At 46.8% G+C, this 142,344-nt stretch overlaps 2 protein-coding genes, 2 long non-coding RNA genes, 1 other non-coding gene and 1 pseudogene across 15 annotated transcripts in view; 3 read left to right on the top strand and 3 right to left on the bottom strand.

The window, feature by feature from the left end:
• The window catches only part of LOC105484777 (lymphocyte transmembrane adaptor 1), a 13,817-nt gene extending 7,077 nt beyond the window's left edge, over positions 1-6,740 (bottom strand). Inside the window, exons 1-3 of one of the 3 annotated variants that reach the window (XM_011746718.3) lie at positions 6,518-6,740; positions 6,247-6,384; positions 1-38 (exon numbers count right to left, since the gene is read on the bottom strand). The exon at positions 1-38 is cut by the window's left edge and continues 72 nt beyond it. In XM_011746718.3, the coding sequence (XP_011745020.1) occupies positions 1-38; positions 6,247-6,335 (127 nt within the window). In that variant the 5' untranslated portion in view covers positions 6,336-6,384; positions 6,518-6,740. Of the gene's footprint in view, positions 39-6,246 lie in introns of all 3 variants that reach the window. The other 2 variants (XM_011746717.2, XM_011746719.3) reach the window with 2 other exon arrangements.
• A 19,734-nt stretch (positions 6,741-26,474) lies between these two features.
• On the bottom strand, positions 26,475-141,976 carry LOC105484775 (ATPase plasma membrane Ca2+ transporting 4). 9 transcript variants are annotated; one of them, XM_011746715.3, is made up of 22 exons: positions 141,380-141,976; positions 83,020-83,680; positions 68,022-68,219; positions 66,656-66,913; positions 66,043-66,168; positions 65,446-65,571; positions 64,295-64,330; positions 62,567-62,728; positions 59,159-59,373; positions 58,283-58,525; positions 56,494-56,735; positions 54,936-55,167; positions 53,907-54,086; positions 52,816-52,903; positions 51,792-51,898; positions 48,802-48,993; positions 48,128-48,341; positions 46,840-47,051; positions 45,537-45,644; positions 42,279-42,455; positions 36,841-36,948; positions 26,475-30,941 (listed from the first exon to the last, which is right to left on the bottom strand). In XM_011746715.3, exons 2-22 carry the CDS (start codon positions 83,210-83,212, stop codon positions 30,633-30,635), a joined length of 3,726 nt encoding a protein of 1,241 aa, XP_011745017.1. In that variant the 5' UTR covers positions 83,213-83,680; positions 141,380-141,976; the 3' UTR covers positions 26,475-30,632. The 9 variants fall into 9 exon arrangements, with proteins under 9 accessions (XP_011745017.1, XP_070934571.1, XP_011745011.1 ...); XM_071078470.1 differs by lacking the exons at positions 36,841-36,948; positions 141,380-141,976 and adding exons at positions 85,496-85,578; positions 85,893-85,940; XM_011746714.3 differs by having other exon boundaries at positions 30,784-30,941; positions 36,771-36,948; positions 141,380-141,975.
• Positions 39,753-47,209, top strand: LOC139358234 (uncharacterized). Its single transcript, XR_011612901.1, has 2 exons — positions 39,753-40,164; positions 46,761-47,209. It is a non-coding gene; the product is annotated as an uncharacterized lncRNA (long non-coding RNA).
• Positions 40,129-40,253, bottom strand: LOC112427287 (small nucleolar RNA SNORA77). Its single transcript, XR_003018793.1, has one exon. It is a non-coding gene; the product is annotated as a small nucleolar RNA SNORA77 (small nucleolar RNA).
• Positions 52,701-62,358, top strand: LOC112427224 (uncharacterized). Its single transcript, XR_003018721.2, has 3 exons — positions 52,701-52,999; positions 61,342-61,512; positions 62,163-62,358. It is a non-coding gene; the product is annotated as an uncharacterized lncRNA (long non-coding RNA).
• Positions 109,852-110,614, top strand: LOC105484776 (ribosome biogenesis protein NSA2 homolog pseudogene; annotated as a pseudogene).
• Positions 141,977-142,344: the final 368 nt, after the last annotated feature.

Here is a 142,344-nt window from a genome sequence, read left to right as displayed (position 1 = left end):
CGAACCCAGAAAAGATGTTGCTGATCTGGTCTTTATTTCTAGAAAAACAATCAAATGCCATGTGCTAGCTGTAGGAGGGTGGGGAGGCTGGAGGAGACATTTCCTTCAGGAGTTAGAGCCTGAAGATTTGGAATTGGAGCCGAGTGAAAGAAAGCCCAGGTGGGGTGTGGTGGAAGAGAGGGTTATCTCTGAATATTGACTTTATGAGGAGAGGGAACTTGGACAGGGGAGAAGGGAACTGTTCTTTTCAAATGCCTACCGGGTGCCAGGGGTTCGCATGTGAAATTTAACCTCCTTTCTTCCTTTCTTCCTTCCTTCCTTCCTTTCTTCCTTTCTTCTTTTCTTTCTTTCTTCCTTCCTTCCTTCCTTCCATCCATCCTTTCTTTCTTCCTTTCTTCCTTTCTTTCTTTCTTTTATTTTTTATTTTAGGTGGAGTCTTTCTCTGTCGCTCAGGCTGGAGTGCAGTGGCACGATCTCAGCTCACTGCAACCTCCGCCTCCTGGGTTCAAGTGATTTTCCTGCCTCAGCCTCCAGAGTAGCTGGGATTACAGGCACGTGCCACGACGCCCAGCTAATTTTTGTCTTTTTAGTAGAGATGGGGTTTCACCACATTGGCCAGGATGGTCCCTGTCGCTTGACCTTGTGATCCGCCTGCCTTGGCCTCCCAAAGTGCTGGGATTACAGGCATGAGCCACCACGCCCGGCCCGTGAAACTTATTTAATCTTTACAACAATCCTATCTCACTTTGTGTCCAAGTAACCTGAGCTTTAGATTCAGAAAGGTAAAGTAACAAGTCAGAGATCACCTAGGTAGGAAGGAGCAGAGAAGAAATGTGAATCTAGGTCTGTTTGTGTCCAAAGACTGTGCTCTTTCCACTCTGCCACACTGTCCTCCAAACCTGCAAAGTCAGTCATTTGGCCTTGCCCTTTCTCATTCCCTACTCGTGGCCTTCCTGGCTTGCTTGGAGGAGAGGATTAGCCAATTTACAATTAGGGAGTGGCTCTGTGAGAGAGTCCATCTTGCATGAACTTGAATAACCCCCGGCACCAATTTGTGGAGCTGGTCTCCAAGCAACACGCTGTTGTGTGGAGTTTAACCAATTCACGTTCTGTGCTACCTTGCAATTCCCTGGCAGGGCTGGCGTCACTGCTCAGTTTTGCTTGGGTGTTGAAATGCGTCCAGATGATTACAACTCCAGATGGCTATGCCTAATGCAATAGAAAGCTGCCAACTGAAGTTACAGCAGGACTCAGGAACTGACGTGCTACCCCCAATTATTAGAAACCAGGGCATTTAACAGGGAAGGTTTTTGTCCCCTTGAGTTTTAGGGTTATTTATACAACTTTCTTTCTTTCTTTCTTTCTTTCTTTCTTTCTTTCTTTCTTTCTTTCTTTCTTTCTTTCTTTCTTTCTTTCTTTCTTTCTTTCTCTTTCTTTCTTTCTTTCTTTCTTTCTTTCTTTCTTTCTTTCTTTCTTTCTTTCTTTCTTTCTTTCTTTCAGACAGAGTCTCGCTCTGTTGCTCAGGCTGGAGTGCAGTGGCATGATCTCGGCTCACTGCAACCTCTGCCTCCCAGGTTCAAGCGATTCTCCTGCCTCCGTCTCCTGAGTAGCCAGGACTATAGACACCCGCCACCACGCCAGGCTAATTTTTTTTTTTTTTTTTTGTATTTTTAGTAGAGATAGGATTTCACCATGTTAGCCAGGCTGGTCTTGAACTCCTGACATCAAATGATCTGCCCGCCTCAGGCTCCCAAAGTGCTGGGTACAGGCGTGAGCCACCGCACCCAGCCTATCCAAGTTTCTAGTGGGCATTTCTAACTAGCTGCCTAACAGACATCTCAAACCAAAACATCTCCCCACATAAACCTGCTACTCCCCACGTGTTTCCCATCATCTAGTGACTTAGTCAAAAACCTTGGAGCCATTCTTGACTTGGAGCTCTTTTTCTTTCATGCCCCACTTCCAGTCAACCAATAGATTCTGTCTGCATTACCCTGGGCATTTACCCCAAACCCAACCACCTCTTGCTCCTCTGTTGCCACCACTTGGGTCTAAGCCACTGTGTTTCACAGGAATCTTTGTAATAACGTTCCTTATTGGTTTCCTTGCTTTAACTCTTGGCCCCAACATACTATCTTCACGCAAAAACCAGTGTGATAATTCTAAACAGTAAGTCAGATCACATCCCTCCACTGCTCGTCACTCTCCGTGGCTTCGAGTAACTTAGAATAAAGTCTATAGTCCTTCCTCAGTGACGACTTTATGGCACAATATGATCTGGCCTCTGCCTACCTCTGACCTTATTTCCTACCACGTTCCCTCTGACTTTGACTACCAGGATCCCTTGCCCACGCAAAGCACAGTTCTGTGTCAGACCTGCCACTCCCTCTCCCAGGAACCCTCCTCTCCCAGCTGTCTGCATGACTGAGTCCCTCTCATTCAGGTCTCTTCTGAAATGTCAAATGTCATCTCCTCAGACAGGTCTTCCATGGCCACACCCTATTACTTGCAGTCCCCTTGCTGTGCTCCATTTTTTCTTCATATCACTGATGACTGATTGATGTATCTTTTTTTTGAGACGGAATTTCGCTTTTGTTTCCCAGACTGGAGTGCAGTGGCACAATCTCGGCTCACCGCAACCTTCCCCTCCCGGGTTCAAGCAATTCTTCTGCCTCAGCCTCCCGAGCAGCTGGGACTACAGGTGTGCACCACCACGCCTGGCTACTTTTTGTATTTTTAGTAGAGATGGGGTTTCATCATATTGGTAAGGCTGGTCTCGAACTCCTGACCTCAGGTGATCTGCCTGCCTCGGCCTCCCAAAGTGCTGGGATTACAGGCATGAGCCACCACGCCCAGCCTGATTGATTGATACTATACATTCATATGCTTACCTGTTTATCATTTTTTTATTAAAAAAACCCAAAAAAACCAAACAACAACAACAACAACATTGAGACAGGGTCTCCACGTGTTGCCCAGGCTGGGTTTTGAACTCCTGGGCTCAACTGATCCTCCTGCCTTGGCCTACCAAAGTGCTTGGATTATAGGCATGAGCCACCACATTCAGCTCTGTTCTTTGTTTGACTCTCCCCTTTGACTATAAGCTTCCAGTAGTTATGGACTTGTTTATCCTATTCACCTAGTGCCTTAAATAGTGCTTGGTACTTTGTAGGGCCCTGATGAATATTTGTTAAATGAATGAATGACTGAATAAATAAATAAATGAACTAACATAGAAATAGTTTTAAGTGTAGTACAGCCGTTATGGAAAACACTATGGAGGTTCTTCAAAAATTAAAAATAGAACTACCAAGGCAGGGCGTGGTGGCTCACGTCTGTAATCCCAGCACTTTGGGAGGCCGAGGCAGGCAGATCACCTGAGGTCAGGAGTTTGAGACCAGCCTGGCCGACATGGTAAAACCCTGTCTCTACTGAAAATACAGAAAAAAATTAGCTGGGCGTGGTAGCACACGCATGTTTTCCCAGCTACTCAGGACGCTGAGACAGGAGAATCTCTTGAACCCGGGAGGCGGAGGTGCAGTGAGCCGAGATTGTGCCATTGCACTCCAGCCTGGGCGACAGAGTGAGACTTTCTCTCAAAAAAAGAAAAGAACTACCATACGAGCCATATAATCCAATAATCTCACCACTGGGTATATATCTGAAGGAAATGAAATCATATTTGAAAGACATGTCTACACTCCCATGTTCATTGCAGCATTATTCACAATAGTCAAAATATGGAATTAACCTAAGTGTCCATCAATGGATGAATGGATGAAAAAATGTGGTATATATACTCAATGGAATACTAGTCAGCCTTTAAGAAAGAAGGGAATCCTAGGCCAGGCGCGGTGGCTCAAGCCTGTAATCCCAGCACTTTGGGAGGCCGAGACGGGTGGATCACGAGGTCAGGAGATCGAGACCATCCTGGCTAACACGGTGAAACCCCGTCTCTACTAAAAAATACAAAAAAAACTAGCCGGGCGAGGTGGCGGGCGCCTGTAGTCCCAGCTACTCGGGAGGCTGAGGCAGGAGAATGGCGTGAACCCGGGAGGCGGAGCTTGCAGTGAGCTGATATCCGGCCACTGCACTCCAGCCTGGGCGACAGAGCAAGACTCCGTCTCAAAAAAAAAAAAAAAAAAAAAAGAAAGAGGGGAATCCTGTCATTTTTGACCACATGAGTGAACCTAGAGGTCATTATGTTAAATGAAATAAACCAGGGAACAAAAAGACAAAACCAGGTGATCTCACTCATGTGGAGTGGAAAGCTAAACTCATAGAAGTGGAGAGTAGAGGCCGGGCACAGTGGCTCACACCTGTAATCCCAGCACTTTGGGAGGCCAAGGCAGGCAGATCACCTGAGGTCGGAGTTCGAGACCAGCCTGACCAACATGGAGAAACCCCGACTCTACTGAAAATACAAAATTAGCCAGGTGTGGTGACTCATGCCTGTAAGCCCAGCTACTGGGGAGGCTGAGGCAGGAGAATCGCTTGAACCTGGGAGGTGGAGGTTGCAGTGAGCCAAGACTGTGCCATTGCACTCTAGCCTGGGCAACAAGAGTGAAACTTTGTCTCAAAAAAAAAGGTGGAGAGTAGAATGGTGGTTATCAGGGAGGGGTTGCAGAGAGGTTGGTCAAAGGATACAAAATATCAGTTAGAGAGAAAGAATAAATTAAAGGGATCTGTTGTATAACATGATGCCTATAGTCAATAAAAATGTATTGATGGACCAGACGCGGTGGCTCATGCCTGTAATCCCAGCACTTTGGGAGGCCAAGATGGGTGGATTACCTGAGGTAGGGAGTTCGAGACCAGCCTGACCAACATGGAGAAACCCTGTCTCTACCAAAAATACAAAAAAGTTAGCCGGGGGTGGTGGTGCATGCCTGTAATCCCAGCTACTGGGGAGTCTGAGGCAGGAGAATAGCTTGAACCTGGGAGGCAGAGGTTGCAGTGAGCAGAGATCACACCACTGCACTCCAGGCTGGGCGACAGAGCGAGACTCCGTCTAAAAAAAAAAAAAAAAAATCAAAAAACAAAACAAAACAAAAAAAGTGTTGATGACTATAGTTAATAAAAATGTGTCATATTCTTGAAAATTGCTGAGAAATTTTAAGTATTCTCACCACAAAAGAAAATTGTGAAGTAATGTGTATCTTAATTAGTTTAATGTAGCTATTGTACAATGTATACATATTTCAAAACAACAGGCTATCATGATAAATATATACAATTTTGATTTGCCAATTAGAAATAAATAAAAATAAATGAAGAAATAGTTTTGGAGGGATGCTTCAGGCTTCTGATTTTTGTGAATTCATTGCTCATCGATACTCATGTCTACCTGCAAGTGACATGTGTTTGCCATGGTAATAACATTTATTTTCCCAGACAACTGCAATTTTATTTTATTTTTTGAGACAGAGTTTCGCTTTTGTTGCCCAGGCTGGAGTGCAATGGCATGATGTCGGCTCACTGCTACCTCTTTCCCGGGTTCAAGCAATTCTCCTGCATCAGCCTCCCGAGTAGCTGGGACTATAGGAGCGCGCTAGCACCCCTGGCTAATTTTTGTATTTTTAGTAGGGACGAGGTTTCACCATGTTGGCCAGGCTGGTCTTGAACTCCTGACCTCAGGTGATCCGCCCCAGCTGCCCCCGGCCTCCCAAAGCGCTGGGGTTACAGGAGTGAGCCACTGCACCTGGTCAGCTACCAATGTTTTTAAAGTTTCAACTGTGGGTGGATTTTTAATTTTGTTTGTATGAGATTGAAAGTAGTAGCAGTAATTTATACCCACGATTAGTCCTCTAAGATTTTACATCCTAAAGACATATCTTTATTATATTTATCACTACATTTTATTCATGACAAGTTTTTGGATCTCAACACACATCCTTGGAAAACTCAGCCTTTCATTTCTGTCATGGTGACACCTGGGAAAGACTGACAATAGGGTTCAGGGCCTCTGAGAGGTGAGAAATCCAACCAGTCTAAGCAACTAGCTTTAAGGACCAGTGTTACCACAGTTTTTCCTCTACCAAATATCTTCTTTCTTTCCTCAATACCTTCCTTTCCCCCTAGCACCCCTGAGCAAATGCCTCCAAGCCTAGAGTTTGGTGGTCTCAGTAGACCCGAGCCTGGGTATTGAGAGGAGACAGCACTGCTGTGTAAGAAGCTCCTAAGTGTGGACTAGGACCTTCTGCCTAAATCAGGGCAGGGTGGAGCTCACCACCCTGAGTCACTCACCTGTCCAGGCTGCGGGGAGTCACATGCAGAGTGCTGGACTCCAAGGTCCTCCCTCTGATTGTCGAAAGGGTTGGAGTGACACCATCCATTGTATCAGGAACCTTTGAGATGCTCTCTGGTTTCAGCTTCTAAGTTTCTCTTAATCATAATCAGTTAGCCAGCATGTCTGCCACTTCTCCCCACCCCCACAACAAACTGCCTATCTTGTGTCTACCTCTGAAATGTCAGGCCAAGTTGACCCAACATACAAAAGCAACAGGTTTGGTTCTACCTGGACGTGGCTAATGCCCGCTGCAGGAGGTGCAATCTCATCCGGACGTGGTGCTTCCAAGTGAGGTGGCTCAGGGAGAATCTATGGCCTCTGCCTTCTGGTGGAAATGTGAGGGGCACAGAGGGGGAAACTGCCAAGAGGCTCAGGAGAGGCTCCGTGAGAAGCTCATCTTCCTTCAACACCCAAAGCAGAGTGAAAAGAGCAAACCACTTTGCCAGAATGGAAACAGAGAGTCAGTCACCGGAAACGACACCACCAATGTGCTAATGAAGCACAGGGCACAGGAAACGCTGCTCAGCTCTTAATCTGCTAGAAGAAAACATATCTTTAACCCACCGTTCCCTGGGTTTGCCAGGTGCTCTGTGGTCTGTGATGAGTGTGATTAAAAATGGGGCAGGGTAGTAGAGAACTTGTGATTCTTCACCCTGGGTTTCTGAGACACTTAGAGTTTTACAAGTCTTCAGTTTTACAGTGTTTTCTAAGCAAGTTAAGGAGCACTGGAGGTTGCCTTTTAGAGTCAAATGCAGATCTCTGGGACCCTCTTCTGATTCAGTGCGTGGAGGGTGCAGAGGGGGCAGGCTTTGGATGTCAATGCTTTGCAGGTGAATTTGATGGAGCTTTCAGGTGATTTTGATGGAGCTGGTCTGTTTCATGTTTTGGGAACCTCTTCTCTGGGCACTACCTTAAGAATAGAGGTTATGCTGGGTTAGCAGGACCCCTGCTCCCCAAAGGTGACCTTTCACAGCTCCTGGCTGCTGGTGATCTCCTGTTCTCAGGGCTCTTCTGAAGATCAGTTGCAGTCTTACTTGTCACACATCTGTCTCAGAAGCTGAACAAGTTCATCCCTAAGAGCTACCCAAAGTGTTCCAAACTTTGAAGATCATTAAAAATTTGTTGCTAACTCCCCTCCCTTCTTGAGCCTACTAATCTCCAGAAACACTCTTTGCATCTTGGGAGAGTCCAAAGAGAAGGGGCCACTAAGACTGTTGTGAGGATGTGAAGAAGAACTTCTCTGATTGCACTTTCCACGGTGAAATGAATTCCCAGATGAATGGAAGGGCAGACCAGCAGTACCCTCCTAGAACCATGCCTCCCTCCCATCTCTTCCCAGTGGACATTGAGGTCCTCAGCTTTCCTGAGGTGACAGCCCCTGGCTTGTCTGCATCCAGACTCTCACAGAGTCCCCAGGGGCTGCAGACTGGCCGTGGCTGGCTTTCCACAGAGCTTCATCATCCAGGTCCTGGACCCCTTCCCTCCTAGGAGCTTCACCTGGTAGGAAGCAGAAATAGCTCAGAGGCAGCTGGTGCTGGAGCTGGAACCTGGGTCTCTGCCCACTTCTCCTTTGGATCAGGGCTGAGTAGGAACTAGGACTACTCACAAGATCCATCATGCTGGTGGCAGGGACTGGGGTCCTGGGCCATTGGAACCAATAGGGACTGTGTGTGAATCAGGACCTTGGAAGGCAGTACAAGGAAAGGACACATGGAACCAAACCTCAGAACCATGAATGCTACTCAAAAAAAAAAAAAAAAAAAAAAAAATTCTTTCTTTTTGAAAGAACTTTTCCATTGCATGTGATCATTTCAAGGCCTCACTTATCTTATCTACCCAATCTGCTGCAGTTAGACCAATCTTCCCTCTGGTTGTCCGATTCTCTCCTGCCCCCACATCTGAGGGGAATCACCACCTCAGAGGCAGCTGCACACATTACCTGCCCCAGGCTGCAGGTGAGTGCCAGGTTTCCAGGCCCCGGCTGTGCCCCTCATCCTGCTCTCCTTTCCTTCCCCATGGGGCAAAATCCAATCAAACTGACAAACTAAAACAAAAAGTCGGTAGCTGAAATGATTCATCATAATAGCAGGGAAAAAACAAAACACTGGGAAATGGGGTGGTTTTTTTTGTTTTGTTTTGTTTTGTTTTTTTTTTTGAGGTGGAGTTTTGCTCTTGTTGCCCAGGCTGGAGTGCAATGGCGTGATCTTGACTCACTGCAACCTCTGCCTCCCTGGTTCAAGCGATTCTCCTGTCTCAGCCTCTAGAGTAGCTGGGATTACACGCATGCACCACCACACCCAGCTAATTTTGTATTTTTAGTAGAGACGGGGTTTCTCCATGCTGGTCAGGCTGGTCTCGAACTCCTGACCTTGGGTGATCTGCCCAACTCGGCCTCCCAAAGTGCTGGGATTACAGGCAGGAACCACCGCTCCCGGCTAAGCAGTGTATGTTTTAAATCCGATTGCTCTAGTGGTGTTGATGGTGGTGTTTTTTTCTGAGACAGGGTTTCACTCCTGTTGCCCAGGCTGGAGTGCAGGGGCATGTTCTTGCTCACTACAACCTCCACCTCCCAGGCTCAAGCCATTCTCCTGCCTCAGCCTCCCAAGTAGCTGGGACTACAGGCACACGCCACCATACATGGTTAATTTTTGTATTTTTAGTAGAAATGAGGTTTCAACATGTTAGCCAGGCTGGTCCAAACTACCGGGCTCGAGTGATCTGCCCACCTCGGCCTCCCAAAATTCTGGGATTACAGGTGTGAGCCACTGCACCCAGCCTGCTCTAGTGTTTTAACCACTTTTCATGATTTTCTGGGGTCGGATGTTACATATGATTGTTACCAGACCCCAACGCTTACCCAAAGTTAGCCGTTGGGTTACGGGTTTCTGCGTTATAGTCCCTTCAGTGGTTGCCAGAAAGGTGTTACAGGAAAGGGGTCCTGATGCAGACCCCAAGAGAGGGTTCTTGGATCTTGCCCAAGGAAGTATTCAGGGTGAGTCCACAGAGTAAAGTGAAAGTAACTTTATTAGGAAAGTAAAGGAATAAAAGAATGTCTACTCTATAGACAGAGCAGCCTCAAGGGCTACTGGTTGCTCATTTTTATGGTTATTTCTTGATGATATGCTAAACGAGGGCTGGATTATTCGTGCCTCCCCTTTTTAGACCATATAGGGTAACTTCCTGTTGTAGCCATGGCGTTTGTAAACTGTCATGGTGCTAGTGGGAGTGTGGCAGTGAGGATGACCAGAGGTCACTCTCATGGCCATGTTGGTTTTGGTGGGTTTCAGCTGCCTTCTTTACTGCAACCTGTTTTATCAGCAAAGCCTTTATGTCCTATATCTTGTGCCAACCTCCTATCTCATTCTGTGACTTAGAATGCCTTAGCTGTATGGGAATGCAGCCCAATAGGTCTCAGCCTCATTTTACCCAGCCCCTATTCAAGATGGAGTTGCTCTGGTTCACATGCCTCTGACAGAATTCTAAAGTGTTAAGACTGGTTTTTGGCCAGGCACTGTGGCTCACACCTGTAATCCCTGCAAGTTGGGAGGCTGAGGCAGGTGAATCACCTGAGGTCAGGAGTTTGAGACCAGCCTGACCAACATGGAGAAACCCCATCTCTACTAAAAATACAAAAAATTAGTTGGCCGTGGTGGCACATGACTGTAATCCCAGCTACTCAGGAGGCTGAAGTAGAAGAATTGCTTGAACCAGGGAGGCAGAGGTTGTAGTGAGCTGAGGTCATGCCATTGCACTCCAGCCTGGGCAACAAGAACAAAACTCTGCTCAAAAAAAAAAAAAAAAAATATATATATATATATATATGTGTATATATATAATATATATTATATATATTTTTGAGGGGAGTTTTTTATATATTATATATATATATATTTTATATATATATATTTTTTCTTCTTTTTGAGAAGGTGTCTTGCTGTCTCGCCCAAGCTAGAGTGCAGTGGCGTGATCTTGGCTCACTGTAACTTCTGCCTCCCAGGTTCAAGTGATTCTTCTGCCTCAGCCTCCCGAGTAGCTGGGACTACGGGCGTGCACCACCACATTCGGCTAATTTTTGTGTTTTTTTTTTAGTAGAGACGGGGTTTTACCATATTGACCAGGCTGGTCTCCAACTCCTGACCTTGTCATACACCTGCCTCGGCCTCCCAAAGTGTTGGGATTACAGGTGTGAGCTACGTGCCCGGCCTATTTATTTACTTTTTAAGACAGAGTCTTGCTCTTGTCGCCCAGGCCAGAGTGCAATGGCACAATCTTGGCTCACTGCAACCTCCATCTCCTGGGTTCAAGTGATTCTCCTGCCTCAACCTCCTGAGTAGCTGGGATTACAAGTACTCACCACCACGCCTGGCTAAATTTTTTATTTTTAGTAGAGACGGGGTTTTGCCATGTTGGCCAGGCTAGTCTCAAACTCCTGACCTCGTGATCCACCTGCCTTGGCCTCCCAGCTTGCTGGAATTACAGGCGTGAGCCACCGTGCGTGGCCTAGACTGTTATTTTTGTATGTGTTTTTTTTTGTTTTGTTTTTTGTTTTTTTTGCGATGGAGTCTTGCTCTGTCAATCAGGCTGGAGTGCAATGGCGCGATCTCGGTTCACCGCAACCTCCGTCTCCCAGATTCAAGTGATTCTCCTGCCTCAGCCTCCTAAGTAGCTGGGATTACAGTCAAGTGCCACCACACTCAGTTAATTTTGTATTTTTAGTAGAGATGGAGTTTCACCATGTTTGCCAGGCTGGTCTCAAACTCCCAACCTCAGGTGATCCGCCTGCTTCAGCCTCCCAAAGTGCTGGGATTACAGGTGTGAGCCACCGTGCCCGGCCCTAAACTGGTTTTATTTATTTATTTGTTTGAGACAGAGTCTCGTTGTGTCGCCCAGGCTAGAATGCAGTGGCATGATCTAGAATCCCTGCAAACTCCACTTTCCGGATTCCAGCGATTCTTCTTCTTCAGTCTCCTAAGTAGCTGGGATTACAGGCCATGCCACCATGCCCGGCTAATTTTTTTTTTTTTTTTTTTTTTTTGAGATGGAGTCTCTCTTTGTCGCCCAGGCTGGAGTGCAGTGGCCTGATCTCAGCTCACTGCAAGCTCCGCCTCCCGGGTTCACGCCATTCTCCTGCCTCAGCCTCTGGAGTAGCTGGGACTACAGGCGCCCGCCACCTCGCCCGGCTAGTTTTTTGTATTTTTAGTAGAGACGGGGTTTCACCATGTTAGCCAGGATGGTCGATCTCCTGACCTTGTGATCCGCCCGTCTCGGCCTCCCAAAGTGCTGGGATTACAGGCTTGAGCCACCGTGCCCGGCCAAATTTTTGTATTTTTTGTAGAGACAGGGTTTCGCCTTGTTGGCTAGGCTAGTCTTCAACTCCTGAGCTCAAGTGATCCAGCTGCCTAGGCCTCCCAAAGTGCTGGGATTACAGGCATGAGCCACAGTACTTGGCTTAAGATTGGTTTTAAATAGAAATAATTTATGTATCTAAGTCCACAAAGTCCCTTGGTGGGGATGGGGGAACTACATGTTATTTTCATGATGTTGCTAACACCAGAAACTTTGCAGAAGTTCTCTTTGTGAAGGCAGAAAGCACATGTTAAAAGCATCAACCTGAGTTCAAGTTCTAAATTACTTCCTGGCTGACCTTAGCAGTTCATTTAATCTTTTTGGGTGTTTCCTTGGTTGTAAAATGACAATAATACTACTACTTATGTAATGCTGTTGTGAGAATTAATTGGACCAACAACGAAAAATGCTTGGTGTAGGACTAGGCGTATTTAAGAGCTCATTCAATGGGGCTACTATTATGACACTAGCTCATTTCTTTATTCTTAATGGATCCCTTTGGCCTTTCTCTTTTTTTTTCTTGATGTTTACTTGCCTGCCTTTCAGGTGTTACTTTATGCTTTAAATACATATTGATGGGACATCTCCCACGGCATTGCACTAGGCATTGGATTTGTACATAAAACAGACAGTCCTTACGGCAAAGTGGCCAGTCTGGCATACTGCCGTCTTGCAGCTGCACACTGCATTCCAAGCAGACCCAGTTCATTGTCACTTTTGTATTCTGGGCCTTTACATGAGTTCCTTCTGTTTTCTTTTCTTTTTTTTTTTTTTTTTTTTTGAGACGGAGTCTCGCTCTGTCGCCCAGGCTGGAGTGCAGTGGCCGGATCTCAGCTCACTGCAAGCTCCGCCTCCCGGGTTCCCGCCATTCTCCTGCCTCAGCCTCCGGAGTAGCTGGGACTACAGGCGCCCGCCATCTCGCCCGGCTAGTTTTTTGTATTTTTTTTTAGTAGAGACGGGGTTTCACCGTGTTAGCCAGGATGGTCTCGATCTCCTGACCTCGTGATCCGCCCGTCTCGGCCTCCCAAAGTGCTGGGATTACAGGCTTGAGCCACCGCGCCCGGCCGAGTTCCTTCTGTTTTCTTCCTTTCTTTCCTTTTCTTCCCTTCCCTTCCCTTCCCTTCCCTTCCCTTCCCTTCCCTCCCCCTCCCCCTCCCCCTCCCCCTCCCCCTCCCCCCTCCCCTCCCCTCCCCTCCCCTTCCTTTCTCTTTCTCTTCTCTTTCTCTTTCTCTCTCCCTTTCTTCCTTCCTTCCTTCCTCCTTCCTTCCTTCCTTCCTTCCTTCCTTCCTTCCTTCCTTCCTTCCTTCCTTCCTTCCTTACTTTCTTTCTTTCTTTCTCTCTCTCTTTCTTTCTCTCTCTCTCTCTCTCTCTCTTCTTTCTTTCCTCTCTCTCTCTCTTTTTTTCAGAGTCTCACTGTGTCACCCAGGCTGGAGTGCAGTGGAGCAGTCACCACAGCCTCCTAAATAGCTAGGACTACAGGCATGCACCATCATGCCTGGCTAATTTTTGTATTTTTTTGTAGAGACAAGGTTTCGTCATGTTGCCCAGGTTGGTCTCGAACTCCTGGGCTCAAGCAATCTACCCACTTTGTTATTGGAAAGGAGTCCTGATCCAGACCCCAAGAGAGGGTTCTTGGATCTCACACAACAAAGTATTCAGGACAGGCCTGGCGCAGTGGCTCATGCCTATAATCCCAGCCCTTTGGGAGGCTGAGGCAGGCGGATCATTTGAGGTCAGGAGTTCCAGACCACCGTGGCCAACATGGTGAAACCCCATCTCTACCAAAAATACAAAGCTGGGTATAATGGCGTGTGCCTGTAATTCCCGCTACTTGGGAGGCTGAGGCAGGAGAATCACTTGAACCCAGGAGATGGAGACTGCAGTGAGCCTAGATTGCACCACTGCACTCCAGCCTGGGTAACAAGAGCAAAACTCTGTCTCAAGAAAAAAAAAAGGAAAGAAAAAAAGTATTCAGGGAGAGTCCATAGAGTAAAGTGAAAGTAAAGGAATAAAGAACGGCTACTCAATAGACAGAGCATCCCTGAGGGCTACTGGTTGCCCATTTTTATAATCATTTCTTGATTATATGCTAAACAAGGGGTGGATTATTCATGCCTCCCCTTTTAGACCATACAGCGTGACTTCCTGACATTGCCATGACATTGGTAAACTGTTGTGGCACTGGTGGGAGTATAGCAGTGAAGACGACCAGAGGTCACTCTTGTCACCATCTTGTTTTGGTGGGTTTTGGCCGGCTTCTTTACTGCAGCCTCTTTTATCAGGAAGATCTTTATGACGTGTGTCTGTTGCTGACCTCCTATCTCATCCTGTGACTTAGTGTCTTAACTGACTTGGAATGCAGCCCAATAGGTCTCAGCCTCATTTTACCCAGCTCCTATTCAAGATGGAGTTGCCCTGGTTCAAATGCTTCAGCCTCCCAAAGTGCTGGGGTTACAGGCATGAGCCACCACACCCCACTGAGTTCCTTAATTTAATTTAGTTAATTTTTTTTTTTTTTTGAGATGGAGTTTCACTCTTGTTGCCCAGGCTGGAGTGCAATGGCATTGTCTCAGCTCACCACAATCTCTGCCTACCAGGTTCAAGTGATTCTCCTGCCTCAGCCTCCCAAGTAACTGGGATTACAGGCATGTGCCACCATGCCTGACTAATTTTTGTATTTTTAGTAGAGACGGGGTTTCTCCATGTTATTCAGGCTGGTCTCAAACTCCTGGCCACAGGTGTTCCACCCGCCTCGGTCTTCCAAAGTGCTGGGATTATAGGCGTGAGCCACCCCACCTGGCCCGTTAATTTTTTTTTTTTGAGACAGAGTCTCACTCTGTCACACAGGCTAGAATGCAGTGGCATGATCTCGGTTCAGTGCAACCTCTGCCTCTAGGGTTAAAGCAATTCTCATGCCTGAGTCTACCAAGTAGCTGGGATTGCAGGTGTGTGCCACCATACCCGGCTATATTTTTTGTATATTTTAGTAGAGACGGGGTTTCGCTATCTTGGCCAGGCTGGTCTCGAACTCCTGAATTAAAGTGATCTGCTCGCCTTGGCCTTCCAAAGTGTTGAGATTACAGGCATGAGCCACTGTGCTGGGCCTGAGTTCCTTCATTTTAACAGCAGCTTCTTTTTCTCGTGTAAAATTCCAGTAAAGTCACACTTTAAAACTTTACACTGGCTGTTTCTCAGTTATGTGGCTGAGGTGTTTTGTTACTTTCTTCTTTGGACTCTCACTGCTTGAATTTTTACAAAGTTGTTTTTTTTTTTTTTTTTTGAGACGGAGTTTCCCTCTTGCTGCCCAAGCTGGAATGCAATGGCATAATCTCGGCTCACCACAACCTCCGCCTCCTGGGTTAAAGTGATTCTCTTTCCTCAGTCTTCCGTGTAGCCGAGATTACAGGGATGTGCCACCATGCCCAGCTAATTTTGTCTTTTTAGTAGAGACAGGGTTTCTCCATGTTGGCCAGCCTGGTCTTGAACTCCTGACCTCAGGTGATTCGCCCACCTCTGCCTCCCAAAGTGCTGGGATTACAGGTGTGAGCCACTGCACCCAGCCGAGTGTCATTTTTATAGACAAAAACTATTGCACCTAGACAACATGGTAAGACCCTTGCCCTAAAAAAATTTTTTTTTTCTTTTTTTTTTTGAGATGGAGTCTTGCTCTGTCCCCCAGGCTGGAGTGCAGTGGCACAACCTCGGCTCACTGCAACTTCCGCCTCCTGGGTTCAAGCGATTCTCCTGCCTCAGCCCCCTGAGTAGCTGGGATTACAGGTGCACACCACCATGCCCAGCTAACTTTATTTATTTATTTTTTTTGTATTTTTAGTAGAGATGGGGTTTCACCATGTTGACCAGGCTGGTCTTGAACTCCTGACCTTGTGATCCGCCCGCCTCGGCCTCCCAAAGTGCTGGGATTACAGGTGTGAGTCACCATGCTTGGCCTAAAAATTTTTTTTTTTTTAAATTTAGCCAGGCATGGTGGCAAATATCTATAGTCTCAGCCACTGGGGAGGCTAAGGCAAGAGGTTTGTTCAAATCCAGGAGTTTGAGGCTGTGGTGAGCTATGATTTCACCACTGCACTCCAGCCTGGGTGACAGAGCAAGACTCTGTCTCTGAAACAACAACAAAAATAAACCAAAATTATTATTTAAAAAAAATGTGCCCCAAGTGCCACCAGCTCTGCGAGCCTTTCCCTTCTGAGACCTGGGTTTCCTCTTCTGTGCCCCCATTCCACTATGCATGAATCTTTGTGAAAGCATCTCTCAAGCCGCTGGGGTTATTTGTTGAAATGTTTGTCTCCCCAAGTAGCCTTTGAGAACCTGAGGGCAGCGGCTATGTTTTATTTATTGCATCTCTGGCATTTAGCACAGTGCCTGACCACAGGAGTTGATTGGGCCATCTGAAAAGGTCTCTTAGGTGCTTCTTGCTGCTGTGAATTTGGGACATAAGTGTGTGATGGTGTCAGAGGTGTTAGAACCACAGCCACTCCATCTTGAATAGGGGAGGGGTAAAATAAGGCTGAGACCTACTGGGCTACATTTTTAGGAGGTTAAGCCATTCTTAGTCACAGGATGAGATAGGAGGTCGGCACAAGATACAGGTCACAAAGACCTTGCTGATAAAACGGCATGTAGCTGGGCGCGGCGGTTCACACCTGTAATCCCAGTACTTTGGGAGGCTGAGATGGGTAGATCATGAGGTCAGGAGATCGAGATCATCCTGGCTAACACGGTGAAACCCCGTCTATACTAAAAACACAAAAAAATTAGCTGGGTGTGGTGGTGCGTGCCTGTAGTCCCAGCTACTCAAGAGGCTGAGGCAAGAGAATCGCTTGAACCTGGGAGGCGGAGGTCACAGTGAGCTGAGATCATGCCACTGCACTCCAGGCTGGCAACAGAGCGAGACTCCGTCTCAAAAAAGAAAACAAACAAATAAACAAAAAAAAAACAACAACCAACAACAACAAAAAACACAAACAGCATGTGATAAAGAAGCCAGCCAAATCCCACCAAAACCAAGGTGGCAACATCTGGTCATCCTCACTGTTTATTATACACTAATTATAATTCATAAGCATGCTAAAAGACTCTCCTACAAGTGCCATGACAGTTTACAAATGCCATGGCAACATCAGACCCTATTTGGTTTAAAAAGGAGAGGAACCCTCAGTTCTGGGGATTGGCTACCCCTTTCCCAGAAAACTCATGAATAACCCACACCTTGTTTAGCACATAATCAAGAAATAATCATTTATTTATTTATTTATTTATTTATTTTTGCCCTACCAAAGTGTTAGCAGTAAGTAGCTTTTGAGGCCGGGCATGGTGGTCCATGCCTGTAATCCCAGCAATTTGGGAGGTCGAGGTGGGAGGATCACTTTGAGCCTGAGTTCAAGACCAGCCTGGGCAACATAGCAAGACCCTGCCTCTAAAAACAAAAAAACCTAGTAGCTTTTGTATTTCTGTGCTTCCTTTTTTTTTTTTTTTGAGACCAAGTTTCGCTCTTGTTGCCCAAGCTGGAGTGCAATGGCATGATCTCAGCTCACTGCAGCCTTCTGCTTACTGGGTTCAAGTGATTCTCCTGCCTCAGCCTCCTGAGTAGCTGGGATTACCAGCATGAGCCACCATGCCTGGCTAATTTTTGCATTTTTAGTAGAGACGGGGTTTCACCATGTTATCCAGGATGGTCTCCATCTCCTGACCTTGTGATCCGCCTGCCTGGGCCTCCCAAAGTGCTGGGATTACAGGCATGAGCCACCACGCCTGGCATTTCTGTGCTTCCAAATGCCAAAATTGGGCCGGGCGTGGTAGCTCACGCCTGTAATCCCAGCACTGTGGGAAGCCGAGGCAGGTGGATCACAAGGTCAAGAGTTGGCGACTAGCCTGGCCAACATGGTGAAACCCTGTCTCTACCAAAAATACAAAAATTAGCTGGGCGTGGTGGTGCGTGCCTGTAGTCCCAGCTACTTGGGAGGCTGAGGCAGGAGAACTGCTTGAACCTGGGAGGCAGAAGTTGCAGTGAGCTGAGATCACGCCATTGCACTCCAGCCTGGGCAACAGAGCAAGACTCTGTCTTGAAAAAGAAAAAAAAAAAAAAAAGAACAAATGCCAAAATTGTCCTGTATGAAAGACAATCCCAATTAGGCTTTGTTTTTGGTTTGAGGGCTGGGACAACCATGGTACGAAGACACAGGAAGCCTTAATGGTGGCAACCCCCGCCCACCCTTCCTCATGTATTTGCATATATCCTGGAGGCCTCTCCAGTCCAGACAAGTCTGAAACAGAAAACAAAGGCAGCAAATGCCTCCTTTTGAAGTTAAAGTTGTGAGAGACTGGGGTTAGGAAAGAAAGATTTAGAAAAGTACAGAAACATGTCTCTGCTCCCTGTCTCCACTCTACCCGAGACCCTTGAGAAGAATGAGGAGTATGTATTTGCAAGCAGAGTGTGTGAGCAGACTCGGGGAAGTTTCTGTTCCCTTGCTTAGGCCAAACTCTAATGGAAGAGGTGGGTTGGTACTGCTAATGGGTAAGAGAACCCTTTTCCTTTTCTTTTTCATTTTTTTTTTTTGAGATGGAGTCTCACTTTTTTGCCCAGGCTAGAGTGCAGCGATGCAATCTCAGCTCACTGCAACCTCCACCTCCCAGATTCCAGCGATTCTCCTGCCTCAGCCTCCCAAGGAGATGGGACAGGCATGTACCACCATGTCCGGCAAATTTTTGTACTTTAGGTAGAGACAGGGTTTCACCATGTTGGCCAGGCTGGTCTCGAAGTCCTGACCTCAGGTGATCCACCTGTTTCAGCCTCCCAAAGTGCTGAGATTACAGACATGAGCCACCGCGCCCGGCCTGAGAACCCTTTTTTTTTTTTGAGATGGAGTTTCGCTGTTGTTGCCCAGGGTGGAGTGCAATGGCGCGATCTCGGCTCACCACAACCTTTGCCTCCTGGGTTCAGGTGATTCTCCTGCCTCAGCCTCCCATGTAGCTGGGATTACAAGTGCCTGCCACCAAGCCCGGCTAACTTTTGTATTTTTAGTAGAGATGGGGTTTCACCATCTTGGCCAGGCTGGCCTCGAACTCCCAATCTCAGGTGATCTGCCCTCCTCGGCCTCCCAAAGTGCTGGGATTACAGGTGTGAGCCGCTGCACTCAGCCTAGAACTCTTTTCTTAAGTCTGGTGCCCTGAGAGCAAAGCAGGCCTCTGCCTCCTTGTTCCTTCTGGGGTTCTCTATTTGGCAGCCTCCCCAGTGTCCCTTGAGACCTACCAGCTGCACAGCCACAAAGCAGAGGTAGCTGTGAGGCGGGTAGGGATGAGCAAATACCTGCAAACAGCCCCACACCGTCCCTTAGCCCAGAGGAAGTGAGTGCAAACAGCCCATTGTGAGTGAGCCGGCCTCTCTCTTTCAAGCGCATACACAGAAAGATTCTGACCCAGAGCTGTGCAGAAAGGGGGCACTCCTCAGCAGAGGGGACAGGGTAACTAGTCACATCAGGAATTAGATGAGGGCACAGCGTGTCTCCGTGGAGGTGAGGAGGGTGGAGGGCCTGCCTGGGGACCAGGCAGTGAATGTGACAACAGGAGTGGGGAACCAGAACAGGGAAGGCACAGGTGAAGGCGTTCTTTTTGGTGCCCGTCTTGAGTGAGTAGAACCCGTCTTGAGTGAGTAGAACATTTCGCTTACTAACCAGGGTGTTATTTATTTATTTATTTTTTTTTTTGAGATGGAGTCTCTCTCTGTTGCCCAGACTTGAGTGCAGTTGCGTGATCTCGGCTCACTGCAACTCCACCTCCTGGGTTTAAGTGATTCTCCCGCCTCAGCCTCCCGAGTAGCTGGGATTACAGGCACCTGCCACCATGTCCGGCTAATTTTTGTATTTTTAGTAGAGACGGGGTTTCACCATGTTGGCCAGGTGGGTCTCGAACTCCTGATCTCAGGTGATCCACCCACCTTGGCCTCCCAAAGTGCTGGGATTACAGGCATGAGCCACCGTGCCTGGCCCGCTCCCTGGTTCTTATCACCACTTGACATGCTATATATTTACTTGTTTCTTTAAATTTTAAAATTTAGTTTATTTTAATTTTTTAGCAATAGGGTCTCATTCTGTCACTCAGGCTGGAGTGCAGTGATGTGATCATAGCTCACTGCAGCCTCAAACTCCTGGGCTCAAGTGATCTTCCTGCCTCAGCCTCCTGAGTAGCTGGGACAGCAGGTACGCACCACCATGCCTGGCTTACTTGTTTGTTTCTCCTCCACAAGACTACATTCTAAGAGGTAAGGGACTTTATTTTGTTTATCTGCAGTGCCTGGCACCATCAATACTTGTTAAATGAGTGAGTGAGTAAATCAATATCCAAGGGAGAGGAGACAAGATGACAAACAATGACTAAAGAGAGACCCCTCACTGATCTTGGTGACTGCAGGATAGTTCAGTGCTAGATTTGATTTAGAAAAAAATAAGGAGGCTCGGTGTGGTGGCTCACACCTGTAATCCCAGCACTTTGGGAGGCTGAGGTGGGTAGATCAGCTGAGGTCAGGAGTTCAAGACCAGCCTGACCAACATGGTGAAACTCGTCTCTACTAAAAATACAAAAAAAAAAAAAAAAAAAAAAAAAAAAAAAAAAAAAAAGAAAAGAAAAGAAAAAAGAAAAAAATTAGCTGGGCTTAGTAGCCCACACCTGTAATCCCAGCTACTCGGGAGGCTGAGATAGGAGAATTGCTTGAACCTGGGAGGTGGAGGTTGCAGTGAGCCAAGATGGCGCCATTGCACTCCAGCCTGGGCAACAAGTGTGAAACACCATCTCAAAAAAAAAAAAAAGGGGGCCGGGCACTGTGGCTCATGTTTGTAATTCCAACACATTGGGAGGCCAAGGTGGGTGGACCACCTGAGGTCAGAAGTTCAAGACCAGCCTGACCAACATGGAGAAATTCCATCTCTGCTAAAAGTACAAAAATTAGCTGGGTGTGGAGGTGCATGCCTGTAATGCCAGTTACTCAGGAGGCTGAGGCAGGAGAATCATGTGAACCCGGGAGGCAGAGGTTGCAGTGAACCGAGACTGAGCCATTGCACTCCAGCCTGAGCAACAAGAGCAAACCTCCCCTCCCTAGGGAAAAAAAAAAAAGAAACATAGAAAAAGAAACATATTCGCACTTTAGGGGTGTGGATAAGTTTGTCTTTATTGCAGTTACAAGCGACTGAGCCTGATGTGAAGCCTGCCTGCACATGCCCGGTATGCAGTACGCGTTCAATACACACACAACAATGCTACATTCCAGGGAGATAAAGCAATGAAAGAGAAATTCCATGTAGACATTCTCCAGCGGTTATTAATGGCAATTAGATGTGAGAGCAAGAATGGAAAGAGTGTCAGAGTTGGAAAGACCCTTAGGTTCCCGAGCAAACGAGGTTCAGGGTCAGCATTACAACACAGGCCTTCTAGTTCCCAGACCAAGTTCTTTCCACCACGCCTTGAATGAGACATCTCACTTCTCCTCTCTAATTTTATGCCATTCCACTGTGTTAGATCTCTGCATTCCCAAAAAACTGCTCTTTCCATCATAAATTTCAAAGCAGAAGGTTATCATTCCACTGCAGAATCAGCTAGGTAATAGTCTCAGTAGGCTAGACTACAGTCATTAAGATTTGCTGAATTTTACTTGTGCATGCATTGATAATTGTAATGGGAGATAATTTGAGACAGGATCCAAGTTAGGCTTGCTTGTTTGTTTAAACACAATTTGTTACATTACCACCCAACTTTGGACTATTTGTTTTGTTAATTAATATCATAGCATTTCAGAATTGGCAGGGACCTTAAGGATGAACTAGGTCAGTATTTTTTGTTTTAGTTTTTTTGAAATGGGATCTTGTTCTGTTACCCTGGCTGGAGTGGCATCATCACAGCTCACTGCTGCCTCAACCTTCTGGGTTCAAGTGATCCTCCCACCTCAGCCTACTGAGTAGCTGGAACTATAGGTGTGCACCACCATGCTTGGCTAATTTTTTTAAATTAATTAATTTTTTTTGAGATGGAGTCTCACTTTGTAACCCAGGCTGGAGTTCAGTGGCATGATCTCAGCTCACTACAGGTTTTGCTTTCAGGTTCAAGCAATTCTCCTGCTCAACCTCCTGAGTAGCTGGGATTATAGGCATCCACCACCATGCCCGGCTAATTTTTGTATTTTTAGCAGAGACGGGGTTTCACCATATTGGCCAGGGTGGTCTTGAACTCCTGACCTCAGGTGATCTGCCCACCTTGGCCTCCCAAAGTGCTGGGATTATAGGCGTGAGCCACAATGCCTGGCCAAAATTTTTAATAGAGATGAGATTTCACTATGTGATGAGATTTCACTATGTTGCCTAGGCTGGTCTCAAACTTCTGGCCTAAAGCCATGTTCCTGCTTTGACCTCTCAAAGTGCTGGGATGATAGGCCTGAGCCATTGCGCCCAGCTGGTCAGTGTTTTAAAGTCATCTTTTAAAAGCTACAGCTGACCTGGAAGCCAATAACATTTTTTTTCTTTTCTTTCTTTTTTTTTTTTTTTTTGAGATGGAGTCTCATTCTGTCTCCCAGGCTGGGGTGCAGTGATGCAATCTCAGCTCACTGCAACCTCTGCCTCCTGGGTTCAAGCAATCATCCAGCCTCAGCCTCCCAAGTAGCTGGGACTGCAGGCATGTGCCACCACGCCTGGCTAATTTTTTGTATTTTTAGTAGAGACAGGGTTCTGCCATGTTGGCCAGGCTGGTCTCGAACTCCTGACCTCAAGTGATCCACCCGCCTCGGCCTCCCAAAGAGCTGGGATTATAGGTGTGAGCCACCGCGCTTGGCCCAAAAACATTTTAAAAACGTGCTATTTTTGTTGAACACCTGTCGACCCTAAATTATCTCTCAGGAGTTCCTTTCTGATCTTCAAAATGTAATTTGGAAATCACTAATGCACTTTAATGATCTCCTTGTACAGATGGGAAACCAAGCTGGTCAAGAAGCAGAGTTGAGGTCAGGGCATGTGTCTCCTGCCTTCCAATCAGCGGCACATCAGAATCTTACTCTTGATTTTGCCATTTTAGCTCCTCCATCAAAGAGTAAGCAGAAAAACATTCAAACCCCATTCCCTTTCCTACTTGGTCAGCAGCAGCAGCTCAATTCAAAAGGTTTGATAGAAAGACATAGGAATTTTTTTTGTTTTTTTTTTGAGACAGAGTCTTGCTGTGTCGCCCAGGCTGGAGTGCAGTGGCACGATCTCAGCTCACTGCAACCTCCACCTCCCGCATCCAACTGATTCTGCTGCCTCAGCCTCCTGAGTAGCTGGGATTACACCCAGCTGCGCCCGTCACCAAGACTGGCTAATTTTTTGTATTTTTAGTAGATATGGGGTTTCTCCATGTTGCCCAGGCTGGTTTGGACCTTCTGAGCTCAGGCAATCTGCCTGCCTCTGCCTCCAAAATTGCTATGATTACAGGCGTGAGCCACTGCGCCCAGCAGGAATTCTCTTTTTTTTTTTTTTTTTTTTTGAGACAGGATCTATCTCTGTAACCTAGGCTGGAGTGCAGTTGTGCAATCTCAGCTTGCTGCAACCTCCGCCTCCTGGATTCAAGTGATCCTGTCACCTCAGCCTTCAGAGAAGTTGGGATTACAGGCATGAGCCATCATGCCCAGCTGATTTTTGTATTTTTAGTAGAGATGAGGTTTCACCATGTTGGCCAGACTGGTTTGATGCAGGAATTCTTTACTCAAACGGTTTTGGATGGTCATGGATATATTTGTTCTTCCTCTTAAGCATGGTTGAAGGCAATCTCTAGGTACCAGTTCGGCTCTTCCCAGCCGTACTCCCTCTTTCAAATGAGTTATCATATATACTTGCTTTAAATAGGCCAAGACATGAAGATCTGGAGTTATAAAACACAAATCAGTCTTTCAATGGAGTGTTCCTGGGTCTAGCATAGCAAGAAAGCTTAAATCAATTGTGCTGTGTTTGGAAAAAGAATGTGCTAAAAGGAGATGGTCTATATGTCCTCTGTGATAGGAGACACCAGAGGAACCAAGTGATGCTTAACACAGGGCCCAGTTCTATTCTAGAGTAGAGACAGGCCAGGCATGGTGGCTCATGCCTGTAATTCCAACATTTGGGAGGCTGAGGTGGGAGGATAGTTTGGGCCAGATGTTTGACACCAGCTTGGGCAACATAGTGAGACACCATGTCTTAAAAAAATTACAGGCATGGTGGTGCATGCCTGTAGTCTCAGTTACTTGCGAGGCTGAGATGGAAGGATAACTTGAGCCAAGTCTAAGGCTGCAGTGAGCCTTGGTCATGCCACTGCTCTCCAGCCTGGGTGACAGAGCAAGACCCTGTCTCAAAAACAAAAAAAAAAGAGTAGGGACAGATATATCCCCTGTGAGTGTAACAGCACTAGCCACTCAGACAGTTCTATTATTTTCCCTTGCTTAGAGTTCATGAGCAGAGGTTAAATTTCTGACTGTAATCTGGCTTTCCAAATGTGTAGATCATTTCAATTCTTCTTCTTCTTTCTTTTTTTTTTTTTTTTTTTGAGATGGAGTCTTGCTCTGTCACCTATGCTGGAAGACTGGAGTGCAGGATCTTGGCTCAACCTCTGCCTCCCAGGTTCAAGCGCTTCTCCTGCCTCAGCCTCCCGAGTAGCTGGGACTACAGGTGCATGGCACCACGCTCAGCTAATTTTTGTATTCTTAGTAGAGACAGGGTTTCACCACGTTGGCCAGGATGGTCTCAATCTCTTGAGTTTGTGATCCACCCACCTCAGCCTCCCAAAATGCTGGATTACAGATGTGAGTCACCACACCCAGCCTGTTTTCATTTTTGTTTGTTATTATTTATTCTCCATCCCCTATTTTAAAGAAACTAAGTGGGCAATGTGTTCATGCCTGTGGAGAGCAACGTAGGACAGAAAAGAAAAGTGGGGATAAGATCTCAGATCATGTAAGTAGTTTCCTTTTCTTGAGATGGAGTTTCGCTCTTGTTGCCCAGGCTGGAGTGCAATGACGCTACTTTGGTTCACCGCAACCTCCTCCTCCCAGGTTCAAGTGATTCTCCTGCTTCAGCCTCCTGAGTAGTTGGAATTACAGGCATTCCCCACCACGCCCGGCTAATTTTTGTATTTTTTTGTTTGTTTGCTTGTTTTGTTTTTTGAGACGGAGTCTCGCTCTGCCACCCAGGCTGGAGTGCAGTGGCCGGATCTCAGCTCACTGCAAGCTCCACCTCCTGGGTTCATGCCATTCTCCTGCCTCAGCCTCCCAAGTAGCTGGGACTACAGGCGCCTGCCAGCATGCCCGGCTAATTTTTTGTATTTTTTAGTGGAGATGGGGTTTCACCGTGTTAGCCAAGATGGTCTCGATCTCCTGACCTCGTGATCTGCCCACCTTGGCCTCCCAAAGTGCTGGGATTACAGGTGTGAGCCACCGTGCTTGGCCCAAAAACATTTTAAAAACATGCTATAATTTTTTAGTAGAGACAGGGTTTCTTCATGTTGGTCAGGGTGGTCTCAAACTCCTGACCTCAGGTGATCCGCCTGCCTCAGCCTCCCGAAGTGCTGGGATTACAGGCGTGAGCCACCGCGCCCGGACTTTTTTTTTTTTTTGAAATGGAGTTTCGCTTTTGTTGCCCAGGCTGAAGCGCAATGGTGCGATCTTAGCTCACCGCAACCTCTGCCTACCAGGTTCGAGTGATTCTCCTGCCTCAGCCTCCGAGTAGCTGGGATTACAGGCATGCACAACCACGCCTGGCTAATTTTTGTATTTTTAGTAGAGATGGGGTTTACCCATGTTGGTCAGGCTGGTCTTGAACTCCCGACCTCAGGTGATCTGCCCGCCTTGGCCTCCCAAACTATTGGGATCATAGGCATGAGCCACTGCACCCGGCCGTAAGTCTTTTTCAACCAGGGCTAGCTCCTCCTTCAGAAGCAGACTATTAGAATAGCCAGGAGAGTTTGGGATGTTCTTCAATGTGTGTGACACTTTTCCTAAAGGAATTTGGGGAGTGGACAAGGTTCTTTCTTCCCTACGATGTGTATTTTGTGTGTGTGTGTGTGTGTGTGTGTGTGTGTGTGTGTGTGTGTGTGTGTGTGTGTTTGGAGATGGTGTCTTGCTATGTTGCCCAGGCTGGACTTGAACTCCTGGGCTCAAGCGATCTTCCCGCCTCAGCCCCTTCACCTCCCCAGTATGTGGGACAACAGGTGTGCACCACTGTGCCTGGTTCCACCCTGTGATATTTTAAAAGAGGGTTGGGGAACTTCGTTGTGCACCTGGATGAGAGCTGCAGGAAGGAGTTGACTCAGATATGAAAGCTCAGAATGTAAATGACCTGCCAGGAAGCTGTTTTGACCTGAAACTGGGCTTAATATGAGTCTCTAGCAAGACTGAATTAATGGAAGACATTTTTTAAACTATAGGGAAGGGAGGGGGAGGGTGGAAAACCCGAGGGAAAGGCAGCTAATATAAGGGAAACTACTTCTCCTAAAAGACATTTCATATAAAACAAATCAAAAACAAAACCAAAAAAAAAAAAAAAAAAAAAAAAGGACAGAAAAAAAGCAAGGACTGCCAAGACTGCCTCTTATTCTTCCAAAAGCTCCAGCTCCTGAAATGTGGATTCTAACCAAGGTGGGTGGAGCAAAGCTTGTACTACAAGGGAATGAAGCCAATGCAAGGGCCCAGAGGTAAGGGAAGCGTTGTCAGAGTCTGGTGGTAAGCTGAATTCTGTGCCTGTTTAAATGGGGTTGTCCTTGTGGTTGTGGCATTTCCCTTCTCAACTTCAACAGACAATCAGCAGCATTACTCAAAAGTGGAGACGCATGGAGGACAGCACAGTTACAAGTGGGCATGAGTTTTTATTCTCAGTGCACAGCAGTATTGGTTTCTGTTCATCAGCAAAAAGCTTTATTGGTTCCAAAAAATTATCCCTTTTAAAACTCCCCTTCTTCTTCTGGTCTCAGTGGAACAACACATTTGAATTTTAGATTTGACAGTTTATAGCATTTTTTTTTCCTAAGAACCATATAAATACATGCAAAACTTTGTACATAGAGCTTAAATCATATCAAAATGCAAATATAGATTGGGTGCGCTGTTAAGCTGAATTGCAAATTATGGCAACACACACTGGGGTATACATTGCTTTGATATCACCATTTGTTTGTTTATGTCATGCAGACCACAATAGTCAATCTTGTTTTGTTTTTCTTTTTTGTACAAAAATACCAGTGCTTGTTATACTAGTTACTAAAAGAAGAAGAAACTCAAAATTCCTATCTGCGTGCTAATTTGAAAAGAACAACATAGATAGATTTGTTGGCACATATATATGGCATATTCACATATGGCATATATACATATGGGGAGAAAACATGAACCAAAGGCCAATTCAGTAATGGGAGCTCATCTCCTTCCATCTCTCCTAATCAAGAGCAAAGGGAACAGCAGGCCTAACAGCAGGGTTGGGAAGGCAAAAGGACTGGCACTGAACTAAGTGAAAGGGCATCTGGTCTATTCAGAGGAAGAGGTTGGAATGGCTTAACAATAGCAGGCATTTATAAGTGCCCACCCTCACCAATGCAGTGGGGGTGGTCCCTAGATAAGAAAGGTGAGGAAGTGTCTGCATATTGTGATGGTACCACAGGGTGCTTCAATTGTAAGGCAATGAAGCAGGAAAGAAAGGAAGGGATGCATTTAGAGGCTTTTCCGCACAAGCGAGTGTGCCATGTCCCTCTGGGTTTTCAGCAGTGAGGTAACCGTTCAGATTTAACCGTGCCAATTCTCCTCTCTGAAGCTCAAGGGGAAGAAGAAACTCAAACCGTGAAGAACCCACAAGTGTCCAGTGGGATTTCTAGGTGATCTCTCTCTTAACCCCTTTAGGGATAGGAGAGTCATTCCAGAGGACAGATGATACTATGGGAGGGACCTAGCTTTAAGACTGTCACTCAGAGCTAGAACCAGCCATTGTTTTATCATTTAGAATTCTGTCCCCATTTAATATATTGCACAAAATCTTTCTAGGGGAGAAAAGCCATCATAAATAAGATCCTTGCACAAAAACTCACTAATGGAAAACCCCAGGGGGAACCGGAAATGAAAACTATGAAAAATGCAAACCCCAAATCAGAGTATCCTTACAGACCAGGAGAGATTCGTGTCTTTGGTACCACTCTGCCAGCTATTCTTCAAGAAACACAAATCCAACGGAGGCCCCTAATCCTCATGACAAGTCAGGAAAGAGTCTGTCTATCCGTCTGCGTGGGGAGGGGGGCGCGGTGGGGAGGATTCCTTTCCTAACAGCTGTGTCCCTTGCTGGATGTTTTCCTGACTATCCACGGTTTACTACCCGTTTTTCTAGGTTTATTAAGAGAGGAAGCTAGGATGATACGTTCTCCTTCTCCCCATCAGACCCTTTTCAAATCCGAAGCACCATTTTGGGGAAAAGGGTTATTAACTTATGCCGTATTTACCCACTGCAAGTTGGATCAGTGAAACTGAATAGAAAAAACTTATATAAAAAACATATGCACATAGACACTTAAACTTACTTAATTCCATTATCAACAAAATTTATATTAAAAAAGTCTAGAACCCAACAATTTTTTTCCCTAAGTATAAAGATGGCTGTTTGCAGAAAGAAAGTATGGTGTATTGGTTTTAAAACCAATTACAAATATACTAAGTCACCTGTCATGCCAAACAGCTGGTTATGTGCTCCCTTCCACAGAGCTACATGACGGCACTTTATTTTAAATCCTTTAAACAAAATACATATGGCTGACTCAAAAATATCAGTTTCTGATCTAAAGAAAACTATATATTTTTGCATATATTTCTATATTTTCTCTCCTATTATGGAAACTAGAACACAAGAAAAAAACCATTGACTTTTAAAAAGTAGACACAAGCTCTCAAGAGTAACCTGTCAGGTACCATGAGAGTCTTTTGCAAACAGGAATGGTAAAATAGCCTTCAAACCTTGTTATTGGCTTGCTATTTAAAATGATCTGAGGTAATACAAGACTTGATAGAATTAAATCTTCTAAAGTAGTTGATGAATATATATGTGAACACCTAACACCTTGGGTGAGCTGTTTTTTTCCCTATGAGTATTTAAGACACAAAGAAGAATTATTGAAGCATGTACATTTTACAAAACCAGAATCAAATTTGCTTTCCTATTTCCTACGATGATGGATTATGTAGTCATGGGGATATGCAGGGGGTATTGTTTCTCTATGTTTCCTACTGTGGACAGCTCAGGTGAAAGGGGTGAGGGAGGACAGATCCGGAAGAAAAGGCTAGGTGGATCAGGTCATCTTCCTCTCGCATGGGAATTTGGCTGTTCATATGTCCCCTCTTCTTGACTCTCATCACTCTAGAAAGAGGCGGGTGGGCTTAATTTATCTAACGAGAGGTGAGAGTCAGGAACATGAACTGGCCCCTGCACAGAAGTCAACACCAGCAGGGATACAAATGGAGCTCCTGTAAATGTGGCTCCACCTTGTCCCAGTAAGGAACACTTAAAAAATCTCCTAGCAAAGTCCCCAACTCCTGAGAGGCAGAGGGGAAGGGGATGCTTTGGGCAATATTCAGGGAAAAAAAGGCACAGGGCTTTACTGGGCAGCAGCTGCAGCATGTGGCTGAAGAGGGGCTGGAGGAAGGGGGAGTGTGCTGGGGGGGTCTTTTGCTCCTTTAAGTCGGCAAAATGTCACAGGGGCCTCCCACTTTGGATATATATTTTCAAAATCAGAATATTTGAGAAAAGCTGGGACCTTCTCAGATACTGGGAAAGTTGTGACACGTGCAAAAATTAGAATTAGAAACTGGAGAGAATGTCGAAGCTGGTCCCCAGGCACCACAGCTCAAGGTTTCCGGCCCCTGCAGGAAGGTTTTCTCAGATCATACTAGAATGGCTCTTTGGCCTCTCCCAAGGCTTCTGAACACTCGTTCCCCACCTGTCAGGTCCTGCCCTGGAGAGCCTTGGCAGATGGCTTTGAAAGCAGTGGTCACCCCAAAGAGGAGCCCACAAAAGTCTGCTTTGATGGTCTGTCTTGTCCTCGATTTGGCAGTGGCTGGCCCTCAATATTCAAGCCCAGTAAGGAGGCGGGGTTGAATATATACCACACATATGCAACCTCCATGGGCAAGGCTGATCTCCCTGGCACTTAAGAACCACATATACCTGACAAGATGGCAGTTTAAAAGCAGAAGGTAACCTGGCAACAACTGAGAAATATTCTTACCAGCACTTAATTGCTTCAAAGGGACCCTTTTAACAAAGAAACTGGTTGGATTCTAGAACTAAATCAAGGGTTCTTTTGGGCCAAAAGGGAGAAGGATCAAAGTTTATGCAATTCACCCATATCCTTTCCATTTTCTTAATCATCATTTAAAAAAAAAAAAAAAAGGAAAGGAAGGGAAGACAAAGACAAAAAAGAACCTTGGAGAGGTTTGACTGGAAGGGCAGAAAGAGTTAGATGCCTACAGGCCTTTAGGTGTAAGTTTTCAAAGTGGGAGAATTGAAAAACAATCATACTACTGGCGGATTTTAGACATTCCATCTCTACCTCAACATATTTCACTTGGGGATATTTGTCTCCCTCTGAACCGTCAACTTAGCTTATAAATGGCACAGACTTATAGGACAAAATCCAGAATTCAGGAGATGAACATCAGGGGAGAATGTGGGGTGGGGTGATGCCAAGAGGATTGTCATCATTTCTTTAAAAATGACAAGTGACTATCAAGGAGTAAATTCTACCATGACCTGCCTGGGGTTTGACTGGGCCCCGCTGCAAACCCCAAGTCAAAGTTAAGTTGAAATCCTTGTAAGTCTGTGCTCTTGCCTCTTCGTGGTCAGGTGGGGGTTCACACACACTGCTGTTTACACAGCAGTTGACATGACGATGAAAAGTCCCATCATCACCTCATAGATGCGACAGGCGAAAATGGAAATAGGGAAAATAGGGATGACAGTCAGAGAAAGAAAATTCAAACCGATGTCTCTAGGCTCTGTAGAGAGCTGTCCGACTGTGGGAGCTGCGCTTGGTTGCAGTCCACTGCATTGTTGTTTGTATTGGCGTATGGAGTGACCTCACCATCCAACAGGAGCACCCCAGTCCCAAACTTAGAAGCCTTGTCAGGATTTTCCTCCTCTTTCTCATCCAGGAGTGGTGTTCGCGGCAACTCCTCATCTATGGCGAATTCAGGGTGGGTCATGAAGTTGTGGATGGAGTTTTGGTTGTAGGGTTTCTGAATGGTTTCGTGGAGGGAACTATGGAACGCTTTGACCACTTTGATCTATACCAGGGGAAGGAAAAGGAGGATGAGAAAATAGGGAGGTGAGAATTGGCTGGCAGAACAAGGAGATGGTGGTTTTAGGAGAGAAACAAAACCCAAACTATAGAACATGACTGCTCAGCAACCAAAACCAAACACACATCAGAGGAGATCATGGGGCACTAGAAACATCACACGGCTCAACTTTCAAGCAGTGGGGTGGGCTGGGGTGAGTGATGGCAAACAACTAGGACGTTTTGAAAGCTGCATTTAAAGAAGTAGAAAACCCAAAGCAACGTTAGCATTCCCAAACAATCTACTTTTAAAATGAAACAGAAAACAAGAAGTTTCATTAGTTCTTTTAGATGGAGGGCAAGGGCATGGGAACTAGATGCAAATTGATAGCCAAACTTAAAAAGATGATTCAGACATGTGGATTTCTGTGCTGAGGCCAAACATTTTGTGAATGGGGAATGAAAAAATTATGCATTGAGGTTTAGTTATCTGTTTAAGGACCTCAAAGAGCCAGCATACACCAATCTGCACATAATACACGTTGGGTGACGAGTGACCACGAATACTGTGCAGCCAGGCAGACAAACCAGTCTTCATTTGTGTCAGCAGCATGCAGGAACTTAAAACTCTCCAGTAATAATTTGCCCTTTCAGCCAGGAAACATGCATATTTTTACATCCCACGACCACCACTGTGTCCCCTCCCAGCAAATAACAGAACTTCACTCCTTCAGCCCCTTCCCTAGAAGAAGTGGATAAAATACAGGTGTCAAAAGATGCTTTCCTCCTGCCTATTGAGAAAAGACCTGGCTCTCATGATTCAAATGCACGTTCATGTCTCTGATACACAGCAATGGTGCCCAATCATGCTGCTTTCTCCAGCTGTTTCCAAATTGTGAAGAGGAGCATAGTCTTATGTGGAGAAGGGAATGAAAGGGACCAGTGAGAGAAACCTAACTCAGGAGGCGGTGCTACAAACAAGTGGCCTTTCTGATGGGGTGGATGAAGAGGATGATGGAAAGGAAACCATGTGCAGTTTGTGCGGTTTTACTGGGCAAAAGGAGATGCATTGCCCAGTGTCATAGTCTCTGTCCTACTGTGCAAAAAGGAAGGGATTCGGTCAGTTCAGAGTCATGAAGAAAAAACTGACAATAATTGACTCCTGTGAACAGCTTTTGCTTGTCCACAGGCACCAGCAATTTTGGCAGCTCTGCTTTTCTGAACTGTAGGTCTCTCTGAGGCGTGGCTTAGAATCAGGGTTGGTAGAATTGGGGTAGAGGGAGAGGGTTGGAGCTCCAAGAAGTTAGAGAGAGGGGCCAGGGGAAAGGTAAATGGTTATAGGACAGTTTTAGTTGTTGGAAGGTGGCTGATCCTAGTCTTGTCCCCAAAATCTTCACTCAGAAAAGAAATGGGAGTAATGTGGGGGAAATTGTTGAGGTTGGGGGGGTAGGAGTGATGAAGGTGAGAGTAAGGTACCTCTTTCATTCCTCTGCTGTTTAAGCAAAAAGTATATCCCAGGAGAATAGGCAAGAATTTGGAGACAGCAGAGGATACAAAGAGTCAGCCAAATTAACTGTTTGGATTACCTGTTTCAGTGCTTCCTACCACCATACAGAACTTTCATAAACACCACTCAAAGGCGGCTCACTATCAATACTGCTGGTCTATTTTCTCTGGAGGAGAATGTGTCTCTGCTGGCTAAGGCTTTCTTTATCTTGCCCCACTCTACTACAGCCCACCCAGGACTGAGGGTGCTCAAAGCTCAGAAGGCAAAGGACTCCTTGCCACTCAATAGCATCAGCTCAGTACCTCAGCTAAGAGGAATCAGGGAGCATAGGCACACACTCACCATGCTGAACAGAAAGTGAGGACCACATTTTTATTATCTGATTCCTATTTGACCATCTGATGGGGGAATTTTACCTCTCATGTTGCCTTTGCTCCAGATCTAGGTGAGATCAGATGGAATGGGGGCTCCATCTGGTCTTCAGGAAGTCTCAAGTTTTCATTGATCTACATAAAATCTCAGAGCAAGGCAATTTGGATTAAGTGAGTCCAAACCCAATGCCTTCTCCTTTGGCCCTGGCACAGATACACTGGCCAAGAGATGGGTCCAAAGCCATCCCACCCCGTCAAAGCCGTCACTGTCAGGAGTGATGACATAGCTCACATTTTCCATATGCTTTCAAGATCTCAAAATTTCTACCAGCTATCGCAGGAGGGCAGGTGCCTTTATCCACCAGTACATTATCTTCAATATCAGTGAGTTTCAACTTCCTGCTTCCATTCAATTGAATACTTTAGGAAAAAATTACATGTGAAGTCCACTATAGAAAATAAATTTGCAACAATTGGGGTTGGAGTGAGGGTCTGGAGCCCTGTTTGTTGGCTTTTCCTCTCACCTGTTGCGGTGACCAATAATACTGTTACAGGTAAACAATGAGGGAGATAAAAGTGAATTGGGGATGGGTAGATGGAAAAAATACGGGAAACATCTTTTGGGGAGCAAGAAACAGTCATCCAGCTAGACTGCAGGACTTCTGGAATCTAAAGGGAAGCCAGCCACCTGTAAGGAAGCTCATGTGAAGAGGGGTCAGAGAGCTAGGGGTGACCAGCTGGCTTGCTGGGTGGAGAGAAGGGGGAGGGAGGAGAGGGCATGGGGCTGTGCCAGGATGCCCCAACTCCAGCACTGGCCTCAGAGAACACATGCTGATGAACAACCACACACCATATCACCACCAATCCACCCAGGGCTGGCATCTCCCTTTCCTGGAGCATGATGCCTGGTGCATGAGCAGTGTATGGGGACAAGACAGGGCTAGTGAAGTAGGTGCACAGAAAGCTTTGAGCACTCTCCACACAGCCAGTCAACCCTTCCCTCCCTGGTCATTATTTCTCAAAACCTTGGGGAAATGTCTCTTCTAGGGCCCTGGCCTACAGGTGGAAGTGGCTGGTTGAAGGGCAACTCTTTTCACGACTCAGGAGACTGGGTATGAGTGCTGAGGGCTACTCTCTGCAGCTCAACGAGTGGGCGGGTGAAGACTCCATTTCCTCAGCCAGAATATTGTGTAGTTTTCTGCTCCTGTTTTTTTTGAGATGGAGTTTTGCTCTTGTTGCCCAAGCCGGAGTGCAATGGCGTGATCTCAGCTCACTGCAACCTCTGCCTCCCGAGTTCAAGCGATTCTCCTGCCTCAGCCTCCAGAGTAGCTGGGATTACAGGCGCCTGCCACCATGCCCAGCTATATTTTTTGTATTTTTAGTAGAAACGGGGTTTCACCATGTCATGTTGGCCAGGCTGGTCTCGAACTCCTGACCTCAAGTGATCCACCCGCCTCGGCCTCCCAAAGTGCTGGAATTACAGGCGTGAGCCACCACACCGGGCAGTTTTCTGCTCTTATCAGAAACCAGGAGAAAAGGATTAGGGCCTCCCCATGCAGGGAAATCTTAGAGATCTATCTAAAGAAGGTTGGACAAACAGTTGGTTTCATTTGGAGATCTGGAATGGGAAAGAGGGTTTTAAAATGTATGGCTATAACTTTTAGGAGCTCCAACTAAAAAAGGACAGCTGGAGAAAGAGCAGGTGTGGCCCGTCTCTCCTCTGATCTTCTGGTGTTTGAGGGTTTGGAGCACACCCTCTACCAGCTCCTCTACAAGATCCCAGTAGGCTCAGTCTTCTGCTTAGTCTCCTTCCACCATCAAACCATCAGGATATCTGACACTAACTCTTCCTACCAGAAAGGGATGATTAAAACAGAACAGAAGCTAGTTAGAAGGGGATGGCAGAACTAGAAGGAAAAAAGGAATTAAGAGAGGAATATGAAAGAACGGGTGTGAGAGGTTCCTGGATATTTGCAGGGCAAGACTTTGTTAGTTCTTTCTTGCCTGTTTTTTTGACCTAAAGAAATTGTATGTATCTCTATCAAGTCCCACCCCCATCAGAACACTTTGGCTAAAGAGACAAAACAAATCTAAGTCTGGTCAACCCGCACAGTCTGTGATCATGTGAGCCACAGACAAGGCGACTGTTCTTTCTTCAGCCCCTTCCCAGAGGTGGGAGTGGGTGAGGTTGGGAATGGGGGAGGAAGGAACAGACTGACCACTCAGATGTTTGAAACCCACATTATATTTAATACAGATAAACTCCTTCCCACATTATCAGCAAAGAGCTGGCTACCTTCTCTCTCCTCTCTGAGTCCCATTTGGGGAAGGGAAAATGACCAAGAATAAGAGGGCATAAGCATTAGCAAGAATCCAAGAATCTACCAATGGGAACACCAGCTCTTAGGTTGTGAGTTGATAACATTCCAATGGAAAGTCGGGCTGAGAAAGGGGTTCCTGAAACTTTATTCGCAAAAAAAGTGCCGGCTATTGGAGAAACAATCAAACTAGAGAAAAGGAGAAGCAAAATAAAAGGGACTCCTCTTCAGAAACTCCTAAAAGTTTAGTAAATGAAGAAAAAACGTTATTTTGACTCTTTTATATATTTCTCCCACCTTGATGTGAAATAATTGATTTTTTTTTTCTTGAGACAGAGTCTTGCTCTGTCACCCAGGCTGGAGTGCAATGGTATGATCTCAGCTCACTGCAACCTCCGCCTCCCGGGTTCAAGTGATTCTCCCGCCTCAGCCTCCCAAGTAGCTGGGATTACAGGCACACACCACATTGCCCGGCTAATTTTTGCATTTTTGTAGAGACAGGGTTTCGCCATGTTGGCCAGGTTGGTCTGGAACTCCTGACCTCAGGTGATCTGCCCACCTTGGCCTCCCAAAGTGCTGGGATTACAGGCAGGAGCCACCGCACCCAGCCAAGATTAACTGATTTTTAAACCGGAGTCCCTGAAAAGTAAAAAAATGGGGATATTCAACCATATACATTTTGAACTGACCTACCTTCTTTTCTTCACCTATAGCTACAATTTTTTTTTTTTTTTTTTTTTTTTTTTTAGACAGAGTCTTGCTCTGTTGCCCAGGTTGGAGTGCAGTGGCACAATCTCGGCTCACTGCAACCTCTGCATCCTGAGTTCAAGTTGATTCTCCTGTCTCAGCCTCCTGAGTAGTTGGGACTACAGGCACCTGCCACCATGCCTGGCTAATTTTTTGTATTTGTAGTAGAGATGGGGTTTCACCGTGTTAACCAGGATGGTCTTGATTTCCTGACCTCATGATCCGCTTTGGCCTCCCAAAGTGCTGGGATTACAGGCGTGAGCTACCGTGCCCGGCCAGCTACAACTTTTATGCTAAAATTGCCAGTTGGCAATACAGTGGTAGCCAAATGGACTATTATTATTGACCAAGTTTAATATTGGCTCAATTATGACAAGTCCACTAGTCAAAACACACCCACAGGCACATTAGCTCCCTTTCTTCCTTTCCTCAAAAGATCCCAAACCTTGACCCCATGTAAAGAAAGTTCCTGGGTTTTCATTTGGCCTAATCTCACATCTAAGCTTAGGAGGTAGAGTTCAGACTCAAAGGAGCAGGAGAAGAGGAGAGAAACAACAACATATCCCAGCAAAGCGACAAACAAACAAACAAAAAAGGCAAAACAAAACAAAACTCAAGAAAAGGAAGAAACGAGCAATGCAGGGGAACAATCAGAAAACAGAATTATTGTCTTTAAAACAGTTAAGGTTTAATAGCTTTTCTACATTACAAAAATAAAATACAAGGGCACACAGGCTGGTTTTAGAGTGGGATTTTTGTCTTTTCTTCCCTTAAATCAAAATATCAAAGGGAAAAACCGAAAGAAAAGATAACCATGGTTGGTTAAAGTGGATGCCACGTGCTGTCTTGTGGTCATTTTAGCAAATCATGCATCATAATAGACTATCACTCACTGCCCATAGGAGGAGATGAAACAGCAGGAACAGAAGTGGTGGGGGAAGATTTGACTGGTGCAACTGCTACATAGGATGAACTAGGAACAAGTTTTACATCAAGGTGTTGACCCATGTTCTGTCGCCTTAGGACTCCCTTAAAAGAGGCTCCCGTCTGGAATGTGTTAATTACGTCGATCTGCAAAGAATCAGAGAGTGAGACAGCTTTGCTCCACAGTCGGAGAGGTGAAGAAATAGGAAGGGAGGGTCATGGAAGGTTTGGGAAGTGGGGATGGAAGTAGATGGGAAAAGGGGACAGGAGACAGCTAGAGAGAGCTTCCCTCCCACACAAAGCAATGGTGAGGAGAAGGGGAAAAACGTTAATTGCATATCATACTTCATTTAGGGAACAATTTGCCAGGGAGTCCCAAACGCCCAGCCAGAATCTAGTTTTCTCTTCCCTTTGAATCCATGGTGGGCATTTGAGGTGTAGAGGGGGCCAAGAGTATTTAAAATTTGAAGGGACTTTTCCCCACTCCATCACTCCTAACAGCTAGACAGATTGTTCATTGTTTTTACCTGTACTCTTTTTTTTTTTTTTTTTTTTTTTGAGATGGAGTCTCACTCTGTCACCCAGGCTGGAGTGCAGTGGTGTGCTCTCAGCTCACTGCAACCTCCACCTACAGGCCCATTTTTACCTGTACTCTTAAAAATAAGGTAAACAATTTAAGATTCTGAAGGCAAATTATGTATTACTGAATTTCAAGGCTCAGGAACCTCTTAATCAATTCAATCGACTACCTATTTTTGCAGATTTTCCAGGAAAATAACTCATGTGTTTAAAGAAAAAACGGGGCCGTGTAGTAGCCAATATACAAGTGGCCATGATGGAAAGGCCCCTGGGCCATGAGTTGCTGGGGGCTCATCCTCCTCTGGGTATCTTGTCTGAGTTATCCCTTCCCTGTGCTGAAGTAGGCAGGGTGGAGCTCAAGAGCCCAGTGGCCAAGCCCACTAGAGAGAATGCTACTAAGTGCATTAATGCATTAGAGATTCTGAAATGTCTGGCAGAAATGCTGACAGTAACTCGGCAATTAGACTGAGGGAGGGGGAGGAATAGGTTTTGGTTAGCGGTTGTTGAAATAGCTACAGTTCGAGACTTACACAAGTAGTCTCTGGTTTTCAGTGCGCTGTTCCTCAGAGATAGAGGCAATTATTTTCTTGCTTTCTTTTTTTTTTTCAGACAAAGTCTTGCTCTGTCACCCAGGCTGGAGTGCAATGGCACTATCTTGGCTCACTGCAACCTCTGCCTGCTGGGTTCAAGCCATTCTCCCACCTCAGCCTCCCGAGTAGCTGGGACTACAGGTGCGCACCACCACGCCCAGCTAATTTTTTTATTTTTAGTAGAGATGGAGTTTCACCATGCCGGCCAGGCTGGTCTCGAACTCCTGACCTTGTGATTCACCCTCCTCGGCCTCCCAAAGTGCTGGAATTACAGGTGTGAGCCACCGCGCCCGGCCATGCCATTCATTTTCTGACAATGGTCCTGATCTAGGGCCTCAATCAACTCTACCATCCTTATCCCTGACCCCTAAGTAACAGGGATGAAATCAAAAGGAATTTCCTTTAGCCTTCATGAAACTGGTAGAATAATCTTAGAAATATCTATCTGCTTAATGCCACGGGTTAATCTACCAGGAATGTAGGAAAGGTGCTGATTCCATTAACTGGACTTCATTTTCCCAGGAGGGAAGATGAGAAAGCAGGCAGAATATGAGTGAGATAGTTCTTTTATAAAGCTTCCTGAGAAGCCATGAGCTGTTTAGGGCTAGTTTCTGGATCCAGATTACAGTCTGAGCTGAAACACCACTGCTTCCTCACATTATTCAGTTTTAGTTCCCTGGGACTGAGGAGCTTGAACCTGCAGGAGGAGAGGGTTTACACTTGGGGTTGGGGGGTGGGTGGTGATTCCAGCTCCATAGAAGAAGGGACTGTAGAGATACCTTCTTCGGTGCTTGTTGGAGTTACAAGGTCCCAACCCTCACAATTCTAGTCTCTAAGTTTCCTAACACCTCCCATACCAAAGCACTGTGATGAGAATGACAACAAAGATCAACGTGGAGATGACAGGGGGTTTTGTTAGAACCCAGCTGAGGTTGAAGGGTTGATGTTGGGAGTGGACCTCAGGGATCCAGGTACACGTTAGCATCATTAGCCTCATCAGCTTCCAGAGTCAGGTGCATCCTGGGATGGTGTGAATTTGGTCATGGTGGCATCTTGAACATGCCTCACTTTAGGCTTTAATGCTATTGTGGCCTAACTGCCTCACATTCCACCAATGGGGAAAGGTAGTATACCTAAAGCTATGTGGGCAGTGAAACCAAAAGACCTTATAGAGAGGTGCATAGTCAAGGAAATAGAAATTGGTAGTGGAGGGGAAGGAAGACCCATAAATCTCAGCCTCCCAGGACAGAAGACTGGAAAGGAGCAAGGAGGCACTGGACTGAGGGAATCGTGGCTAGGAGAAAAGAAATCATGTAGTAGAAGAAGTGCTTGATCCTGGAGAAAAGAAAAGCAAAGACAGGTTATTTCGGAAAGAGCAGACCCACAGGAAAGCACTGGGGGCTTTAGAGATGGGAGCCAAAGGCGCCAGGTTCTGTGGGTACTTGGACTCAGCAGCCTGGACGGTGGGGTGGGGTAGGGAGTGGGCATGGGGACTCTGGATGCCACGAGGCACTTTGTGCAGGTCCCGCTGGAATTTTTCTTTCTGGGAGGAGGAACTCGAGAGAGGGAAAAGGAACCCTAGTGTTTCCCTACCTAGCCCTTTTCCACTTTTCTTTTTCTTTTCTTTTTTTAAAATTTAGCTCTTTATATAATGTCCCTTGTAAAAATGAAAGAATAAAAACAAACTAAAAAAGAGAGGCAGGGTAATTTTTTTTTTTTTAAAGAAAGGAAAGAGAGGAAAAGGAAATAAAATAAGACAATTTATTGCTTCTCCTCAGCATCCTCCTTGGTCTCCTCCTTCACTGAGAGAGCTTCTAGCTTTTCCGCCACTTTTCCGGCATGATTGTTTTTGCCTGATCCTGGCCAATTCGCCTCCTGGAGTCTGTCTTCTTGAAACTCAATGACCAAAGGAAGCCAAGTGGATGCATTCAAGCACCGCCTAGACCATGGTCAGGCTGCTCAGTGACATCTGGTCACTTGCCACCACAGCTGCAGTCCAGCCTCACGGCAGAGGTGACCAAGCCCTCTGAGAGACAAACCGAGGACCACTGTGTAAAGCACCTTCTGGTGAGCTCCAGGCAGTGCCCGGACTCCAATGCCTGCCCAGTTGGATGTGAGGCCAGCAACACGGAGAAGTGCTCAGGCCTCCCCAGGAAGCACCTGTGTCCCCAGGGAGCTGCATCGCCCTGGATAGGTGAGACAGCCACAGCACCCTGGAATGTTTATCTGGCAGACAGAAAAAGCACCCGCCTGGAAGTATAGTCAGGTGCAGAGTGAGTCTGCAATCCATTTTTCTTTTTCTTTTCTTTTCTTTTTTTTTTTTTTTTTTTGAGACAGAGTCTTGCCTTGTTGCCCAGGCTGGTGTGTAATGGCACAATCTTGGCTCACCGCAACCTCAGCCTCCTGGGTTCAAGTGATTCTCCTGCCTCAGCCTCCCGAATAGCTGGGATTACAGGTGCCCACCACCACGCCCAGCTGATTTTTGTATTTTTAGTAGAGCCGAGGTTTCACTATGTTGGCCAGGCTGGTCTCGAACTCCTGACCTCATGATCTGCCTGCCTCGGCCTCCCAAAGTGCTGGGATTACAGGCGTGAGCCACCACACCCGGCCTCTTTTCCACTTTTCTATCTGTTGTCTTGCCTATATGAGATAAGTTCCTACTAGGTATGCAGTTTAGAATATTCACTTCATCTATCTCTCTTATATACTAAGGAGGTGGAGTTGACTGGGGAACTTTCTTTCTTTTTTTTTTTTTGAGATGAGTCTCACTCTGACACCCAGGCTAGAGTGCAATGGCGTGGTCTTAGGTCACTACAACCTCTGCCTCCCGGGTTCAAGCGATTTTCCTGCCTCAGTCTCCCAAGTAGCTGGTACTACAGGCATGTGCCACCATGCCTGGCTTGTATTTTTAGTAGAGACAGGGTTTCACCATGTTGGCCAAACTGGTCTCGAACTCCCGACCTCAGGTGATCCACCTGCCTCGGCCTCCCAAAGTGCTGGATTGCAGGTATGAGCCACTGCCCCCGGCCTTTTGTTTTTTTGAGACAGAGTTTAGCTCTTGTTGGCCAGGCTGGAGTACAATGGCACGATCTTGGCTCACTACAACCTCTGCCTCCCGGGTTCAAGCAATTCTCTTGCCTCAGCCTCCTGAGTAGCTGGGATTACAGGTATGTGCCACTACGCCCAGCTAATTTTGTATTTTTAGTAGAAACGCGGTTTCTCCATGTTGGTCAGGCTGGTCTCGAACTCCTGACCTCAGGTGATCCACTCACCTCGGCCTCCCAAAGTGCTGGGATTATAGGCGTGAGCTACCATGTCTGGCTCACTGGGGAACTTTCTAAAACATTTGCAAGGCCAGTTTTAGACAGTGAAACTTAATAACTTATTTAGAAGATCTCCAGCCAATCAGCAGAGAGAAATACACCTGTTCTCTGGAGACCACCCTTGAGATCTTGGAATTTACAGTGTTTTTCAGATGGAAAATCTCAGGATTAAAACAATAAAGCTATGTGGGGTGAGAGCAGGGGAAGACAGAATTATCAATGCCTAGATCAGCCCATTCACCCAGGAGAAAGTAGTTACAATTGATGCATGGAAAGTGGAAAAAAAAAAAAACAGTTATTGTGGGGCTATAGGCAGGGGATATAAGAGCAGCAGGGGTGGCTTCTATCCCATTTCAGAAATTGCAAGAAGGGAAGACGCTTGAAGAAATTATTGCTTCCTCCTTGTCAGGAAGCCAAGTTTGAATCCTGCAAAAGATGCTCAGACATCAACAGACTATTGTCATTTTTACACATGAAACCATCAGGTTCCCCACCATGGCCTTACACTTTGAACGGGAGAGATATAACAGGGTGAGTTTCTTTTACAAAGACCCTTCCAGATAGCATCTATTCCTATAATGGCCGTGTGTGGAAGCTAGATTAAGTGAATGCTGGGTATGTTGGCGTATTGGTATTGTCTAACTCCTTCCTTCTGAAGGGAGGGAAAAACTGAACATCAGAGACCTTATGCTGAAGCTTGCCCATTTGACAGAGGATAGAAGGGTGGGCTTTAGGGTCAACCCAGAGCTAAAGGACTATGCTAATGGCCTCCCATGGTCTAGGTCATTTGACTCCTCTCCTCTCAGAGGACCCCACACAGATCCCTTTGCCTATCTGTCCTGAAGCTGAGGATCTAGGGCTGCCCATCAGTAGTGAGCCTTTGGAAGGGAAGAGATGCTGGCCAACAAGAACTGCTGCCCTCCCAACACCTTCCAAGATGGGAAGCTTCTTCTCCCAAGGGAAGGATAGACCACTATCAGAGTACCTGAGTCTGGATACGGTTCAGGCCCCGGAACCAGAGGATCTGGCCTCGGCGCAGCTCCATCTCAGCATGGTCAATCTCATCCAGCCCCTCAGCATCCTTGGTGATCTCCTCTTTGGTGGTGCCATGCCCAGCCTCCTTCAGGAACTTCAGGGATCGGGTAGGTATTGCGGAGATGAACTGAAAACAAGTGCAGTGAAGAGGCAGACATCAGAATCAGCGTGAGAAGAGCTGTCGGTCAACTTACATGAGCCAGGACCTTGGGCAGGTTACTCTTTGTCCTACCACGCTTCCCACTGGAAGAGCAGTGGACAGAAGTACCAATCCATCCAGGCAAGCATTCTCCAAGTGCCCACCAGTGGTCAGGCTCTTAGGAAGGCTTTCTGTATTTATGAACACACACAAAAGAGAGCTTATATTCTAGTAGTCAACCAGCCATCTGCCTGGTCATATACTTCATTTTTCTCTTTCTGTCTCATTTCTTCTGTTCCATTTTGCAATCTGTTTTTAAGGTTAACGTAACTATACTGCATGGTATGCAGTAGGAAGGGACAGAGACCAGGACCTGGGGGAAAACAGTCTGGGGAGAAGATGGTGATATCGTATATGTATGGGAAGGGGTTGAGAAGGGTATTGGAAATGAATGACCCCTTTCTTAGTTGCCATATGCAAAGTAGTTTCTGTGTTACAAACTCTCGTGAAAGGATATCGAAAGTTTTCTTGGGCTTGAGAGGAGGAAGTGGATGGGATAGTCCATGGAAGAAGGGACACATGAGTATTATCAGAAGACAAGGAGCAGTACGTTGGGCTTGAAATTCAAAATAAAATTTCCCGGTGAGCTCAGCACCTGTCAGTCATTTCTTTCCAGACAAGATGAGGAGTAGCCAGGGCTCACGTGGGGAAGAGGGACTGTATGGGCAATCTGATATGGAGTCAGGTGTTTTGAAATGGGAAGAATGCTAGAGCTCTGCTTCTGAATGTGGAAAGAGCTGCTGCGATACAGAAGGAAGGCTGCTGTCTGGCATAAGGCCCCATGGCCACATGTGAGGCAAGAGCCAGAACAGAGTTTCAAACAACAGGTGAAACCACCAAGCTTTACCAAAGCATAAAACTGCTTTAGGAACTCACTGATTTAAAAAAATATATATATTCACCAAAAAGAACAGGGTGGAGGGAATTGGGTCAGACATTAATTAGGGAGGGCTGGGTGCAGCGGTTCATGCCTGTAATCCCAGCATTTTGGGAGGCTGAGGCAGGAGGATTCCTTGAGCCCAGGAGTTCGAGATCACCCTGGGCAACACAGTGAGACCCCCATCTCTTTATTTTTTGTTTTTTGAGATAGAGTCTCACTCTTGTCACCCAGGCTGGAGTGGAGTGTCATGATTTCGGCTCATTGCACTCTGCCTCCTGAGTTCAAGCAATTCTGCCTCAGCCTTCCAAGTAGCTGGGATTACGGGCACGTGCCACCGTACTTGGCTAATTTTTTTTGTATTTTTAGTAGAGACGGGGTTTCACCATATTGGCCAGGCTGGTCTCAAACTCCTGACCTCAGGTGATCTGCTCGCCTTGACCTCCGAAAGTGTTGGGATTACAGGCGTGAGTCATTGTGCATGGCCTGAGACCCCCATCTCTTAAAAAAAAAAAAAAGAAAAGAAAAGAAAAGAAAAAGAAATTAATCAGGGAGGCATCTAGGTGTAAAATAAATAACTAGCAGGTCTAGGGGGGAAGGCCTGAAGCTCCAGAAAGAGCTCTTCGAGGCCAGTTAGGGCAAAGTGTCTATTACCTGGGTGGCTGGGCACTAAGGGATTGTTTGCAGAGACCTGGGGTCTGTAAAGAGAGGCATAGCCCAGGCCAGAGCGGAGGATGAGGGAGGTTTGTAAAGCGGTATTAAGGAAGAAGTGCAACTATTAGACTTGATGATACTATTATAATCTTAATAGCTTAAAATTTGAATGAGTATTTATAAGGTATTAGACATTAATCTAAGTCTTTTCTATATAGTAACTGATTCACTAATTAACAATGACCTTGTTTTCCTAAGTTGAAGACACTGAGACACAGATTGGTTATGTAACTTGCCCAAGATGATTCAGCTTATAAAAAGGAGAGCTGAGGCCGAGCACAATGGCTCAGGCCTGTAATCTCAGCACTTTGGGAGGCCACGGCAGGTGGATCGCCTGAGGTCAAGAGTCTGAGACCTGCCTGGCCAACGTAGTGAAACCCTGTCTCTAATAAAATACAAAAAATTAGCTGGGCGTAGTGGCAGGCACCGTAATCCCAGCTACTTGGGAGGTTGAGGCAGGAGAATGGCGTGGACCTGGGAGGGGGAGGTTGCAGTGAGCCGGTATCGCGCCATTGCACTTCAGCATGGGCAATAAGAACGAAACTGCGTCTCAAAAAAAAAAAAGGAGAACTGGGCTGGGCGCGGTGGTTCACGCCTGTAATCCCAGCACTTTGGGAGGCCAAGGCAGGCAGATCATGAGGTCAGGAGTTTGAGACTAGCCTGGCCAACAAGGTGAAACTCTGTATCTACTGAAAATATAAAAATTAGCCAGGTGCAGTGGTGGGTGCCTGTAATCCCAGCTACTTGGGAGGCTGAGGCAAAAGAATTGCTTGAACCCAGGAGGCAGTTTGCAACGAGCCAAGATCACACCACTGCACTCCAGCCTGGGTGACAGAGCAAGACTCTGTCTCAGGAAAAAAAAAAAAGAGTTGGATTCAAACCCAGACAGTCATTCCCAGAGTCCAACCACACGCCACACTGCTACTCTAGAGATCTTGTAAATCTGAATTTATCTCAGTTAAGAGTTAAGCATTCCACCCAGATAAAGCCATGGCAAGAAACAGAAGAGGCTGGGAGCCCTGAATTATGTCAGCCTGGCAGCCCACAGCCAGGTTGCTGTCTCATGAGAATAAAGACACATGTCTTGTAAACTCTTCTATTTCTAAGACCGTTATTATATTTATTTTTTTGTAGCAAAATTCCATTGAAAAGTTTAGTTTCTGTCCCAGAGAAGCCAAGGGATTTTTCTACCTCCAGGCATGGTTAGAGAAGAATTCTGAAACTTCTGAAGTGATCACTCCACCTTGAGATCCTATGAGATGGCAAGAACTTGAAAACTTGAGTGGGGGTGGGGAGGAAGGAAGAGAAGATGAAGAGGAGGAGCTGGGGGGTCTCCACAGTTGCTTGATCCATCTCCTGTAGAGGAGGAGAGGTCTGCAGGCTGTGAGAATGCACCAAGAGGGTGTGCCGGTACTCACCTGGCCCCAAAGAAGTTCTCCAATCCCAATGAAGAGACACCACAACCACTGGGACAGGCTGAGGCTTGTACAACTGAAGGGTTTACCCCCAAATTCCACGATGAAAATCTAGAACAGAGAAAGGGGCAGCCCACCATCAAGGAAATGACTAACAGGCAGCTGGCCCTCCAGCCAAGGCCCCCAAAGCCACATCATCCCACTGCCTCAGGATCCTTGGGTGCAAGTCCTGATTTGCTTGCAGGGGAAGGGAAAAGAAGAAATCTCAAAGGTGAGATGGACAAAAACAGCCTTTACAGAGCACTGTGACGGGGAGACAGACATAGTTACTGTGACTATGATTCACAGACGATCTGGAGGAGTTAGGGGAGCTGGAGGCTTCCTGTGACTAAAAGCCAGTTAGTGACAAGGAGAAGGTACAGTGGTGGAGTGAGGAACTGAGGATGAGGTGGGAGGATTGCCTGAACTTGGGAGATTGAGGCTGCACTCCAGCCTGGGTGACAGAGAGACAGAGAGATCCTGTCTCAAACAAACAAAAAAAAAAGAAAAAAAGAAAAAAAGAAAAAAAGGCCAGGCACAGTAACACTTTGGGAGGCAGGAGGATTGCTTGAGGCCAGGAGTTTGAGACCAGCCTGGGCAACAGAGTGAGATCCCATCTCCATTTTTAAAATTAAATTTAAAAAAAGGAATTGAGGATGGGGACAAATAAAGGGAGGTACCCCGCTGAGGGATGGGACAGGAGCTCTTCTGTTACATAGTCAGCTCATAGTCTCGTACCGGAGGAGTGCAAGCTGGGCTGACTATGTAATATATGTGTACAATCCCATTACTTCTCTTTCTCTGAGTTGCACAACACTTTTTATCATAAGCCCTTCAGAACAAAGAGGCAGGGACAGGGAGAGTCTATACTAGATGTGCATGCACATTTCATATAGGCTGACAGGAGCCACAGAAAGGGACTAGAAGAGAACGACACTTCTTCTGGTCACTCTGTGAAATTTCTGTGTATTTAGAAAGATCATGAAATGATTTTAGAAGTATTATTTTATTTCCAGTCAACATGCTACCCTGCACTGGAGCTCTTGACACACTGGGCTCCAATTCTAGAGCAATGGGCAAAAGAAAGCAAATTGGGAATCCCAAAGTCCCCCAGTTCCCTCATTCCTTTTCTTAGGTATGTAGGGAGCCCTGTCCCAGTCCCCATAATTCCCTCATTCCTTTTCCTAGGTATGTAGGCAACCCTGGCTCCCAGCTTCTGCCCTTTGTCATCCCAGATCTCCTGCCCCAACTGCAGACAGAATCTCACCTGGCAGATGAATGTGCCCAAGACTACAGAGCAGAAGATGATGTTGCGGTAGATGCCTGAAAAGACGTTCTTCTCTCCGTGGATCTTTCGGGAGTTGATTTCATTGAAGAGCTGCATCAGCACGAAGGTGTTAAAAACAATGGTATAGTGCTGGGTGGGTGGTGAATGTAGAGGTGCCTTCCTCCCACTATCAATATCAAAGAATTTCTCACCTAGTGGGGAGAGGAGAAGCACTGGAGGTTAAGTGTGGTCTGAACTAAGAGTCAGAATGTGTTGGTACAGCTATACTGCTTGCTTATGGCTGGTGTCCATTCTAATTGATCAATATCTGAGCTGTACTAGTTATTTCTTTTTTTGACATAGGGTCTCACTCTGTCGCCCAGGCTGGAGTGCAGTGGTATGATCACGGTTCACTGCAGCCTGGACCTTCCTGCTCAAGTGATTCTTCCACCTGAGCCTCCCAAATAGCTGGGACTACAGGCGTGCACCACCATGCCTGGCTAATTTCTTGTTGTACTTGTTATTACAAATTTCAAATGTTAGTTCTGGTCTTATTTTACCTTCCCTCTCAGTTTGCTGCATTGATACCTGCTCTCATGTAGTGCAGCATGGTAGTAAGACTATGTGCGCTGGAGTCAGGCAATCACAGGTTTGAATTTTAGTGCAACTATGTACTCATTATGGGACCTGAACTTAATTTTTTGCATCTATAAGAAAGAAACAGGCCGGGTGTGGTGGCGCATGCCTGTAATCCCAGCACTTTGGGAGGCCGAGGTGGGCAGATCACAAGGTCAGGAGATCAAGACCATCCTGGCCAACATGGTGAAACCCTGTCTTTACTAAAAATACAAAAATTAGCCGGGTGTGGTGGCGCATGACTGTAATCCCAGCTACTCGGGAGGCTGAGGCAGGAAAATTGCTTGAACCTGGGAGACGGAGGTTGCAGTGACCCGAGTTAGCGCCACTGCACTCCAGCCTGGGTAACAGAGCGAGACTCCATCTCCAAAAAAAAAAAAAAAAAAAGAAAGAAAGAAAGAATAAAGCCTCCCTTGTGAAATTATTATTGAGTACATACAGTACACACGGTACACACAGTACTGTCTGTACTCAAGAGTACTGTATGAGTACGTACAGTAGCATAATGCACCATGTAGCAGAGCACAGGAAGCACTGGGAGGTGAAGCTGCACTTATTCCTGGTCTGTGTGCTTGCTCTCACGCTACCTTCTTTCTCTGCCTCCACCTCTAACCAGCACCCCAGCTGCTAGCCCACCCCCAAAGTGGCTCACCCGCAAAGACAAGGATAAAGATGACAAGGAGCTGATAGAACGCATGGCCCAAGATGTTCTTCATCATAGTGCGTGAGATCAGAGGCTTATTTCGGCCATAGGGGCGCCGCTTCAACAGAGATTCCGTAGGGGGCTCTGTGGCCAGGGCCAATGAAGCAAAAGTGTCCATGATTAGATTAACCCATAACATCTGCACAGCTTTCAGTGGGGAATCCTGGTGGGAAGAAGAACCAGTCCTTTTAGCTTTTCTCAGAAACCAGCCCACCTTTGCCCTGTCGATGGCCTAGCTCCCACGACCCACCTAGACTTGGAATCTGGCCACTTCCTAGCTGAGTGACTGTGAGAAACTTACTTAACTTCCTTGAGCCTCAAGTTCCTCACCCGTAAAATGGGGATAATAATACCTACCTCACAAGGTCATTTTTGAAGAATACAGATAGTGCATATAAATGCTTATTATAGTGGCTGACACGTAAGTGCTAAGCGAAGGCCTGTAAGTTACCATCATTCCACATAAGCAGATGAAGACAGCGGACTTAGAAGAGCTAACTCCTGTCCCAACGTCACAGGGAAACCCTGTCTTTACTCTTCAGTAAACACACCGTACCCTCCACCCCATATTCCTTAGCCCCTGACTCATCCCTCCCGTCTCAGCCCACCCACACCCCCTTCACCTGAGTGATACAGGCTCCAGTAAAGGCTACAATCACGGCCACCACGTTGACAGTGAGTTGGAACTGCAGGAACTTGGAGATGCTGTCATAGACGTTTCGTCCCCACATCACTGCCTTCACAATGCTAGTGAAGTTGTCATCTGTTAGGATGATGTCTGAAGCCTCCTTTGCTACATCTGTGCCTGCGATGCCCTGAGGTAAGACGGGAGGGAAAATAGTGAGGGAGTGGATAAAGCCCAGGCTCCGTTTCCTGACCTCCAGGAAGCTTCAGACTTTGGTGTAAATACTACAGGGCACACTAGCCACACAAAAGAAAACAAAGAGCAAATGTGTCACTGTCACTCTATAGAAAGGATGGCTGGGGCCTGATGTCACCAACCTTACTGTTGAGCCCAGACTGGGAATTACAGTCATCTGTGATATCCCTTGCACCCTCCCCTCCTACTCCCTCAACCTTAGAAACTAATTAAAAGGTAGAGAGCAAATCCTGTCTATTCTACCTCCAAATTCTTACATTTCTGTTGCCACTGCCAGTATCTCATTTAAGCTCATGTCATTCCGACACTGTTGAGAAACTCTGCATTTGTTCTAGGAGCAGTAGTATGGCAGCACAGTTCCAAAGTTTCATCTTTGTTCAAAATTTTCTTTTTAAATTAAATTAAAAAAAAATTCGAGACAGGGTCTTGCTTTGTTGTCCAGGCTGGAGTGCAGTGGCACTCAGCTCAATGCAAGCTCTGCATCTGGGGCTCCAGTGACCCTCCCACCTTGGTCTCCTGAGTAACGGGACTACAGGCATTTGCTCATCCTGCTTGGTTAATTTTTAAATTTTTTGTAGACATGGGGGTCTCTCTATATCGCCCAGCTTTATAATCACTATTATGAAATAATCTCCAAGTTATGTTGTTAAGTGGAGAAAGAAAGGTAGAAAAAAGAGTTTATGGTATGGTATCACTTATCTAAGGGGGCAGGCCATAAATATATTACATTTATTTATTTATTTATATTTTTTGAGACAGAGTCTTGCTCTGTTGCCCAGGCTGGAGTGCAGTGGTGTGATCTCGGCTCACTGCTACCTCAGACTCCTGGGTTCAAGTGAGTCTCCTCTCCTGCCTCAGTCTCCTGAGTGGCTGGGATTATAGGCATGCACCACCATGCTGGGCTAATTTTGTATTTTTAGTAGAGACAGGGGTTTCATCATGTTGGCCAGGCTGGTCTTGAACTCCTGACCTGAGGTGATCCACCCGCCTTGGCCTCCCAAAGTGCTGGGATTACAGGCATGTGCCACCATGCCGGGCCCGCATTTGATTATATTTTAAAGGAGCAAACCGAAGAATAAACCAAAAATGATAGAAAAAAATTACCTATTGAATTAAGAGGTAAGCAACAAGGCAAAGGCAACGAGGGTAGAAGCCGGATTTCTATGAATATACCTTGTTTTGCACATTTGACTTTAGAATCATGTATTTTATTTCTCTCGCTTCTTTTTTTTTTTTTTTTTTTTTTGAGACAGGGTCTTGCTCTGTTGTCCAGGCTGGAGTGCAGAGGTGTGATCTTGGCTCACTGCAGCCTTGAACTCCTGGGCTCAAGCAATCCTCCCACCTCAGCCTCCCGAGTAGCTGGGACTACAGGTATGTGCCAGCACACTTGGCTAATTTTTATTTTTTTTTAGAGATGGGAGTCTCACTATATTGCCTGCCTCAAAATCCTGGCTTCTAGTGCTCCTTGCCCCTTGGCCCCCCAAAGTGTTGGGATTGATTACAGGTATGAGCCACCACACTGGCCTAAAAAGCAATCTCTAAAATGGAAAGTAACATGATATAAATGATCTGGTCGCCACTTGGTGGCACAAGTGCACACAAAAAAATGTTACAAATGCCTTAAAAACAATAATTTGATGGCACATTCCTGGTAGCATATACCTATGGATAAAAGGAACTATAAGAAAAATATCGAATTATTTTTGGCAGAGTAATTGTATTATTAATACTATTGATATTTTGTAACCACTTGAAATATTTTAGAATAAAACAAAAAATAATCATGTTAATGCCATTAGGAATCAAAATTTTCAGCTTAAGGGATACAAACATAAAATCAGGGAAGTTAAATACAATTAGAAGCTGGGTGTGGTGGCTCATGCCTGTAATCCCAGCATTTTGGGAGGCCAAGGTGGGCAGATCACTTGAGGGCAGGAGTTCGAGACACCCCCTGGCCAAAATGGCGAAACCCCATCTCTACTAAAAAATACAAAAATTAGCAGGGTGTGGTGGTGCATGCTTGTAACCCCAGCTACTCAGGACGCTGAAGCAGGAGAATTGCTTGAACCCGGGAGGCAGAGGTTGCAGTGACCCAAGATCATGCCACTGCACTCCAGCCTGGGCGACAGAGTGAGACTCTGTCTCAAAATAAATAAATAAATATATAAATAAATAAAATAAAATTCGAAAGTTATAAATTAGGAAGTTAGACATCTATAATTCTTTTAAAAATTATTATTTATTATTATTTCTTCTAAAAGTGGAATAAAAAGAAATATATAATTCTAAAGTTAAATGAAAAACAGAAATACGGAGCCTTGGAACATGTGATTTTAAATGAACTTTCCAAGTGATTCTGATGCTCTTGGCCTCAGAAGTGAAAAGCAGAGTACCCAGTGGTGCCAGCCACACAGTGCGCTTCCCATAGGAAACATGAATCTTCTAGAGTTTGCCCAGTTGACAACATCACATGTTTATGGGCAAGTTTATGTTGGTCTGGCTTTCCTGCATATGATCCTTCATGACTTCCCTCCCTCTGATCTACTCTTCATACTTGATGGGTCCCCAATTACATATATAACGATTGACCAGGTAGATAGGAGAGATGGAGTTGGACAAAAAAGCACCCCGTGGGCTATGCCGGTGTAGCAAGCAGCAGGCAACCAGAAGCTGGACCTGGCTTTCTGATGGAGAAGGCAGCTTGCAATCAGAGAGACGCTGTGCTGAGCTTACCATGGCAAAACCAACATCCGCTTTCTTCAGAGCAGGTCCGTCATTTGTGCCATCACCAGTGACAGCCACAACCTGCCGCTGTTCCCCAACAGTGCTGTCAATGATGCCTGGGAGAAACAGACACACCACAGTAAGGTTTTCTGGTCTCCCTCACCCCTCAGTTCTACCACCCGCCACTCCTTCTACTTTCCTCTTTCCTTCCCTTTTCCCTTTCCTAGAGGTTCTACAGGAACCACCCAAGGGCAGTAAGTTGTTTCATGGGTAGCACTGAACTACGTTTGTCCTCATCTGGTACCCTAAGGCAGCTATGAATAACACATTGGATGGATTTCAAGGCAGAGACCTAGGGGTCAAACTGCACCATTTCCACCTACCAGCTGGGCAATTTGGGTAAGTTACTTGTCTTCTCAGCCTCAAACTTCCTCATTTGTAAAATGGGAATACCTGCCCTGCCTAGTTCACAGTACTATTGGTAAATAAGACATGATCATGTTTTTAAGAACCCAACAACTTGCCAGGTGCAGTGGCTCACGCCTGTAATCCCAGCACTTTGGAAGGCTGAGGTGGGCAGATCACCTGAGGTCAGGAGTTCAAGACCAGCCTGGCCAACATGGTGAAACCCTGTCTCTACTAAGAATACAAAAATTAGCCAGGCATGGTGGTGGGCGCCTGTAGTCTCAGCTACTCAGGAGGCTGAGGCAGGAGAATCACTTGAACTCAGGAGGCGGAGATTGCGGTGAGCCGAGATTGCGCCACTGCACTCCAGCCTGGGTGACAGAGCAAGACTCTGTCTCCAAAAATAAAAACAAAAAATAAAAAAATTAAAACCCAACAACTTTATTGTGTGTCATACTCACCAAGGGCTCGGATGTTTGCTAACTGTATGTTCTCCCCAAATAGCCTGGGAGATCTCCTAGGACCTCCCTATTTGGACAGGAGAGTGACTTTGGCTGGTGGTTCTTATCTGTCTTCGCCCTGGCCTGCCTTCAGCTGTTGCAGGCACCTATTTGGAAGCCAACCTCACCTTTCACCAGAGTGTGCTTGTCAGTGGGAGAAGATCGCGCCAGGACCCGAAGCTTAGGCCAGATCTTGTCCAGCTTTTCTTGCTCTACCTGCCAACACCAGACCACACCTGGATCAGTCAAACTCAGAAAAGCTATCCAGGAAAGTCTTGCTTCTCCATATACTTGGAGCCACTGGGAGATTGGGTACGCCACAGTCCCACATGACAGTGTTATTCTGGCTTCAGCAGAGATTAAACAGCCAACCAGTCTCCAAGGGTAGATTCAGGGATGATGACCATTCAGGCCCTGCTTTTTTTCTTTTTCCTCCCAAGTCCCTACCTGGGAGCCAATCCCCCATTTCCCAGACCTTTAACGGGAGGTGGGCCAGGGTTGGCTGTTGGCTCGGGTGGGTAAAGTGGTGCTTCGGAGGTCTTAGGTATGATTTCTATGTAGCTCAGGAAGCTTGGATCTGTGCCACTGCCAGACCACATTCTCCTTTAGCCACTGTTAGCCAAAGGGCAGGGACACAGGAGGGGTGGGCTAGCGGGAAGTCAGTAAAAAAAACTGAAAAAGCAGAAAGACATGAAAAATTAGTGACACTGTCTCAAAAGATAGCTAGTGAGCTCACCAGCTTCATTCACAAGCAACTCCCATTTTTTTGTTTTTGAGACGGAGTTTTGCTCTGTTGCCCAGGCTGGAGTACAGTGGTGCGATCTCGGCTCACTGCACCCTCCGCCTCCCAGGTTCAAGCTTGTCTCAGCCTCCCCAGTAGCTAGGACTATAGGTGCATGCCACCATGCCGAGCTAATTGTTGTATTTTTAGTAGAGACAGAGTTTCACCATGTTGGCCAGGATGGTCTTGATCTCTTGACCTTGTGATCCACCCGCCTCGGCCTCCCAAAGTGCTGGGATTACAGGCATAAGCCACCGTGCCCGGCCAGCAACTCCCAATGTTACCATATGAGCGGCTTTGGTACAAGGAGATGTTTCACTATAAGTAGCTTTCACTTTAGAAAACACCCACTTTCCCGCACATGACCCAGATGTCTTATGCTGGAACCCGCCTTTTCCTCGTCAGGGGAGGTCCTGGATCCCCCTACCCAGGACCCACCTCGCCTTTCTCGTTGCGGATGAGCCGGTTGAATTCTTTGCCTTCTAAGCACAGGAAGTCATCCCCAGGTGTCAGAATGCCACATTTGGTGGCAATGGCCCGGGCTGTGTTGATGTTGTCACCTGTCACCATTCTGACAGTAATGCCAGCTTGTTTGCATTTGGCAATAGCATCTGGCACCTTCAGAGAGTGAAGAAAGGGGAAAGGTGCAGATGAGGGTGGTGACCCTGGTAAGCTGTCCCTGTACGTCTGTCCCTTTGTGGCAGACAGGAGAGAGGCACCCTAGAAGTGGTGCCATGTGGCATGGGCTAGGTCTGGTCATGTTGATATTGTTAGGTGCCACCTCACTTCTGTCCTACCTACAGCAGTCACATTTGAATTTGCCCTATTGCACCACGAGTTGAAGGGGAAATTTGCTTTGGGAGCCAGGTGTAAAAACTTGCTCTCCACTCACAATCGAGACTCCTTGGCAGGGCATGGATGGCATTTTGCGATTTGGCCACTGCTTTCTTTTCTAGCAGAAGCTTCTGCCACTCTCCACCCACCTGGCCCATGCTCCAACCATATCAGCTCTTTGTAATTTCCCACATGCATGACACCCTCTCATGCCTCTGGGCCTTGACAATTAATAGTCCATCTGTCTATGCTTCTTAGAAGCAGAGATTTTCAATCCCCTAGTGTCTAGAATAGTTATCAGCACACAGCAGTTACTCAAAAAGAATGTGTTGATTGAAAGGAGGGAGCTAAAGACAAAGTTGGTGTCCTGATTAAATCAATCTCCTGACAATACTTAAGTGTCAAATAATGAGCCCAATAAGCCCTTTGCTTCTGAACACTCAGACAGCATTAACCCTAGGAATGCCACATTCTATCAAACTGGTACTCCACAGCAGTCCTCTGAAGCAGGAAGCACAGAAACATCTATCCCTGTAAGTGAGAAGCAGTTAGGTTACCTGCCTGGGGTCACAACTAGAAAGGGAACTAGTACTCCACTTCCTGAGACTCCTGGGTGGCTTCCCACCCTCTCACCTCTGGGCGCACAGGGTCCTCAATGCCCACCACTGCGATACAGGTCAGTTCAGTGAGGATCTCATTCTCATTGTCCCAAGAGGGCTCTGCGTCATTGAAATCCCGGTAAGCTATGCAGATAGTCCGGAGTCCATCACAGGCCATGGGCTCGATGACAGTGCGTATCATATCATCTCTGTCTTTATTCCTGAATGGCACTGCTTCCCCTTTCCGGTCCAGGATTCGATTACACCTGGGGAGGCGCACAGTAAGAACACGGTGTCTCCCTTCCCACTCAATACGTTTCTACAATCCTTGACAGACATTTTGGCCACTCTGTATTATTCCTAAAGACATTGCTCTAAGCGTGGCCAAACATTTCCTTCGTCCATCACCCAGCGGAGTCCCTCTTTCCAAGGTGGGTGGGCTGTGGATGGAGTAAGGTCTAGGTAGGTAGAGAGTAGGATTCTCCCATGTCATCTATTCTTACCCATATGTGAATGCAATTCGAGTCATTTGTGAATCCCCTGCTCTTTTGAACTTCTTGAAGGCAGAGAGACTTTTTCAATCCGAGTATTCAGAATAGTGCTCACTGTGTGGTGGTGGTTTAGGGGGAGGTTTCCTATACAAGAATGTGCTGATTAAAAGAAGGTGGCTAAAGCCAAGTTGGGGTACTGGTTAATTCAGCCCTACTGGCCCTATACCTAAGTAGGGTCAACTTTTGATGATCTATGGGTAATCTATTAATAGTCACTTTTTTTTGGTGAGACAGAGTCTCACTCTGTCACCCAGGCTGGAGTGCAGTGGTGCGATCTTGGCTCACTGCACCCTCTGCCTTCTGGGTTCAAGCGATTCTCCTGCCTCAGCCTCCTGAGTAGCTGGGATTACAGTGCGCACCACTATGCCCGGCTAATTTTTGTATTTTTTTTTTTTTAGTAGAGACAGGGTTTCACCATGTTGGTCGGGCTGGTTTCGAACTCCTGACCTCATGATCCGCCTGCCTCGGCCTCCCAAAGTGCTGGGATTACAGGCGTGAGCCACTGCGCCTGGCCGAATAGTCACTTTTAAAGTTACATAAATTCCCTGTAATCAGAAATGGGAATGGGAAGGAAAGAGAAGGAAAAGAGAACACAGAACAAACATTTCTAGTACTTGTTATGTACAAGGCATTTTACATACATTGAATCATTTAGTTACAGTGAGGAGCTGAGTACCGCTCTCTCTGTTTTCAGATTAGGAAATGGAAACTGAGGATCGTCCAGGTCTGAATCCTGGCTGTGCCACTGTCAGCTGTATCACCTTGAGTGAGATACTTAACTTCCTTATATCTCTGTTTTCTCATCTGTAAAACTGGGATCATCACAGTACCCACCTTCCTGAGTTGTGAGGATTAAATACAACAAGCCACCGTAAGCACTTAAATAACATGCGTGGCTTGAATAGACGCTTGGATATTAGTTATTATGGCACCACCTGGCTGGAGGGCTCCCTCATCCGCATGGGTTCAGTGTGGGGTGTGCACCCATGCCTTCCTGAGGAGAGGCTCTTGAAGGGAAGCAGAGCTGTCAGGGGTGCTCACTTGCGCAAGATGATCTCAGAGGCGCCCTTGCTGTACATACGGAAGCCACCGCTGGGATTCCTGATGACGGTGCTCATTGACTTGCGCACTGAGTTGAAGGTGTACACTTTGTAGAGCTTCTCCTCGGGCACTTCATTACGCACAGCCTGGTAATCCTGCTTCAGATCTGTGACAAAGCCTAGCAGGGCACACTCGGTCTTGTTTCCCACCTGCCGAGGCAGGCCTCCCTCCTTCTCTGGAGGCTGGGAGAAGAAATATACACAGCACTAGTGAGTAAGATGCCTTGACAAGGCAGAGAACTTAGGGAGGAACGAACTCATTTACAAAGCCTTCACATTATATACCTGGAGCTCATGGAGGAAATAACATTTGTTTTTTGTTTTTTTTTCTTTTCTTTTCTTTTTTTTTTTTTTTGAGACGGAGTCTCGCTCTGTCGCCCAGGCTGGAGTGCAGTGGCCTGATCTCAGCTCACTGCAAGCTCCGCCTCCCGGGTTCACGCCATTCTCCTGCCTCAGCCTCCCGAGTAGCTGGGACTACAGGCGCCCGCCACCTCGCCCGGCTAGTTTTTTGTAGTTTTAGTAGAGACGGGGTTTCACTGTGTTCACCAGGATGGTCTCGATCTCCTGACCTCGTGATCCACCCGTCTCGGCCTCCCAAAGTGCTGGGATTACAGGCTTGAGCCACCGCGCCCGGCCTCTTTTCTTTTTTAGAGATGGAGTCTCGCTCTGTTGCCCAGCCTGGAGTGCAGTGGTACAATCTTGGCTCACTGCAACCTCCACCTCCCGGGTTCAAGTGATTCTCCTGCCTCAGCCTCCCGAGTAGCTGGGTCTACAAGTACCTGCCACCATGCCCAACTAATTTTTGTATTTTTAGTAGAGATGGGGTTTCACCATGTTGGTCAGGCTGGTCTCAAACTCCTGACCTCAGGGGATCTGCCCACTTTGACTTCCCAAAGTGTTGGGATTACAGGCGTGAGCCACCGCACCTGGCATCTTTTTTGTTTTTCTTTTTGACATAGCATCTTGCTCTGCTGCCCAGGCTTGACTGCAGTGGTGTGATCTCAGCTCACTGCAGCCTTGACCTCTTAGGCTCAAGTGATCCTCCCACCTCAGCTTCCTGAGTAGCTGGGACTACAGGTGCGCAATCATGCCTGGCTAATTTTGTTTATTTTTGTAGAGATGAGGTCTCACAATATTGCTCAGGCTGGTCTCAAACTCCTGGGCTCAAGCGATCCTCCCACTTTGGCTTCCCAAAGTGCTGGGATTACAGACGTGAGCCACTATGCCCAGCCTGTTTTTTTTCAAGGATAGGCAGAGAGTGGTCAGTAGTAACTGTGATCCTTGTGCCATCCGGGGCTTAGGGATTTTGTAGTTTGCTCTAGTGGTAGTGCTGGTGTCTCGCCTTGTGTGGGTCTTATTCTAATACTCTGTGCTTGTTTCTAGAAAGTGAGTAATTTACTTCTGATAAGCCCAGTTCTACTTTGGGATACATTCTACTTGCCCTCCTTAGAGACATTGCCTTTACATGCTAGTTGGGAGGGTATTTCCTGGCCATAGATTCTTACAGGCCCTTGCCCTGAACCCTCCATTGACTCCCAGGTACTTTTCCATAGTCTCACCCAAACATGTTCACTCCAGAGTGAGAAATGGAGCTCACTCTCACCTGGGATGAGAATTTAGGGATGGCAATTTAGGCAGTGTAAACAATAAGCGGGTTCATTTCAGAGAAAATGGATGTTCCCTTCCAACCAACCACCCATTCTGAGTGTCTAGGCAAAGGAGATGCTTACCAGAATCTTGGAGGTATAAGCACTGTTGATAGAAATGCCATTGACAATGAGGTCCAGGACTTTGGGCAGGAAGACATCAGGGCTTGGGATTTGACGGTAATGGATGCCCCCAATATAAGCTTGTACCACAGTCATTCGGTTCATGGTCAACGTGCCCGTCTTATCAGAGCAGATGGCAGTGGCATTGCCCATGGTCTCACAAGCATCCAAGTGCCGCACCAGGTTATTGTCTTTCATCATTTTCTACAAAGGAGAAAAGACTTGAGGGGGGACTAACTGGACTCTCCTAAATATAGGTCAAAGCCATTTCCTAGCCAATATCTCTCCATATTTCATCTTCCAGTCCCACACAAAAATCCAAGATACTGGCTGGGTGCGGTGATTCATGCCTGTAATCTCAACACTTCGGGAGGCTGAGGTGGGCAGATCACCTGAGGTCAGGAGTTCAAGACCAGACTGGCCAACATGGTGAAACCCTATCTCTACAAAAGATACAAAAAGTAGCTGGGCATGGTGGTGCACACCTGTAATCCCAGCTACTTGGGAGGCTGAGGCACGAGAATCAGTTGAACCTGGGAGGCCGAGGTTGCACCATTGCACTCCAGCCTGGGTGACAGAGTGAGACTCTGTCTTAAAAAAAAAAAAAAAATCCAAGATACCATTTTTGTCATTCTCTGAAGGTTCTACAGGGTCATTTCAACATTGATGCATCTGACAGAGATGGTCCTTCCATTAACACCAGGGACTTCTGCTCTTGTGAGGCACCAGCCAAAGTTTACAGATGATAGAATGGCTTATCTTTTCACTAAGGGTTACATGGTACCCTTTCCTCCCATCTCTATCCTAAAGGAAGAGATACGATTGTTCCAGTCTCACCTTCACAGAGTAGGCCAGTGAGATGGTGACAGCCAGAGGCAGCCCCTCTGGCACAGCCACCACCAGTACAGTGACGCCGATGATGAAGAACTTGACAAAGTACTGGATGTAGATGGGAGTACACTCAGGGAGCCATGGTCTGCGATTTATCACAAAGTTGTCAATCACGAAGTATAGAATCAGGATGAAAACTGTGAGAGCAGACATGAGCAGACCTGTCCAGAGAAACAAGTCACATGAACCCAGGCCTGAGGGCATTCCTAGGGCCCTAGCCAGAGATAGAATGGCATCAGTTGTAGCCTTTGTTGCCAATTGTTAAAACCACCATCTCCAGGAAGACTTACTAAAATCCCCGCCCAGTCTCTGTTGCTTATACATTATAGCATAAGGAACAAACACTGGTTTCGTATTTCAAAGACACAGGTTCTATTCTCAGCACTGCACTAACTTGACTTGTGGCTTTGGACAAGTCATTGACCCTCTCTGGGCCTGTTTCCTAGATCAAATTCCTCATTCATAAATCAGGGGGTTGATCTGTTTCCTGAAACAGCATTCTATGATCCTATTCCACACCCACCCTCTCCCTACGATTCATAATGTCATGACTGTATTTGTCAATTTCCTAGTAGTTTATCAATTTTGACTTCTCCCCTACTAACCTCCGAATGCTGGACAATTCACACCTTGTTTACAGCAATGCCTCTGTGGTGCTAGTGTATCACCTGCATGGCTAACTCTTAGAACAGTGCTTCCCAACTTTCTCTTGTCATGGCACACATAGAAGATGCCAATAACAGTAAATATTTATGTGGGCACCTACTGTGGGCCAGGCAAGCACTTCACAACAACCCTGTGAAATAGGTTACTATTATCACTCCCTTTTTAAAGATGACGAAATGAAAGTACTGAGAGGTCTTTGGTATGGCCCATTGGTAGAGTGACCAAACCATCCCGAGACTACTGAACAGTTTCCAGGGATGTGGGGTTTTGCTAAAATTGAGAAAATCCCAAGCAAACTTGGACGGTTGGTGACCCTACACATTACAGTACATGAAAGAATCTGCTGAAGGTCAAAACCGACTGGCCTAGGGATTCTGATTGCCATGGGTGCTGCCTGAATGCTTTGAGGGCTGATGGAATCAGTATCTGGGGACAACTGTCCCTAACTGTGGCACAATATTTGGGAAAAGCTCTGCTTTAAATCATTGTCTGGTTTTGGTTTTTGCTTTTCCCAAGGGCCAGATGATTCAGGGGCCTCCAAGCAAGGCTAGAGATGATGATATCAATGAAAGCAAATTCTTCTGTACTTTACTTGATTAGGGCCAGGACTCAGGTGGAGAAGCAAGCCACTGAGGGTGCAAAATTAAGAAGGAACTCACTCTTCAGGTGGTGGAAGGCATCTGACTTGCCTCACCCTATTCCTGGACTGGCCTAACATATAAAATAAAGCAACAAAGGAGACTAGTGGCCAGCCATCAGGTAGCTTGTACTCTCTAAGAAGAACAAGGCAGGGGCCAGGTGCAGTGGCTCACACCTGTAATCCCAGCACTTTGGGAGGCTGAGGCTGGCAGATCACTTGAGGCCATGGGATTACTTGAGGCCAGGGGCAGATCACTCGAGGACAGGAGTTCAAGACTAGCCTGCCCAACATGGCGAAACCCTGTCTTTACTAAAAATTAGCCAGGCATGGTGGTGCATGCCTATAATCCCAGCTACTCGGGAGACTCACTTGAACCCCTGAGGTGGAGGTTACAGTGAGCCAAGATTGCATCACTGCATTCTAGCTTGGATGACAGAGTGAGGCTTTCTCACAAACAAACAAATAAGCAAAAACAACAATAAAAAAACAAGGTAAGGATTAGGAGAATAGTACAAGGGTTAGGTGGGGTATATTTAATGTTTCAGACCTGTGTGTTTGATTCTGCCCCTGTAATTCATCTCATCCATGTATAGTTTATATGCAAGAGATTTCACAGCAGTTAAAATTAGCTGGGCACTAGAATGGACACAAAGAGGTTAGGCCAACTCAGTCCAGTAGATCTTTCTGTGAAACGTAAGAAGTTCTCTATCTGTGCTGTCCAATATGACAGCCACTGCTAGCACATGTGGCTCGTGACCAACTAAAATGTGCCCCAGCAACTGGATTTTTAACTTTATTTACTTGTAATTAATTTAAATTGCAGCAGTCACATGTGGTGAGCGGCTGCTATGGTGGGCAGCATGGATCCCACCATCCAGTGTGTGCAAACTGAATCAGCGGTGTTGGCATCCTGTGGGGGTTTGTTAGGAATGCAGAATCTCAGGCTCCACACCAGACCCTCTGAACTGAATCTACACCTTAACAAGACCCCCAGGTAAGTTGCACACAGCTGTATAAAGTGCAGAAATGTGCTGATTATGATTGTGGTAAACAGAAAGGTGGAATCACAGAATAAACAGTGGCAAAAGACTATTATCTGGCAGGGCACGGTGGCTTATGCCTGTAATCCCAGCACTTTGGGAGGCCGAGGTGGGTGGATCACTTGAGGCCAGGAGTTCGAGACCAGCCTGGTCAACATGGTGAAACCCCATCTCTACTAAAAATAAAAGAATTAGATGGGCGTGGTGGTGTGTACCTGTAGTCCCTACTACTTGGGTGGCTGAGGCAGGAGAATCGCTTGAACCCAGGAGGTGGAATCTGCAGTGAGTTGAGATGGTGCCACTGCACTTCCAGCCTGGGCAACAGAGAAAGACTCCATCTCAAAAAAAAACCCCAAAAAACAAAAAACAAAAAAACTATTCCTTGAGGGATATGTCCACTGAAGTAGCAACCTTCTATTTCTTCTTCCCACTCCCCATTCTCCCCCTCCATTGAAAGAAAGTGGTAAGACAGGAAAATGCAGAGGCAAGTGATGGAGAAGCCACTTTCTCATATGCAGAGTGCATTTAGAGAGGGCCTGTCTAACCACAGCCTTCCTTCTTCCTCCAGTCCTTACTTGGTATTTATTGCTTTTTGCTTGGCCAGATCCTACTACTATGCTAGGGAATTGCCTCTAGCAAGCTGCAGCCTTCTCTATCTTTAAGGAATTTACAACCCAAAACAAGAGACAGGTAAGTAGTTATTAAAATCTTCCTTCTTGCTAATGTAAATCTCCCCTACTGTAATATATGCTCTTTACTTCTCATTCATTTGGATTAAGAGATCTCACGGCCATTAACCCTTACACACAGGAAAACATTTCTCTCTGAAAAAGCCTAGGGAGAAACCAAACAGTGGCGGAGATAGGGACACAGCTGCCTAGCCCCAAGTAGCCATTCTGAAGTTTCACCTTCTTTCTGCCAGTCTCAGTTGGTGCAGAAAGAAGGGGATAAAAGTGATGAGGATGCAGGATAACACTGATAACCACAATGAGGCTGTACCCTACTCACCAGCTTTCCCAATCTGAACAGCCAGGCGAGTCAGCTTGCCCTGCAGCACTGACTTCTCCTTTTTAGGCACCTTGACTGCCTTCTTGTCTTTTTCCTCATTGTCGATTCCCTCCTGGCTATTGAGTGGCTGGATTTCCAGGGCCACTCCGTCTTGGGTCTTTGCTAGAGTGTACACACAAATAGGACAGGTGAGCAGGCAAGGTGGTAGCACTGAGTGGCAGGCAGGTGGAAACCAAAAAACCTTCCTGTCTCTTTCCCAGAATATACCTTGGACCTGACATCAGTCCCGACCACTCGCAACCCATGCTAGACATGGAACTTGCCTTCAACACTCTATTAGGGCCTTTGGAATAATATTCTAATGACTTTAGATGAAACTGGGGTGCTTTTAGGATATGGATTTCTTCTTCAGTGGCAGCTTCCTGGCACTACCTGAGTCCCAAGCCAGATTTATTCCAGCAAGGGGATTAATCATGTCACTAAGCGCTATTAAAACAACCATCCTTCCTGGAACTCAGTGCTTAAAATAGTGAATCTTTACTGCAGAAAGGGGCTGAAGGAGAGGGTTGGTAGATGTTTCTAGAGCACAAGATTGCTCTGTTAAATGGTTTATCTCTCTCTCTCTCTCTCTCCCTCTCTCTCGATTGTCAGGGAAGAAACACATACCCCCAGACCCAGGGTATTTTCCAGCTCCTTCTAGCAGTTGAAGGATAGGAAAAGAAAATTCCCTTTCTTCCCTGCCTAACAAAGGTAGAGAGATACAGAGTGGGACCTAGGGTTAAGTCTTTTGGGGAAGAGGGAAGAAGCTGGTGTGAGGGACCTCCTGTAATAAGAGAAAGCAGGGATAAAGAGAGACATATAAATCCATTTTGCTTTTAAAAGAAGAGTTAAAGAACTAAAATTAAAGAATTATTTCTGTTTAGCTCTGGTTTTCTAATGTGATGACTTTATTTCTAAAGACTGCTGTGATGCGGGTTACAAAGTAAAAACAAATCTCTAGGAGTGTCACAAGAGAGCAGTTCTTGCTGGCTCCCAGCACCACTCCATTTTCACCCCTGCAGGGCTCAGCCCCTTGCTTAGGATACCCTTCCTGAGTAGTCCCTGCTGTCAGACTCACAAACAAGAAGACAGAGATGGAATGTGAACACAGCCACCAAAAGAGAAACACACATCAGATCAGGAGGAAGAAAACAGACTGTGGCAAGAACAAAGAAGAGAGGTGGGGAGAGAGGTACAGAGAAAGGGCTCTCTCCAAGCACCCCTGAGAAGACCAGCAGAGAAGGGATCCAGACCAGAAGAGGACACCGATGAGGAAGCTATCAAGAGGAGGGTGCAGGGACTGCCCACCCCACCTCCCTCCGCCATGAGGACCCTGAAGTCTTCCAACCCAGGAACTGATGACTGTTGGTGTTTAAATCAGGCTGAGGGCAATGAAGCAGAGCTCAGCTCCCTGGGAAGAGCAGATCAATCCTACACACTCCCCAAGAGAAACCTTGACATGACATTCTGTGAGCCAACAGCAGAGGGTGCTGTTGTCCCATCTTAGATTGGGATCAGGCCCTTGAGACCACCCCAAAAATCTCTGCACCTTCCTCAGGATGAGGCATCTGAGCCACAGCAGGAGATAACAGATTTATGGAGAGGAAAAGGGAGAAGGCAGATGGCCTGGAAAGGTCTGGTTTGAGCGTGGGCAGGTAGAGATGGTAAATGAGTGGTTGGAGAGGTTACCTTTGTTGCGATTTTCAGGGACTCCTTGCTTTTTACCTGTTTGAACAAGAAAGAAAAAAGTGGGGTCGAAACCCAAAGTGACTATTAAGAGATCCAATTTGTTGGTCCTGCTCAGAGCCCAGAAGGGCGACAGTTAAGTGGTCGGGTTGCAGGGAAGGGACATAAATGTAAAGGAAGCTCACATCTCTGCTTTCATTCATTCTTGCTAGAGGCTCTCATGAATCCTTGGGATAGCCACCAAAACGCTCACGTAGGTGAGTGCATACTCACACCTGAGGTGCTTTCTCTTGCTCCTGGCCTGAGTCACATTGCTTGGAAAAATAGGGTGGGGATTAGGAAGTGAGAGGTTTGAACTGTTACTGCCTGATGGCAAAGACTCTGAAAGGTGTCTCCGTGTTACTTCAACAGCACCAGGCAAGCTTCCTCCTTATTCATCTGCAGGCAGCTGCAGAAATGAATTGTTTAGTTCCTGAGGGAATGTGTTTTGTTTCCTTTTCATAAACTGTCCTCCACTAAACAGCTCAAGATGATTCTCCAGCCATGTGGTAGAAACCTTCTCTCCCCTAAGGGAAGAAGGAATGCTTAGGGAAACGGGTAGACTTGGTTTTAGTATCTTTTCCTCTTTCTCCCTCTTATTCTTTCCTTCAGGAATAACTGAGGGGCAAAGACTGAACTAACTGTTCCTACTCTTCTAGCTGTGTGTCTCTTCCACTGAGAGCCCACAGTTTCGGCAGAAATCTATTTTATTCTTCTGGCCAATTTTCTCTTAGTCTTGATGGTTCGTTTAACCCCCCATCTTTGAGGAAGAAAGTTGGGGGAGGAGGAGTACATGGAAGGCATTTGGGGCTACAGCACCTAGCCAGTTTATTTAGGGCAGGCTTTATAACTTACCCCTTTACAAGCCACCAATAGACACAAAAATCAAGCTCAAATTCAACCTGATTTGGGAGCCTAGAGCCAGGATCTGGTTTTCATCAGAGCCCCCTGGAGCCAAGGATTTACATCTTTATCTCAGCAAGGAGTTTGGATATCTGCTTTCTTCATCGCAGCAGATTCTTCTAACCATGCTTTCTATCCAGATCTGCTCCCTCACTTCCTTGTTTGTCCATGGGGATGAGAGGAAAGAGAATCTCAGTCCAGATGCCCCTTACCTTTCTTCTTCTTCTCCCCTTCGTCATCCTCATTGACCCCCAAGAGAGTAAGGATGATTCCAGTCTGAGAGTTGACACCAACAGCCGTCACCACCATCCGGCCAGAACCTTCCATGACATGGGTCCCTACATGGGAAAGGAGAAGATGGGAAGGAATGTTTTTTTTAAATACCTAGACATGATTTGATATGAAACACAAATTTAGAAGAAAAAAATAGTCCTCCCTACCCCATGGATAATGATGTGTTTAGCACAGTAGGAAAAGGTCAAGAGCTGGGCACATTTAAAACAGACCAGACAAACTGGGAGTAAGGAGGAAAATGTGTCTGACTGCTTTAGGGTAAGCCCTCCCTCCTGCCCCCACTCCCACCCCTGCAACCAGCAGAGCCTCTTCAAGGGCCTTATTACACTTGTTTCACGGAAAACTTCATTTAGGCTGCCTGATATCCTTGTATTCCACCCACCAAAATGCTGCTGCCCCAGTTGAATCCCAGGGAAGGAGATGGGACACAGTCAGAAGAGAGAACAGGGTCTGGATCCTGTGGCCTGGGTGTTTGCAGGGAGGTAAATGGGAACTTGGGTAGCCAGGGCCTATACCTGAGAGCAACATGGGGTCTTTGTCCAGGGACTTCTTGACATGATCGGATTCCCCTGTCAGAGAGCTCTCATCAATCTTCAGATCATTCCCTTGGATCAGGATCCCATCTGCAGGCAGCAGATCACCTAGAGCACAAAGGGGAAGAAGGGACAGTGAAGGAGATAGTAAGAGACTGGCTGAGGGTAGGGACCTCCAACTCCTTCAACCCCATCTCACGGCTGCTCCCGTGGGCCCTATCTGGAGGGCAATGGTCGTGAGTACATGGAGGGTCTTTACAAGACTTCAGCTCTGTACAACCTGGGAGAAGGTTGCTTTCCAGGCATTATAAATTCAAACTCTTATTCATCCCCACACCTTTCCATGGCCTGAATATTACACACTTTTAACCCTAAGACACACAGAGTACAAGTCTGACAATCTCGTGGCAGAGCTTCAGCTACTCCTTTCTGAAATTCCTTCCCACAACCTCTTTAAACTCTAACCTAGAAGTGAATACAGTTTTGGATCTTATCTTTTTGGGTTTTCAGCAATTCCCAGCCCCCTCATACCAAAGGACCTATCCCTTAAATGGGGGTGGTAGTGGGGTAAGCAAAAGAGACACGGAGCTCTCACCGTATTTGACTTGGGCAATATCACCGACCACAATCTCAGCCACAGGGAGCTGGATGAGTTGACCATTTCGGATGATGGAGAACTTTTGCTCCTGTTCAATGCGGTTCTGCAGCCCCCGGAATTGCTTCTCTTTGCTCCAATCATTAAAGGCAGTCACTAACACCACGATGATCACTGAGAAAAGGATGGCTGCCCCCTCAATCCAGCCAGCTTGTGCCTCACTTTCATCTTCTGGGGTACTTGCAACTTGACCACACACTATCCCAGGAAGGGAGAGAAATAGTCACTGAAGGGCTTTTGTTGACAATAAGAAATGGGAGTGGTGCTTCCACAATCCCAAGATAGAAAGTCAGGAAAAGTGAATAATAGCAAACACAACTGTTGGCTGGAAGAGGATATCAGAGGATAGTAGGATTGAGTATTATCTTATCACGAGTGTAACTATTTATGTTAATCCAAAAGAGGTAAATGACTAAATAGTACAAACTATCAAATTTAGGCAAGTCACATGTAAGGTCACACTTATGGTTCCCAACATGGTCAGGCTTTTGCTACTGTTTCCCATAATGTGAGACAATTGGTGGCGGGGGGCACTTTGAGATGCAGGGTTTTGTTGGTTGGATAAGGGTAGAGAATTCCTGGCTGGGGATGTTGGTTCACACCTGTAATCTCAGCACTCTGGGAGGCCAAGGCAGGCAGATCGCTTGACCCCAGAGGTTTGAGACCAACCTGGGCAACATGGTGAGACCTTGTCTCTATGTTATAAAAATTATTAAATAGGCCGGGCAAGTGGGTCACACCTGTAGTCCCAGCACTTGAGGAGGCCGAGGCAGGTGGATCACCTGAGGTCAGGAGTTTGATACCAGTCTGGCCAACATGGTAAGGCCCTGTCTCTACTAAAAATACAAAAATTAGCCAGGCGTGATGGCACACACCTGTAATCCCAGCTACTCAGGAGGCTGAGGCATGAGAATCGCTTGAACCCAGGAGTTTGCAGTGAGCCCAGATCAAGCTGCTGCACCCAGTCTGGGTGACAGAGCAAGAATCCATTAAAAAAATAATAAATAAATAAATAAATAAATAAATAAATAAATAAAATGTCTTAAAAGGGTAGAGGATTCCTGACATTCTGAAAAAAGATTTAATGGAAGAAAGAGGGTGGGGGTGTGGTGGGGAGGAACCCTTGGAATAAGGATGAGTTGGAAGAATAGCTTAGTACTACTGCTGGTTTCCTTTGGAAAGCCCACTCTGGATAATGGGGGGAATGTTTTAAGCTATAATCTGTCAGCTACCAATACTAAGTGCTTTTTGGTGGTGGTGGAAAGCACCCAGATAAGAGTCACGCTGAGTTGTTTAGGACACTCACGTTCATTTTCTTCACCAGCAGGGCGATAAAAGGACAGGACCAGGGAGATGATGGCTGCAATCTCCAGGATGATGAGTGTGACATCTTGAAGGGCTTCCCACACTAATTCTAAGAAGGTTTTGGGCTTTTTGGGGGGGATCACGTTGTGTCCGAACACCTGCCTACGTTTCTCCAGATCTGCAGGGTTCCCAGATAGACCTGAAAAGGAGATAGGAGTGGATGAATGAATGCAAAAAAAAAAAAAAAAAAGAAAATGATAAAAGGCAGTTTTGAAGTGGTGATGAGTCATGATCACGCCATTACACTTTAGCCTGGGCAACAGAGAGAGACACTGTCTCAAAAATAAATAAAATAAAGAGCCAGGCATGGTGGCTCACACCTGTAATGCCAGCACTTTGGGAGGCCAAGATGGGTGGATTGTTTACATTTAGGAGTTCAAGACCAGCCTGGGCAACTTTGTGAAACCCTGTCTCCACAATAAAGACAAATATTAGCCAGGCATGGTGTGGTGCACCTGTAGTCACAGCTGCTCAGGAGGCCGAGGTGGGAGGACTGTTCTGACCTCAGGAGTTTGAGGCTGCGTGAGCAGCAGTGATCATGTCACTGCACTCCAGCCTGGGCAACAAAGTGAGAGCTTGTCTCTAAAATAAAATAAATAAAAAAGATCCCCTGCTTCCTGATTTGCTCAAGTATGAGATCCAGTTAGAGACAACCATCCTAATCTACCCAGGACTCAGAGAGGGTGGAACTTTCAGGCTAAAAATGGGCAAAATGAAACTGGTCAGCCACGGGACCACTCACTTATCTTAGTGACAAGTATAATCTGGATAAATTCCTAACCAGACATAACATCTTATCTGCTACTGGGTCCAGCTCTGAGAATATAAATATTAAAGTGGTTCTTGGGATTCACATAGAACTTTTATGTCATATGAACAGGTACATGCTGTGGTGATTTAAATGCAGAGTGAGCTGCCATCCATTGGCTCACACACAAAGGCCAGGAAGAAGAAGCTCCTTGCTCAAGGTCATGCAGGATGGAGGCAGAGCCCACACACGTGTCCTGATTCTAAGATCCAGGAGCTTTAGGGGAGCATCAGAGCAGAGTCTTTGAGACTATAACTTGCGGGCATTCCCTTTAAGCACATGTGCCCCTCCTTTTCTGTCACACACATATACACACCTGTGTGCCTATGTGTGTGCATGCACACACACTCACAGAGGCACAAACACACACCACTGAGAGGAACTACCATTCTACTAAAGACTAAGTAGGTACTAAGGGAAGTACTACTACTCAGATTGAATAAAAAGCGAACAAGAAAGGTGAGGCCGGCCGGGCGCGGTGGCTCACGCCTGTAATCCCAGCACTTTGGGAGGCCGAGGCGGGCGGATCACAAGGTCAGGAGATCGAGACCATCCTGGCTAACACGGTGAAACCCCGTCTCTACTAAAAATACAAAAAATTAGCCGGGCGCGGTTGTGGGCGTCTGTAGTCCCAGCTACTCGGGAGGCTGAGGCAGGAGAATGGCGTGAACCTGGGAGGCGGAGCTTGCAGTGAGCCGAGATCGCGCCACTGCACTCCAGCCTGGGCGACAGAGCGAGACTCCGTCTCAAAAAAAAAAAAAAAAAAAAAAAAAGAAAGAAAGGTGAGGCCACAAAGTTTTCAGATACTACACAGTACTTGATCACCAGCATCCTCCCCACCAACATATGTTTGCTTACATACCTCTGTGTACACACACCACATACCACACATACCATACAGACACATATACACCACAAACCACATACACCACTCACATCACACACCATATGCACAATAACAGACACATACACACCAAACACAAACCACATACACAGTACATACCACACAGATATACGACACACACACACACACAGACCACGTACCACATACATACCATACCTACTCTCTAGACACCTTCTCAGAAGGACAAGAGATAGGCAGAATTATTCTCAGTGCTTTCCTTATAGTTGGGTCCTTTCACAGGTCCCCAGGTAGGGCTACTCTTGAAGGGAAGAGGGGAAATCCTACTGTGGCGATTAATGCCAGTTGGTATTCATCAAGTTGTTTACATGCTGAAGCAAAGTATTACTGGTTTTGACACTGGAAGTTGTTGGCTGCTGGTTTGAAGGGTTTCCCACAGGCAGGGTGGGGTGGCTTTTGTCTTGAAAAAAGGTTAGCAGCTGAGGAGGGTCAGAATCAGAGGAAGGGAACTTCAACTGAGCTTCACAGGGAGAACAAGACGAAGTGGATGACGGGGGCTGCAGGGACAAAACAGGCAAAGGACTTGGATGCCAGAGGCCTTCCTCACACTTTAGTCAATGGGAAGGGCTATTCTGTTGCTGAGGAAGGAATGCAGATGTGATATAAGGGCAAATGTCTACTCTTCACTGAAAATCTTCACTGAATAGAACCCAAGAGTGGGCCAGGCATGGTGGCTCATGTCTGTAATCCTCAGCACTCTGGGAGGCCGAGATGGGCGTATCACTTGAGATCAGGAGTTTGAAACCAGCCTGGCCAACATGGTGAAACCTCGTCTCTATTAAAAATACAAAAAAATTAGCCGGGCATGGTGGCGCATGTCTGTAATCCCAGCTACTAGGGAGGCTGAGGCAGGAGAATTGTTTAAATCTGGGAGGCAGAGGTTGCAGTGAGCCGAGATCACGCAACTGCACTCCAGCCTGGGCGAGAGAGAGACTCTGTCTCAAAAAACAAACAAACAACAACAACAACAACAAAAACCAAACAAACCCAGGAGTGTTACCTGAAGTGTCAAGAGGAGAGATTTGCGTTAGGACCTGAGGAAGACATCTGAACAGATAAAGATTTTGAAAATGGGAAAATAGGTACCCAAGGGAGTATTATTTGCAGAGCTTGGGATGGCCTCCATTTCCCTATGCTATAAAACAAAAAGCATCAGGAGACATACTCAAGATACTCGTCTGTCTGGGAAGGTACATGTGGGGGGTGGAAGATGAAAGTGAGGGGCAGGGGATGAACTGGCATCCACACCTGTGCAGTCAGGGGTGTGAGGGCCCTCTTTTGAGACCACATTCACTTGCTAGTGCTTAGGAGAGAGACACAGGAGCTGGTTAGGGAAGTGGTGCCTGATGTCTTACCCAGGGTCTCCTGATTCCCAGTGCCCAAGCACATCACCCTGGCCTCCAGCGCAGTGGCACAGCTGAGCCCCGCAGAGCTGTGAGGATTGGCCAAACCTCCAGAAGCAAACTGAGTTGCTCCCCAGAGGCTCCCTGCCCCCACCAGCCGGAGAAGTCAGGTTCCTAGTAGGAGGGACAGCCAGGGCCTGGGAAAGAAGTGTTCTGGGTAGGGCATCTTTAGCCCCAGACAGGCAGAGGCAGACTTGCCAGGGGGCAGGGCCTTGCTGGTCCTTTCTCCCCAGGGACCAGAGATGGCAAGGCTGTGCCAAGTTGGACCTGCTGTGCTGGAAAGCCAGGCTTGCTGAAGGGAAGCAGGAGTGCTGGTAATTTGTTAACCTACCTGGGATGCTTCTCAAAGAAGCAGGATTCACAATGTAAAGGGAGGAGATGCCCTTTCCTCCTTACCATGGTTTAGTAGATGATTACGAGGGCAAACCAAGATACCAGATATTAAAGATCATAAGGCGCACCCCAACAGCCTAATGAAACCCTCCCTCCCCAAAAGAGGGACGTACGAGGGGTGGAGAACAGGGTTACCATCCCTCTCTGCTCTCATGCTAATACCCCGTAATCATCCATGATGCCCAGCCCCCTATCTCCTATATCATGTAGTCGAGAAATCCTACCAGCTTCAAAATATATCTAGTCCAATCACTTTCCATTTTCACTGTTATCATCCTGGTCTAAACCATCCTCTCTCATCTGGATTATAGCAATCGTCTTCCAACCGGTCTCCTTGCCTCCACCCTCGCTCTCCTGTTCTCAGTCTCTTCTCAATGTATCAGCCAGAATGATCTTTTTTAAGATCTAAGGCAGTACATGCGATTCATCTGCTCAAAACCTTCTGGCTTTTACTTAGAGTAAAACTAGGCACCAAGGACTTGATGGGCTTCCAGGCCCCTTATGACTCCCCCCCGTCCCCCAGTCCTTATCTCCTACTAGTTTCTCCATGTTCACTGAGATCTGGCCCAGCCAGACTGCCTACTGTTCTCTGAACGCACTAGACATGCGTCTACATCAGGGCCTCTGCACAAGCTGTTCCTTCTGCCCAGATTCCTCTTTGCTGGAGAGGGCTCACTTCCTCACCTCCTTCAGGTCTTTGTACAAATGTCTTCTTTTTAGTGAGGCCTACCCTGACCACTGTATTTACCCGGCACTCTTGATCCCCCTCATCCTGCTCACTCATTTCCTTCCACAGGTCTTCTTACCTAGCATATAATAGGATGCATTCATTTATTGTTTGTTCACCTCCTCCACAAGGGCAGGATTTTTGTCATCGTTCCTCAGGCCTACAGCATTGCCCGGCACATCGTACACATGCAAATTTGTAGAATGAACTGATAACTAAGATTGCTAACATTTAAGTGATTACTATGTGCCAGATGCCTCACCAGGCACATTCATGCCTTCTCATTCAAGCATCACAAACCCCTACATGGTAGCTACTATTAACCCGATTTGACGTAGACGCAAACTAAGGCCTGGCAGGGGTATAACTACTTGAGCTTAGTAAGTGGCAGAGTCTATGCCACCCCACAGCGGGCCACTGGATGCCAACCTAGACACAGAGGACACTGGGGCATGGAGGCAGCTGCACTCAGCTGAGGCTTCAATCTAGTGTGACTAACTTGTTCCGGTTTGCCCAGGACTTGCCAGGTTTTAGCACTGAAGTTCCTGCCTCCTGGGAACCCCGCTCAGTCCCAGGCAATCAGCGAGGGTTGGCCTCCCTACTTCCTTCACCACAGGGCAGGGTTGCATGCTGCTTTCCTCTGTACCTCTAAGCAAGCCAGCGCTCTTCCCGTTGTCTACAATTGGGGTGGATTAGTCCTGTCTTCTTCCTTCCTGGCCTCAGGGATGGTAACATCGCCACCAGGTTCATCAGAGTCCAAACCTATGAATTTTGTACTCAATAAAACGTTTCTTATGGCCTTTTTTGGACCCAAGCAAATGAAATGACCTAACTGCCCTCAAAATCACTTGCTTGCTTCTTTTTTCACCATTTTCTACTCATCTGTGTGTTCCACCTTAAGTCACCCTGAGCTCGTACAATAGCAACCTTAAGAAGTCAAGTGGCTGTCTCAGTTCCCAGTATGCCCTGCAGCAGGGCAGGGCAGGTCAAGGATCTTAGCTGTAGTAGCCTTGGGAATCCTCTCTGACATGTGGTAAGGCATGGGAAAGCCATGTGGGACTGGGAGATCGGCCAATCCCCAGTTTTGGGCTATCCATTCCAATTCTTTCTGCCCTAGAGAGTCTTTCAGGCCCTGATCTCAGCAGCTGTAATTTCACACAAATACTTGTCCAGCCCGGGAAAAGGCTCTAAAAGGCCCTGATCTCTGCAGTGGTTTCTCAGATACTCACACAATCTCCTGGAGAGGGGAAGGAAAAATTGGCAGGGAGAGAATGCTGGAAACACAGGAAAAGGGTTTCCCCTAGAAATTCCTCAGGAAACTGAGGGGAAATCTTGTCCTCAAGAACATGAAAGAGAAAGCCCCACCTAGAGTGGGAGTGCTTCTGGCCCTGTGAACCAGACTGAACACATGAGCTGGGAGAGGCAAACAGAATGTTCAGCTGTGAAGTCATCACCCCCACCCCATGCTGGGGAGTTGCACGGCCCCTGCCCAGGCTGGGTGGGAACATGGAATAAACAGCAGTGGAACATTTGTGTCTGCCATGAGTGTGCAGGACCTAGGGCCCGGGAGGAGAAATGCAGCCCAGCCCTCAGTGGCTTGGCTCCAGCAGGGAAGGGCCAATGACATTGGCAGAGGCACCACTTATCAGAACCAGCTCAGCCCCAGAAAGGGTGGGGCTAGGGTAGACATCAGGAGGGACTTCCCAGCTGTCTGAGTTATGATACCTTGCCAAAGGAGGCAGCAGAATCTTCTCCCACACATATAGTACCAGGGAGAATTTTCTCTGGGTTGATTTGAAGGCAGTCCTCTTTTGGTACTTGAGAAGAACAGCAGCAATAAACCTTTCAAGTCTTTCCTTAAAAACCCTGGATTTGGGCTTCATTTGGCGGCTCACGCCTGTAATCCCAGAACTTTGGGGGGCCCAGGTGGGAGGAGAGCTTGGGCTCAGGAGTTCAAGACCAGCCTGGGCAACACAGAAAGATTCTGTCTCTACAAATAATAATAAAAAAATAGCTGGACATGATGGCATGCGCCTGTGGTCCCATCTACTTAGGAGGCTGAGGCAGGAGGATTGCCTGAGTCCAGGAGGTTGAGGCTACAGTAAACCATGATTTTGCCACTGCATTCCAGCCTAGGCAACAGAGCAAGACCCTGTCTCAAAAAAAGAAAAAAAAAGTTAAAATTAATTTAAAAAAACCCCCAACAACCCTGGATTTGGGGACTGAGGGGGAGGAGTAGCTTAAAATCAAAATAGGGCCATGCAAGATCTAGCCATCTCTGGCTAATAACCAAATGCCACTCTTCCAAGTATACCGCAGTTTCCCTGCTTCAGCATCTCCAGTTTAACACACCCACGGCTTGGAGATTTGCTCCCTATCTGCTAGACTTCTTTAAAGCCATCGATTCAAGGTCACAGCCAGAGGATGATGAACCTGGAGTACAATGCTGCTTTCCTCACTCTGGCCAGCAAAACCCTTCCCAAGGTGGGCCACTTCCTCAGGGCATGCTTCCCTTTATCCCGCCCCCTGCTCTTCGCCTTTTTTTGAAAACAGCAGCTGTGGCCCAGGGAAAAAAGGCTCCCTAGACAGCTCTCTGCTTAGCTTTCTGCTCTGCCACTCTGCCATCTTCTGTACTTCATGAATGTGCTTCTGTCGGTGTCATATTCCCACCTTGGAGCTAAATAATAAGAATGAAAGCCCCACTTTCGGTAGACGCAGTATCTGCTTCACCCAACGAGGGAATGCTATTTTTCTTCCCACCAACAGCTAATGGTTCAATGCAAGGCAAGGTTAAAAACCAAACCAGACCCCTCAAAAACTTGCAAGTGTTGCTGCTGAATTGTCAAAGGAGCATAAAAGGCTCCAGGAGAGAAAGCAGGAAGGGGAAGCTTCCTGCTTCCAGGTTGGGGAAGCCTTAGCCACTCTCCATCCCTCTGACCCCAGCTGGGCAGCATTAAGCCAGTGAACCAAGAAGCCCAGCTCCAGGCAAGGAGGGCTAAGTAGAAAAGAACTGGCAGAGCCTGGGCTGGGCTAGGAAGAGAGAGCCCAGAGCCTTCAAGAGGCCTAATTCAGCCCTAGGCATGAAACTCAAACCAGACAGGGAATTCCCAGGATGCAAAGTGGAGTTCCCTGCGGTGGGGGATGCAAAGAGGAGGACATTTTGGCTTGAGTCTCTCTCACATCTTGAACTAGTTAGTGATAATCCATCTGCCCAAAGTTTGGTAGGCAGAGTGGACCACAGAATGTTAATCTCTGAGGCCATGCCCAGATCACTGTTATTAGGGTCACTTATTTGCCATCCTTAGCAGAGTTGGGGCAAGAGATGATGGCTGCACGGCAGAGGGCACAAAGAAAGAGGAAAAATAGCGGTTATGCTTCTAACCTCAAATGGAGGAGCTCCTAAAAATTGATATTCCTGAACAGACTATAAGCTCTAAAGATAGGGAAGAAAATCTCAAAGAAGCCAGTTGCCCATCTTCCTGTCACATCTGTTCCATCCCATCTTCACTCGCCTAGTCCTCCGCATCCCCCTAACACCACCGTGCTTTAGAGCGGCGGTCTCTAAGTCGGGGGCATGCATCCATCTGTTAGAGTGTGAGGAAAATATCAGACCATTTTGTATCACCTCATCCATTTCTATGTTTGCCTATCTTATTATGTAAATAAAAGTGTTAGATGTATTAATAGTAAGGCAGTAGTTTTGTAGGTGAACATTTATTTGGAATATGTACTCAATTTTTTCCAGATTGACAATACTACCAGAAATTTCAATCTGCCACACTGAGAAAGAGCCCAATCCCAGTATATCTCAGCTTGTGGTAAAATGGACAAATCTTGGTAAAACATGCCACTGCCCTCAGAAGGCAGAGTGACAGGAACACAGTTAAGCCCCAGAGATCTTAAGGTGATAGGAGATGTTCATCTAAATCCTCAAGCTAATAAAACAAAATTGTAATTTGGGCTGGCCATCTTAAAACACATTTTTTTCCCCTCCTGCCATTTACTCCCCAAGGAATCTCAGCTCCCTAAACCTAGTAACCACCCAGTAATTAAGGAAGGCAAAAATGCTTGCATCTTATGCCAAGAATATTCAGCAGGTGGTAGCAATTATCATAGAGCGTGGCCATGCTAGAGCTTCCCTGGGTGATCCCTAGATGATACAGGTGTACCATCTCCAGCTTCTAAGCCCCCATCCCATCCCCTGCAATGCCTTCAGCTTAAGTCCCCATACTGTGTTCCCATAGACCCTGCTCTTCCTCATCAAAGCCCTATGACCAGATTCCTGAAATTGTCTTCATTCATATGCATCTTCTTTTAGCCTATAAGCTCTGTGGAAGGAGGGACTACACCTGTCTTGTTCACCCTTGTGTCCCTAGCACCTAGCAGTTATTAAGTATTAGATGAATGTTGTTGAAAAATAATTGGAGGACCTCAATATCTCACTGTCACACCTTCAACTCTGCAGAGGAGAAAAGAAGTAGAAGGGTACAGAAGGAACATAAAACAGAAAGTTCCACCAACAATCTTTTAGATCCAAATTCAACCAAAATAGTCTTCAGCCTTTTGAAAGAAGGCCTACAGTTAATAATTTACTGTTTATTCAAGGCTCCCCTTCTCTCCCATTCTGGTTTGAGCCCAGACCTTGCCTCCAAGGAATGGCCTAACTCTTCCTCAGAAAACACCATTCTTCCTCCTAAAAAGGATAGCATAGCTAAGGACCAATGTGCAAAATTCTATAGGGAAAAAAGAACACGTATAACCTCTACCTAGGTCAAAGAATCTCTCACCTAGGTAGGACCATCCGTTTTTTCTACACACAAAAGGGGATTGAGACTAAGGAAAATACCTCTTCTTTCTTCCCCTTAAGCCACAGGTAATTTTTATCCCAGATTCACCAAAGGCTTCTTCTACTCACGAGGCCATAAGATTCCACAGGAAAGCACTCAGAAGGTGAAAGGCTATCTTCCAGCCTATACCAACGAAACTGCTCTGTTCTTTGGGGATTGGAAAGATTGGTTGAGGTGGGAATGGGATAGGGAAAGAAGAAGAGAAAATAAAAGGGGGGGAAAAAAACTGGAATGGGGAACAAAGCAAGCAAATGAAAAGGATTCCATTGTGCAAAATGCTCACATTGTCCCTCCTGATAAACCCAACGCAACACAGCTCGCCCAGGAGCTCCAGCCTCACCCCCACATCTTTGCTTTTGTTTATATACAGCCATAAAGACTGAAATCTTTAGTTACCTCGATGTAAACATGTATTCTCCTTTGTGTCTCCCGCCACCCTTTCTTGTTGCCCTAAATTTTCTCCTCTTTTTGGCTCCTGCTGTCAGCCTTATTTCTGGCTGTTGATGAAGGCCATGTAGCTAAACATCTCCAAGCCTTCTTAAGTCTAACCAACTCTTGGCCACGGGGGCAACTCCTCTTACTCTAACTAGCTAATGTATACTCGAGCAACACAAGTATCTAAACATTGGGCTGAGGCAGGGCGCAAGGGCTCATGCCTGTAATCCTAGCACTTTGGGGGGGCCAAGGTGGGCAGATCACTTGAGCCCAGGAGTTCAAGACCACCCTAGGCAACATGGAGAGACCCTGTCTCTACAAAAAATACAAAAATTAGCTGGGCGTGGTGGTGGACACCTGTAGTCCCAGCTAACCAGGAGGCTCAGGTGGGAGGACTGCTTTGGCCTATTAGGTGGAGGTTGCAGTGAGCCTGATTTCACCACTGCACTCCAGCCTCAGTGACAGAGCAAGACCCTGTTTCAAAAAATAAAAATAAAATTGAAAACAACAACAAAAAAAACATTGGGTTGGTGGCAGCTCATGCCTGTAATCCCAGCACTTTGGGAGGCTGACACAGAGGCGGCAAAACCCCATCTCTACCAAAAAATACAAAAATTAACCGGGCATGGTGGTGTGCATCTGTGGTCCCAGCTACTTGGGAGGCTGAGGCGGGAGGATCAGTTGAGCCCAGGAGGCGGAGGTTGCAGTGAGCTGAGATTGTGCCACTGCACTCCAGCCTGGGTGACAGAGTGAGAATCCGTCCCAAAATCATCATAATAATAATCTCTTTCTCTCTCCCTCTCTCCAGGCTAAAGGGTTTAAATGACCTGTCTAAGGTCTTACTACCAGGTAGAATGGGATGGAATATTTCATGCCCTCTGACTTACACTCCATTAATGCTCTGCTGCTTCTTATGCCAGAGCAGTCACACAGAGAATCTTAGAAGCACAGATAGTGCTGGGACTACAGGCATGAGCTACTGCGGCCAGCCGAAAGAGATAATTAAGTCCCACCTGCCTTTAGAATTGTGTAAATCTATGATAATAAAACCACGTTAGTGTCAGAAATGTAATAAACCCCAAGTTCCATAAGTCCCCTTAACAGCTATAGTTTAAAAAAAAAATTCTATCAGTCTATACTAAAGATGCTATCAGTCCACAGAAAATAAAGGAAAAGGTTTATATTCTAGGAATCAATCTCTCTGACCTTCACTTTCACCTTGGTTCCCAACTAGCAGAATTCAAGCACCAGGTAAATTTCTTTATTCTTCTTATTGGTCCACTGGGACCTCCCACAATGACAAAATTACGTTGGGCTGTCAGGCTGTGTGGCCTTCCATGAACAGGCTGGCTTTTTATAGCATCAGCGTATTGGGGATCTTTTCTCTGCCTACCCTAACTAAACAGGTGAGCATTACCCTTGCCTGGGTAGATACTCTTATGTCTTAGCTGTTCTGTACCTCCTTTTCTTTCTTTTTTATTCTTACTTTTTTTTATCTCTTTATTCCTCTCATACACTAGGAGGTCACTGTTGGTATTGGGGACTAAAAATTACTAATGGAAAGGTTGTTTTCCAATACCCTGTCTCCCCAGTTCCAGAGCAAGCCCTATGGTAACTCCTACATTAATACAAACTGATGAGGCAGAAGAACTGCTTCAGTCTAGGAGTTCGAGACCAGCCTGGGCAACATAGCAAGACCCTCATCTCTTATAAAGAAAAAAAAAAAAGGCCAGATGCGGTGGCTCACGCCTATAATCCCAGCACTTTGGGAGGCTGAGGTGAGTGGATCACCTGAGGTCAGGAGTTCAAGACCAGCCTGGCCAACATGGTGAAACCCCATCTCTACTAAAAATACAAAAAACTAGCCGGAAGTGGTGGCGTGCACTTGTAATCCCAGCTACTTGGGAGTCTGAAGCAGAAGAATCGCTTCAGACCTGGGAGGCGGAGGTTGCAGTGATTGAGCCAAGATTGCGCCACTGCACTCCAGCTTGGGCAACAAGAGCAAAACTCCTTCTCAAAAAAAAAAAAAAAAAAAGAAAGAAAAACAGCAGGACGCATATTTGTGATCTAAGGAAGCAGTACATGGCAGTAGACAACTGTGCCAGTGGTAGGAGTCCTAGGCTATAGCATGGCCAGGGGCTGTAATGAGGGAAACACTTGCATTGGAAGGGGCTGAAACCAGGACTGGGAAAGGATCCAAGAGCATTAGCTATGTCTGTAACATTTGATATTCAATGTTGACAGAAAGTAGAATGTATGTTGGCCTTTGGGAATGGACGCTTTCTGGGAATCAGAAAGTAAACAGTGGCAGCTCTGGGAAGGGATCTGGAAAACTGGAGGAAAGCCGGAATCCTGTTGTCAGGAGCTCTCTAGGTTCCAGCTTCTTTGGACTCCCGAGTGCCTGTTTGTGAGAGAGACAGCTGACCAAAGGGATCAAAAACAGCATAGGAAGGGAAAAAGAAAGATCCTGTTTAAATTCTGACGGGTGTTTGTAAAGTACTGCATGATCTCAGTGAAGATATAATTAAGAACAGACCCTCAGCAGTCAATATGGCTGTAAAAGTGACCAAATAAAGAAATCTAGCTGGTAAGAAGGAGACAGAGCCCAAAGGGCTATGATTAAGGGCTACCGTTAGAAGGCAGAGACTGAGCCACATGAAAGCCATTAGATATTGCCACCTTACCCGTGGGGTTTGTTTTTTTTTGTGATTAAGAAGTGAGGAAATGAAATGGACGGTGGTTGCAGTTACACATACAGTAACCCCTCCAGATACGACAAAACATTGCACTCCATAGGCACCCATATTCTGGCAAGTATCTACAGACACATGGACTCTGTTTTAATCTGAGAAAACTTATCTATTGAACACCTAATTATAAGTATGAGCACTGCACATATATTATTTAATCTCAGTAACTCTATGGGCTAGGTGTTATCAACTCTTATTTTCAAAGAAGAAACAGACTCAGGGAGGCTGAGTACACTATGGAGGGCTACTTAGCTAGTAAATGGTGGAACTAGTGTTTGAACTCGAAGCCTGTGAGATAGGAAACCAAATTCTAGAAGTAAAGAAAATAGGTAGGGAAGCTTCCTTAGGTTGTAAAGAAAATAAGACATAAACTAGGTATAGATATCTATGTAAAAATCTCTTTCTCTTTTTTCATCCTAAAGAGTCTAGGCTCCAAGTCACTAACTTATAATACAGCACTGGCAAAGGATAACAGCTTCTTAGAATTGGTGAGAAATATGCTGTGGTCTCTGAGGAAGGTTCAGAAATAGGAGGCCGCATGAGGCTGAAAGCCCCTAATGGAAAAGATCTTTGCTCCATCTCACACTACTCAACCATGAACTGCCAGGCGTACAGGGCCAAATAAGTATCTGCTACGGAGATGTTAAAACCAGGCAAAAGTGAAAAAGCAAGTTTCCTTTTGTTCTTTCTACATTTTTATGAGACAAAATTTCATCACACCATGGCACACTGGGCAACTGGGCTGGGCCAGGAAAGCCTGAAGCTGGATTTTTCATTATCTTTGAACTTTTTTTTATTTTTTAAGAAGAGATTAAGACCGGGCACAGTGGCTCATACCTGTAATCCCAGCACTTTGGGAGGCCGAGGCGGGCGGATCACCTGAGGTCAGGAGTTTGAGACCAGCTTGCCCAAGATGGTGAAACTCCATCTCTACTAAAAAGACAAAATTAGCCAGGTGTGGTGGCACATGCCTATAATCCCAGCTACTCGGGAGGCTGAGGCAGGATAATTGCTTGAATCCAGGAGGCAGAGGTTGCAGTGAGCCGGGAATGAACCATTGCACTCCAGCCTGCCTGGGCAACAAGAGTGAGACTCCATCTCAAAAAAAAAACCCCCCAAAAAACAAAAAAACAAACAAACAACAACAACAAAAAGATTAAGAAGAACGACATTAAAAGTGTATCCAGCAGAGTTGAAAAAATCACTTATAATTCTCTGACACAAAACAGTGAGTGATCCAAAGATATGATGGGTACAATTATATACCTTGTGATTTAGCATTCCATTTCCTTCTTTTTCCTTTTTATTTAAAATAAATAGAGGCTGGGCGTGGTGGCTTATGCCTGTAAGCCTCCTCATCCCAAAACTGTGGGAGGCCAAGGCAGGCAGATCACCTGAGGTCAGGAGTTTGAGACCAAGCTGACCAACATGGTGAAATCCCATCTCTACTAAAATACAAAAAATTAGCTGGGCATGGTGGTGCACACCTGTAGTCCCAGCTGCCTGGGAGGCTGAGGCATGAGAATTGCTTGAATCTGGGAGGCAGAGGTTGCAGTTAGCTGAGATCATGCCACTGCACTCCAGCCTGGGTGACACAGCAAGACTCTTGTCTCAACAAAAAAAAAAAAAAAAAAAAAAAAAAAAAAAGAGATGGGGTGTCATTGTGTTGCCCAGGCTGGTCTGGAACTCCTGGGATCCAGTGATCCTCCTACCTCAGCCTGCCAAAATGCTGGGATTACAGATGTGAGCCACCCACCCTGCTTGGCCTATCATCCCATTTCTAATGGTATATAATAGAGAAGTTCTCAACTGGGCAGCTGGACTTACTCACTTTTCTGTACCCTTCCTTCCTCCATTCGTTAAACTGTAAGATCAGTATAGGGAAGAATTAAAGTATTTTATAATCAGACATATAGAAGAAGGGACTTGATTATTTACTGACAACAACATTTATATCATAAACATTTTAAAACTAAATGGACACTGATACAGAAAAAGGAGAAAAGAGGCGTCAGGAGCAGGCGTGATCATGGCTCACTGGGCCTGTAATCCCAACGCTTTGGGAGGCCAAGGTGGGAGGATCATTTGAGCCCAGGAGTTTGAGATGAGTCTAGGCAAGATACTGAGACCTCATTTCTACAAAAAAATCAAAAAAGCTAGCTGGGTGTGGTGGCACACACCTATGGTCCCAGCTACCCAGGAGGCTGAGGTAGCAGGATGGCTTCAGCCCAGGAGGTTGAGGCTGCAGTGAGCCATGAGCACGCCACTGCACTACAGCCTGGGTAAAAGAGCAAGACCCTGTTTCACACACACACACACACACACACACACACACACACACACACACACGCACATACACACAAGAAAGAAAAGAAAAAGAAAGAAACAAAAGAAGAAGAAAGAGAAAAGAAGAAAAGAAAAAGGAGAAAAGAATAATCTTCAGAGAATAGCAGTTTCTAAACATCATCTCTGTGAAAGATACGGCTCTTCATGGCCTCACCTCCTTTCAGTGCTTCAGAAGCCATACCTTTCCCACCTGACAAAAATATACCAGTTGGGCCTCCAGAAATGTGCCTTCTCTAGAAGCTGGGAAAAGAATATTTTGAAACACTAGCCACCTTCCTCCAACTCCCCACCCCTGATATGGCCTTTACCTTCCACAGGGGAGGTTTTCAGTCTACTGCAGAGATTCTGTACACCTCCATAGTGGACGTTAATCTGGGTCAGAGCATCCCTCGAACGCAGCTCCATGAGCTTCCTCAGTTCCATTACTGTGCAGCCAAAGTCCCCTTCACGGCTCTCGGCCATCGAGTTGGCAGGCAAGACACGGTCTGATGGGTTCGTCATTTTGCCTGTTGTTACCAAGCCCCTCAACCAGAGAAGATGTAGTGTTTCCCTTCAACTGACCAGTGTCTCCTGCCTTCCTGTCTCAACTTCTTCCTACTTCTTGCTTCTCTGGGGGCCCAGTGAGGGAACAGATCGAATGTATCTTGTGCAATAAGCTCCCGAGTAGCTGTCCGAAGTCTAGATCCTTTCTTCTGTATGAAATCTGGCAGCGAGAGGAGGAAGAGGATGGGGGAACTGAGTGGAAGGTGGACTCCGTGTCACGTTGATTGGTGTCCCCAGGTGGTGATGATAGTGGTTGTCCAGGATAGGTAGGTTCCTAGCTTAGACCAACTTGCCCAGATGAAAGTGTAAACAGGATGTGCATGTTACCATGGCAACAACCTTAGCAACAACCAGCAACTGTAGTGGTAGAGAGGCATCAGGAGGAGGAAGAGGAGAGCTTCCTGGATACTGATGACAACCGGATCTCTGCAATAAAGGTTCAAAGATAGACAAAAAGAAACCATTAGAGCAGCCATGAGTATCCAGAATCTGCAAGGGCAAGAGGTACCCAGTCTAAGCACAAGGGTTTAAGTGACAGTTGAGGTCTGAGGTAAACTGATAGCTGAGGCCTGAGCTTAGGGAGCTGACTCAGGAGAGGCCCGTTCCTCCCTGGGAGGCCCCCGCAGACTGCAAACCCCAACGTAGAGGAGTAATTTCAATATACCCTAGTCTTTATATCTCACCTCTCCCAACCAAGCAACATAAAAGCCACAGCTTCAGAAACTTGGAAATAAATGGTTACAACCTCTAATGGCTCTAGTGTTTTCCCTGTCTATTTGAGGGACCTGTGACAGGATACTTTAGTCTGACATTATCTATAAAGGATGAGAAGAGGTCAGAAAAAGGAGTTCAGATCTAAGTCATCTGAATGGTTGCCTGTCAGTCGGCCTACCTCTCCCACACCCCACACTCTTCCCACTCCCAGCACACACATTTACACACAAGGAAGACAACCTGATAGAAGATGTCAAAATCCTCCAAAGCCCCTTAGAGTACTCAGCTTCCAGGTGTATGGAAATTCTGTAGCCTGTTGCAGGTGTCAACCTGGCAGGCACCAAGTTTTGGTCTCGAGGCTAAGCTCCACCCTACTCCAAGAGGCTTTTGGGGAGAAGAGGAGAGTAAAATGCTTTGTCAGTTGGCGATACAGGGTGAACTTTTTTTTTTTTTCTTTAGTAAGGGGGACAGAAGGACCTCTGAGGAGGAAAGATAGGGAGTTTGAAGCCTGAGCATTAAAGTTTCTCTGGAGTGGGAGCGATAAGACACCTCTCAATTCAGATAGAGGACAGGGCCACAGCAAGGTCAGCAGGGAAGACAAGCTAGCCTGTGAGTAAGCACCAGAGTCTCACTCATCTCAATAAAGGCACCAGAGAGAGGCCAGCATTTCTCCCCTTAGAAAGATGCATTACCTCTCATGCATGCTAACTAGGGGGTGTGGTGGAGCTATGTGTAGGTGAGGATACAGAGGGCTGAAGGTGGGAAGAGAACTTATCCTGAGGCCCCTTCTCAGTTTTAAAGTGGGGCCGCTGTGTGTCATAACACTGACAGGTGTCACTGCCACACATCAGCCTTTCAAATGTGAAGGGGCTCTTAGCACAGCACCAGGACATGGGACCCCAGCCCCAGTTACATAGTCCCCACTGATGACTTCAGTTACCAGGGGGTGGCAAGGAGCTCTGGCCAACCTCTCTGTAATAAATAGATGCCACCCTTACTTCTAGAAGGTGAACAAAGAAGCACAAGAACTATCAGATAAGGGACTTGATTCTTTTATCAGTGATCTCCTCCAAAGTCACATGTAGCCAAAGTCTTTGCCAATTCCTGACAATCTTCTTCCCAGAAGCTTCCACAGGGATGCAGGTTGATTTATACTCCTCCCTCTCCCAATTTGCCCCTTGCCTCCTCTTCCTCCCATAGATTTTTAGCACTACTCTTGACTCACAAAGAGTTAAGAAAGCAGGGTTCTATTTGTTTTAAAATATCATAACCCCTTCTTATCTGGGAAATAAGAAGATCCACAAAGAACCTGAGGCAATGTGTCAAACTCCCTTCATTCAGACTGGTGTAGGAACAGGCAGGACCACAGAGTTTTCACCCCAGTTCAGCTTCTCCAAGCCTGGAAGAAATGGGAAGAGCTCTAGCAGCAAGAAACCCATCTTGACCCTCAAGTAGAACTCCTTCACCTTTCAAGAGGATGTTGGGAACAATGCTGATAGTGTTGAACTAGGAATCAGAGGATTTTACCTTTTCTGTCTTCACCCACTACAATGTTTGCTCCAGGAAGATAGGGATGTTACTTAGCCTTTTCAGGACTCGGTTCCTTCCACCTTTTTTTTTTTTTGAGACGGAGTTTCGCTCTGTCGCCCAGGCTGGAGTGCAGTGGCCAGATCTCAGCTCACTGCAAGCTCCGCCTCCCGGGTTCACGCCATTCTCCTACCTCAGCCTCCCAAGTAGCTGGGACTACAGGCGCCCGCCACCTTGCCTGGCTAGTTTTTTTTTTTTTGTACTTTTTTTAGTAGAGACGGGGTTTCACCATGTTAACCAGGATGGTCTCGATCTCCTGACCTCGTGATCCACCCGTCTCGGCCTCCCAAAGTGCTGGGATTACAGGCTTGAGCCACCGCGCCCGGCCTCCTTCCACCTTTAGTTGGGTAGAGAATGGGCCCTGTCTTTTCGCACCACCCTAAGAAAGTGATAAAGGAATGGAATTTTAGAAATAGTCCTTGGAAATCTTAGATGAAAGCTGTCCAGTGTGCAGAATAGGACACTTAAGTGATGGGAGAAAGCCTAATTTGATCTTAATGAACTTTTGTTATCAAGCCCTTTAAGTAGAAGAAAAATAAGCTCCATGTGCCCTTCCATCTTTCCTTGCTAGGGAACCCCCCACTGCACAAAAAGAATGGAATATTCTAGGGCAGCTTCATTAACAAAAAACCATTAGCTAGGTTATAACCATTAGCAGTAACCACCAGCATATAGGTTCTTGAGTCTCCTGAGAATTAGAAAAGACAGTCTGAGTCAGAATTCCTTCCTTATTTTTTCTGAGAAAGAGTCTCACTCTGTCACCCAGGCTGGAATGCAGTGGCACGATCTTGGCTCACTGCAACTTCCACCTCCCAGGTTCAAGTGATTCTCCTGCCTCAGCTTCCTGAGTAACTGGGATTACAGGCACCCACCACCATGCCCAGCTCATTTTTTGTGCTTTTTTGTTTGTTTTTGAGATGGAGTCTCGCTCTGTTGCCAGGATGGAGTGCAGTGGCGTGATCTCAGCTCATTGCAACCTCCACCTCCTGGGTTCAAGTGATTCTTCTGCCTCAGCCTCCCAAGTAGCTGGGACTACAGTTGCATGCCACCATGCCCAGCTAATTTTTGTATTTTAGTAGAGATGGCGTTTCACCATGTTGGCCAGGATGGTCTCGATCTCTTGACCTTGTGATCCACCTGCCTCAGCCTCCTAAAGTGCTGGGATTACAGGGGTGAGCCACTGCGCCCAGCCAATTTTTTGTATTTTTAGTAGAGATGGGGATTCACTCTTTTGGCCAGGCGGGTCTGGAATTCCTGACCTCAAGTGATCTTCCTACCTCAGCCTCCCAAAGTGCTAGAATTACAGACATGAGCTACCACACCTGGCAGAATTACTTCCTTACTTTGAATCTCTTTTCAGAGTACCAAAGAGGAGAGATTCTTCCACTTCCACAGGCAACTGATGGAAAAGGTTATGTAAGATTAGAACACATGGGGCTGAAGAACACATGTGGAAAAGAATGAAAAGGTTTGTTTGCCTCAGGCTGATCTAGAGAAACACACAGTAGGTCAAGCACTAAGCTGCTGGCACAAAGTCCAAAGGGCAGTGCAGAGTTGGAGCCCGAGGTTTAAGGTGGGATCTCTATAATATTAGGAAGAATATCATGATGTCTGCACTTCTGAGTTTTGAGCTCTCTGGAGTATGAGCTCTCTGCAGCTGCTGAGCTTGCCTGGCCCCTAATCTGCCAAAGAATAATCTGAAGGTGCTCACACCATCTCAGCATCAAATGCGCTGCTCAGACACCTGGAAGGTACTACCTCTTGTCAGGTAAGGGTTAGTCATTCGGCTTGGGGCGTTCTGAGTAAGGTATGTGCTCCCTCCTCTTTTCTAGTATTTTGCAAGCCTAAGAGATGATAGGATAGAAGAGCGAACTCTCTCATCTCTTCCTCCTAGGGCAAGAAATTACAATGCTTTACATGATCATTAAGACAACATTTTACTTTTTTCCTCCTAAAGTCCTAGAACATCTGTTCTATAATTTGTAGATGACATGTGAAAGCATTGGTCATATCAATTCTAGCTAGGACAGCTATGACCCTCACCTTACAAATGAAGATACAAAGGTCCAGGGAGCTAAAAAAGTGGTTTGGTCTTAACAAGTCAGTGGTCTTGACTGCCTGGCGCTCTTTTTGTTACACTTTACTCCTTCTCTTGAGCCTAAACCTCCTCATTTTCTGGCAAACTTCTAAGAGGCCCTCTAAAAGGCAGGCATCTGCCAGGTGCAGTGGCTCCTGCCTGTAATCCCAGCACTTTGGAAGGCTGAGGTGGGAGAATCACTTGAACTCAGGAGTTCGAGACCAGCCTAGGTAACATGGTGAAACCCTGTCTCTACAAAAAATACAAAAAGTAGCTGGGCATGATGGTGCACGCCTGTGGTCTTAGCAAGTTGGGAGGCTGAGGTGGGAGGGTCATTTGAGCCCAGGAGGTGGAAGCTGCAGTGTGCAGTGAGCTGTATTCATATCACTTAATTTCAGCCTGGGCAAACCAAGTGGGACCCTGACTTCCAAAAAAAAAAAAAAAAAAAAAAAAGCCTCTAGAAATGAGGAGCTGCCAGAGACAAGAACCTTATGCTCTAAGTCACCCAACTGTAAACACTAATCAGACACACTTTCCTCCAATTTTGTCCAAGGAATCTTTCACTCTTAGCTTTCCCAGGGTGCTAAAGAAGAAATACATCCCCAAACTATGAGGAAAAAGAATGACACCTCGTATAGGTTATAGAGTGGGTATATTTGAAAATATGAAAGGAACTCACCCCGAGTCTCCCCGCTACTAAATGCTCCTATCGAATGTGATATGATGCATAAAAATGGGAGAAAAGAAACAGGAGGGGTCAGGGGCTAGGGCTTCAGGCTGCTGCAGCACTGCAGATAGACCTGCCTGGAATAACAAGAGGCTCTAGTCCACTCTGGCCTCTGGGCTACAGGCTGGGTCTGTTCAGAGGAGCAGACACTTCCCTGCCCTGCCCTACTCTGTCCTCCCCAGTGGGCTGAGAGCCTCTGCTCAGGAGCAAGCTGGTAGCACTTGGAGACACTCTGGCAGGGGTGACAGCATCCCTGCCAGGCATGACTTGAGGGATGAGGAAGGGCAGACCTCTGGAGAGGGGAAGCAGCCTGGTCCCACTTTAGAATGCACCCAACTACAATATAAAACCTGCTTCAGGGCCGGGCACGGTGGCTCATGCCTATAATCTCAACACTTCGGCAGGCTGAGGCAGTTGGATCAACTGAGATCAGGAGTTTGAGACTAGCCTGGCCAACAAGGCGAAACTCTGTCTCTACTAAAAACAGAAAAAATCAGCTGGGCGTGGTGGTGAACACCTATAATCCCAACTACTGGGATTCCCAACTATTGGGAGGCTGAGACAGGAGAATTGCTTGAACCTGGGAGGCGGAGGTTACAGTGAGCCGAGATTGTGCCACTGCATTCCAGCCTGGGCGACAGCGAGACTCTGCTTCAGAAAAAAAACAAACACACACACACACACACACACACACACACACACACACACACACACGCTTTAGGAGCTCCTCAGAAAATCCGTAGTCTTTTTTTCTGACTTAGAATCAGTCTCCCTCATTCCAAGTGAGGCTCTACTTCTCCCTATACTCAGGAACAGGGATGTGGGATTGGAGAGGTTGGAAGGGAGGGAAAAAAGATTTGTTGAGCACCTTCCATGTGCTAGGGGCCATCCTAGGGACTTGATATGAAAATGAGAAATTATATATATACCCCTATGTATTAGGTAGTGCCTGGTATAGTGGCTGGTCCACACACTGTAGCTATTATCAGTCTTACATATACTGTTTCACTGAATTCTCACCAACAACCCTATAAGAAGGACCTCTCATCTTATAGCAGGGAAATATAGATTCAGAGAGCCAGGATTTCTGCCCTAATCTGAATCCAAAGCCACCTTGCCTCAAGTACGAGAACAATGATATAAAAAAATGGAAACAAAGCTATGAACTTACTTCCTAAACCTTGAAAAAAAGGCTCACATAAACCCATCTGTCCCTTGTTCCTGACTCCTAAAAGGCTCTGAAATAGGTCAGGGAAATATCTAACTCTTGTGAACTTTCTGGGAAGGCATAGAGATAGACCCAAAGCTTTTTGGGAACAGATACCCTCTCCTCCCCTTTTTCCTCCCCTCCCCTCACCCCACCCCCACCCCAAGCCAGAAAGCACTGGGCTCTAGATTGCTGTGAGTCCAAGCATATCCAATTCCTGCCTGGAGAGCCCAGCGGTGGGGATGAGGGCTTCCTCCACTCAGTCATCTCATGCCCTTGGCCTTGCTCCCCATGGTGATCTGGGAGAAGCACAGAGGGAGATCCTGCTCTGCGTTCTCTTTTTTCCAGCAGGGCTGTTTCCTGTGTACTACCTGGGAGGGTTTAAGCTCTACTCCTCTCTGGCACTCTGACACTTCCAAAAGGACCGTGCCCTATCAAGAAAGCTGGCAAGAACCTGACCATGGTAGGCTGCCTAGCCTAAAACATCCCTGGCTAGCCCTTCTCTCCAGAGGTGTGAGTCTCGGGCAGAGGCTGTTCTGCCCGCCTCCTCATCACAGGCTCCTTATTTCCATGACCCAGATTCTAGTTCACCCTGGCCACTTCCCATCCCTCAGGTCTGACAGCCATCCTCATCACAATCCTGGGTTCTTCCTTCCCTCCCCAAGTCTGCCCTGCCCTAATTGCTCCTTAAATGCCAACTGGTTTGCAGAAGCAGACCAGAGCACATGCCCTCCTTCAGCCTACTGAAGCCCTTTGGAGGCATGGGAACAAGGTCAGAGGCAGCATGTGTTGGCTAAAGTTCAGGTGGTGGGTGGCACTACTTGTCATCATCATCCAACAGCCACATCCAACCCAGGAAGCCAGGTGAGGGCGGGTACACCAAGCCAGGCCTCTGGCCTCACCATGGGATAGTATACCATGGCCTGGTCAGGGAATCTGATGCTAATTTTCAGCTAGCCCCTAGAACTTAGCCTCCTGGGGGTGGGGTACTCCCATCCTGAAGTTCTGGGTTCTGGTTCATGTCTCCTTTGCTCTTCCCTCTCCCTCCTCTAGTCCTTCCAGGTTGCTGATCTCTGCTTCCAGTCATCTCAGGACAGCCCCCTTTCCCAGAGACCCAAGGAAAGCCCACATCCTTTTAGTCTTTGAGAAAACAGATTTGAGAGGATGTCATTCGCAGGTTCAGTTCTCTCCTTCTGAAGATAGAACACCACTTTCTGGTTAGGATGTGGTATCCATGGACCTCCCTCACTTACTTTCCCCTCCCCAAGTCTGCTACTCTGACAGCACCTTCTTCAATTCCACCGCAAAACGTAGTGCTAAAGTCAAAGCATCTATCTGGAGAAAAAGTGTCACTCCTAGCCCCTGGGTCTCAGGAATCCAGAATTCATCACTCCTCCCCAGAACCACCTGGTACTTTTTGGTCAAACTACATCTGTGCATGCTGTGGACCCAGTCATCTACATCTGTAGTCCTGGCTACATCTTCCAAAGAAATTCTCGTCCAGGGCCTGGAGGGGGCATGTGCAAGGATGTTCACTGGAGCATTATCTATGGCGATCTGAGATCCAAAAAATAAAAACACTTCTCAGTCTTGGAGTGGCTGTGTTGTCTAGGATATGCTGTGTAGTGACAATGGTGGCAAAACTTACCAGTTCTGGCCAGATGCCTTCAGAAGGCAGGGAGAAGTTAGGATCCACAGATAGCAAAAGCTTTCTCCAAACAGCGATACCAAGAATGGACCCAAGGTTGACAGCCTGATCCTGATCACCTGGTCTGCTAAGCTCCAACCCATGTCACAGGCTCTAAGAACCACCAAGATGAAGACAGAAGGCTCCAGGGCATGGGTAGGGAAACAGTGTGGTGGGAGGAAGCAGGAATGTAGCTGGGAGGGTACTGCTGTCCCCCTGACCCCTGTCCACTGGCTCCATATTGAAATGGCATCAATATTATCAAGAAGAGGCCAGTGGCTCATGCCTGTAATCCCAGCACTTTGGGAGGCCGAGGTGGGCAGATCACCTGAGGTCAGGAGTTTGAGACCAGCATGGCCAACATGGCGAAACCCCGTCTCTACTAAAAATACAAAAATTCCATCCTGGCTAACATGGTGAAACCCCATCTCTACTAAAAATACAAAAGATTAGCCAGGTGTGGTGGCACATGCCTGTAGTCCCAGCTACTCAGGAGGCTGAGGCAACAGAGTTGCTTGAACCCGGGAGGTGGAGACTGCAGTGAGCCAAGACCGCACCATTGCACTCCAGCCTGGGAGACAGAGTGAGACCTCATCTCAAAAAAAAAAAGAAAGAAAAGGGCGCCTGTAGTCCCAGCTACTCGGGAAGGCTAAGGCAGGAGAATGGCGTAAACCCGGGAGGCGGAGCTTGCAGTGAGCTGAGATCCGGCCACTGCACTCCAGCCTGGGCGACAGAGCGAGACTCCGTCTCAAAAAAAAAAAAAAAAAAAAAAAATTAGCCAGTTGTGGTGTTACATGCCTGTGATCCCAGCTGCACGGAAGACTGAGGCAGGAGAATCGCTTGAACCTGGGAGGCAGGGGTTGCAGCGAGCTGAGATCGCACCACTGCACTCCAGTCTGGGTAACAGAGTGAAACTCCATCTCAAAAAAAAATTTATCAAGACGAAGAAGGGCAGTCCCTCAGGCCCAGAGCCTTGGAAAAGCCAACCTCTTTCAAATTGTGTGAGTCACACTGGCCTGGGTCACCTCTGTGTCCTCCAATGACTCAGAGGGTGTATGGGGTGGAGGTAGGGGTGTTCACAGCAAGCTAGAGTTCAAAAAAATGTAGAGGATGAAACAGCAGCACTCACCATTTCCTTCAGTTGTTTAAGGAGGACAAGAGCCACCTTCAGGTGGAAGTGACAACGCCATCTGGAAGGTCTGTTGTTTAACAAAAGGGGTACTGGCAGCCTCTCCTGACCCCGTTCACTCAGGATAAGAGTTAGCAAGGATAACTGCTTCTCACTCCTCAGAGCTGCGGCAGGAAGCTTCTAGGCCACAGACAGGACGCAGCCCTCCGGCAGCAGCATTCAAGTATTTCGTATACGCACTCCCTTGGACTACATAGACTGCCTGTCCTCTGGCAGCAGCATTCAAGTATTTCGTATATGCACTCCCTTGGACTACATAGACTGTCTGTCTTGGGGCTGCTGTGGCTTTCCATATTCTGGTTTCAAGGGAACAAAGGGGCTTTTTAGCAGCTGGATCGGATCCTAGGTTATTTTTAGAAACGAATTTCAGCAGAATCATGTTATGCTCATGGAGAGGGGTCATCTCCCTGGGCTACTGGGTCGGGACCTGGTTGTTCCCAGGCTTCAGGTTCTGGTGGAGCCCTCAGGACAAGGGGGAAGAAGCTGCCTGGCCACAGACTGAGGAGGCCACATCTCATCCACCAAAAGGGAGCACCAGGGGCAGCTGCTCTGCCCCCAGGCATTCAGCAGGAGAGGACGCAAAACAACATTCCTGTGGCCCAGACACTAGTCAGCATGTCCCATACTGGTCATCAGGCCTGCCTGCTCCCATTCCCTTTCCTCTGACAGTCTCACCTGTACAGAGTACAGAGAACCTCCCATCCCCACTTTACCTATTCCAGCCTTCTCTGGGCCGGTTTCCTGGAAGTCACAGGCAAATGAGCGAGGGCTCCATGCTGAGAAGACAGTGCTTATTAAAAAAGGGGGCCAGGAACGATCCCTAATAACCTGCCACCCCTCTGCGCCTGTTTTACTCTTCCTTGTTCACACATTGCACAGACAGGATTCATTCAGTCAGCCTCGGGCTTTGGAAAGTGGACTGATCATGCTTTCTTGCACTTGAGTAATGCTTTCGAGCCGTGGTTCTCAAACCCAGAGTGAGCACAAGGATCTCCTGGAGAACTGGGGCAAACCTGTTGGCCCCCTCCCTGCCAACTCCTGAGTTTCTGGTGCAGAAGAACGGAGATGAGACCTGGGAAGGTGCATTCCTAACAAGTTCCTTAACAGGGTGAGCGGTTGCTTCTGGTCTGGGGACCACACTTTGAAAATGCTGCGAGGTTCCAAAGCATTTCCATGAACCCCTTTAGCTCCGGGCTGACATGGGAAGGCACCGGAAGGTCTTGCCATGTATCTCCTTCGCTCTTCCCTCTCCCTCCGCTAGTCCTTCCGGGTTGCTAATCTCTGCTTCCATTCATCTCCAGACAGCCCCCTTTCCCAGATAGAGCCCCGAAAAAGCCCACTTTTTTCAGTCTTTGAGAAAACAGACTTGAAAGGATGTCACTCAACAGGCTACAACAGAAGCCAAAGTCTATTTGAAAAGTTAAAACAAGCCACCTCGTGAGGTTCAGAGAGACACCCAGGCCCCTTTCAGGTTCCGGTGGAGCAAATGCCCTCCCAGCCCTGTCTTCTATCTCCACAGGAGATGAGCTATGCTGGGGCCCATACACAGGTGAGGGGAAAAGGAAGACAAAAGACACCCGCTGCTCACTTTGGCTCCCAAAACATTACTGCCCCGGTCGCCTCTGGAACCCAGGCTGCCTTTCCCCTGCCCACGGTTCCACAAGAAGCGCCAGACCCACCGCCTCCATAACACCTCTCAGGGAGTACCTGCCTGCTGCTCCAAGGCCAGGCTGGCCAGCAGCAGCTGCTGGTTTCCAGGCCAGTTGACAGGCTGTTATAAACAGTCGCTTTAGGTTGCTATGGCAAAGCGAGTGTGCAGCCCAGTGACGGCAAAGCTATTTATGTGCCTGTAATGGCAGAGTGGTCTGTTTTTTATTATTTTACTTTTAAAGTTTTCCTTTCCCAACCCCCTAAATCAGCTTAAAAAAAAAAAAAAAAAAAAAAAAGAGCCACCACAACTTTCTCAGGAACAAAAAGAGGATAGCCAGAAAATAGAGCCTATGACTTGAGCCAGGAAGGGGAAGATGGAAGCAAGGAGTATGGGAGAGCTCCCTTCCAAAAGGGAATGTGCAGCCTCTGGCCACACAGGCCTCTAATCACTTAGGAACCAAAGCCCTGCCTCTGGCTCAGCTCCTCAAGGAGAAATGCCAAACCCCAGGGTCTTCTCACCTCACTGCACTTATATTACTGAGAAGAGACAAAGCCACTTGGTCTTCTTGCTCTAACAGCAGCACTCCTCCATTACCCCAGCCCCCACCAGCTGCCAGTATCAAGGGAGGAAGATGCGGAGGATTCACCAGGGGTGGTGGGAGGAGAGCTTCGAAGCCCCCACCCCTCCCCCCAGGCAAGGAGCCTGCTCACTCTAGCTGGAGGGTTGCAGGGAACCACCTCTAAAGGTGCCTCTGAGGAGACACATGTTTCCTCCACTTCTACAGAGAACTTTCATCCAATCCTTTCTCCTTAGCTTTGGGGTGAAGGGCTACTTCTGCACAGAAAGACTCAAGATTTTAGTCAAGGTGGTGAGGACCCTTAGCACCACGGAGTCGGAGTCAGCATGCGAGGTTCAGATGCTGATGGATGAGTAACAGTGCGGCTGATTCCTTCCTAGACACATATGTCTCAGGCACCAGAGACATGGGAAAGGTTTTTGGCCGATGGGGTGTTAAGGAGTGATCAGGAGTGATCAGAGGTCAGTCTGCATCTATTGGAGGGAAGCACTATGGCCCTCTGCCTTGACTCCCTCAACCAAAACTAAAATAGCAAAGAAGAAAAGAAATAACGGCCATAGATGCTTCAAGATGGGCAGGAGAGGCAGGCACGGTGGCTCACGCCAATAACCCCAGCTCTTTGGGAGGCTGAGGAGGGAGGATTGCTTGAACTCAGGAGTTTGCGTTCAGCCTTGGCAACACAGCGAGACCTATTTTTTTAAATCTAAACAAAATAAAGAAAAAAAATGAAGGTCAAGAAAGTGGGAGTCACAAGTCCATGTGGTGATTAATCACAGGCATGCACACACACACAACTGAGCTGAAAGCGTGAACTGACTAATAAATATGCTATAGGTCGTCAATCACTAAACAGCATGTGAGTAAGAGAAAGAGTCACCTTTCAGAAACAGCTAGTTGGAATATAAAGATGCTGCAGGAATTTATCAACCCCTTTTCTCCACCTTATTCCAGCTTCTTTTGGATGGGTATACACTTATTAGGAGATTAAAAACCTCTTACTGCTGACAGACATATTAACCAGATAAAAATAAAGTTAGGGCAGTGTTAAAAAGAACAAATAGAATAGACCGTTCCATTTCCTCCCATCTCATAAGATAACTGAATGTCTCCCAGATGCCACCATGGCTCAGAAAGGATATAGATGAGAACACTCCCCACGGGGAGGAGAGAGGGCAGGAGAAGGGGGAGGACACTGATGCTCCCATCAGGGAAGCATCCTTCTGGTGCCCCAGGAGAGGTCAAAGTCCTAACTGACAGCCCTGGTTAGCTCATAAGCTCTTGTTGGAGAAATCAGAACTTGGGATAAAAATCAGTCTTGGCAGCACCTTGAGGTCAAAAGAGCAGAGCAGGCACTATTTCTAAACCTGTCAAACCAACTATCATCAGCATCCTAGTTCCTATAGGGTAGGAAGAGAGAAGGGAGAGGTGAGGAAAGGGTCCAGAGATAAAAAAGGTATAGTCCTGGACTGTTGGGTATAGGCTGATGGAAAGGCACTAACCATGAATTAAGGTTCCAGATAAGCTGTGCTTCTCTTCCTAAGCTTAAAAGTATGAACTTGGCTGGGCACGGTGGCTCACACCTATAATCTCAGCACTGTGGGAGGCCAAGGCGGGTGGATCACCTGAGGTCAGGAGTTAGAGACTAGCCTGACCAACATGGCAAAACCCCGTCTCTACCAAAAATACAAAAATTAGCCAGGTGTGGTGGCACATGCCTGTATTCCCAGCTACCTGGGAGGCTGAGGCAGGAGAATCACTTGAATCAGGGAGATGAAGGTTGCAGTGAGCTGAGATTGTGCCACTGCACTCCAGCCTGGGTGACAGAGTGAGATTCAATTTCAAAAAAAAAAATTAAAAAATAAGAAAGAGCATGAACTCAAGCAGAGTGGCCATTACTTGGGAAGACATAAAAAGACAAAGAGAGATGCAGACATGTTTCAGTGTCCCAAGGTAGAGTGAGCTTCCAAAACCCATGGACTAGAAAGAACATCTATTCAAAGGGCTCACATCCACAGTGATGGACACAGGGCTCATTGTTGAAAGAGACAAAGGGCAGGCAAATAGGTGACTCAGCCCCAGCTGGTCATTGTTGATGAAAGTCTCTCAGGGGAGAGAAAGTGGAGAGTATTGTGTATTTTTCTTACAAGTGAGCAGAAAGGTTGTGTCATCACCTCTTTATCCCAACCTCAGCTCCAGAGCCTGGCCTAACCTGTGCAATTAATGACTGAGCCACCTCTCTCTGTTCCATCCAGCGTGCTTCCGTTTCCAAGGGAAGGGAAAGCATGAAAGTCCCAGAAAGGGGCCGGGCACGGTGACTCACGCCTGTAAGCCCAGCGCTTTGGGAGGCTGAGGCAGGCAGATCACCTGAGGTCAGGAGTTCGAGACCAGCCTGACCAATATGGAGAAACCCCGTCTGTACAAAATATAAAAAAATTGGCCGGGTGCAGTGGCTCACGCCTGGAATCCCAGCACTCTGGGAGGCAGAGGCAGGCAGATCACGAGGTCAGGAGATCAAGACCACCCTGACTAACACAGTGAAACCCCGTCTCTACTAAAAATACAAAAAATTAGCCGTGCGTGGTGGCGGGCGCCTGTAGTCCCAGCTACTCGGGAGGCTGAGGCAGGAGAATGGCATGAACCCAGGAGGCAGAGCTTGCAGTGAGCCAAAATTGCGCCACTGCACTCCAGCCTGGGCAACAGAGTGAGACTCCGTCTCAAAAAAGAAAAAGAAAAAAAAAAAATTAGCCGGCGTGGTAGCACGTGCCTGTAATCCCAGATACTCTGGAGGCTGAGGCAGGAGAATCGCTTGAACCCGGGAGGCAGAGGTTGTGGTGAGCTGAGATTGCGCCATTGCCCTCCAGCCTGGGCAACAAGAGCGAGATTCCATCTCAAAAAAGACAAACAAACAAACAACAACAACAACAAAAAGTCCTGGAAAGGGATCCAGTCTCCACAGACAATCAGCAAGACCCAGGCACCATTCCTTCAGCACTTGCTCCATCTCCCCGCATTCTTTGCACCTTAAAATTGGCGGACTGAGTGAATGGTTGAGGGCACATCTCCCTTGATCTCCAGGACACAGTCAGAGAGGTTCTGGTCCAGATAGAAGGGGGATGAGCCATCACTGAAGGAATCCATCTAATCTCCAGGGAGAGGCAAAGGTGAACACAACCCAGCTGATTCTAAACTCCCATATACACTGCTTTAAACACTTCAACCTCCAAGGCAAAATCTTGGTGGGATGGTGGTGGGAGGTTTGTAGGAAGTAACAGAATAAGATATTTTCTGGATTATTTCACTTCAAAAGCCTTGAGCTACCAAGATCATAAGAAGAATACCTAGCACCAAACTATTTCCACGTCCCCATTTTTCTCTATACCTCATTCCCAAACTTCTAACTTTATTATCCCGTACTTATGTGTATCCCTTCCCCTACCTCCTCCTCTCCTATCTGTCTATTTCAGTCTCTCAGTCTCTCTCATTCTCTTTTTCCACATCTCCAGGGACAGCCTAATTGGATGGAATTTAACTCTCCTTGCCTGGATAATTTCTGAAACCAATCAGTCCTGTCCCAGTCCACAGTGGTTCACATAGTGGAAGGAGCAGGAATGTGCTGAGAAGCAAGTCAGGTACTTGTGGGGCTGTCACAGCCAGCACCAACCCAGGGCCCATCTGTGTCACTGGGGTCACGGATGATGGGTCAAAGGCATGTGGGACCAGATTCCATGAGCCAATCTGCATTATCCCCAATCCATCTGGAGCTTGCTTGTCTAAGTCAAACATTTATGCAGGAACTAACTACACTGGAGGTAGAGATAAACAGCTAACATTGAAGACTCTAGGTAGGGGAGGGGGAGGGATAGGAGAATATTCCCATGGATTAAATACAAAAGTCAGTTACAGTAACTACAGCCTTCTAAAAAATGAAAAAACAAAACAAACCACCAAAGTCAGGATGTAGTGTGCTCAGCCAAGCTCCCAATCTAGCATAAATAGAGGAGTGGCTTGTTGAAGGAAGTGGCCAGGAGACTAGACAGATTGAAAAGGCACCTGGGGCTACAGTCCGACCCTGGCTCCTTTCAGGGTTCCCAAGGAAGCTGACAACTCAAGAACTGAACACAATAAGCTAGTCCTACCCAACTACAAGCTGCAAGATGGCTCCACTGTTCCACCTCCGTTCCACTCTGAGCCTACAGAGCGTGGTGGGGAATAGACATATGGACGCTAAAATCCAACCCCTGGTGACAGGCTGCTTTCTTCTCTCTTTCCCCATCACTACACAAGGATTCGCAGAGGAGGAGTAGCATCACGCATCCTATCCAAGCAGAGTGAAACTTTCGTAGGCATCTCATGCTATTTGCCTAACATTTGCTTCTGCAGAAGATTGCCAGAGCAAGCTTCCCCCCAGTTCCTCCAGTCTAACACGCCCTGGCCAGCTGTTCCAAATTAGCAAGATCTTCATCACCAGAGAAGGATCTTTTTCAGAGTGGGGGGAAGGGGTTGCTTTCCTCCCTTTAGGGTTCCTGTCACTGGGCCCTCTCTCTGTAAGCAGCCAGATCCTCAGAGAAGCTGAGGACACGCCAGCCAGCTCTCTTCCCTCCCTCCTCCAATGGCCAGCCCAAGAAAGAGAGCGCTCCTTCATGCGGGGGAAGTCCCATGGCAGTGAGGCTATGGAAATTTTGCCGTCTAAGGCTGTGGAATTCTTCCACTGGGCTCCTGCAGTTAATCATCGCAGCTCCCTGGATTCCCAACTTTGGGCTTTAAAAGGTAGCACCCGAGCAAGAAGGACAAACATATCGAGAAGAAAGAAAAAAAAGTTGGTGTAAGCGAAAAGATAACTACCTCCAACGCTTGTCTACTGAGTAACTGAGTAATTGTGAGAAGCGGAAAGAAGAAAAGAGCACAGGAAAAATAAGTATAGACCACACTCCAGAACATCACTCCAGATTCCCAGCGAAAGCTGCCCAGATCCACTCTCTAGAACCTACACAGAACATTGCTCCTTTGCTAATGTAATTGTAGAAGGATTACCTACGGTTGCTTTGTTTGAAACTTTCTCCTCTCAGCAGATCACCGGCTTCTGTCCCCCTTTGGAAAAAAGTGCTAGAGGCCGGGCACGGTGACTCACGCCTGTAATCCCAGCATTGTGGGAGGCTGAGGTGGGCAGATCGCTTGAATCCAGGAGTTCGAGACCAGCCGGAGCAACATGGTGAAACCCCATCTCTACAAAATATACAAAAATTAGCCAGGCATGCTGGTGCACACCTACAGTCCCAGCTACTCTGAAGGCTGAGGTGGGAGGATCTCCTGAACCCTGGAGGCAGAGGTTGCCGTGAGTGGAGATGGCACCACTGCACTCCAGCCTGGATGACAAAGTGAGACCCTATCTTAAAACAAAACAAAACAAAACAAAAACAGAAAGGTGCTAGAGAGCTCACAGTTGTGAGTACACAGCTCTCAAATATTAACTTCCAAGATGCTCAAGGTGGCTTCTTAGGCCAGGTTGTCATGGTTTCCAAGACCACAAACAGAAGTTTGGTTCAAAAGAAGGGCAGGAAGGGAATTGCCTTTTTCTCCCTAAAGGAATAGTTTCTAGAGCCAAGATGAAAGGGGGATATGGCAAAAGGAAGAGAAGTTTCCATAACAGGGCAAAGAAAATGGACAGTCTTGAGAGTTCAATTTTTCCTGGTGAGCATAGGGAGAGAGGCCTCATGTGTAGGATTATAAGGCCTTATTCAGAGGGTGAGATAAGCCTAGGAGGTTAATAGGAAGAGGAGTCAGCTTTCAACTATATTAAATGTCCACCCAACCAAACCTAGGAGGCAGGAAGAACAGAGGCCAAAATTAAGCTGCTTTGGGAAGGCGAAGGCCCTCCAAAGACTCTGAATTTTGCCTGCAAGAGGGCAATTGAGATAATTATCCCCAGAAGTGATGTGTGGAGGTGCTGTTTCCAGAATTGAGGCCTGCCTTGCTGTCCACCCCCTGCAGGTCCCCTGGTCAGGACTCTTTCAACTCTCATTTCAAAGGAGCCAGAGGAGGAGAACATTGTAAGAAACCAAAATGCTACCATTCCTCCCAGCAGGAGCTGTCAGCTGAGTGCGGCCACCTGGCCCAGGAATTCCCTCTCAGACTCATGGGCAGCTCTCTGCGGCTTATGAGAATCCCCTTGGATGCTTCCTCCTGAGCTGGTGCCAGCTTGGAAAGGAGACAGAGTTGCTCACCGCTCTGCTATACCCAGAAGCAGCAACTGTGGCACCACTGTAGGTTAATTACCACGTATGCTCCACCACCTTCTCAAAGCAGACAGGGGCCAGGGTGGGCTGACCACAAGCTGGGAGGCAGGTCAGACCTGTCACAATTTTATCACCAGTAACAATACTAGCCAATAAGTTCCAGGTCTTTTCAGGGAGCAGGTCCCCTACTTTTCCCACCAACTACGTCAAACAAGAATCCCATAATCATAGCAACGTAGATGGAAAAGTCTAAACAAATCCCCTCATTTTACATTTAAGCACATACGAGTCAAATATTATGCTGAGCACTGGATAAAAAGGCTACACAATCTTTTTTTTTTTTTTTTTTTTTTTTAGATGGAGTCTAGCTCTGTCACCAGGTTGGAGTGCACTGCTGTGATCTTGGCTCACTGCAACCTCCGCCTGCCAGGTTCAAGTGATTCTCCTGCCTCAGCCTCCTGAGTAGCTGGGACTACAGGCATGCACCACTATGCCTGGCTAATTTCTGTATTTTTAGTAGAGACAGGGTTTCACCATATTGACCAGGCTGGTCTCGAACTCCTGACCTCATGATCCGCCTGCCTCGGCCTCCCAAAGTGTTGGGATTATAGGCGTGAGCCACCGAGCCAGGCCAAGGCTACACAATCTTGATGGGAAAGCAGGACAGGGGAAGAGACATCTGAAGCAAAGAAGTCTGTATTGGGTGTCAAAGGAAGGGCAGAAACATCTCCCGTGCCTGCTTGCCTGTGCCTACCCAAAACCTCTAGGTTTTCCCCTGCCGCCAGCTTGTGGTCATCAAGCTGCTGCAGGAGAGAGCTCATCACAGCGTGGGCCTCCCCTTCAGCCTGAGCAGAAGGAGACCTTCTCTTTCCAGAGCTGCTATATACAGTCAGGTAGCATGTGCCCTGAACATGGGCACCAGGTAAGGAGGTGGTTTGGGAGATGAAATCCACCCTAAGTTTTGCCAGATGGGCCTTGCACCTGTGGGCTATATTCACCTTTCTAAAATCTTTCAAAGTAACTTAAGGACTAGCAGGTGCAGTTAACCATCAACCTGGCATTCCCTTGGGTCACCAAATCCTGAAAAATATCTCAGGAAGAAAATCAGAAGTGAATGCAGTTTGACCTGGGGATGCACCAGAGGCAGGGCTGAAGATGCGAAAGCAGGCAGCCCTGTGGGGTCTCTGCACCCGGGCCAGGCTCCTGCCCCTCACAGCTCACAGGCTCTCCTGTGACAGTCCTTCCCAAGTAGCACCAGTGCCTCTCAGCCAACCCTCCTCCAAATCCATTCTCCCTGAGCCTTCGTTTCCTCATCTAAAAAAATGGGGATCAAAAAGTCATCTACCCCATACCAAAGTTGAAAGGATTATTACTTTTTTCATGTGCAATGGCCCTTGCCCTTGGATGAAGATCAAGTATCTTAAAAATCCATTGAACAGTGAGGCACACTGCCTCTGCCCCTCTGTCAGAGCCTCCCCGTGCCTCTGGCCACCGTGTTCCTATACTTTCCAGTCCTGGGTCTGGACCCTTGGCTCTGTGTACCAGGAGGACATTGGTACTCCCCATTCACAGACTTCTCCAGAATCTCTAATTTTTGAAGCTATATCTGTGGAATCTATCTGTCTGAGGTTCCTTTTTAAGTGGTGTCAGCAAGACTGAGTAAAAAGACAGAAAAAGTTCATGACAGTAAAAGAACTCTGTGTTAAGAACTCACATTTGGGTAATGCTTCACAGTTTTCAAAGCACTCTGACATTTGATCTTTGCGACAATCTTTTCAGCTAGACAGGACTGACAATATCGTTCTTTGACAGATTTTATAACATATGGTCTTAAAGGTGAGGTGACTCACTCAATTAAGGCCATTCAACCACAGGAAGAGCATAGAAGAAGCTAAGGTTTACTCCATACTACAAGGTCCTAAGAGAAAGTGGAGAGAAGAGGCTGGGCACGGTGGCTCATGCCTGTAATCCCAGACACTCAGGAGGCTGAGGCAAGAGGATCACTTGAGGACAGGAGTTTGAGACTAGCCTGGGCAATACAGTGAGACACCATCTCTACAAAAAATAAAAAAGTAGCTGGGCGTGGTAGCATGTGCCTGTAGTCCCCACTACTTAGGAGGCTGAGGAGGGAGGATTGCTTGAGCCCAGGAGTTTGAAGCTGCAGTAAGCTATGATCATACCACTGCACTCTAGCATGGTGACAGAACAAGACCTGGCTTAAAAAGAAAAAAAAAAAAGAGAGAGAGCAGCCTGTATAAAATAGTGGGATAATTCTAGGCCCAACCCAGGACATTGGAGCTAGGGATTCGTGTCCTGATGAGCTCAGAGGATTAATACAGGTTCTCCTACTTCCTCTCAGAGGTAACAGTGAGACATGCTGAATGTACGTGTGATGTCTGTGTGTGTCATTCTTCTTGGCCATGGACACCTTGAGGGTACAGTTTGTGGTCTAGATGGAGGCGGTACACTTCCTGGTGTGGTGCTGAGGTACAAAAGGGAGGGAACAAAAAAGGGTGGAGGGACATTAGAGAAAGAAAGGAAGAGGGCTTTTTCCCTTAGGGAATTCCCAGTCCGCACAATTCTAAATAAAGAAGACAGGATACACCCATATTAAGAAGGCCTATGATTATAGTACAGCACATCCAGAAATATTGAAGTGCATCGGGACCAGGAAAGACAAAGACTGACAAGGGGAAGAAATGCAAAAAACAAAAGCAAATACAAACCCGAAACATATAAACGGGAAACAAAATGTTGCTCTAGAGTCTTTCCACCCTTTAAAGGCCTTCAGTATTGAAAGGAGGGAATCTTTAGGGTCAACAATAGGGTCTTTCCCTAGGAAGGCAAGCAAAGGCAAGATTGTGGCCCCAGATAATCATTTCTCTCTAGCTAGCACTTCTGGGTTCAGATGATGTCATGCGCATTAAGTATTTGTCGAGAAAAGAGACCTCTGGAAGGGTAAAACCTCAGGACGGAGTTTATAAACAGCACACTCAACTCCACCTGTCTTCCACCATCTAGGAGAGTGACCCTCCTCAGTTTCCTGCTACAAAGAAAGAGCAGGCTATTCTCTTCATATTACTGCAAAGGATGATATACCCAAAAAATGTGATTAAAAAAAGGAGGGCCTCCATGGGCAGATGAATGGACAAACAAGTGTGGCACATCCATACAATGGAATTATTATTCAAGGAAGGACATTCTGACACATGCTGCCACACGGATGAACCTTGAAGACATTATGCTAAGTGAAATAAGCCAGTTGCACACACACAAATAAATAGGGTATAACTCTATTCATATGAAGTATGTAGAATAGGCAAATTCATCGAGACAGGAAGTAGAGTGGAGGTTCCCAGGGGCTGGATGGAGTGAGGAATGGGCATTATTGTTTAATGGGTACAGAGTTTCAGTTTGGGATGAAGGAGAAGTTCTAGACATGGATGATGGTGATGGGAACCCTACACTGGGAATGTAGTTAGTACCACTGAACGGTCTACTTAAAAAGGGTTAAGATAAGCTGGGTGCGGTGGTTCATGCCTGTAATCCCAACACTTTGGGAGGCTGAGGCGGGTGGATCACGAGGTCAGGAGTTCAAGAACAGCCTGGCCAATATGGTGAAACCCTGTCTCTACTAAAAATACAAAAATTAGGCCGGGCGTGTTGGCTCACGCCTGTAATCCCAGCACTTTGGGAGGCCGAGGCGGGCAGATCACGAGGTCAAGAGATTGAGACCATCCTGGCTAACACGGTGAAACCTTGTCTCTACTAATAATAGAAAAAGAAATTAGCCGGGCATGGTGGCAGGCACCTGTAGTCCCAGCTACTAGGGAGGCTGAGGCAGGAGAATGGCATGAACCCGGGAGGCAGAGCTTGCAGTGAGCTGAGATTGTGCCACTGCACTCCAGCCTGGGCGAGAGAGCGAGACTCCATCTCAAAAAAAAAAAAAAAAAATTAGCTGGGCATGGTGGAGTGTGACTGTAGTCCTAGCTGCTCGGGAGGCTGAGGCAGGAGAATCACTTGAACCTGGGAGGTGAAGGTTGCAGTGAGCCAAGATCATGCCACTGCACTTCAGCCTGGGGGACTGAGTGAGACTCTCTCAACAACAACAACAACAACAACAAAATGGTTGAGATGGCAAATTTTATGTTCTGTATATTTTATCACAGTAAAAAATAAATAAATAAATAAATAAATAAATAAATAAAAATAGGAGAAGAAAGAAGAGCAGATGGAAGACTCATGCTGGTATAGACAGGTGAGAAGGGTGGAGAAGGGAAGAGCAGAGCTAAGTTCCAGACGTGGGACCAGCAGCTGCTGTCAGCGGGGCTCAGACCCATTGTGGTAATGGAGGTGCAGGCCAGTGGGGCACAGGTCAGTCACCACAGACATGCCCAGGGCTGGGAGCCCACACAGAGCCTGGCACAACATCAAAGAACTCAAGGGACCTGGCAAAGCTGAGTGACAAGGCAAAGGGGCGGAGAAACAGACTGGGCTTTCTGAATACCATGCAGTGTGTTTGTGTGTGGTGGGGGACAACGGTGGGAGTGCACTGAGGGTGGTGGGCATAAGATAGACAAATCACCTTTTTAAAGAGCAGGAGAGAGGCATCTGTGTTCATCCTCTCCTCTCCCAAAGTCACCCTATCATCAGCTCAGAGAACACAGGCACCTGGTTAGAGCAGGTACAGCTAAGGCTTTCTTGATCCAAGACGGAGAAGTAAGTCTCCAGGCTTTTTGATCACTCTGTATTAGTATCTCATCTGATCCTCTCAACGACCTTGGGAAATGGGTCATATCACTCCCATTCTACAGAGGAGAAAACTGGCTACATAATTTGTCTAGGCTCACACAGTAAGAAGACAAGCCAGAATCCAAACCCAACTTTGGCAGAAGCCACACTTTTTTCATAATACTGCCTTTGAGTTGCTTTCCAGACATGAGAGCTCTCCTCAGTGATCATTCATCTCTTAAAGTATGGTACAGTGATTAAGAGCGTAAGCTCCGTGGAGAGACGGCCCAAATCCCAGATCCACCACCACCATCATTATCCATTTGACCTTGGGAAAGTTTTTTTTTTTTTTAAGACCAAGTTTCTCTTTTGTTGCCCTGGCTGGAGTGCAGTGGCGTGATCTCAGCTCACTGCAATCTCTGCCTCCTTGGTTCAAGCAATTCTCCTGCCTTGGCCTCCCAAGTAGCTGGAACTAGAGGGCCACCCCACCATGCCCGGCTAATTTTTGTATTTTCAGTAGAGAGAGGGTTTCACCATGTCGCCAGGCTGGTCTCAAACTCCTGACCTCAAGTGATCCGCCCACCTCGGCCTCCCAAAGTGCTGGGATTACAGGCATGAGGCACCGCGCCCAGTCCCCATGCTCTTCTTCTTCTTTATTTTTTTTTTTTTTGAGACAGAGTCTCACTCTTGCTAGGCTGGAGTACAGTGGTGCAATCTTGGCTCACTGCAACCTCCGTCTCCCAGTTCAAGCGATTCTGCTGCCTCAGCCTCCCAAGTAGCTGGGACTATAGGTGCTCACTACCATGCCCAGCTAATTTTTGTATTTTCAGTAGAGACGGGGTTTCACCATGTTGGCCAGGCTGGTCTCGATCTCTTGACCTCATGCTCTGCCCACCTTGGCCTCACAAAGTGCTGGGATTACAGGTGTGAGCCACCACGCCCAGGCCTCCCCCCACCCCCCACCTCCGTTCTCTTCTTACTGCTCCCTAGGAGCCTATTCATCTGCTGTTACACTGAACTGGGACCTCATTTTTTATCTCCACCACCCCAACTGATGCATTCTCACCCCAATGGCATGCATTCTCACAAGTTTCCAACCTACTGCCTTTTGTGATAGCTATTTTTATCCCCTTTCAAGAATTGAAGGAACTGAGACCTAAAGCCCTACAGTTAACTTGTGGCGAAACTGGACCATAAACCCAGGTCCAAAAAACCCATGTTCTTGGCTGTTACATGACGTTTTGGCATCAGAGACAAAAAATCTACCACATGGTAAAGGGGAAAGTAGCTTGGGTTGAATTTCAAATACTTGGATTGGAATCCAAGCTCTGTGACCTCGGACAAGTTTCTGTTTTTTTTTTTTTGTTTTTTGTTTTTTTTTTTTGAGATGGAGTCTTGCTCTGCCGCCCAAGCTGGAGTGCAGTGGCATGATCTTGGCTCACTCCACCCTCCGCCTCCCAGGTTCAAGCGATTCTCCTGCCTCAGCCTTCTGAGTAGCTGAGATTACACCACTACGCCCGGCTAATTTTTTGTATTTTTAGTAGAAACAGGGTTTCACCATTTTGGCCAGGCTGGTCTTTAACTCCTGACCTCGTGATCCACCCGCCTTGGCCTCCCAAAGTGCTGGGATTACAGGCATGAGCCACCACGCCCTGCTATTTATATATGTTTTTTAGCTATAGGGTCTCACCCTGCCACCCAGGCTGGATGGAGCAATCTTCCCGCTTCAGCCTCCCCAGTAGCTAGAACTACAGGCATGCACCACCATGCCTAGCTAATTTTTATTTTTATTTTTTGAGCCAGGGTCTTGCTCTGTTACTCAGGCTGGAATGCAGTGGCATGATCAGAACTCACTGAAGCCTTGGCCTCTGGGCTCAAGTGATCCTCACACCTCAGCCTCCTTTGTAGACTACAGGGGTGTGCCACCATGCCTGGCTTAATTTTTAAATGTTTTTGTAGAGACAAGGTTTTGCTATGTGGTCCAGGCTTGTCTCAAACTCCTGGGCTCAAGTGATCCTCCTACCTCAGCCTCCTTTGTAGACTACAGGGGTGTGCCACCATGCCTGGCTAATTTTTTAATGTTTTTGTAGAGACAAGGTTTTGCTATGTGGTCCAGGCTGATCTCAAACTCCTAGGCTCAAGTGATCCTCTCACCTCTGCCTCCCAAAGTGCTGGGATTATGGGTGTGAGCCACTGCACCTGTCCAGAAACTATAATTTTAAATGCCTGCTTTGGGCTTGTCATTCTGACATATATTACATGAAATTATAAAGATTAATGATTCAAAGTGATTAATATAAGAGCTATTCAAGAAATGGTAATATTATTTTCTTCTATATCACAACATTTTTTTTTTTAACTGACACATTTCCTGTCATTTTCATTTGTATTTCCTTTTCATTTTTCTTCCCCTCTGCTAGTTTGGAAGTTACATTATACCAAGTTTTTGAGTATTAGCCTAGAAATCTTAACATGTATTAGCCTAGAAATCTTAACATAAAGACTTCTAATAATCAATATCTTTAATTTTTTCTGTAGAAAATATAAGGATCTTAGAACACTTAAACTCCAATTACTATATTCACCTTCCAATTTTTTTTTTTTTTCAGATGCAGGATCGCTCTGTCACCCAGGCTGGAGTGGTGCAGTGGCGCGATCTAGGCTCACTGCAACCTCCGCCTCCTGGGTTCAAGCGATTCTCCTGCCTCAGCCTCCTGAGTAGCTGGGATTACAGGCATGTGCCACCACACCCAGCTAACTTTTATATTTTTAGTAGAGACAGGGTTTCACCATGTTAGCCAGAATGGTCTCAATCTCCTGACCTTGTAATCCGCCCTCCTTGGCCTCCCAAAGTGCTGGGACTACAGGTGTGAGGTACCGCGCCTGGCCTCTCCTTCCAATTTATATGCTATAGTTACTGAGGATTTTAATTATACCTTCATTTTATTCATATCTATTAGACATTTTTATATTTCTTGTCTTTGACATCAATATTTAGATTTCACTCCATGTTTACCATTTTATTTGCTCATCATCCCTTCTTTGTTTTTATTTATTTATTTATTTATTTATTTATTTATTTATTTATTTATTTGTTGAGACAGGGTCTTCCTCTGTTGACCAGGGTGGAGGGCAGTGGTGCCATCATAGCTCACTGCAGACTGAATCTCCTGGGCTCAAGTGATCCTCCCACCTCAGTCTCCCAAGTAGCTGGGACTACAGGCCTGCATCATCATGCCAGGCTTTTATTTATCTATTTATTTTTAAATTTTTATTAGAGATGAGGTCTATTTTGCCCAGGCTGTTCTTGAACTCCTGAGCCCAAAAGATCCTTTCATCTTGGTTTCCCAGAATGCTAGGACTATAAGGCATGAGCCACAGTGCCCAGTCCATCATCCCTTCTTGAATCTTAGACTTTCCTTTTAGTACAGGCATACCTCAGAGACATTGCAGGTTCCAGACCACTGCAATAAGGCAAGTTCCTGGTTATTTATTACTTTTTTGGTTTGTCAATGCATATAAAAGTTATGTCTACACAATACTATAAAGTGTTTTTATGGTTAAAAAACACAATGTGACTACCTTAATTGAAATATATTTTGTGTTAAAAATGCTAATGATCGGCCATGGCTCACGCCTGTAATCCTAGCACTTTGGGAGGTTGAGCGGGGCAGATCACTTGAGGTCAGGAGTTCAAGGCCAGCCTGACCAACATGGTGAAACCCTGTCTCTACTAAAAATATTTTTTAAGGCCGGGTGCAGTGGCTCACGCTTGTAATCTCAGCACTTTGGGAGGCCAACGCAGGCAGATCACGAGGTCAGGAGATTGAGACCATCCTGGCTAACACAGTGAAACCCCGTCTCTACTAAAAAAATACAAAAAAAAAAATTAGCTGGGCGTGGTGGTGGGCACCTGTAGTCCCAGCTACTCAGGAGGCTGAGGCAGGAGGATGGCGTGAACCCGGGAGGCGGAGCTGGTAGTGAGCCGAGATCGCGCCACTGCACTCCAGGCTGGGCGACAGAGCGAGACTCTGTCTCAAAAAAAAAAAAAAAAAAAAAAAAATTATATATATATATATATATATATATATATTTAAAAAAGGGTGGCCCTTTCTTGTCCCGGCCTGCACGGTATGGGTTCATGGGTCTCTGAGACCTTAAAATTGAGAGCGTTTTTGCACTCCAGGGGCTGCTCCTGGCGGCTCTGTGGCCGTCACCATGCCACAGAACAAATATATTGAATTACACCGTAAACACTATGGATACCATTTGGAATATCATGAGAAAAAGAGAAAGAAGGAAAGTCGAGAGGCTCATGAATGTTCAAAGAAGGCAAAGAAAATGATTGGTCTGAAGGCTAAGCTTTACCATAAACAGCATCATGCTGAGAAAATACAAATGAAAAAGACTATCAAGATGCATGAAAAGAGAAACACCAAACAAGAGAAGGATGAAAAGACTCCACAGGGAGCAGGACCTGCCTGTCTGCTGGACAGAGAGGGACAATCTCGAGCTGAAGTACTTTCCAATATGATTAAACAGAAACGAAAAGAGAAGGCGGGAAAATGGGAAGTCCCTCTGCCTAAAGTACGTGCCCAGGGAGAAACAGCAGTATTAAAAGTTATTCGAACAGGAAAGAGAAAGAAGAAGGCACGGAAGAGGATGGTTACTAAAGTCTGCTTTGTTGGAGATGGCTTTACAAGAAAACCACCTAAATATGAAAGATTCACCAGGCCAATCTGCGTTTCAAGAAAGCCCATGTAACACATCCTGAACTGAAAGCCACTTGGTGTAAAAAAGAATCCCTCATCCCCACTGGACACAGCTTTGGGTGTTATTACCAAAGGTACTGTCATTGAGGTAAATATGAGCGAATTGGACCTTGTGACACAAGGAGGCAAAGTTATTTGGGGAAAATATGCTCAGGTTAACAACAATCCTAAAAATGATGGATACATAAATACAGTCTTACTGGTTTGACAGCAATTTCATATATAATTATTGAGGACTACACACCAACTGAAAAAACTGCCATTACTGTAATGTTTCTACCAAACAGTCATACATGTCTGCAATCAAGAGATTTACTACATTGTAAACATTCAAACGGTCCAGTCTTATAAATGGTCTTTATTTTGAAATCTGCTTAGACCCCATGTTCATAAAATTGAATGACTGAATTGAATGTTCATAAAATTCAATTGAAAAAAAAGCAAATATACAAATATCCTACTTCATCAATGTCTGCATTTATGAGTGGGTATTCAGCAATTTCCCGAAAAACCACCAGTGTCCGTTGAAAATGCTTTTCAAAAAGGTTAATACACACTTAATTATGTGCCTGAGAATTTAACTGAAGTATCTTCTACCTCATTCATCATTAATCCTAAAAAAGGTAACATTAATACAGATGTTAAGTTTACAATGTTTATACTAAAAGTATGTGAGGAAACACAAAGTTCAGAACTCTTAGAGAAATCTTCTCACCTGTGAAATCCTTAACTTCTGAATACAGCAAAGGTCCAGTGAATTCGCATTCTAAACATTTTTTTCGTCTCATTTACCACGTATAATAACACCTACTTGGCACTATTTTCTACTCGAATCATGAAAATGAAAAAAAATACTAAAATCTTTGTACTTTGTTAGCATTTTCTGTATTCTAAACAGCATATTTCTACTTTCAGAATGGTATTAAGAATTAGTTTAAGCAACTCCAGCTAAGTTTTAAAAGGAAAAAAGAAGACTGCACTGATTCTCTGAGGAGAAATTTATTTGTAGTTACTTAGATGATGTAAAAAAGTAAGGTTTTTTTTCACTGGTGAAAGCACTTTTGTTATCTGTGATATGTTGTGGCTTTAAGGATGGCTGTATATTACATTAATCTATTAATCACCAAAAAAAAAAAAAAAAAAAAAAGCTGGGCGTGGTGGCACATGTAATCCCAGCCACTCGGGAGGCTGAGGTGAGAGAGTCGCTTGAACCCAGGAGGCGAAGGTTGCAGTAAGCCGAGATCGCACCACTGCACTCTAGCCTGAGCAACAGAGTGAGACTCCGTCTCGAAAAACAAAAACAAAAAACCAATGTTAATGAACATCTGAGCCTTCAGGAAGTGATAATCTTTTTGCTGGTGGAGAGTCTTGTTCTAATGTGGATGGCTGCTTACTGATGGGTGGGGTAGCTGTGATGATTTCTTTAAATAAGACAATAACAAAGTTTGCTGCATTGACTGACTCTTTAGTGAGACTTCTCTATAGCATGTGATGCTATTTGACAGCATTTTTTCCTTTTCTTTCTTTTCTTATTTTATTATTATTATTATTATTATTATTTGAGATGGAGTCTTACTATGTTGCCCAGGCTGGAGTAAAGTGACACGATCTGAGCTCACTGCAACCTCCACCTCCCAGGTTCAAGAAATTCTCCTGCCTCAGCCTTCCAAGTAGTTGGGATTACAGGAATGCACCACCACACCTGGTTAATTTTTGTATTTTTAGTAGAGACAGGGTTTCTCCATGTTGGCCAGGCTGGTCTCGAACTCTTGACCTCAGGTGATCCACCTGCCTGGGCCTCCCAAAGTGCTGGGATTACAGGTGTGAGCCACCGTGCCCAGCCTCTTTTTTTACATCCTCATGAAGGACTGATATTTGATAGCATTTTACCACAGTAGAACTTCTTTCAAAATTGGAGTCAATCCTCTCAAACCCTGCAGCTGCTTTATCAACTATGTTTATGTAATATTCTAAATCCTTTGTTGTCACTTCAACAGTATTTACAGCATCTTCACCAGGAGTAGATTTCATCTCAAGAAACCACTTTCTTTGCGCATTCCTAAAAAGCAACTCCTCATCTGTTCAAGTTTTAACATGAGATGGCAGCAATTCAGTCATATCCTCAGGTTCTACTTCTAATTCTAGTTCTCTTGCTATTTCCACTATATCTGCAGTTACTTCCTCCACTGAAATCCTGAACCCCTCCAAGTCAGCCATGAGGGTTGGAATCAATGTCTTCCAAACTCCTGTTAATGTTGATATTTTGACTTCCTCCATGAATCATGAATATTCTGTTTCTTTCCTTTTTTTTTTCCAGACAAGGTCTCACTCTGTCACCCAGGCTGGAGTGCAGTGGCACAATCATGGCTCACTGCAGCCTTGACCTCTCAGGCCCTAACAATCCTCTCACTTCAGCCTCCTGAGTAACTGAGAGCACAAGAGAACACCACCATGCCTGACTAATTTTTTCACTTTTTGTAGAGACAGGGTCTCCCTGTGTTGCCAGGCTGGTCTCAAACTCCTAGGCTCAAGTGATCCTCCTGCCTCAGCCTCCCAAAATGCTATGATTACAGGCATGAGCCACCATTCCCAGCCCTTGAATGTTCTTTTTTTTTTTTTTTTTTTTTGAGACGGAGTCTTGCTTGCTCTGTCGCCCAGGCTGGAGTGCAGTGGCGCAATCTCGGCTCACTGCAAGCTCCGCGTCCCGGGTTCACGCCATTCTCCTGCCTCAGCCTCCCGAGTAGCTGGGACTACAGGCGCCCGCCACTGCGCCCGGCTAATTTTTTTCTATTTTTAGTAGAGACAGGGTTTCACCATGGTCTCGATCTCCTGACCTTGTGATCCGCCCGCCTCGGCCTCCCAAAGTGCTGGGATTACAGGCGTGAGCCACCGCGCCCGGCCTGAATGTTCTTAATGGCATCTAGAATGGTGGATTCTTTCCAGAGGTTTTCAATTCATTTTGCCCAGATCCATCAGAGGAATCATTGTCTATGGCAGCTATAGCTTTACAAAATATATTTCTTAAATGATAAGACTTGAAAGTCAAATGTGTTCCTTGTTCCATGAGCTGCAGAACAGATTTTGTGTTAGCAAGCATGAAAACAACATTCATCTCCTTGTATGTCTCCATCAGAGCTCTTGGGTGACCAGGTGCATTGTCAATGAGCAGTAGTATTTTGAAATACTAGTAGTAGGTTTCAACAGTGGGCTTAAAATATTCGGTAAACTGGCCAGGCACGGTGGCTCACGCCTGTAATCCCAACACTTTGGAAGGCTGAGGCAGATGGATCACATGAGATCAGGAATTTGAGACCAGCCTGACCAATATGATGTAACCCTGTCTTTATTAAAAACACAAAAATTAGCCAGGGTGGTGGCGGGCGCCTGTAATCTCAGCTACTTGGGAGGCTGAGACAGGAGAATTGCTTGAACCTGGGAGGCAGAGGTAGCAGTGAGCAGTGAGCAGTGAGACCGCACAATTGCACTCCAGCCTGGGCAACAAGATCGAAACTCCATCTCAAAAAGAAAAAAATATATATATATGTATACAGCAAACCATGCTGTAAATAGATGAGCTGTCATCCAAGCTTTGTTGGATGATAGACCACAGGCAGAATAGATTTAACGTAATTATTAAACGCCCTAGAGGCCTGGTGCAGTGGCTCACATCTGTAATCCCAACACTTTGTGAGGCCGAGGAGGGCGGATCACTTGAGGTCAGGAGTTTGAAACCAGCCTGGCCAATATGGTAAAACCCGTCTCTACTAAAAATATAAAAGTTAGCAGGGCGTGGTGGCGGGTGACTGTAATCCCAGCTACTCAGGAGCCTAAGGCAGAAGAATCATTTGAACCTGGAGGGGTGGAAAATAAATAAAGACCCTAGGATTTTCAGAATGGTAAACATTAAACAAATAAAGACCCTAGGATTTTCAGAATGGTAAACATTGACTTTAACTTGAAGTCACCAGCTGCACTGGCCCCTAATGAGAAAGTCAGCTTGTTCTTTGAAACTTTAAAGCCAGGCATTGACTTCTCCTCTCTAGCTATGAAAGTCCTAGATCTTTTTCCAAGAGAAGGCTGTTTTATCTACATTAAAATCTGTTGTTTAGCATAGCCACTGTCACCAATTATCTTAGCCGGATCTTCCAACTAACTTGCTGTGGTTTCTATTTCAGCACTTGCTGCTTCACCTTTATGTTGTGGAGACAGCTTCTCTCGTTAAACCTGAAGAACCAAGCTCTGCTAGCTTCTAACTTTTCTTCTGCAGCTTCCTCCCCTCTGTCAACCTTCACAGCATTGACGAGATTTAGGATCTTGCCTTGGATTAGGCTTCAACTTAAGAGAATGTTGTGGCTGGTTTGATCTTCTAAGCAGACCACTTGAACTTTCTTCCTGTCAGCAAATAAAGCTGTTTTGCTTTATTACTTGCGTGTTAACTGGAGTAGTACTTTTAATTTCCTTCAAGAACATTTTCCTTTATTTACAACTTGGCTAACTGGCACAAGAGGCCTAGCTTTGGGCCTATCTCAGCTTTCAACATGACTTCCTCCGTAGGCCTAATCATTTCTAGCTTTTGATTTATAGTGAGAGACCTGTGACTCTTTCTTTCACATGAACACTTAGAGGCCATTGTAGGGTTATTAACTGGCCTGCTTTCAATATTGTTGTGTCTTAGGGAATAGGGAGTCTGCAGGAGAAAGAGAGAGGTGAAGAACAGCTGGTCAGTGAGGCAGTCAGAACATACACATTTGTTGATTAAGTTTGCTGCCTTATATGGGCACCATTTGTAGCACCCCAAAACAATTATATTAGTAACACCAAAAAAATCACTCATCACAAACCATCACAACACATATAATAATAATGAAAAACTTTGAAACATCATGAGAATTACCAAGATGTGACACAGAGACATGAAATGAGCACACGCTGATGGAAAAATGGTGTTAATAGACTTGCTCAACACAGGGTTGCCACAAACCTTCAATTTGTTTAATAATTAAAAAAAAAGGCAGTGTCTGAAGTGCAGTAAAATAAGGTATGCCTATAATTTTTCTTCTTTTGAATCATTTCTTTTAGAAGTTGCTTTAGTAGGCCTGGCACAGTGGCTCATGCCTGTAATCCCAGCACTTTGGGAGGCCGAGGTGGGAGGATCACTTGAGGTCAGGAGTTCAAGACTAGCCTGGGTAGCATGGTGAAACCCCGTCTCTACTGAACATACAAAAAAAAAATTAGCTGGGTGTGAAGGCACATGCCTGTAATTTCAACTACTTGGGAGGCTGAGGCAGGAGAATCGCTTGAACCTGGGAAACGGAGGCTGCAGTGAGCTGAGATTGTGCCACTGTACTCCAGCTTGAGGGACAGAGCAAGACTCTGTGTCCAAAAAAAAAAAAAGAAGTTGCTTTAGTGAAGGAGTCTGTTGGTAGAAACCTCTGTTGTTATTTGTCTGTAAAGGGTTTTGTTTTGCCCACTTTTTTGTTTTGAGACAGAGTCTCGCTCCATCACTCAGGCTGGAGTGCAGTGGCATGATCTCAGCTCACTGCAACCTCCGCCTCCCAAGTTCAAGCGATTCTCCTGCCTCAGCCTCCTGAATAGCTGGAACTACAGGCGTCCTGTCACCATGTTCGGCTAATTTTTTTTATTTTTAGTAGAGACGGGGTTTCACCATGTTGGCCAAGCTGGTCTCGAACTCCTGACCTCAGGTGATCCCCCTGCCTCGGCATTTCAAAGTGCTGGGATTACAGGCATGAGCCACCGTGCCTAGCCGTGTGTTCATATATTTAGATACAGGCTCACTCTGTCACCCAGGCTGGAGTGCAGTGGTTTAATCGAAGCTCACTGCAGCCTCGAACTCCTGGACTCAAGTGATTTTCTTGCCTAAACCTCCTAAGTAGCTGGGACTGCAGGCGTGTGCTGCTGTGCCCAGCTAGTATATTTTTTAGATAAAGCATATAAAGCAAGTACAAATAATATGTTTCTTTAGGCATACATATGTTTATCAAGAGAATGGTGAATACAACATTACAGCGCAAGGCAGTGGTTGGGATAGGTGATGAGGTGGGGGGATAGAATAGGAAGGGCTCATAGGCGGATGCAAATGGTAGTGATCTCATTTTTGGGTGGTGGGTTCAAGTGTGTTCATTACGTTAAGAAAAATCATTAATAGCATATATAAATAAGTAGAAAAAGAGAGGCATGCATAAACCAGTCAAGAAAGTGTCATGAACTGTAGATTTTTCATCCAATTTTGTGCACCTGAGAAATAAACAAGAGATAGAACTAGAAATGAAAGGCAGAGACAGAGAGAGAGAAGAAGAAAAAAAAAAGCTTCCTATTTTTACCAGCAACCTTTTTTAACTTGTATGATCAAAGATAGCCATGGAACCACCTAAAGGTATCAAGACTCTTTTAAATAAGAACTTTTGTTGACAATTTCATGGTCTAAAATAGCCATTTAACAACACAGTCAAGGCCAGGCACAGTGGCTCATGCCTGTAATGCCAGCACTTTGGGAGGCTAGGGCAGGAGGATCACTGGAGCCCAGGAATTAAGAGAGTAACCTGGGCAACACAGTGAGACCACATCTCTACGAAAACACAACACAAAACAAAACAAAAAAAAACCATAGTCAATATACTGCATCTGATGTTATTAGCCTAATAAAAAAAATATCAATCAACTTAAACATTCTGGCTTTTTGGTGGTGGTAGAGGGAGGAGGGGGATGAGAGTGGGAGTACAGTGAATGGCAGAGGTGCTCATCTGCATTTACTGCTCTAGGGACAAGAGGCCTGGGAGCTGCCCCGTGCAGGACCTCCGTGGCCCGCACGCGGAGCCTCGCACCAGCGAGTCCCGGGGGTGCGGCAGCCTTGCCGCCGTCGCTCGCCCCAGCCAGCCCCGCTCCCCGCCCGCCCTCGCCCCGAGCCGGCCGAGTTCGGACCTGCAGCTCCCCCGCCCTTTGCGCGGTGCGACTCAGCCGCAGGCGCCAGGCTCAGCGGGCTCCCAGCGCGGCCCGGGGAGCAGCTGGGGAAACAAACGCCTTAGCCCTGGAGGCCTGGCTCAGCACAGAAGCGCCAAATAAGGCGGGCCGACTCCACCCGGGCAGCAGCGATTGCTCAGAGGGGGCCGATGACTCACTCGACCCAGCCAGCCAAGCACCTCTCTCCCTCCCCGGGGACCCTCGTCCTGTCCCCCACCACACCACACCACACCTGGGGAACACACCTGGGGAACCCTCCCAGTTCTTACTCCGCCCCTCACCTGGCGTCCCTGAAACCAAACCCTGTGGCTTCAGTGGCTCAGCCGACTTCTCAGCACAGCTTCCCCGGGAGCTCCCGTCCTTGAGCTGCCAAAACCCAGGGAAACAGGGACTTGCTCCAAGCTTTACAGGGCAGGCATGCTTGATAAATGTCTATTGATCAATGCATGCATTATGTCAGAGGACAAGGGCAAAAACTGGGCTGGTTCTGGGATGTGTGCGTGAAAGCCACTCTGTTTACATCACCGTGGAAGGGAAGGCTGGGGTAAATCTGAGATGCTTTCAACGCAGGCTATTCCAGCATCTACAAGTGAGTGTTCTCATTAGTGCGCAGCAGCTCTGGAAGAAGGGGAGGTAACTTGGAGCACACCCCACTTAGCATATGGGGACCCTGGGCCCCAGAGTGGAGAGTGTGACTTGCCTGGCTGGGTATGAGTGGGGACTGTGGAGTTTCCGTGACCTCAATTTTTCTGGGCTGTAAAGTACAGCACTTGTTTTTTTGTTTTGTGTTTGTTCTTTAGTCAGGGTCTCTGTTTCCCAGGCTGGAGTGCAGTGGCATGATCAAGGCTCACTGCAGCCTCAATCTTCCTGGGCTCAGTAATCCTCCCACCTCAGCCTCCTGAGTAGCTGGGACTACAGGTATGCACAGCCATGCCTGGCTAATTTTGTTTTGGTTTGGTTTGGTTTGGTTTTGGTAGAGATGGGGTTTCCCCATGTTACTCCTGGGCTCAAGCTATCCTCAGTCTCCCAAAGAACTGGGATTATAGGTGTGAACCACCATGCCCACCCTAAAGTGCAGCACTTTGAACTTTTCAAAGCACTTCCATTTAGATTCCATCCTCTCTCCTTAGATTATCATAACTATCGTTTGTGGATACAAACAAATGATGAACGAGACAAGTGAGGCTCAGAGGTTAAGTGACTTGCTCAGAGTTAAGAGGTTAAGGTCACACTGTTAGCTACTGGCTTGGTCAAGAGTGGAAATAAATTAAGGAATTCTTTTTAATGCCCCAAGATTCCAAGATTTTTCGCCCACTTTGAACACATCATTCACATTTGCTGGAACTCTCCCACTCCACAGCATGGAGAGAAGCCACCCTACTCAAGAAAGAGGACTCAAATTTTATAGGAGCTGGAGAAATGAATGGTCTCCCCAACCTCAGGGGAGTAAGGAAGGCCTTTCCCATGCAACAATCTCCAAAACTACGAATCTGTATATTTGTAGGTACTCCATGGTATACAAAGTACTTTCACATCCATTATCTCAAGTGATTCTTGTCACTTACCTTACCCTGTAAGGTATTCAAGAGGATATTATCTGATATTTTAAGGAGAGTGAAAAGGCTGCAGCAGTTAAGTGGCATGTTCAACAATAATACCCCGTTTCCTTCCCATGTGTTGCATTACATTGGTTCCCCTGAGGTTCTGAGATAACCAATGTAATGATGAAAAACTCTCTATATTCATAATGGAAACCCAAAGCATCTCCCTTCATTTTTCTCATCTCTGTCCTTAAGATGCCCAGGTAGGAGGAAGGTGGAGGGGTGAAACCTTGGTATGGGTCAGGGGACAAACTGTGAGCACAGAGTAGCCCAAGGCTTCCCCAGAGTCATATGGCAAAAGGTGCTACCAGCTCATGGGTGAACCCAAGACTCCATGTCCTGGCCCTGGATCCTGCACCGAACAGGTGCCTTGGACCAGCCTGTATCTGTCATGGAGGCCACCAGGACTCTTTATCACTCTTGAATTTGTAGCAGTCAGTTGTACAACCTCCAAGAGGCTGGCACCTCAGGCTGTCACTCCAAAGCTGCCTAACTGCCAAGGGGTGTCGAGTGGCCCACCATAAGCACAGAGACTTTCCCATCTAGTGTCCCATCACAGACACTAGACATTGTCTTTGTCCCCAGCCCCACGGTTGCTAATTATCTTTTGGCTGGTGACAGCCTCCAGATCTTCCTTTCTCTCTGCCCCTTCTTGCTCTATTCTTGGATTTTTTTTTAAATGCTTCTTTTCTTTAAAAATATAGCTGCAGATAAAATATACTTAGCTTCTCTTTCACACATATACATTTAAGAGAATGAAGGCAGGAAATCTTTATGGTTCTCTCCAATCACAGGCCAGCATGAGAACCCAAACCACCAGGAGGAGCCAGCCTCTCCGCCATGAATGAGTAATCCCACTCACACGTTTATAGGGGGCTTTATTTAGGGTGTTCCACATCTTATTCCAGAAGCCTGGCCTTTAGCTGAGCCTGCGTAAAAGCCACTTTACATTTTGACTCCCACTTCAAACACAAGTTGGCCTGCCCATCTTCTCACACCTTCATGTGCGATCCAGATACATAAAGGAAGGTACTTCCCAAAGGCGACCCAAGAGTTCCAAGCCTTCTCCCCTCTCTGATTTCTCATCCCAGGATCAGACCCTGTGCACCACCCAGGCTGGCTCCAGGTGATCATCTTCCAAAGCAAAGGCTATGGCCATCAGCACTTTTTTTTCCCCTAATCATTTATTCATATTTTAAATTTTTTGGGACAGAGTCTTCCTCTGTTGCCTAGGCTGGAGTGCAGAGGCACGATCTTGGCTCTCTGCAGCCTCAACCTCCTGGACTCAAGCAAGCCTCCCACCTCAGCCTCCCGAGTAGCTGAGACCACAGACACGCACTACTACGCTCAGCTAATTTTCATACGTTTTGTAGAGATGGGGTCTGACTAGGTTGCCCAGGCTGGTCTTGAACTCTTGGGATCAATTCTGCCGCTTTGCCTCCCAAAGTGTTGGGATTATAGACGTGAGCCACTGTGTCCAGCCATTTGTTTTTTTTTGTTTGTTTGTTTTCTGTTTTTTTAGAGAGAAGCTCTTGCTCTGTCGCCCAGGCTGGAGTGCAGTGGTGCAATCAGAGCTCGCTGCAGCCTCAAAGCCCTGGACTCAAGGGATTCTCCTGCCTCAGTCTCCTGAGTAGCTGGGACTACAGGTGTGCGTCACCACACCTGGTTAATTTTTTTTTTTTTTTTTTTTTTGAGACGGAGTCTAGCTCTGTTGCCCAGGCTGGAGTGCAGTGGCCGGATCTCAGCTCACTGCAAGCCCCGCCTCCCAGGCCATTCTCCTGCCTCAGCCTCCCGAGTAGCTGGGACTACAGGCGCCCGCCACCTCGCCCGGCTAATTTTTTTTGTATTTTAGTAGAGACGGGGTTTCACCGTGTTAGCCAGGATGGTCTCGATCTCCTGAACTCGTGATCCGCCCGTCTCGGCCTCCCAAAGTGCTGGGATTACAGGCTTGAGCCACCGCGCCCGGCCTAATTTTTTTATTTGTTATTTTTTTAAGTGATGGAGTCTCACTAAGTTGCCCAGGCTGGTCTTAAAACCCTGGCCTCAAGCCTCAGCCTCCCAAAGTGCTGGGATTACAGGCATGAGCCACTGTGCCCGGCCCTTCAGCTTCTTTATTTCCCTTCTAAAACCACAGACACTTTGCCTCTGGTTGCCTGCTGTCATTGGATTCCACTGGACTATATTTGGGGCTGACTTGTGACCAGTTCTTTATGATGTGGGAAAATGCTCATGATCTAGTATTGGGTAGGAAAAAAAATTAAATCAAAATCTTATTATGCAACGTGTTCCCAATTTCGTTTAAAAAATGTATATACTCACCGGCGTATATAAAAGACTAAAAGAGACTACACCAAAATGTTAGCAGTTATGTCTGGACTTGTGAAAGTTTTAGTTTTCTTTTCATGCTTTTCTGAATATTCCACACTTTCTAGGATGATCCTGTGTAGAGGCAGTGCATAGCTCTGAATCTTTTATTATTTTTATTTATTTTTTTTGAGATGGAGTCTCGCTCTCTTGCCAGGCTGAAGTGCAGCGGCACAATCTTGGCTCACTGCAACCTCCCCCTCCCAGGTTCAAGTGATTCTCCTGCCTCAGCCTCCTGAGTAGCTGGGATTACAGGCACCTGCCACCATGCCCAGCTAATTTTTGTACTTTTAGTAGAGATGGAGTTTCATCACGTTAACCAGGCTGGTCTTGAACACCTGACCTCAGGTGATCCACCTGCCTTGGCCTCCTAAGGTGCTGGGATTACAGGCGGGAGCCACCGCACCTGTTTGAGTCTTTTTTTACTTTTATTTTTTAAAATTTTTTAGAGATGGGGTCTTGTTATATCACCCAAGTTGGATTCAAACTCCTGGACTCAAGCAATTCTTCTGCCTCAGCCTCCCAAAGTGCTGGACTACAGGCACGTGCCACCACACCCTTGGACTCTAAAGTTTGGGAGCCATGATCTGAATTCCACATCCACCACTTGGTAGTTGTGGGAACTTGGATAAAAGTATTTTATCTCTCTGAGCCTTAGTTTCTTTATTTGAAAGGGAAGATAAGAATGACTCCTTCCTTATTAGGATTGTCATGAGGAGGGAATGAGGTCATGCAGTTTTAGCATGTGTTTTGGTGCCTGAAATACAGTAAGTGCTCAGTATGTGTGAGATCCTTTTTACATATTACTTTTATACTCAGGAAAAAAAGTAAATGTTCTTAAAAAATAACCACTTGGCTAAAAAATTGCCATTTGGATTAAAGTACACCGAGAAAACAACAAAAGCCCTTCTGGAGATGTGGTGTCTCTAAAAGTGACTGAAACAAGAATGATCATAGAATAAGGTAGGGTTTAACTATGTCAATGTTCCTATGAAAAGGGAATATACGGCTGGGTGCAGTGGCTCACGCCTGTAATCCCAGCAATTTGGGAGGCTGAGGCAGATGGATCACAAGGTCAGGAGTTCAAGACCATCCTGACTAAGATGGTGAAACCCTGTTGCTACTAAAAATACAAAAATTAGCCAGGCACAGTGGCAGGTGCTTGTAATTCCAGCTATTTGGGAGGCTGAGGCAGAAGAATCACTTGAACTCAGGAGGCGGAGTTGCAGTGAGCCGAGATCGTACCACTGCACTCCAGCCTGGGTGATAGAGTGAGATTCCATCTCCAGGGAAAAAAAAAAAAAGAAAGAAAGGGGAATATAAGATGGGAAGGTGTTGAATGAGGAGTGATGACTGTGATGAATGCAAAGTTGATGAAAGAAAATATAGATGCTTTTTAAATGAAAAAACAAACAAACAAAAACTCACAAAACTAGCTAGATTAGATCACAGAATAATGGACTGAGTTATAAAGCAACAAGCAGAAGAAAAGCATGTAACCCAGAAAGTAGGGAGAGTCTGTGGGTTGGGTAAGCAGGAATGCTCTGTCTAGCTAGGGCGTTAGAGAGGCAGTGTTGCCTAGGGCCCAGGCAGGATGACAGGGGCTGAGTCAGAAACAGCCCTGGGTTAAACTGGGGCAGAAGTTAGATCACATTTAGACAAGGGACTTTGGGGATTGGAACTATGGATTCGGCCAGCCTGGGGAGCTCTGAAACACAACCGTTTATAGCACTAGGTGCAGGAGACAAGCTGAGTAAGTTAGGAGAAGGTGCACTTCACTAATCTGAATATAACTGGGAGCCTGGATCTTCTGACATTGTTCTTAAGCAGTGTGGCCTTCCAATAGCCTGACCTGTTTTGTGCCAGTGACACTAGAGGACGTTGGACACCAGAAAGAAGTAAAAAGAGAATCACCACCATTACTAGGATGCCAAATGGTGTCCAGACCTCCTCTCCACCTTGGCATAGTGGCCACATAGAGTCATACAGAGTGGGGCTACAGGGAGCCTCACAAGCTCCCAGCTTGAGTTTGAAGAGGGAGAGCGAAAGGTGGAACTTCCTTAGACAAGGGCTCAATAATTCTAGGAGACCAGTTCCTAAGCCAAGTCTCCTGGGGAACTGGCCATTGTTTCTTTTCACATTCTAGTCACCAACTTCCTAGGAAGATGTCCCCAGTCTCTGTCACCAAAGCCCAGCTGAGCAAGACAGCAGTGAGATCTTACTTTTAAATGTTGGTACCCAACTATAATTAATCTGTGGCATTGTTTGGGTAGGAGGAAGCAGAGAATGTTAGAGTTGAAACATCCTAGAAGTACATTTAGCCCAAACTATTCATTTTACATCTCAACAAATTGAAGCCCAGAAAGGTTCAGTGATATTTCAAAAGTGATAGAACAACTTAAGTGGCTCAAATTCCAGGTCTCCCAATTTCCAGTCTGAAACTCACTTCTCTAGACCACCCTGCCTGTCATTAAGAAACCTTTGCAATTATTCAGGCATGAGATGATGAGGTTTTGAGCAGGAAAGGCGGCTCTGGGAAGGAAGAAGGTAAAGTTCACCGTGGTCTATTTGTTTAGAAACAATTTTCTATTTCTTTATACCCATCCATCCATCCATCCATCCATCCATCCATCCAACCATTCTTTTTTTTTTTTTCCTTTTTAAGATGGAGTCTTGCTCTGCTGCCCAGGCTGGAATGCCATGGCACGATCTTGGCTTACTGCAACCTCTGCCTCCAGGGTTCAAGCAATTCTCTTGCCTCAGCCTCCTGAGTAGCTGAGACTATAGGCACATGCCACAACATCTGGCTGATTTTTGTACTTTTAGTAGACATGGGTTTTCATCATGTTGGCCAAGCTGGTCTCGAACCCCTGACGTTAGGTGATCCACCCTCCTCGGCCTCCCAAAGTGCTGAGATTATAGGCGTGAGCCAGGGGGCCCAGCCCATCCATCCATTCTTTACTGATCCTCATTCTATGAGCCAAGGACTGTGCTAAACACTGAGTATATAGGAATGACTAAAGCATCACTCTCCTTTTAAGTAGCTTGCAGGCTGGTGAGTGGGCTCAGTGAAAACGCTGCAGCCAAAACCAACAAGTCGCTGCATCTCAGAAACCATGCGGCCATAAGCCTGTTCACATGAACTCTCAGCTAATATTCACACCCTTGTCTGTAAGTCACTGCCTCTGAAACCATCTCCCATCATTGGATGCTATCCCTGAGAAACTGGGAGGGGACCAGAGAATTCTCCCTGTTCCAAGAGAGCCTGGAGCACTTAAGTGATCTATAGGAAGCAGGAGCAAGAACTGCACTTAATGCCAAGCACCTTCCAGCCAGGAAAGGCAAGTTCTGGTTCACGCATTATCTCGGCCAAGCTGCCACTTCTTGCCAGCTAAAGTCTCTGTGTGGGTGTGTGCTGGGAAAAGCAGGGAGATTCCAGTCTGAGACTCTCTTGCCTGTTTATCCAGGGGCAGCTCAATTCCAGTGCAGCTGACAGTTGATCTGGGTGACCAAATAGTGATAGCACCCTTGGGCTACAGCTTCTACAAAAACAAGTAGTGTTGTCACCCAGTCTGACTCCCTCCATCAACAAGAGATTTCCCAGCATTAACTTCTACAGCATCTACTCCTAGGGGAGGAATGCAGGGCAAGAGTAAACAAGGTGAGGTGGTTGCAGCTGTCTACCCTCCACTCTGCCTTATTTCACCAGGACTCTTCTTGCTCAAATATCAAGCAAAGCCGTAGAGCTGGCACCAAGAGGGTAACCTGTCTCATGGAAATGATGGGGCCCCTGGTCAGCCCCTTGATGGAGAGGTGCAGGAGGCTGGGGCCTCTGGGCCTTTTGTTACTGGGAGACAATAGGCTATGACCCTTTTATAAATATACTGAGTCCAGAGGTTAGCAGGGAGCAGGTGGGCAGGCTGGTGCCAGGCTCCATGGAAAAGAAAGGGAGAAATGGAGGGACAAAAGAGGAAAAATTAAAATTCAATGACTACCCTGGCTCATAGTAGTGAGCCAGGCACTCAGAACATGTATCACTCTGCATTTGTGTATGTTCACATTTTCCAGAGGAAATTGAGTGTGAGAGCCTAAATAATTTGTCCATGGTCACATAGCTGGCCAGCCAGACTTGAACCCAGTTCCATCACACTCCCTCAAATCTGCACTTTTATATAACACCACCTGCTGGGATTGGAAGGCCAATTGGGTGAGTTAGGACACAGAGCATTGTTATACAGAAAGGAACAGGAATGGATTCAGGATTTGGTAAGCTCTGACCCCTAGGGCGGAAAACCCAGTGGAAATTTGCATTCTTTTCTCTATCAATATAGGACCTCAGCATCCTGTTTCCTAGTCCCAGTAAATGGATTTTCCAGTGTTAAGGAAATCTCTTTTCAACTGCTCCTCTTACAGGGCGAAATGGCTTAGGTCAGATATACAAACAGAAAACAGATAAATCCAGGGTCATACTTTCTTTCAGACTTTTTATATTGCTCCTAATGTCCCCTATCAGATTAGACTGTGAGGCCAGGTGCAGTGATTCATGCCTGTAATCCCAGCACTTTGGGAGGCAGAGGCAGGTGGATTGCTTGAGCCCAGAAATTTGAGACCAGCTTGAGCAACATAGCAAGACCCATTTCTAAAAAAATATTTTTTTTAATTAGCTGGGTGTGGTGATGCACACCTGTAGTCCCAGCTACTCAGGAGGCTGAGTTGGGAGGATCGCTTGAGCCCAGGAGTTGGAGGCTACGGTGAGCCATGATGACACCACTACACTCCAGCCTGGGCGACAAAGTGAAATCCTGTCTCTAAAAACAAAAACAAAAACAAAAATGAAAACAAACAAAACATAGTACGCTGTGGGGGTTAGGGACCAGAAGCATACCCAGAGGGTTACCCCGCTGGTCTCAGTGGCCCACTGTCTGAGTCCTTTTTCCCTCTGACACTGGGAAGCCTAGGAGTACAAAAGTTACCAAAGCAAAATCCACTCGATGATTTTTTTTTATTGAGTACTTACTATGTGCCAAATACTGTTCTAGGCACTTGGGATATATCAATGAGCAAGACGAATATCCTTGCTCTCATGGAGCTTATCTTCCAGGAGAGTAAATAACCCTTTTTTGTGTATTAGAAAGGCCATGAGCTTTGGTGTCAGGCCTGGGTCAGATATCAGCCCCAACCCTAATGAGCCAGATGATCTCTGGGCAAGCTATTTAACTCACTGAGTGTTAGCTTTCTTATCTGTAAAATGGGAACCATAGCATGTTGTAGGACTGTTGTAAGGATTACAGATAATGCATGTTAATTGCCTGGCACAGAGCAGGGTTCAAAAATGGTTAATACTATTTTTCCAGTCCCAGCTGAATCCACAGATTCTGGGACAACTCACATGCCCTGTTATTTAAGGGCTTCAACCAGAGCATTATCTTTAAGATACCCTAGAGAGAGTCTGGTGTGCTGAACAACGTAGTTGGGTTTGAATCAACCTAAGGTCACTGAATTTTCCCTCTAGAAATGTCTGCTCCCACCCCTAGACCTAATGGAAAAGATAGACCTGATTAGTCTCCCTCCCCTGCCGCAAGCCACAGATCACTGGAGTGCAGTGGACATCAGATCTAAGCTGGAATCAGCATCTGTTGGCGTTTGGACTGAGAGACAGAGTTAATTTACTTTGGAGAGCTAAGCAGGAAGGCCACATGGGCTGAGAGATAGAACCTACTGCCTGGTTCACCCGCAACGGGTCCTGTGCTTGTGGGGGAAACAGCAGGAGCCCATCTGTGAAGAAGAGAGTGCTACAGCTCCAGGATGTAGGTGTGGCCCACAGAGGGGCTACACTTCCCACACCTAAGTTCTGTGCTATTTCCCTGTAATGTTCTAATAAAGCTCGCTTTTACTTTTGCTTCTTTGAGTAGGCTTCTGTTCTCACAACCAGATGATCTCCAAGACAAAGCCTGTATCTGTCTCAGAAGGTGGTTGTTGTGACATAATTTGGAAGCATCTGGCATTTAGTCGACATTCAATAAATGCTGTTGAAACTCCCCATGTTCTTGACAACCAGTCAGTCACTCAGCCATGGAAAGAGGAAATCTATAAACGGGCTAAACTAAGGGTACATCTTAGCCTTATGGTTTATGAACATCTTTATCAATGTGGAAAATGAAGACAATGCTAGTATCGACCTCACCGTTCGCTGAGAATATTAAATGAGATGATTCAAGTTTAATACCTATCACATAAATAATAAATGTTAGCTCAGATTATTACTCCTACCATTGTCATAATTATTTAAGATGTGACAAGAGCTGGGCGCAGTGGCTCACACGTCTAATCCCAGCACTCTGGGAGGCCAAGGTGGGCAGACTGCTTGAGACCAGGAGTTTGAGACCAGCCTGGGCAACATAGTGAAACCCCATCTCTACTAAAAATACAAAATATATATATATATATTAGCTGGGCATGGTGGCACGCACCTGTAGTCCCAGTTACAAGGGAGGCTGAAGTGGGAGAATCACCTGACCCCAGGAAGTCGAGGTTGCAGTGAGCCATGACTGCATCACTGTACTCCAGCCTGGGCGACGCGAGTGAGACCCTGTCTCAAAAAAAGATGCAACAAGTGTTGTTTTAGGTCTTAATCTAGGCAAGGAGGGAGGATGCAGTGAGAGCAGAAGTGGGCGCACACAGAGAACAGGAGGATGTTCTGGGGAGTGGGGTCAAGGGGTTGGGCAGTCAAGAGAAGGAACTGAGATGGAGAAGGGGAATAGGAAGAGGGGGGTCACTGGAATGATAAGCTTTACGTATATCTAGCACTTCAATGTTTATGGGATGCTTTTACTTACAATACCTTATTTGTCTGTCATAACACTCTACGGGGTACATAACGAAAGGTGTTATTATACAAACTTTAAAGAGGGCAAAACTCAGGCTAGGTGCAGATGTGTACAGCATGTACCAACTGAAGCTAAATCCACCCCTTTATCCTTTATACCACATTGCCTCTGAAAATAGGGATTAAGAGGCTGAAATAAGAGGTAAAGACTGGAGAAGAAACAGGAGGGCTTTTCTGGAGAGGTATTGTTTTATTTCTCAGTACCATTTGGATTCCTCTGGGTATCCCAGCAACAGAATATCTCCACCCCATCAGAGGCAGAGGCTCCAGATATAAGCAGGAGATGGTAAAGTCAGGGAACACCAGGAGGCCAATGAAGCGGCTGAATAAACCAGGCTGGACCCACACCCAGCTTCATCACCGTGCCCCGGTCCAGGAGAAGGCTTTCTTTAGCAAAGGACAAGCGCAAGCCCTTTACCATTCAGGCCATGGTCTCACTGCTAACACCAGGGGCTGCCCTGCAATTATATCTAAAGCCCCTCCCAGCTCAGTTGTGTGTCAGGTCTAGATCTTACCTCCCTGAAGTCAAGGGTTAAATGTGCTCTCCAGGGAAACAAATGCTAATTCTCTGGAGCACTACCAACAAGCAGGGCTTGCTGTGAGTTCCCAGGCTCGGGACAATCATCCCTGAGCTTAAGGTCAGTGCTGCTTAGCCCTTCCTTCGCCTCCTGGATACCACTTCTTCCCAAACCCTTAACATAGTGCTTGGCATATGGTCTGTGCTTACTTCATGTTTGTTGGATAAATAAATGGGTACGTGAAAAAGCAAATGAATGACAGACTGGCTCTGGCAATCAAATCAGCCTGGGCTGTCACATTATGGTGACCCCGCCCTCTTGACTCTTAGACCCCAAATCAGAGATCAGCGGCCAACCTGACTTAAACAGCTGCTAAGGAAGGATGGAGTTAATACTGCTTCCCCTCTGCACTTCCTCTGACCTTTTGGAGGAGCCACACCCTGAGGAAAGGGTAGGGCCAAGAATACCCTGGCAGGAGGAGGTCTCTACCCACCTCTTTCCAGGACTTCTGCCTCCCCTCTCAATTACCCTGCCTCTCTCAGCTCAAGGCCCAGTGTGCAAGGAGGAGCTGTGGAGGGGACCGTTAGGAGCTGCATGGTGATGTGAGCTGCACGGTGATGTGGGCAGTGCCAAATTCTTCTTTGCATTTTCTGTAGTGCTAACGACCTTAATTGTTAATAATAACAGCAACAATAACAATCATGCCACCAGCACCTTTATGGTTTCTAGAATCTGTCTTCCAAATTGCTCCTAGCACATGACCTCATACCATCCTTGGAGGGACAGGGATAGTTCTCCCTGCCATGTGGGTAGAGACGTTGGGTACCAGGGAAGTTTGGTGTTGATCTGGTCACACAGTGTTGCAGTGATGGGGTCGAGGGTCCAGTCTTGGAGTGGGGAGAACTGGGCTGTACCCCCAGTTCTGCCTCAAACTAACCCAGCGTCTTTGGGCAAGTCTCGAGGTTCCAGTTCTCCGTCCATCTCAAATGCTCTGTCTCAATAAAATGAGACTGGTGACCAGCTCAAAGCCTGGTGACCGCCCTCCCCTGTACAAGGTCAGAAAGCCCCTGAAATGGATGCTTACTGTGCCTATCCTTGCATCCTAACAGATGTCATATGAGTGCTCCCCACAAAGAAGGTTGTAACATGGACGGCAGGGAGGAAACATCAAAAAATCATCCTAATGGTCCATGAGTGCCAGGAGAGCGACAGGCGGCAGGCCGCTGCTGCCAGATGCCATCCTGCCCACGGTACCGGCGCTGGCTCAGACAAAGGCTGGAGGCCTTCCAGCGAGTGGGATCAGACAGCCTCCCTTACCTGCCAGACCGATTCTCCAGGATGCTCCGAGTGTCCTCAGTCGGGATGCAGCAGCATGCCCCTTCCTCCCCATCTCCCCTCCCCTCCTCCATCAAATCTATCCTTTCTCTTTAAAATCCTGTTTGGCAGTCACCTCCTCCATGAGTAATTTCCAGTTGAGCCCTGCCAAATTCTAGTCTCCCCATTCCTACTAACACCCCTTCAGCCCCCAGCCATCCTATTAGTAGCTACCAGCCATCACTAGGTCATGTGTCCCTGTGCCAGATGAGATTTCAAGTGTGTGTTCCCGGTCTTGTATCCCCCTAGACAGAGGACGAATAGGGCCAGTATTTCCTATCTCCTCCTTTCTTAAATTTTCCTCCATCTTCAGCTCCCAAGATAGGAAGCAGGGCATTCGGGACACAAGAATAGCGGACTATAGATGGATGATACATTCCTCTCTACCTCGGGCAGTTTCCCTGGCCAGTTGCCAGGAAGGCTAATGCTAGAATCTCAGCCAGAGTCCAAACAAGGGCTCTGCCAACATGTCTACCTCTAGGGCCGAAAGTCTGGATTGGCAAGGAGGGTAAGCTGGCCTAGCAGCTGGCGACTTTGCCCGAATTTCTAATCCAACCCACAGCTCACATGAAAACCTAATCTCTCCAGCTCACAACACTGACTACAATCCCACTGACATTACTCCACTGTCGAATAATATTGTAGGTGAGCTACACGAATTGCCTTTGTAGGTCAAAAGCGGTTGTATATTGGCATTTTCATATGGTTCAATCTAATAACTTTTGAGGGATTATGTGCCCTAGGAAACTTTGTGAAAGTTTGAATTTCTCTACCTCTAGCTAATATGCCTTAGTTTCTGGCCTAGGACATAGCAGAATTACGGCCTTGGAAGGTACTTCCTAATCGAAGTTCCGGGCAGGTGGAGGTGGGAAACCTTAGAACCTGTTCTACTCCCAAACCTCAATGGTGGCAGTCCAAAGACATATGCTTTTTGGCCTCTTTTCCCCTGCTTATCCTGGGCAGAAGGGTGGGATTTGCAAGTTGTTACATTGTGCTAGATTCTATCTGTGATAAAAGAGTTTGGTTTGGGCATTGAGAGTTTTACTCCTTTGTCTTCTATAGAAGAAGAGGGTCTTGAATCAGGAATATCTGTATGTCCAAACTTGGTTTCATGTAACAGTGCAGTTGATGAAGGCTCAGAGATATCCCCTGCTTCAATCAAGGTTACACAGCAGACAAGAGTCCAGATGACCACTTTTCTGACTCCCAGTCCCGTGCTCTTCTGGCAAGCCTGGCAGCCCACTAGAACAAACTCCTCCCTGTCTGCCCCCTTCCAACTTCCTGGCTCCCGCTCTTTCAGGCTCCCTCACCAACACAGAAGGGGAATTGACTAAAGGATTAATAGCCCTCGCCTACATGAGCCTACGTAAAAAGAGTCCTGAGTCATGTAGGGCCTAGCCCCAGGGTTTCCAGGAGAAGAGAGGGAGAGAAAAAGAGAGAGAAGCCATCCTGGAAACTCAATCTCTCTCCAGAGCGAGGACCAGGATGGGGAGGTGGGGGTGGGTAGCACAATGATTTGGGTCAATGACAGGACAGTCAGGTGTGCTGTCCTTGCCAAGGGATTGCCTAGAAGGCCTTGCTTAACTCAGGCGTGAAGGCTCTGGGCAGGCACTGCTTGCTGGTTTCTTCTAGAATCACCTAATTAGAGAATTCTAAGGGATGCTAAAGGTTGGTCAGCAACAATCTCTGGGCTGTTTGGTCAATTTCCTCTCTTACAGCCTGGGACCGCCCTCTTCAAAAGTTAGGCGGGTGACTCTGGAAGCCCTCAGTCCCCAGGTTCCCTCAGCTGGCCGCATGGCATGGTGGGAGGATGCCTGTCATCCTGCCTCCCTTTGTGGCCCACCCATCAGGGCACAGCTGCTCCTGTCTGGACAGAAGAGGCTGTGGGTGGGGAGCAGTGAGGGTTGGAAGGAAGGCTTCCTAAGGGACCTTACTTTCTCAGAAGATCCCTCTGTGTGTTCCATGGGGACTCTCAGCACTCAAGAGCTTAGAAAAGACACTCCTATTGGTCAGGAGTTTTGCAGATAAGGTGAGAAGAAACCAGGAATCTAGGAGTGCCTCTGGCATGGACTTCTCTCTCTGGCTAAGTGTTTGGAAAAATTTCAAACCTGAAAGGTTGAAAAAGATAGCACAACAAACAACTGCAGACTCTTTACTTAGTTTCATCTTTTTTTTTTTTTTTTGAGACAGGGTCTCACTCTGTCAACCAGGCTGGAGTACAGTGTCATGATCACAGCTCACTGCAAACTCGACCTGTTGGGTTCAAGTTATCCTCCCGCCTCAGCCTGCTGAGTAGGTAGGACTACACACAGGTGCACAGCCACCATGCCCAGCTAATTTTTTATTTTGTAGAGGTGGAGTCTTGCTATGTCATTCGTCTCTACAAAACAACAACAACAATAACAAAATTAGCCAGCCATGGTGTCATGCACCTGCTCCAGCTACTTGGGAGGCTGAGGTGGGAGGATTGCTTGAACCTAGGAGTTTTAGGCTGCAGTGAGCTATGACTGCACCACTGCACTTCAGCCTGGGTGACAGAACAAGGCCCTGTTTCAAAAATAAATGGGGGCTGAGCGTGGTAGCTCATACCTGTAATCCCAGCACTTTGGGAGGCTGAGGAAGGTGGATCACCTGAGGTCAGGAGTTTCAGACCAGCCTGACCAACATGGAGAAACCCCATCTCCACTAAAAATACAAAATTAGCTGGGTGTAGTGGTGCATGCCTGTAATCCCAGCTACTCAGGAGGCTGAGGCAGCAGAATCGTTTGAACCCAGGAGGTGGAGGTTGCGGTAAGCTGAGATTGTGCCATTGCACTCCAGCCTGGGCAACAAGAGCAAAACTCCATCTCAAAATAATAATAATAATAATAAAATTAAATAAATAAATGAGGCCGGGTGCAGTGGCTCATTCCTGTAATCCCCACACTTTGGGAAGCTGAAGCAGGTGGATTGCTTGAGCCCAGGAGTTCGAGACCAATCTGGACAACATGGTGAAACCCCGTCTCTACAAAAAATATGAAAATTAGCAAGGCATGATGGCATGCGCCTTGTAGTCCTAGCCACTTGGGAGGCTGAGGTGGGAGGCTAGCTCGAGCCCAGGAGATCAAGGCTGCTGTGAGTTGTAATAGTGTCCCTGCACTCCAGCTGGATGACAAAGCAAGACCCGGTCTCAAAAACAAACAAACAAACGAAGAGATACATTTCTGTTGCTTATTAAGCCACCCAGTCTATGATGTTGTTTCAGCAGCCCAAACTAAGCTATGCTAAGACCAATCTTTCACCCCATTGGGTGAAAGATTTAGTATCCATTAAATGCTAGACTAAATCAGCTATTAGAGTAGAGGCTGCAAACTGGTCAATTTAAAGTTCCAACCTGGCACAGTGGCTCACTCATTATTCTGGTGCTTTGGGAGGCTGAGGCAAGAGCATCGCCTGAGCCTAGGAGTTCAAGCTATGGGCCACTGCACTCCAACATGGCTGACAGAGTGAGACTCTATCTCTAAAAATAGGTAAATAAATAAAGATAATGTTGGCTAAAAGATGCAAAGTTTCAATTAGACAGAAGGAATGTTTCTGAGATTTACTGCACAACATGGTGACTACAGTTAATGTAACGCATGTTTCAGAATTGCTAAGATTTTAAATGTTTACACTACAAAAACAATGATAAATGTGTGAGGTGATGGATATGTTGATAGTTTGACTGAATCATTCCATAATGTATACATACATCAAAACACCACATTGCATCCCATACATATATGAAACTAGTATTTGTCTATTAAAAATTAAATTAAAAAAATGTTTTTTTTTAAGATGGAGTTTCACTCTTCTTGCCTAGGCTGGACTGCAATAGCGTGATCTTGGCTCACTTCGCCTCCTGGGTTCAAGAGATTATCCTGCTTCAGCCTCCCTAGTAGCTGGGATTACAGGTATGCACCACCATGCCCGGCTAATTTTCTATTTTTAGTAGAGACAGGGTTTCCCCATGTTGGTCAGGCTAGTCTAAAACTCCCAACCTCAGATGATCTACCCACCTCAGCCTCCCATAAAATTAAATTAAATTTAAAGAAAAATGTTGTCATTACTACTAGATTTTATTAGTTGGAATTTACTTATTTATTTATTTATTTGATACAGAGTCTTGCTGTGTCTCCCAGGCTGGAAGTGCAGTGGCGTGATCTTGGCTCACTGCAACCTTCGCCTCCTGGGTTCAAGCGATTATCCTGCTTCAGCCTCCCAAGTAGCTGGGATTACAGGTATGCACCACCACGCCCGGCTAATTTTCTATTTTTAGTAGAGACAGGGTTTCTCCATGTTGGTCAGGCTAGTCTAAAACTCCCAACCTCAGATGATCTACCCACCTCGGCCTCCCATAAAATTAAATTAAATTTAAAGAAAAATGTTGTCATTACTACTAGATTTTATTAGTTGGAATTTACTTATTTATTTATTTATTTGATACAGAGTCTTGCTCTGTCTCCCAGGCTGGAAGTGCAGTGGCGTGATCTTGGCTCATTGCAAACTCCGCCTCCTGAGTTCAATCAATTTCTGGCTAATTTTTATATTTTTAGTAGAGACAGGGTTTCACCACATTAGCCAGGTTGGTCTCAAACTCCTGACCTCAAGTAATCCACCTGCCTGGGCCTCCCAAAGTGTTGGGATTACAGGCGTGCCCAGCTGGCACCACCGTGCCCAACTGGCATTTACTTTTTAATTTTTTGAGACAGAGTCTTGCTTTATCATGCATTCTGGAGTGCAGTGTCATGATCAGAGCTCATGGGAGCCTCAAACTCCTGGGCTTCAGCGATCCTCCCACCTTGGCCTCCGAATGTGGTAGGATTACAGAGTGAGGCCTTGTGTCTAGCCTCGTTGGCATTTCTGTTAAGAGTTTTCCCTCCCTGCTCCTCCTTGTCCAGGTCAACTGTCAAAATAAACTCAAGGAACTTTTAATCTTCAATGTGTTACAATCTATTACCATTATCCTTTTGAATGCTCAATGCGTTTCACATCTGGCTGGCGGGAGACCCTTTAAGCCAGCTCCTGTGCCAACATGTCATGACATGAGCACGCTCTAGTTTCCGGCACAACATAGTTCACTTATACTTTCCTGGTCTCAGACTTGGAATTAGTCATTTCTTCAGGGAGCCCTGTTCCTTACAACCTTCCCAAGTACAACTTGGGAAGTTGTACTTAGAAATAAAAATCCAGGTACTAGGTGTGTTCCTGTCCACAGTCCTTTCAGTGGACAGACCCACAAGATATACAAAAAACCCCACAAGATTCTTTTTCCCCTTCCCTGGTTCCATACTTATATCTCTCTTTTTCCATAGTGAGACCCTGATTTCCAGAAATATCACCATAGTTACTCATTTCATCTATCATACAGTAAACAAAACAGTTTCCAATTTATGACACAAATACTACAACCAATAACATGTCTACAAAGTAAAGGTCAATATTTCTTTGTAGTTTTTTTTTTCTTACTTAAAATATGAATTCCACAAAGAATATAGAATCAGGGTTTTAAGCTTAAAAAGTACTTGAATTAGGCCAGGCGTGGTGGCTCAAGCCTGTAATCCCAGCACGTCGGGAGGCCAAGGCGGGTGGATCATGAGGTCAGGAGATCGAGACCATCCTGGCTAACACAGTGAAACCCTGTCTCTACAAAAAAATACAAAAAATTAGCCAGGCGTGGTGGCGGGTGCCTGTAGTCCCAGCTATTTGGGAAGCTGAGGCAGGAGAATGGCGTGAATCTGGCAGGCGGAGCTTGCAATGAGCCGAGATCCCGCCATCCCACTCCAGCCTGGGCGATAGGCTCCATCTCAAAAAAAAGAAAAAACAAAACAAAACAAAATTCTTACTTCTCCTGCTTTCTTATCCCAAAGGTGGCATACTATATACTGTACTACGTCTTGGTTTTTTCACTTAATAATATATCCTAACAATCATGTCATGTAAGTTGGCAGGGCTCCCAGTCATTCTTTTTTTTTCTTTTTGGCTGCCTAGTATTCTATGGTATAGATGTACCATTGTTTGTTCAACCATTTTCTTAAGAATGGGCATTTGGATAGTTTCCAATGATTTCCTATTGTAAATATGCCTTTAAAAAACACCTTGTGGCTGGTCTTGGTGGCTCACGCCTATAATCCCAGCACTTTGGGAAGCTGAGGCAGGTGGACTACCTGAGCTCAGGAGTTTGAGACCAGCCTGGGCAACATGGTGAAATCCCATCTCTACTAAAATACAAAAAATTGGCTGGCGTGGTGGCGTGCACTTGTAATCCCAACTACTCACAAGGCTGAGACAGAATTGCTTGAACCGGGAAGGTGGAGTTTGAAGTGAGCCAAGATCGCGCCACTGCACTCCAGCCTGGGCGACAGAGCGAGACTCTGTCTCAAAAAAAAAAAAAAAAAAAAAAAAAAAATCACCTTGTATGTATCTTTCCATATTTGTGAATGAGCATCTTCTGGATAAATTCCTAGAAGTAGGGTTGCTGGGTAAATGTGTATATAGCTTTGTTAGATGCTGCTAACTTCCTCTCCATTGAGGGTGTACTACTGGTTTGTACTCCCGGCATTGATTATGCAACCTAGGTAGACCTTGCTATGAGGTGTTCTAAGCTAAGACTTTCCTTGAACCTAGCTGAGAGTCCTTGACCTTCCTACCAATAAACACACTGCTCCAAACTCCCTCTGCCACACCCCAAGTGAAGTGGCAGAAAGGCAAGAGGAAGGGGGTCTTATTAATCCCATCCCAGTTCATCTTCCCTGAGTTGTCCCAGGGGTTTGTGCATGAAACTTGGGAAACTAGAGCAGAGGTGAGTGATGAGGCTGAGGATCTCAGGCAGACAGGAACTGGGGTGAGGAAAGGTAGAAATGGGGGCTCTGCCCCTTGGCACCTATGTTCTCAATCCTTTTCTTTCCTTCGGCCTCTCCACTATCCCTTCACACATAGACTGCCTCTCAACAGCCTCTTCTCTGACCTGGGGCCCTTGGCTCTGGTTCTCACTAGATCCTGCCTGGTTTCCCTCCTCAACCCAAGTTGGTGTAGGCTGAACACAGAGGACTGGCTTAAGGTAGAGGCAGAAATAGAAAGTCTCTGTCATTTCTGTTTTAACATGTGCGGAGGAAATAAGTCAGTGGAACAAGAATGGCTCACACAAGGGAAAGAGGAAAGAGGACACAAAGAGAGATACTGGCAGAGGAAGCCAAGGGCAAAACATTCCACACAAGCATTTTGGACTCCAGCCTCAGGGCCTGCTCTAATCCTATGACCTGTAGAAAAGGGGAAATGAGTGGAGAAAGGTTGTCATCCCAGTCTGACAAGGCAGAGGCCTTGCTTTTCTCATCGCTCTTTCCTTCTCAGCCCTACCCACCAAATACCGACTGGGATGATAGGAATCAATGCTTATCTAAGAAACAGGGAGCTGGACTGCATAGGGAGCCTTGTTTGAGAGGCACCCTTTGGGGGAAGAATTCAGATTGCCTGAAGAATCCTTCCAGAGAAGGATAGTTAAGACTCTGAGTGGGGTGTTCCCCTTCAAGGTCAGATTGCTAATCTAACCTTGGAGTTTGGAGCTAATCTAACCTAAATCAAACAGTTTTTTAGGGGTTTGGCTAACGGGGTTTGTCTTGGTTATTCTGGGGACTAAGAATGAACAAGATGGCCGGGCGCGGTGGCTCACGCCTGTAATCCCAGCACTTTGGGAGGCCGAGACGGGCGGATCACGAGGTCAGGAGATCGAGACCATCCTGGCTAACACGGTGAAACCCCGTCTCTACTAAAAAAATACAAAAAACTAGCCGGGCGAGGTGGCGGGCGCCTATAGTCCCAGCTACTCGGGAGGCTGAGGCAGGAGAATGGCGTGAACCCGGGAGGCGGAGCTTGCAGTGAGCTGAGATCCGGAGGAGAATGGCGTGAACCCGGGAGCCTGGGTGACAGAGCGAGACTCCGTCTCAAAAAAAAAAAAAAAAAAAAAAAAAAGAACAAGATTCTTTCCTCTCTCCAAGGTTTAGTGGGTCTGCAATGCTCTGTCCTAGTGGGCAGGGCTGATCCATGTCTTTGGGTGCTGGGTCCAAGGCCAGGAGCATTGGAAAAAAAAAAAAAAAGAGAGAGAGAAAAGTGCCCATCGGGGTTTCGGAGTTTTGGAGAGAAGCTAAATTCTTGAATAAGAGGCAGTTTGCAGTGGAAGACTTGACCTGCTGACAGGTGGCAGGGAGCAGCCCAGCCCCTGTTCCTCTCAGGACCTCGGGTCAGTGGGAGTGGGGAAGAGTAAAGCCTCCCGATATCCTGGCCCAGGACATCCAGCCCCTACACACCACCTTACCTCTTCCAGCACCCACACCTTCGGCAAATTCTAACCGCTCTCCTTCTGCCCCTAACTGGGTCCTCTCATTTTGATTTTCTTCTGACGAAGACCACAGCAATGTGACAAATCTGCCTAGCCACGCCCTGTCACCTCTACTGTGAAAAGCAGGCTTTTCATTGTGCAGAAGGGAAACTGGAGGCCAGACGGCGGGTTAGGAACTCGCTGGCATCAGGCTGATTCCAAGGCCCCCTAAACTGCCCGTACTTCTCTCAATGCGCGTTGACCCAGCGCTCTAACGTCCCAGGCTCTGTGCTGGGCGCTGGGAGTCCCAGGGGTAAGACAGGCTGTGCTCCTTTGACTTGACCTTCAATCCAGAGACTTGGTGGTAAATGGAAGGGCGAAGGGTCTGAGGCTCGGCACGACCTGGAAGGCAGGAAGCCTCCGTTGGCAGCTCAGTTCGCATTCTCCACGGAGTTCTCAGACTACGGCAGAGCCCGGGAGGGTGGAGCCCAGCAGCAGAGAGGCTGGCGGGGCGGGGTCGCAGAGGCCGCGGAAAGCAGAGGGGCCGCGGGGTTGCGCAGTCGATCCCGCCCCGAGCCCCGGGGGAAGGGCTGAGACTGCGGGAGCCGATTCCCCGCTTTGGCAGCGACCCCAGGCTCAAAGCCGCGGGAGCAGGCAACCCGGTGCGCGCTAAATAACGACCTCACGGAGAAGCAGTCCCTGAGCCCGTCAACATCGACCCCTAATCAGATTACTGAAAATAGGAAGGCCGGCTGCAGGAATAGTGACACTCTGGGCCCCCACGACGGGAGGCCGCGGCGGAAGCGGCGTGATTTTCGGGGTTGCACCTCAGCAAGATGGTGGCAGGGAGGATGGGACTCCCGAGGAGGAGCAAAGAAATGGATCCCCTCCCTCCAGAACACGGGCATTGATTCTGTCTTGGGGCCCCTGCCCACTGGGGAAGGCCTCATTCCCTTATCGACCAGAATACAGGTAGGGAAGAGTCTAGCCAATGGGGTGCAGTCAGATCAATTAACACCTCAAAATGAAAATCGGTTCCTGTTGCTTCCTCAGCCCCGAGATGAGCTCTCCTCTAAGTGTTTTGCTTCCTTCTCCCCCAGTTTCTCAGCTGTAGCCTTTACCACTCCTCCAAGCCCTGGGGCTGAAGGCAGGTGTTTCCTCTCCCCCAGCCTGATTCCCACAGATCTGTCTGCTTCAGGGTTTAGGGCCCACCTTCCAGAACACGGCTTACCAAGCTGCCACCATCCTTCCTGCCCCTCCCGGAGTCTGCTCCCCAAGCCACCACCCTCAGCCAAGGAGGGTAACTCAGCTCATGGGCTAGGAGGCCTCTTTCCATCCCCTTCTTCCTAAACGCTCCTGGCCCAGCCCCTCCTCACCCCCAGGCTCCTTTCCTGGGCCTGGCCCAGCCTGGAATAAGCTTGGTCTCCTTCCTCCAGGTAGAGGGCCCAGAGTGAAGGGGGCACAGGAGGGCCTCCAATGAGAAGCCCTGGAGAAAGGGCAGCTTGGGGAGGGGCTTAAGGAGCAGGGCGAGGGTCTCTAGACTCCCTGCCAGACTCCTCACCCAGAGGAGGGAGCACTACAGAATGGGATTTTGTTTCCCTTCCCTCCCCAACTCCTTTCCCCTCCCCACAGGGGCCTCAGTTGAATGCCGGCCTATTGCTTCATCTGACATTCCCCCTGCCCCGCCAGCAGGCGCCGGCATCATGTCTGCAAGTTATTGTAAGTCCGGCAGGAATGCCCAGGAGGGAGGTGCCTCTGGCCAGCAGAGTGCCCACTCCCCTCCCAAGATGTGGCTGGCCACTCCTGCACCCTCCACACCCAGTTGGAGAAGAGTGGCGGGTACCCTCAGGGAGGTGGAGGAGTGTATGAGGCCAGACTTGACTCGGGGAAGGATGCCAGCAGCCCCCTCTACCAAGAGCGAACCAAGTACGTAAGAGAAAGAGAGAAAGGAGAGCAGGAAGGACAATCCCATTCTTAATTCCTAGCTCTTCAGCAAACCAAGGAAATGACCCAAGATGCTCAGGGACCCTTCCACAGATGCCTGTGGCCCACCCCGTCTGCCAAACACTCACCAGCCCCACAGTCTCCAGCCTTGAAATCGGAAACTTTTCAATTCACCCTTCTCCTTCCTCCCCTTTGGGACCAGAGATGTGTGGGGCGGTGCCCTCGGAGACACTCATACAGTTGGTTCTGGACGCTCACACACTCTCAAACAACAGCGGTACAAGGGAACTCCCAGCTTTTTCCACAGCTAATTATAGATGTGAAAGTCTGAGGATGTTTTGCAAGCAACACAGAGAAACTGCTTAGGTTTCTCTGCAAAGCTAAAGAAATTTAATTTGTGCACTCTCCTTCCCCCACTCCTCCCAACTTCTCCCAGCCCACCTCTACCCCATGGCCCCAAAGTGCCCCTCTCCTAGTTCCCGCTGCAGCCCCCCTTTCCTGCCGAAGATTTCTTTAGTTCCTTTTTTTTTTTTTTTCCCATCTCTCTTTTGGGCTTTTGAGAAAGGGAACAGACACGGAAAATATTTTTGCAACAGTTTTCCATCCTGCGTCTCATTCCCAAGCCAAGGGGGAAGGGGAGGGCAGGAATGGAATGGGTTGAGGGAGGGGAGATAAATGTTTTTTCCAAGAGTTCAATTTTGGTGTCAAAAAGAGAGTCCCTCCATTCTCCTACCCCATAGCACAGGAATGACAAGAACTAAAAAAAGAGAGATAAATCACTTATTTGACTATACAGTTTCTCAGAAAACAGTATTTGACAAATCTGTGCACACACACATATTTTTAAAAATCCTCCAAACCCAGTCGCATGAAATATGCTAGAAAGAGGAAAATCGGGGAGTTTTAGAAGCCACTGAGAGAAAAGAAAGAAACAAAGTTTGCAAATCACAAGTCAATTCATTCTCTGCAAGCCTACCTCTCTTTCTAGCAAAGATCCAGGTTTCTCCAAGTGGGACTCTCCCTCCGGGTTTCCATGGATGGGGGTAGGGTGGGGTGACCACCCACCAGTCTCCCCAGTGTGGCAACCAAGCTGGAGACGCTGGCTTTGCTCTCTTGCCTTTCCGGCTAAGGCCGGGGAGTGGGCTGGGTCTCCTCCCCCTGCCCTTCCAATGGGAAGGACCTCTCAGGTTCCTGAAAGAAAAAGGGTGCAGGAGAGCTGGACGGGTGTCTCTGATCTTGCTCTCTTCAGAGGGATGGTTGCCCAGGAAGTTCGTGCCCCCCTCCCAGCCCCCAGCGTTGGACAATCTCAACAGCAGAGCTTTCTTAAGAAAATGCTTGTCATGGCAACAGCTCTAGCTAACTCGGGCCAGACTCCTGCTCACCAGCTCTCCCCAAGCAGTGCGGGAAGAGAGAGGGGAGGAGCAGGAGCTGGAACAGAGGTGGGACTTGGCATGAGGCCAAACCATTACTCTACTCTTAAGGTGGCCCGATTCCTGCGGTTGCTTCCTGGTTCGTCTTAAGGGGGAATGGGGAAAGAAAGGGAAGGAATCCTCTCCCCTGTCGGCTTTCTTCTCCACCCTTGCTCTCACTTGTTGAATAGAAAGCTGAGTGGGGTGGAGGAGGGGTGAGGGTGGAGGTGGGGAGTGGATGTGGGTGGCGGTATTCAACGGTTGCTGGGCGGAGGGGAAAAAAAAGGAAGCTTCGGCAGGCGGTTGGCTTCCTGCAGCTCCTATGGGCCTCTCAACCCCTTACTCACTTAGATCCAGGACCCAGAAACCCAAGGTGTCTGTGGACACTTGTATGTCCCCTCCCACCTTCCTGCTCCTGTCTGAATAGGGGGTTCCTTGTAGAAGGAGAATAAATTGTTTTGTAAACACACACACACACACACACACACCTCCTCCCCGACACCTTATATACAGGTCACATTTTGTTCCCTCT

This window comes from Macaca nemestrina, chromosome 1 (assembly GCF_043159975.1).
Source record: "Macaca nemestrina isolate mMacNem1 chromosome 1, mMacNem.hap1, whole genome shotgun sequence".
Classification (NCBI taxonomy): Eukaryota; Metazoa; Chordata; class Mammalia; order Primates; family Cercopithecidae; genus Macaca; species Macaca nemestrina.
This window is presented reverse-complemented; position numbering and strand designations above follow the sequence as displayed.

Coding starts and splice junctions, on each gene's coding strand:
- LOC105484775 (XM_011746715.3), bottom strand. CDS start 83,212: ATGACGAACCCATCAGACCGTGTCTTGCCTGCCAACTCGATGGCCGAG. Junction 59,374..62,566: donor TGTTCAGATTGGGAAAGCTG/GTGAGTAGGGTA, acceptor TTCTCTGGACAG/GTCTGCTCATGTCTGCTCTC. Junction 45,645..46,839: donor TGGGCACATTCATCTGCCAG/GTGAGATTCTGT, acceptor TCTCTGTTCTAG/ATTTTCATCGTGGAATTTGG.